This window comes from Erythrolamprus reginae, chromosome 3 (genome assembly GCF_031021105.1).
Source record: "Erythrolamprus reginae isolate rEryReg1 chromosome 3, rEryReg1.hap1, whole genome shotgun sequence".
NCBI classification, from domain to species: Eukaryota; Metazoa; Chordata; class Lepidosauria; order Squamata; family Dipsadidae; genus Erythrolamprus; species Erythrolamprus reginae.
Window position 1 is genome coordinate 210,762,383 of NC_091952.1, and position 124,781 is coordinate 210,887,163.

General features: G+C 39.2%; 1 protein-coding gene across 1 annotated transcript; it reads left to right on the forward strand.

Annotated features, from left to right (window-relative positions):
* The first annotated feature begins 3,346 nt into the window (after positions 1-3,346).
* Positions 3,347-98,389, forward strand: XKR4 (XK related 4). Its single transcript, XM_070749166.1, has 3 exons — positions 3,347-4,233; positions 67,448-67,647; positions 96,972-98,389. Exons 1-3 carry the CDS (start codon positions 3,347-3,349, stop codon positions 97,916-97,918), a joined length of 2,034 nt encoding a protein of 677 aa, XP_070605267.1. The 3' UTR covers positions 97,919-98,389.
* The last annotated feature ends 26,392 nt before the right edge of the window (positions 98,390-124,781 follow it).

Here is a 124,781-nt window from a genome sequence, read left to right on the forward strand (position 1 = left end):
CAGCCTGCTAGATTCTAGGCCAGCACCTTAACCACTCCACCAAACTGGCTTTTGATTAAGCAGGAAAAAATCTCATTGTTTTTATTGATGTATGAGAAAGGCAGGACCTTAGAACATTGTCCATAGCAAAATACTATTGTTGTAATATAGCCTCTACATTTTTGGAAAAGGCTCGAGTACTATCTTTAACAACTTTGGGAAAAGAATTTAAACATATATTTTGTTGCACAGTTATCAGTTTTCATGAAATTCGGTTAAGGCTAAAGTTCTATGATGGTGCACCTATGGCATACGTACCACAAGTGGCACACGAAGCTCTCTCTGCAGGCATGCGAACCATTGACCAGCTCAGCTCCACTGTGCATGTATGAGTGCCTCCTGTCGGCCAGTTGATTTTCGGATCAGACAAGTTCATGCTTTCTTCTCACTTTTTGCTGCCCGTGCCTTCCCAGATTTCTGGATATTACACCCCGGCGCTGTTTGCAAGGATTCCCCCCCCTCTCCCAGCTTCATTTGGGGATGGGAGGCTTCCCCCCTCCAGCTCCATTTGGGGGAACAGGTTTTCCCTCCCTCCAGGTTCATTTGGGGAAAGAGGCTTTTCCCCCACTCAGCTGTTTGGGGATGGGAGGCTTTTCCCCTCTCACACCCGTGTTGAGATATGAGGTCAAAACGGAGTGGTGGTAGTGTCGCACATACATGCGCGGTGTGTGCAGGGTATGGGATGTGTGGGAGGGGCATTGCATTATGTATGTGGATACTCATGCACATGCAACAGTGCATGTACATACACTTTCAGCACCTGAGGGAAAAAAGGTTTGCCATCACTGCTATAGTTAATATTGTGCTTAACGTGTTTCATGCAGCTCCTGCATATTGACTACCCCATTCTGAAAACATTTGAAGTGTTTTGGGAAGCTAACTTCGGATTACAAATCTATGTTAAGTAATACCTTCACTAGTGATTATAACATCTTGTCCGCAGTTTCCTAATTTTAGCTTCAACATTTTTTCTGACTGTGCTTTAAGAACATGTTCGCATGAAACAGATTTTGTCTCATCCATAGCCATTTAACTTTGGGATTTTTTCCTGACCTACTCTGGAGGTAATGTTTCTTATCTTCAATGGAGATTCCATATGGCTTTGTGGCAGACAACAAGGAGCCTCGGTGGTGCAATGGTTAGAATACAAGGAGCCTCGGTGGTTATTGCAAGCTACTTCTGCTGACCATCAGCTGCCAAGCAGATCTAATCTCAGTAGGCTCAAAGTTGACTGAGCCTTCCATTCTTCCAAGATCAGTAAACGAAGGCCCAAATTGTTGTAGGCAATATACCATACTTATTCTCTGTAAACCGCCTAGAGAGGGCTGTAAAGCACTGTGAAGCAGTATAAGGGCATCTGCTATGTCAAAAGCATTTCTAGCTAAGCCAAAAAGGACCACTCAACTCAGGAGACACTAGCTTTCTGAAACCACGCTTGCCACCTTGATTGCAGTGCCAATGCCAGCCTCTGACACTTTTTTTCCCTTTCTTTTTCTTTCTTTTCTTTCCTTCCGTCAGTCAATCAGTCAGTCAGTCAGGTAGGTAGGTATGCATTGGTAGTATACAAAGATATAACAATGTTTATTATATACATGATGTAAGAGAGAAACATTAGCCACCATGAGTCACCAAAGAGGGGCAGCATATGGGTTAGGTTTAGGTTTATTGGATTTATATGCCGCCCCTCTCCGCAAACTCGGGGCGGCTCACAACAATAATAAAAAACAGTACAGTACACAATACCAAATCCAATGCCCAAATCCAATAAATAAATCCAATAAATAAATAAAATTAATAAATTAGGACAGGGGACAGAAGGCACGCTGGTGCACTTATGCACCAGCTGCATTGGTAAGTGCTGGTACACTTGCAGAGAAGATGCTGGGCGTAAAAACGGCTTCTCAACCCTCCCTCCCTCTGCCACAAACTGAATCGGGGAGGCTCGCGCACACCACCTGCTGCTAACGCCTCTCCTGCCGCCCCGCCCCGCGCCCTGAGGTGACAAAGCAGGGCGTGCTAATGAGGCAAACGTCTGCCTCCTTCCCTCGCTCGCCCCGGCAAAGGCGGGAAGCCGCCAGCGGTTCCCGCGTCGGAGGCCTCGTTCATTCCTCTTCGCTTGCACCTGTTTCTCTGGAATTCTCCTCCTTTACTTCCACGCCCCGCCCCCCGGGAGAGCCAACTTCTAGAGAGCTCCGCGTTGCCAGCTTCACCTCCGGAGCTGCTGCCCGGCCTCGCCTTTGAGCTTTTCCACCCGCAGCCACCGTCGCCACCGCCCCCCGAGCTCTCAATGGGCCCTCGGTACACGCCCCCCCGATCAACACCGATCGAGTTCGAGAGTGGAGGAGCGGTAGCAGGAGCTCGCTTCCCCAAGCAGGCGTGGAAGCGCTTGTGTCTTCAGGGCTGAAGGTGTCTCTAGGCGCCTTTGGCCCCCTCCGTTTAAGAGATCCCTCCTCACACTCCTCTGCTTACTCCGTTTAAGAGCTCCCTCCTCACTCTCCTCCTCCTCCCTGCCTTGTTCGTTCCAGGCGGCCTCTCAATCAACCCTTCCATGGAAGGGCTGTTCAGACACCAGCCATAACCGCTCACGTTTCCTATCCGCGAGTGGATCCCTTTTCTCTCCATCAGTGAGGGAGCAAAACCAGGGACGTCCTTTCCTCCTAGGGACAGCGTTCCCGCCCCTTCCCACCCACCACACAAACGCGCCCCCTCCGCTATCTAAATAGGCGAGGGGCAGTTCCTCTGTGCCCCCCTCAGGTCCCATCTTCCTGTTGCATGTGTGGTTTCAACCGTAACCCCCCTCCGAAATACCGTGGCTTTCCGATTTCCCCCGTTCTCTTTCACACACACACGCACAGACACACACGCCCCCTCCCCTTTTTCTGGACGCCACGGCTATTCCGCGTGTATGTGTGCGCGCGCGTGTCTGTATGTATGGGGGAGAGGGATGAGGTCATCCTCTTTCCTGGCGTCAGTCAGCTGGGTGGCGGCGGCGGCAGCAGCAGAGCCGAAGCAGAGGGGCGGGCCAGGCGGAGGGGGGAAAAAAGGATGTGCCGGTGTAAGGACCGTTCCGCGAGCCGCTTGTGTCCGGGGCTGGGTGGGTGAGCGGGGCTCCCTGCAGGCAGGCGGCGCTCCAGCAGCGCCTGCAGAGGAGCCCGTGGCCCAGCCCCATTCAGCTGTTCGGGAAACCTAACGAGGAGAGCGAATTGTCCGCCGAGGGAGGGGAGGGAAGGGAGGGGAGGGGCGGGCCAAAGGGTGCTCCCGGACTGGGTCCCTTTCGCCGCCGCCGCCGCCGCTTTCCACCCGCATCATGGCCGCGAAGTCGGACGGGGGGCGGCTGAAGATGAAGAAGGGCAGCGAGGTGGCGTTCACGCCGCTGCAGAATTCGGAGCATTCCGGTTCGGTGCAGGCACTGGCTTCGGGTTTCGCCTCAGGCGCCGAGGGCCCCGGCAGTGCCGAAGATGACGAGTCACCTGGCGGCGGCGGCGGCAGCAGCGGCTGCTGCAAGTCCGGCGGCGGGAGTCGAGGGGACGGCGGCGGCGGGAACGGCGGGTGCCGCTGCTGCTGCTGCTGCGGCCGCGGAGGCAAGGCGGCCGGGGGCTCGCGGGGCTCGGGCGGAGGCTCGTCGTCGCTATGCCTGCGGCTGGGCAGGGAGCAGCGGCGCTATTCGTTGTGGGACGGGCTCTGGATCCTGGCCGCCGTGGCCGTGTACTTCGCCGACGTGGGCACGGACCTCTGGCTGGCGGTGGACTACTACCTGCGAGGCCAGCGCTGGTGGTTCGGGCTCACACTTTTCTTCGTGCTGCTCGGGTCCCTGTCGGTGCAGGTGTTCAGCTTCCGCTGGTTCGTCCACGACTTCGGCAACGAGGACGGCGCCTCGGTGGCTCCCGCCTCCTCGTCCTCCGCCGGGCACGGCGAAAGCAAACTGCTGGTGAGCAGCGGCTCGGCCGCGGGGGATATGGATGCCGGGGCCCGGCCGGCCACCCCACAGAGGCAAGCCTCCAACGCCAGCAAGGGCAACGCGACGAATAGCAGCAACAGCAGCACCACCAATGCCACCAGCACGGCCAGTGGCGGAGGGGGCGGCGGCGGCGGCGGCGGCATCCGAACCCCCAAGGCCAGATCTGCCTCCTGTGCCTTCTGCATCTGGCTGATGCAGTCAATCATCCACATCCTGCAGCTCGGGCAGATTTGGAGGTAAGACCCAAGTGCCTCAAACTAGCTTTTGTGAAGGCTGTGCAGCTTAGGCTTCTCCGAAGCAACGGCGGGTGGGTGAGATGTACCCCAGGTGACCAAAACTTGTTATCTCCTAGCCACCTACGGGATCCAGGCCTAAAATAATGGATAAAACTTGAGATGTTGGAGTGTGGAGGGGAGGGGTCGCAAGACACAGCAAATCTTGCCTTACTCTTACCAGCTCATGCAATAGTGCATAAGTTGTAACCGAGGGCTGTAATTCTGAATTGACACGTTTGAATGAGCTGACTTGCCAAGCAAGTAAGCTGTGAATGGGTTATATGTGCAGTCCAGATAGAATGAACTATCAATGAAGTCACAGTTGAAACACACAATGGACAATGGCATTGTGTGCAATGCCATCCTCCTTGCTTTCTAAGATTGGTTGGTTTCAGTCTTACCTTAGCTTAAGGAGACATAGATGCCACCCACCAATGCAAAACTTGGTTTTTGTTTTAGGATGCCAGCCCATAGTGGAGTATTTTTCTGAAGCTGAGTTTTAAGATTTGGTTGTTATTTCTGAACATTTATGCATGGTTACATTGGAAATGGTTCAACAAATAGATTAAAGGTGAGGACAAATCAAGGGAAATACAGTATTTCTTAACCCAGAGGGTCTTGGTTTATGGAATTCACTTCCAAAAGAGATCATGACAGCTGTCAGCCTTGATAGCTTCAAGGCAGGATTAGACAGATTCATGAATACCAAGCATATAGATGGTTATTGAAACGGATGTCCAAGTGCTGCCTCTATGTTGGTTGAGACAGGCAGGATTCCCTTGAGTACCACTTGTTGGGGGTGAAGGGAAAGGGAGGGTCTTGTCTTCTCTTTCTGCTCAATATCCCCATGGACAATTGGTGGGCCACTGTGTGACACAGAATGCTGGACTTGATGGGCTTTGGCCTGATTCAGCATGGCTCTTCTTATGTTCTTATGTTGTTATGACTTTGAAGTCCTGCTCTTCCATGAAAGTGTATGCAAAACACTTAGAACAAGAAAGAAGTAACATTTGAAACATTATAAAGTCTCCAAAACCTGAGTGTATATTGCATCCTAAAAATCCTGCACATGGATGAATTATTCCTTATACTTATTCTTTACACAGAAAGAGTATTGGGTGTGAGTGTGGGTGTATTTAGAGCATTATGACCTAAGGCAAATCTCAAAGTATATTTTGTATTCAGCAATCTTATATGCCTCAGATTAGTGTAAGTCACATAGCATATTCTGAAAATATTGTTTTTATGCTCACTTGATACATTTCTGAACTTGTTAATGACATTGAAAACCTTAATTCCTGTACATTTTTTAAGCAATAGAATAGGGTTATTGCATCTAACATATTGATAATTTTATTTTACACTATAAACCCACCTAAATAACTACCTTAAAGATAACAAAAGATTGCTTTCATTTTATTGATTTAGTTACAATATATATAATTCAATTAAACTTTCATTCTCACATATTTAACATAATATTTCTGAACAGCTATAATAGCTAAAATGCTGAATATAATTCAAAATATTCTTATTATAAAAATATACTTACCTTTATTTGTATTATTCCAACCTCTTAATAAAATATATTTTTATTAATTGGCCACACCCTTGAATTCACTCACATGAAAGAAGCATGACCATTATTCAAGGATGTTATTATGTCCTGACCTTGGGTTGGGGTGGGAACTAGAGAGACATATAAAGTTTGAATGCATTAAACAATCATTTACCAAGTAAGATTGTTAAATGTATGTTATAATATAAAACTGAGTCTTTCAGACAAAATTGCATGAAAAAGGAGAACCTTAAATTAAAATGCAATATCTATACTATATTATATTAAAAAAATAGAAGATAGAATTATTGGTTGTACATAAGAAATAATATTTGGGTCAAAATTTGAGGCCTGGCAGAACTATTCGTTTTTATTATAAGTATCAGTTTCATTATTTCTTACTCTTCAGCCAGAAATATTAACAGGCACTCAGTGAATATTTAATGTATAGAAAATGAGAAGAATTTTGTATGTACAGGAATTATGTTAATTGAAATTTTAAAAGCTCCCCCCCCCAAGATGGTTATAAATGACTGTGTCGATACAAGGGGGCAAGCTTCATAACTGTTGTGATGTGTGACTAAGTTTCAAAAAGCATACATTCATTGTTATAGGCAAGTATTCTTATTAATACCTGTTATAGTATTCTTAATAAATATTTACTTCTCTGATTTATACCGAAGAAATAATAGGCAGTCAGTTATATGAAAAATTTAATCTTGCTGAGAATTCTTTTGCAAATATAATTTCAGCAAAATTCAACTTTAAAAAAAATTACTTCCAAGTATCTTTGCAGTGTTATAGCTTTAATATATGATATAACTTATTATTGAAATACAATTTAATTTTGAATGGTGGTATTTGTTCTATCTATCTATCTATCTATCTATCTATCTATCTATCTATCTATCTATCTATCTATCTATCTATCTATCTATCTATCTATCCTCTTTGTTGTGATAGAACACTCTTTAAGAGGTGTATAAGATGAATTTTCCACAAGGCCAATTAGTGGAAGGGGGATCAGCAATAGGAACAGCAAATAGAATATAGAATAACATAATTGGAAGGCACCTTAGAGGTCTTCTAGTCCAAGCCCCTGCTTAGGCAGGAAACCCTACACCACTTCGAACAAATGGTTATTCAACTTCTTCTTAAAAACATCTAGTGTTGGAGCACCAACAACTTCTCCAGGTAAGTTGTTCCACTGATTAATTGTTCTAACTGTTCAGGTAATTCTCCTTAGTTCTTTTTCTTTTTGAAAAGGTTTTTTTTAATTCCCATACAGATGGGAATGATGGATCATTCACTTATATTCAAACTTCTTTATTTATATTCATTTTCTAACCATCTTATAAAACTTCCCCCAAGTCTTGTAATACAATGAATCCTCTTTTATCTTAATCTTAATGTTAATCTTAATGTTAATCTGTTCATTTCAGGCCAGTCCAAAATGTTCTTTATTCTCTGCTCATCTCCAGGAATCAAACTTGCTTTCCAATTTTACGCAAATACAATCATAGCTGCTGTTACCTTAAGTATTATTAAATATATTTCCTTTTTTTTGTATTTTTCTATTAAAATTCTTAAAAGAAAGATTCCTGGTTTTAAGTCTGGCTTTTCTTCCACCATTTTTCCTAACCATGTTTGCATCTTAATTCAAAATTCTCTTGCTTCTGTACACATTCATGACATATAACAAGAAGAACCTGGTATTTTCTGACATTTCCAACATTTTACAGATTTGTCTTTAAACTATTTTGAAATTTTTCTGGTGACATGTGCCATCTATAAAACATTTTATACATATTTTCTTTATATGCTTTTGCCATGGTTAGTTTATAATTTCTTTCCCATATTTGTTACTATTTTTACTATTCTATTATATATCCAAAATTCCTCATCCAAATTATCATTGTTTCTTTTATCACTTCTTCCTCTAACTCAGTTTGTAATAAATAATGATATAATTTCTTAATAATTTTTCAACGCTCCCTGTCAATATCTCATTCTGATTCTGAAGTTCCCATCATAAATCCAATCTTTTTCATATCTTGATTGTATTTGCAAATGTGTGAACCAGTATGTCCTAATTCCTTGTTTCTCTAGCTCTTGTTTTGTTTTCAGTTCTCCTTTTTCTGTCAAAATATCCTGATACCTTATAACATTTCTTAAGTTAATAATATTTGGATGTACAAGTACTTCCATTGTTGAAAGTTACATTGGTGTTTCTATATAATATTTTACTTTTACGTTTTCTCACACTGCTAACAAACTGTTCCTTAAACAATGCTTCTGGAAACATGAATGTATTCTTACCATACCATAAAAAAGCATGCCAACCCATTTGCAAATCTCACCTTCCAGAGTTAACAATCTTACACTTTTCAACAGGATCCATTCTTTCAACCATGTTAATACTGCTGCTTGATAGTATATTTCCCAATTAGGTAAACCAAAACAATCTTTCAATCTTGCTTGCTGTAGAGCTTTCATTTTAATCCTTGCCAAATGAATTTTCTTATTAACTTATTTAACTTTTCAAAAAAAAAGATCTAATTTAGTCAGAATAACTTGGAACAAATACAATTTTTGCAGCAATATATTCATTTTAACTACCATATTTAGCTACCATATTTAAGACACACCGGAGTATAAGCTGTACCTTAATTTTGGGGGAGGAAAATAGGGAAAAGAATCTGCTTACCAGGTATTTCATTTGACTCTGCTGAAATCAGCTTCAGCACATTATTGTATCCCCTGATTAGAGCTTTTAAAAAAACTTTATTTGGAGAGAGTAACAATAAAAGAGCTTGCAAGTCGGTAAGAGCTAGGAACATCATTAGCATCTGGAAAGAAACATTCGGAGCAAGTTAGAGCAATGAAAAAAACCCTGCAAAGACTTAAGGCTTGGAAAACATTCTTCAAAGAAAGAAACAATGAAGGACCCTGCAAGGTAAGAGCTGGGAAGATCGTTAGCAGCTATTTAGAGCTGGGGGGGGGGAATCTACATTCAGAGTATAAGACGCACCCTAATTATCAGCCTCTTTTAGGGAGGAAAAAGGTGTGTCTTATACTCCGAAAAATACGGTGTTGCTATTCTACCCATTAATGACATTTGTAAATTCTTCCACTTTTCCAAGTCTACTTCTATTTGCATTCTCAATTTGTTATAATTATCTTATTTTATCATTATACATCTTGCGGTTAAATATATAGCTAAATATTGAATGCCCATTTTCTTGTCCACTTTTCTTTTGCATTTTAATGTCATATTTTTCCCTATCATTTTTGGTTTCTTTGTCACTTCTCCATATTTTTCTATTTGTCTTAATATTTGAGGGCCAATCTCTATTGTATCTTCCATTATAAATAACAAATCATCTGCAAAAGCTTGTAATTTTTATTCGTGTTTTCTAATTTTCATTCCTCTAATTTTATTTTCTTTCATTTTTCTTTCATTTTAACATATTTCCAATGTTAAAATAAATAGTAGTGGAGATAGAGGACATCCCTGTCTGTACCTTTCACTATCTTAATTGTCTCTATCAATTCAATATTTACCATTACTTTTACCAATTGTTTATTATATACTGCTTTTACCATATTCAAAAAGTTTTTTTTAATTCATCATTTCCAATTGTAAATTTCATAAATTTCATAAATTTCCAATTAACATTGTCAGAAGCCTTCTGTGCATCTAGAAACAATAATCCTAGTTGTTTTTCAGAGTGAGCTTCATAATATTCCAACGTATTTAAGACAAGTCTTATGTTATAGCTTGTCTGCCCTTTATGCAGGAAGCCATTTTTGTCTGAGTAAATGAATTCATTCAATAGTCTCTTCAACTGCCTTGCAATAATTGAAACAAAAATCTTATCATCCACATTCAATAAAGACATTGGTCCATAAGTTCTTATTTGTTGTAAATCAGAATCTTCTTTAAGTATTTTAAGTTTTCCGGGGGGGGGGGAAGAGAGGGAAATGAGAAAGAGAGTTTAGAAGGAGATAGAAAAAGATGAAAGAGAAAGTTGAGGTAAAAAGAGAGGGAGAAAAAGAGATGGGAAAGAAGTAGAAAGAGAGAGAGAGAGATGGGAGAGAGAAAGAGATGAGAGAGTAGGAGAGAAAGAAGGAGGTAGATATGGGGGAGAAAGAGAGAGGGAGACAGAAAAAGAGATGGGAGGACCAAATGGCTCTTTGAACGTTTAAGGTTGCAGATCCCTGATCTAGATAATCAGTTCTAGGAAATTGTAAGGGGAGTTTAACTTTAGAAGTTCTATCTTAGTTTATCAACTGATTCCTACCGTGTTTCCCCGATAGTAAGACACCCCCGATTGTAAGACGTATTGGGGGTTTCAGGGGGGTCGGCTAATATAAGCCGTAGCCCGAAAGTAAGACATATGCCTTACTTTTGGGGAAACACGGGGGTATTGCCGCCTCCCTCTCATCTAGCTGCCTTGCTGCAGTCGGAGCTCCCGCTCGTGCCGCAGCCAGAGCCGCGCCGCTTCGGCCAGGGCCGCCGCCTCGCCCGCTGGGTGGCCCAAGCTCTGGGCGCAGCGTGCCACGGCCAGCTGGCACCAGGCTGCGTAAGGGAGACTCTCCTGGGCGCGCAGCTCCCTTGCCAGTGCCGCGAACTTCTCCGACGCCTCCGACACGTTGGGCTTGTGGAGGAAGCGCTTGCGGAGCTTAGACGACACCAGCCGGTAGCGCGTCAGGAAGTCGCCGGCTTCGGCCAGGGCCGCTGCCTCACCCGCCGGGTGGCCCAAGCTCTGACCGCAGCGCGCCACCGCCAGCTGGCACCAGGCTGCGTAAGGGAGACTCTCCTGGGCGCGCAGCTCCCTCACCAGCGCCGCGAACTGCTCCGACGGAGCTTAGACGACACCAGCCGGTAGCGCGTCAGGAAGTCGCCGCCGGCTCCGGCGCCCGAAGAGGCCTCGCCCGGGCCGAAGCCCGAAGACGAGCCGGCCCCAGTGCCCGGGACAATATAAGACATACCCCGAAAGTAAGACATAGTGGGGCTTTTGGGGATAAAAAGAAAGTGAGACACTGTCTTACTTTCGGGGAAACACGGTAGTCATAATGGGATCCAAACAAGTGCCTCTCACTCAGACTTCTGATATTTCTGATTTACTAGAATGTCTAGTACTAAGAAATATACCAGTAATGGTTCTTGGGGTTTAGAAGTCAGTCATTAATTCCAAGTATTGGTAACACTTTTTTATATTTCCAAATGGCATATTAACTCAGATTATGCATCCCTGAATCTTTATAAAAATATTTCTTCCTTTGGCATCTTTGCTAAAAAGCCTTTATACGTTGGTAAATTAAGTGGAAGCAGCATAATTTTTACAATGTGAATAATTTATTATTGACATTCTCTAACTACTACATTTGCACCAACAGTAATTTCTAAACTGAATCTCAACTGACCTGTCCTGAACCCCTTTCCACCTACTATGTAAGTTTCTCTGAGTTCCGATTTGTCTCTTCCTGGTTACATCCTGCTGGTGTATGATTCCTTCCTTCCTCCCTCCCTCCCTTCCTTCTTTCCTGTTCAGGTTGGTATTTTTGTCTTTTTTTTTTCTTTTCCATTCCATGTTCCTGTTTCTTTCCATCCCTCATCCCATCCTGATTTCCTCCTTCCATTCTCTCAAAACACGAATTGCAATTACTGTAGCTTCAGAGGTGCAACGATGTCTAGGAATTGCTTAATAGCTGAAATGTTGCCAAATCAGCATTTCGTATAACAAAGAAAGAAGGAGGGAATTCAGAAAGTTTCCTTTTCTGCAGGGAAGGGCTTTATGTAACTCTTTATCTTTGTCTTGATTCAAATGATGCATGCTTTCCAATCATTTATCCCATCTTGGTTTTACAATAATTCTTTGAGGAGATTGTATTTGCTGTGCATCACTAAACACAGTATAATTTAAACTGCTGATGTTCTAACTTCCTGGTGAAAATGGTTTCTGATCACTGAAACAGCACACCTTAGTTGATCACCGAAATAGTATCTTAGCTGACTGACGTAGACAATATTTGTTGGGAGAAGACCAAAATGAAAAAGCAAAGATAGACTGCAATTCAGTCACCAAATATCATTTCTTCAGGGGTGATTTATGGCATTGTGTTATCATCCAACCATTACTATGTCAATATATCAGTAATGAAGATAAACTATATCACCATAATGATGACTGGATGATACCATAACGTGCTATAAATTACTAGTGAGAAATAACCAAAGGCTTTATTATCTAGTATAATTTTGGCAAGTTTGGCAAGCAGCAAATTATGTTTTTAAGTCACTTCAGAGGCATATGAGAAAATGAAGCAGAAGTTTCAGTTTCTACCAACACACAATGATTATTTACTTTAAAAATATACTCTGCATGTTTTTATGCACCATGGCAGCAACTGCAGCATAAATCTATAATGCTATAAGTTACCCTAATCAAATCACAGGAATTTTATCAAGTCTTCTATTGCTCCCATATATGACACTTTGTTTTACTAAGTGCTTCAAGTTCATATACAGTGAATATTATGGGTTATTTTGTCATGTACTTACTGAGTAGCAATTGTGTTTTGGACAAATATTATCATTATGGGTGCCTACACAAACTTTAATATAGATTAATGGCTATATTGTAATATAAATTATATTTCGTGAGTCTACTAGTTTGCCACACTGCAGGATATACCCTGAATAATATTAATCATTGGACTAACTAGATTATTGAAATACAGGGTGTACCTTGAAGCACATTATTTTTAAGGATATTAGCTCAATCACTTTAAGCTAATATGCACTGCATGGATATTTTGACTTCCATTTTACAGCAATAATTTATATCCTTCTACCTGGGTAAAATGTAAGGAGAAATTAAAGTCACAATGATTAATGAATTTATATTAGTAAATATTGGAGTGCTATAAGAACTTCAACAACCTGGTGTTCATCTTTGGAGCCATTTTGGGATACTGGTGAAGGTGCTGATCTAGAAACCAGAAGAGCATGACTTCCTGAGTTTACCTTATATTTGAAAGCCAGCTAACTGATTTTAGGCTAGTTACTATCTAAATTCAATCCAACTCATTGGGAAAAGAGGAGGCAGGAGTATTAGTTATGTCCACTGCTTTGAGCTGACCAAAATATTTTTTTAAAATGCATGATAGTAATAATACAACAATGTTTTAACAAAGCAATTTAATTGTAGAGAAAACACCAACCAGTCTCTTTGCCTGAGAACAATACTAATTTACAAGCGTGAATGATATTCATCCATCGTTTTCGAAGAGGACCTTGACATCTTGGAGGAGATGTCAAGACTTGCAGGTGAATTGGATTAAAGTGAGCAAGAGGTGCGCATAGTCAGCCTCACTCTATCTTCCCAGAGTCCATCTTGCTCCAAAAGCAGGACACGAATCAAGATAGTTGGGGATGGTCTAGGCACAATGGTTGACCCGGGCGTCTTTTGTGTCTTGCCATGCTCTTAACATACCACATTGCTTGCAGAGACTGCCTGCATGACCATTGTCTTAATCGAGTAGATTTCATCCACTCTGGTGTAGGAGCAAAGTCCTTTTATGGGAGCGTCATTTTAGAGCAGCTTTTAGGGCAGCTCGCTCACCTTTGGTCCCCACCTGTCACTCAGCTGTCACCTGTGGTTTGGACAGGCTGGCCAAACCGGGTTAAGAGTAGCCATTGGGTCATTGACCTTCAGTGAGATAGGGACTTCTCTATCTAGAGCATGTAAAGACAGATTCCAACAAGCATGAATAGTTCTTGCTTTTATACCCTGGTCTTTCTAGAAGCTGATTTGGGGACTTGGTTCTTTGGATGATGACAAAAGAAGTGTCTACCTTTCCGACTAAATCTGTTGTTCTATATTAAACTTTGGTCTAATGCATTTTGCTGAAAGTGGAAAATAACACTTTAAAATCCATCTGTGTAGCACAGATGTTTGCAGAGAGATTGGCAACACAGCACCTCCTGCAGGCTGTTATTTTGAAAGTGGAGCTCAGCTGAGGGGAAAGGAACTGAAAGGAAAGTTGATTATATAGTAAATTTTGTCCTACTTCACTTGAGCTAAGTTTTATTTTCAGAATAGCAATTTGTAGTAATCCAACTGATTTTGGCAGCTGGCACTACCTTATCTCTAAAACAGATCCTAATAGTATAAGTCAGGGGTGAAGTCCAGCAGGTTCTAGAGATCCATTAATGGAAATTTTGAATAGTTCAGAGAACCGGTAGTGGAAATTTTGAGTAGTTTGGACAACCAGCAAATACCACCCTTGGCTGTCCCAGAGTTGGGTGGGAATGGATATTTTGCAATATACTTTTCCCAGGGGGAAGGGAATGGTGATTTTGCAGTATCCTTCCCCTGGAGTGGGGTGGGAATGAAGATTTCCCGTATCTATCCCCTACCACGCACACCAAGTCATGCCCATCAAGCCGTACCACACACCAAGGCACGCCCACAGAACCGGTAGTAAAAATAACGGATTTCACCACTATTTTGTTTGACGAAGAAGAGATCAACAATAAACATGACTAAATAAATAAATAAAAGCAGCAAGGATTTTGGGAGTCATGTTTATTGTTGTGGTGCATGAGTCCCAGTGACCGGTTAGGTCTCATAGAGTTGGCCTTCTCCAGGTCCCGTCACCTAGACAATGTCGCTTGCCGGGGCCTAGCAGAAGAGCCTTCTCTGTGCAGGCCCAGGCCCTCTGGAATTGGCTCCCCCCAGAGATTCGCACTGCCCCCACCCTCCTTGCCTTTTGCAAGAATCTTAAGACTCACTTGTGTCACCAGGCTTGAGGTGATTAGATCTCAGCTACCTGACCAATGACTGTTTGTATGATTGTTATTTAAATTGGTATGATTGATTTTTAACACAGATTGTTTAATTTTAATTTAATTGAATGTAGCTATTGTAATTGTTGTTTTTATATGTTGTAAGTCACCCTGAGTCCTTGGAGAGGAGCGGCATATAAATCCAATCAAAAAGAAAAAAAGAGAGAGAGAGAGAGAGAAAGAAAGAAAGAAAGAAAGAAAGAAAGAAAGAAAGAGAGAGATCTTGAAAACCTGTCAATTTGACTCTGCTATAGGCCCAACTAATCTTTTCTCAACTTTTACCATGACTCTTAATGGTTTATTCATCCTTTTCCCATTCCAAGGCCACATTTTTGTATTCTATCAGAAGCAGTCATAGTATATTATTACATACATATATTTCCACCATTTGTTTTAGGGAAAAGGATAGCCCCCATTTGATGACTAATTCAGTTGTGTGTATAAATGCACAAGGACCTTTGGATTATAGCCTGAATTTACTTCATAAAGTATATGTGTACAAGTCTGACTAAGAAACATACAACCTTCTCTATATGTTCAGTTTGATAGAAAGCCTGTTTGATCTAGTGATTAAGGCACCAGAGTGGAAATCAGGAAGCTGTAAGTTCTAATTCTACCTTAGACATGAAACCTATCTTCAATTATTTTGGTCCAGACACTCTTTCTGACCACAAATTCAGGTTCATTATGAACTGGTTGGTCAAATCCTATAGCAATCAATGGGTGAAGAAGAGGATTCTGCACATGGGAAAATGCTAGAAAGAATATAAATGCCTGTCTATATGTTCAGTTTGATCCAACCTTTGGATCCAATCTTTGCATATAATAGTGCAATGTATATATCGAAATAAATGTAACATACACAAATAATGACCTTTAAAATGAAAATATTCTTTTTTAAAAGAAAAGACTAACATAACAAAGGTCAATGACATTCTTCAATTAATAAAAATGACTTCATATATACCATGATATAATTGCCAAATTTTATGAAATTGTATAGTTGCATTATAAAATTATCAAGAATGTAATTCATATTGTGTAAGGTTTGAAGGTGTGTCGAGCACAGTTAGTGCTTTAGTACTGGTTTTTAAAAACACAGTAGAACTGAAAGAATTTTGAAATTATAAAGGCATTAAGTTAATGAACCATATAATGATGTTGTGAGAAGGTATAATAGCTTATAAAACTGGTGGGATTAGTAATAAACTGGCCGCCTTTGTATAGCAAAATACAAATCTATCTATCTATCTATCTATCTATCTATCTATCTATCTATCTATCTATCTATCTATCTATCTATCTATCTATCTATCTATTAGATTTGTATGCTGCCCCTCTCTGCAGACTCAGGGCAGTTCACAACAATAATAAAACAATATACAGAGAACAAAAACCCATTATTTAAAAGAACATACAACACAAGCATACCATACATAAAACTATATAGGCCTGGGGGGAAATGTCTCAATTCCCCCATGCCTGACTGCAGAGGTGGGTTTTAAGGAGTTTGCGAAAGGCAAGGAGTACATAACAATTGTACATAACTTTCCAGAAATGAAATACCTGGAAACTGGAAATAGGTTTTTTGTTTGCAAGGTGGAGGGTGATTTGTCAAAAGTTACCGATAATTTGTTAGGTACCATTAGATGATATCTCTCAATGAGTGGGAAACAAAGTGTGTCCAACCCATTAGCTCTTATAAAATAGGCAAATGGGAAAGAGATGATTTCTAAAGGCCCTATGCCAGTGCTGGGGAACTTTTTTGTCACCATGTGCCCAAACTGTAACACGTGTGCACATGCATGCAGACACACATGCATGCACATGTCTGTGTGCACTGGAAACCCCAAAACCAATTGGCCAGGGTACATGTGAATGCCAATCAGCTGCTCTTAGGGTATTCAACACACACACATAAACACTGGAGAACTGGTCTTTGCACACGCCAGGATACTAGAAACCTGAAGGCCAGCTGGCTGGCACGTGCATGCCCACAGAGAGGGTTCTGCGTGCCACCTCTGACACACGTGCCATAGATTTGTCACCCCAGGCTTATGCCATTAAGTGGCAACTAACATGTTGAAGCTTGCATAGCAGAGGTGTTACGGCAGTGTTTCCCAACCTTTTTTGAGCCGCGGCACATTATTCATATTTTCAAAATCCTGGGGAACACTGAACGGGGGGGTGTGGGGTGGCGGCTAAAGAAAAGTTTTGACAAAAAAAAATCTTCCTCCATTTTGCTCTATTTCTCCCTCACTCTTTCTCTCTCTTCCTTCCTTCCCTTCTTTCTCTCTCTCCATCCCTCTTTCTTTCTTCCTCTCTTTTTTGCTCTCTTTCTCTCTCCCTCCTTCCCTCCCTATATGTCTTTCTCTCTCCCTTGCTCTCTGCCTCTCTTGCTATCTCTTTCATTCTCTCTTTCTTTCTCTCTCTCTCTTTCTCTCTCTCTTGCTATCTCTTTCTCTCTCTCTGTCTCTCTTTCTCTGTCTCTCTTTCTCTCTCTCTTGCTAGCTCTCTTTCTTTCTTTCTCTTTCTCTTTCTCTGTCTCTCTCTCTCTGCCTCTCTTGCTATGTCTCTCTTGCTCTCTCTCTCTCTCTCTCTGCCTCTCTTGCTATGTCTCTCTTGCTCTCTCTCTCTTTCTCTCTCTTCCTTTCTTCTCTGCGGAGGCCGGCAAAGGTTTTTCTTATTTTAAATGTTCCGGGTGGCAGGGGCACGCACACACACCCGACATTCCAAATCCTGCCTCAGCTGTGAGAAGAACGCCTGCCCCGCCTGTCCTGCAGCCCTTTCACTGACAGCCTGGGACAAAAGCGCTCGGTGAAGGGACTGCAAGAGGGACCGGGCGGGCGTTAGCAGCCGGATGAGGAGGTCGAGAAGCCACCCCCAATCCCCCCCTTCCCTGGGTGCCTTCCAAAGGCCCCTGGAAAAAGGCAGGAGGTAGCAACGAGGCGCGAGGACAAGCAGGCAGCTTGGCGGAGGGGAAGCGCTGACGGGCTCTCCTCCTTCCCCACCCCCGCGCTTCTCTCCCGCCCTGGCTTTTGCTTCGCCCGCAGATTTCCCCGCAGTTCAAAAGGAGGCAAGAGGTGGCCTGGATGAAATTGCGGGGAAATCATGGGGCGAAGCGAAAGCCAGGGCGGGAGAGAAGCGCAGGGGTGGGGAAGGAGGAGAGCCCCTCAGCGCTTCCCCTCCGCCAAGCTGCCTGCTTGTCCTCACGCCTCGTTGCTACCTCATGCTGCTCCCACCATGGCTGCGTGCGGTTCCGGTGCCCCTGGCTGAAGGTCGTCCTGTGGCTGGTCTTGGGCTTTACGGTTGCTTCCTGGTTCCCTCTCCTCCCTCCGCCTGTGTCTACCGCCAGCGCCTCATTCCTCGGAGCTGCCACTTCCTTCCAGGCAGCCCAGCCACGCTGCCGTAGAAAGTGCAGAGGTTATTGCCGCCACCTCTGCCTCCACTCAGGGAGCCACCGTGGTTGAGCTGAGCGAAAGGAAAAGGCGCGGTGACCACGGTGGCTCCCTGAGTGGAGGCAGAAGCGGTGGCAATAACCTCTGTGCTTTCTACGGCAGCGTGGCTGAGCTGGACGGAGGGAAGCGGCAGCTCCCACTCGAGGAACCCACGGCAACGGGAGACGGCTTGGTGGGAGGCGACGGCGGGAGACACAGGCGGTGGGAGGAGAGGGAACCAGGAAGCGACTGTGAAGCCCAAGACCATCCACAGGACGACACTCAGGCAGGGGCGCCAGCAGCGCCCCGCCCAGCTGGAACTTCTTGCGGCACACCTGGCCATGTCTCGCAGCACACTACTGTGCCGCGGCACACCGGTTGGGAAACGCTGTGTTACGGGGCCTATTGAGTATCAGGCTGAAAGAACTAAGGACGACATGAGGAGTTATTTCAGAGCAGTTTCTTTATTGCTGCTTGCTTATAGATAGAAATCTTGCTCAGGTGAAGATTTATCTGCATAATTTATTAGATATATCTTGTGAATGACCTTTTCCCTTTTCCTTCATATTAAACATTTTCCAACATTCCCCAAAGTATGGCCCGCGGGACCACTCCACTCACCGCGGTCTGCTGGAGCGGGGAGGAAAGTGGGCCTGCAATTGGCCCCTTTCTTTCCCGCCTTTAGGGAGAGAAACTGTTGCTGCCCTATGGCAGAGCAGCAACAGTTCCTCTCGCTAAAGGAGAGAAAGAAAAGGGCCAATTGCAGGCCCGCTTTCCTCCCTGCCCCTTGGCTGCCCTCCTCCTCCAGATGCTCAGCAGCAGTCCCTCCAGTGCCGCTTTTTTGCTTCTTCAGGTCCAGGATTTTGCACCAGTGAGGTTTGCACACTTTAGGGCACTTTTGGCATTGGGCAAGGACTCGGGGGTGGGAGGAGGGTCTGCTGCAGAGAGGGAGAGAGAGAGGGAGAGTGCCGCTTTTTTGCTTCTTTGCTGCCCCACGGGGAGAGCACTGGGCTCTGCGCTCAGCCTGGAAGCCATGCAAGAATGGCTGGAGGTGCTGAAGGCATTGCAGGGCCAGTACCTCCAGGGCCGTAAGTATCGGACCCCTTGTGTGGTCTCCTGCTGGCCTCCTGCACACAGCTCTCTCGCCTCCTCCCCACGACACCCCCCTGTGCTTCAGCCGATGCTTCTGTGCCCCAGCAGGCGCTTTCCTCAGCCGCCCCCACCGCCTCCGTACAAGCCGCTGGCCTCTCTGCCGCCGCTGCCCTCTCGGGCGCATGGTGTATGAGAGAGAAAGAGAGAGATAGCAAGAGAGCAAGAGAGAGAGACACAGAGAGAGGGAGAGAGAGAAAGAGAGAGGGAGAGAGAGAGGAAGGAAGAGAGAAGAAAAGGAGAGAGGGCAAGAGAGAGAGACAGAGAGCAAGAGAGAGAGAGAAAGATAGAGGGGGAGAGAGAAAGAGAGGAAGGAAGAGAGAAGAAAAGGAGAGAGCAAGAGAGAGAGAGAGCAAGAGAGAGAGACAGAGAGCAAGAGAGAGAGAGAAAGAAAGAAAGAAAGCAAGAGACAGAAAGAAAAAGAAGAAGTGAGAGGGGGAGGGAATGTGAGAGCGAGAAAAAGAGAAAAAGAAAATGAGAAAATGATGGGGGGAAAGAACAAAGGAGAGGAAAGAGAAACAAATGAGAGAGAAGGAAGGAGAAATGGAGGGAAAAGGAAGGAAGGAAGAATGAAATTAATGGAGGGAGGAAGGAAGGACTTTTTGGCGGGGGAGAGGTGTAAATGTTTTTAAAAATTTCTCTCAACATAATCACTATAGAAACATAGAAGACAGTCTATGTTTAAATTATGTTGGATTTGTAGCAATGCGAATAGATCATGCAAATCAGATATTTACATTTTGAATCATAATTGTAGCAAAATTACAGTTTTGAAGTAGCCACCAAATTTATTTTTTGGATTGGGGTCACCGCAACATGGGAACTGTATTGCGGGGTCACGGCATTAGAAAGGTTTAGAACCGCTGCATTAAGCAATATTTCTATCTCATAATGTATTAACCATAAACTCAGTCACCATTTGCTTTTGTCTTTATCGTTCTCAATTCTGTTTGTTGAGTAATGTATAAGAATACAGCCATAACTTGTAGCTTTTTATGGCAGGGCAGGGGGGAATCCAGCAGCTTCTGACAGCTTTTGGAGAACCGGTAGCAGAAATTTTGAGTAGTTTGGAGAACCGGTAGTGGAAAATTTTGAGTAGTCAAGAGAACTAGCAAATACCACCCTTGGCTGGCTCCACAGTGCAATATCTACCCCCAGGAGTAGGGAGGTAATGGGGATTTTGCACTATCCTTCCCCTGGAGTGGGGTGGGAATGAAGATTTTGCAAAATCCTTCTCCTGCCATGCGCACCAAGCCATGCTCATTAAGCTACACCACACCCACCAAGCCATTCCCACAGTACCAGTAGTAAAAAAAATTGGATTTCATCACTGTGGCAGGCCAACTCTGAACATACTCTAATTCAGAAATATATATGTTCCTGAAGCACCATACCTATTAATAATATATTTGACACTTTCTATAATGAAGAATTACAGTTTATTACCTGGTAACAGAAAAATGTTTGTATTCAAAGAAAAAGAATGAAAAAGGGAATGTAAAGAAACTCCTATCTCTGTTAAATTTTATTTTGCTATTGTCAGTCACTTAATGTGGTCAGTATCATTCTGAATTACTTCCTAGAATTTTAGCTATAAGAGCCTGCAGTGCTTTAATTTTGATTTGGAAGAGAAGTTCTGGAACATGCAGGGATGTGAAAATGTTATTTTTACACATGTCTATGACTTGGCCTGCATTTGTATCTAGGATTATTCAACTGCTAAAAGACTTCAAATTAAACCAAAACCTTTAAATCATATCTGAAGCACTTCAATCTTAGTTCAATCTTATTAGTCAAATTTTTTGGCATCTGAAAAATTTGGCAAGCATTCTGTCCACCTTTTCTTCCAACTCATCAATAAAAATATTGAAAAATGTCTACAGAGAGGGGCGGCATACAAATCTAATAAATAATAATAATATGATTCAGCACTAAATCTTGATACATGTCGCTTGATTTCTCTCTCCAGCTGGTGAGGAATCACTGATAAAAAATCTTTGAATATGATTTTCAAATCAACTGTGTATCCACTGTGTTGTCATGGTTTGTAACCTGTATTGAACAGGATGATAAGCAGAATGCTATGGAATACTTTCACAAATACTTTGCTGGAATTAATTATTGAAGTTTAATATTTGGAGGTGTATTACTTCTTAGGTTTTTGGGTTTTCATGAGATATTAGGATCAACATTAAAAAAAAGTCAGTTGAATTTGGCCTGTGAAATCCTGGCATTTCAGGCAGCTTCAAAGAAGTTCAGAGGTTGAATATGGATCAGTCAAAGCCCAATGTAATTTGATATAATTATTTCATCTTTAAAGGAATAATCATAGTAGTTGTTAGAATAGATTTATGTGAGTTTTAGTTTTGATAGTGGGGTGTTTTTCCCCCCCAAAACAAAATAATTTATATCTGTCAGGCTATAGTGCAGTTCCATCTTCATGGCAAATGATGTGTTGCTATGTCACCAACAATCTCAGAGTGCATTAACCAAAACACACAATCAGGATACTTTTTCTTCTAGTAAATTATTTAAGACTCTTATATTATGACTAGGGAGATTCCATGGGGTGTGCAAAAGCTGGTTAACAGAATATATGTAAACCAAGGAAGAACAAAGAACACTGGTCATGTCTAGTGTGTTAGTAGAAATCATTTAAATAATTTTAGTATCACAGTGTTGTACACACTCCTGGTCAATTGGAGGATGATGAACAACTTGAGGACTCTGATACAGATAGTGTTTATGAATTAGTGGTAGTCCCTGTGTTACAGGTATTAGAAAAGGTGGGAGGCCAGCCACAGGATGTTGCTATGAATCCAGAATCTAGTGGATCAATCTTCAATTCAGAAGGGTCCAAAAACGCAAGGAACAGGTTTTCGGAAAAAGATATTAAGGGGAGGAATGGGTTAAATACTGGAGTGATGTATTTGGTATGTCAGGGGGCCAGTGGGGAAGAAGGGTGGAGTTTCAATGTTGTGCTAAAATGAAATGTGTTTCTGTCCAGCTCCTGAGCGAGCAAGTTCATTCTGTGTTATTTTACAGTCATTCCTGCTGCTTTTGAATCATGCTGTGAGTACATAAATTTTGGGAGGCTGGGAGGAATGTATGTGGAATGTAATTAAGAGAGATAACGGGAGAAAAGGAATGTGTTAGTTTGAACTGCATTTTGAATACAGAAGTGAAGAGAATAAAAATGGAGTTTCTTTGTTTATGAAATACCGCATTTAGTAAGAGTTATTTTTAATAGCTAAAGTTCTACCAGAAACCAGAACACACAGCGTAAAATATTTTTGCAGTAGAAAATTCAGAAGTTGTTGGGTTTTTTAAATTTAAAAACAATGTGTTGGGAAGTAATCCACAATGCAATTCTTTGTTGCTCTAAATCAGGGTGTCCAACTAAATTTCATTGAGTGCTGCATCAGGGTTGTGTTTGATGTTGTGGGCCAGGATGGGCTTTCAAGCTCCATTTTCGGCTGCAATGGCCTCCTGCAACCCTCTGTCAGTGAAAACAGAGTTCAGGAGGGCTGTACACAGCCCTTCCAAGCTCCTTTTTGCTGGCAGAGGCACTCTGGGTTGGAATCTGGCATGAAATTTCACAAATTTTTGGCATTTTTTGCTTCTATGCATTCAAAGAAACAAAAAATAGCAAAAAATCGGCAAAAAATGGCAACTGCTGTACCTAGGAGGACAATAGGGGAACAGAAGAGCCTTCTCCTCACAGGTAAGAGACCTCCGGCCTATCCCTCGATGCAAAAGGTTCACCTCCATGTCCCCGCTGCTCATTCCTGCTACCCCTGCTCATTCCCTGCTGCGCCCCCACCATTCATTCCAGCCACCCCTGCCCGTTCCCCTCCATATCCCCACTGTTTGTTCTGGCCATCCCCACCCATTATCCACGTCACTGCTGCCTGGTCTCTTTCTTTGGCGCCGTCTCAACCTGTTGCTGCTGGCTGGGGCTCTCAGGTATGCGGGAATATAAAATCTCACACAATCATCCTTGCGTGAGTGAGATTTCGGCGATTTTCATGGGCTTTATAAAAGAAACCAGCAAAAATTGCCAGAATTTCCCCAGTTGCGTCTGTGAACAGCCGCCTGTAAGCTGGAGCTGCACACACAGCTCCATTTGTCCTACTGGAGTGGCTTCCCCCCCCCCATTTCGGGTGGGGCCCACCACAGGTTTTTTGGTACTTATCCATGCACCTGTTTTTTTCAATATCACTTTAATAAGTAATATAAATATAAATATTTCATAAATTTAACAATTTTGGTATAGCCACTGGTTAGATAACTGACTGTCTTGTAATTTTCTTTGCATACAAAATAACATATTTGCTATTGTTTCCATCTCTTTAAATGTTTGTTTTTAAATTTAATTTAATTTAATTTATTCGACTTCTATGCCGCCCAATCCTATAGGACTCAGGGTGGCATTTAAAGCATTTGTGGCTAGTGCTTGTTCTTGTGTTATAAATAAAGATCCCTGTGTTTACTTTTATTATTATTGTTATTATTAGTTTTTTCATTCCTTTTGTTAATTAGTTTAACATAATAACATTCCATTAAATAGATAGTTTTGTATTCAGCATATTAAATTTGGGGGAGGGGAAACCCTATTGTAAACAAAGCAGTTAACAGAGATTTACCAGAGTGAAGCAAAATTCAGTAGATGATAATTAATGGGGCTGATGCAACTCAATAATAACTACTTAGAACTACAAACAATAGTGTGTGAATGTGTGTCAGTAGGACAGATTATAATTACTGTCAGCAACCATTTGCTCTGGGTTAATTAGAAACATGTGATAACTGATTATACTGATTACTGAATTAAGGTCTATACTATGATTTTTAAATATACTATATTTTCTTATCTGTTTAATTATACAACAGATATGCTGATAAACACACAAACATCTATATACTATATACTAGAACCATATCTATAGACAATACAAAACTTTTCCTTTTTCTTCAGAATCCTGATAATTAAATATATATATTCACATAATGACTCATTCTAAGAAACATTCAGTTCAAAGTATATTTACATTCATAACCAGTATATACAAATCACCACAGCTTTTCTTATTTAGTTATACAAGCAATATTAAGCAACCAAGAGCACATATCATATACCTTTATCCTACTACTATTTACCATATTTTTCAGACTACTGGTATCAGTGATGGACTGCTGCCCCCAAAGGGGGGGGGATCAGTAGGGGTAATAAATTTATGCACTATTTATTGAATACTTAATAGTTTTTTGTTGTCCTTTAGTACCTTAGTATGATCCTTAATTACTTTTAAAATAGGAAATAATTAAATAGTATGTTTTACCCATAAACACTTTAATCATTTAATCATTATCTAGAACTGAACTTTTATAACAATTAAAGAAAATTGAGCTACTTGCCTAATCTGTTATCATACTGAACCTTGTGGGTTGAGTATAAAATCTTAAAATGTTACTGTGCTCCTCAACAAAGAATGCTGTCTATCATTTGTCCTTTTTGTAGCTGTTCAAATAATGTGACTTAATCAACTGTCCAAGCACCTATTTGAAAACCTATCATGGTCAGTAAGCCACTCCCACCCAGTTGCATGACCTTTAAACCACTCCTGGTCACATGATTGTCAAGCCACTCCTACCTTGTCACATGACTATCAAGCCACACCCACACAATAAGCCACACTACTATAGTGTAGTAGTAAAAAATTTTGCAGACCGTCACTGACTAGTATACTGTATATAGTACATGCCACACTAGCTCATTATTCCCCCACCCTAAACTAACAATAGCAAGCTGAGAATTTTTGGACATTGATTCTTTTCCTCCCAGGGAAAAAAAATCTAGTCAAGTTATCTTTACAAAGATGTTGTGGTTAGCTCTGGCCCAGCTCCTGCCCCAAGGAATGTGCAGGTGGATGTGGGGGAAACATCCACATGCTGCAGGCCTGTTTTGCTCCCAATGGAATCTGCCCACAAAGCCTCCTCTGACCAAGGAAGTGTGAGTGACAGGGAAGAAGGAGGTTTGGCAGACAGCCCAGGAGGAGATCAATAATCTATATCATCCTTGGATTCTGAACAAGAATTAATGACACATCCACGCATCCATAGAGTGATGCATAGGAGACAACAACTGAAGGATTATTACAAGAGAAAATGAGGCCACCTGTGGTTGGGTTGGGGCTGCTGTAATTAGTGCTACAGATAAAAGTGCAGCCTGGTGTTATAGCCTCATGATTCATTGTTTCGTCAAGATTGTGGTTTTTGTGCTGTTCAAGATTGTGTGTGGACTCTCTGGACTTTAGAATTGGACTCAATTTCCCAGTTATTTGGTGAGCAATTGGATTGCATTTACCCTGTGCCTTGTGTGTACCAGAAAATCCCTTTTACATTTAAAAAGGGAGCTGTTTCTGTTTTTCTGTTTATAAAATCTTTTGGGTTTTCCTTTTATCGTGTGGTGTGTGTCTGCCTGGAATAATTACCCTGAAATTACGGGGGGTTGAAACACGCCGGCAGAACACAAAGATAAATAGACATGCTCTAACATGCCTGCACATGCTAATAAAACATAAAATTGCCGCACCAAAATTGCATTGATGGCTGTAGTAGGGCAGGAGACCATGACACGTCCAGCAATGGGAGAAAATGGATGGCAAGAGAAGTCCCATCTTGCCATGGATGCCCCAATGAAAAGCGGTGGCAATTTGGCAATCTGACTGCTTCCTTGCCCATCCTCTCTGGCTCTGGGAGCTCCCTGGGCTCTATGCTCGCAATCCATTCAGTCCAGACAGTGCAGCAGGCAATGTTGGTGTGGCAGGTGGTGGCAGGGTGGCAGCGGGGCAGCAGACCTGGCGGGGGCAGGCAGTGCAGCACTGCGGTAGGGCAGCAGGCCATGTGTGGCAGCAGGCTGGGTGGGATGGGGTGGCAGGTGGCAACAGGGGCTTCTTGGCGAACTGCGGGATGAACAGGGCAGGCAGTGGTTGGATCAGTGATTCTCCACACAACTTTCACAAATGTTTGGCCAATCTCACTGATTAGCTGCTGAATTGGCCTCCCAGAATACCGTCAATGAGCTGCTGGCTGCCATTGCTGCCACTGCATCAATTCCTTTTAATCTGTTTTCCTCTCAGACATTTATAGCATTCATTTAAATCAACATAATACTATATTTTCCCTCCTCCTCCTCCTCTTTCCTCCTTCTTCCTTCTACTTCAGATGTTAGGAGAGATTTCTCATGTACAGTACATCTCTAAAATACTCTTTCCAAAACACCCTTATTTCAGTTAAATTCTCAGAAATGGATCTGAGAGTGATCTATTTTAGCATAATGATGAACTTTAACTTTTACCAAAAGATTTAAGATTTATTAGATTTGTATGCCGCCCCTCTCCGAAGACCCGGGGCAGCTCACAACAACAATACAATGCAGAGAATACAAATCCAATAGAGTTAAAAAACAAGATTTAAAACCCATAGATATTAAAAGCAATCATTACTGCACAATCACATTCTCATATATTACAGTCAGGAAAAATGGTGGTGGTGGGGGAAGAGATAGTTATTCCCCCCACGAAGCAGTGGAAGTGATGTGCCGGTGCCTGGAGGCTGTTGGGGCCTGGATGGGTGTCAACAAACTCAAATTCAACCCAGACAAGATGGAGTGGTTGTGGGTCTTGCCTCCCAAGGACAATTCCATCTGTCTGTCCATTACCCTGGGGGGGGAGAACTCTGACCCCCTCAGAGAGGGTTCGCAACTTGGGTATCCTCCTCGATCCACAGCTGACATTGGAACATCATCTTTCGGCTTTGGTGAGGAGGGCGTTTGCCCAGGATCGCCTGGTGCACCAGTTGCGGCCCTATTTGGACAGGTTGTCATTGCTCACAGTCACTCATGCCCTCATCACCTCAAGGTTCGATTACTGCAACGCTCTCTACATGGGGCTACATTTGAAAAGTGTTCAGAAACTTCAGATCATGCAGAACGCCGCCACGAGAGCCGTTGTGGGGCTTCCAAGATTCACCCACATTTCTTCAACACTCCGTGGCTTGCATTGGCTGCCGACCAGTTTCCGGTCACAATTCAAAGTGTTGGTCATGACCTTTAAAGGCCTACATGGCATTGGACCAGATTACCTCCGGAACCGCCTGCTACCGCACGAATCCCAGCAACCGATAAGGTCCCACAGAGTTGGCCTTCTCTGGGTCCCGTCGACTAAACAATGTCGTTTGGAGGGCCCCAGGGGAAGAGCCTTCTCTGTGGCGGCCCCGGCCCTCTGGAACCAACTCCCCCCGGAGATTAGAACTGCCCCCACACTCCCTGTCTTTCGTAAACTACTCGTGGTATGTTTGTATGTATGTCTGGTTTATAATAAGGGTTTTTAGTTATTTTATTAATTGGATTGTTACATGTTGTTTTTTATCATTGTTGTTAGCCGCCCCGAGTCTACGGAGAGGGGCGGCATACAAATCCAATAAATAAATGAATGAATGAATGAATGAATGAATGAATGAATGAATGAATGAATGAATGAATGCCTGGCGATATAGATAGGTCTTCAACATCTTGCGGAAAAGCTCTTAAGAACAGATAGTCTAACCTATTTTTCTAACAGTATCTACAGCATCCCTCAGAACATTTTCCAAAGAAAATTATCGAACAGAATTAAAAAACAAACAAGCAGACCCTTTTCCTTTGTCAGAAAACTTTAACAGGGAATTAAACTAATCAAGTTTTGCCTAACTACCAAAGTGATTTGTATCTCATTAAGTATGGTCATCATCGCCCACAGCTTGAGTGATCACCAACTTCATCATACACTGATTACATAGTTACAAGTGAAGAGTTATCACTTGGAATTGTGTAAAGGTTATTTGAAACTTCTTTGTATACAAGGGACAATTACATATTGTCCTGAAAAGAGGCATTTTGAAGTATAAATATCTCAACTGATTTCTTTTGATATTTTTTTAAAAAAACAAGTTCAGGTGAAACTGTTATACTTTTCAGATTATGAGTATCCAGTGCTTCTATTATTATTTACAAATCAGCATTTACTATCAGATGCGAACTATTGGTCTTTCTTTCTTTCTTTCTTTCTTTCTTTCTTTCTTTCTTTCTTTCTTTCTTTCTTTCTTTCTTTCTTTCTTTCTTTCTTTCTTTCTTTCTTTCTTTCTTTCTTTCTTTTACTTTCTGGAACAAACTTCCAGCAGAGTTGTTGGTAAATCCACAGTAACTGAATTTAAACATGCCTGGGATAAACATATATCCATTGTAAGATAAAATAGTATAAGGACAGACTAGATGGACCATGAGGTCATTTTCTGCCGTCAGTCTTCTATGTTTCTATGTTTGTTTGTTTGTTTGTTTGTTTGTTTGTTTGTTTATTGATTTATTTTGTTCTTTTTTAATTCTATTATAAGCTTATATTCATATTAAGCCAGGAGTCTGGTGAATGTGGGCCAAAAGGTACCTGGACCTTTCTATTGTCAAATCCCCAGTTACTGAAATTTAAGATATGTCCCTAGGATTCAGCCTTGGAGACTTTGTGGCCATTGATATACTGTAGTCTGTTAATTAATTCATTCCTATTTTTAAATAATCTAGATTAGTGATCATAGTAATTATAGCAGTGGGTTTCATTATTTATCTTTGCATAATTAAACTATGTAATATAATTAATGTAGTATTTAACTTCAACTAATAAACTCTTGTAGTAGTATGGTGATATGGTATGTGGGGGTGGAGAAGAAAGGGAATGCAAGAGCAGCTATTTTAAGGGACCAATTAATTATTCATTATTCACTAATATTAATACGACTTTTGAAACAATCACACTTCTCACTCCCAACCAACTTTTATAGTAGTCTGAAAAAGAAGCTCTATGAAGTTAAGAGGAGGGAAGTGCTATGCTGCCATTCATGTGAGACTGAAAGGACACACATAAACCAGAGCATCTATTTCGCTTCAAAGCCAAAGTGCCATACATTCTTAGCTGTGATGGTTACAATAGGGCAGGAGATTGACTAATCCAGTGTTTCCCAACCTTGGCAACTTGAAGATATCTGGACTTCAACTCATTTCATTTCATTTTATTGGATTTGTATGCCGCCCCTCTCCGTAGACTCGGGGCGGCTAACAACAGTAATAAAAACAACGTGCGGCAATCCAATACTAAAGAAGCTAAAAACCCTTATTTTAAAAAACCAATCATACATACAAACGTACCATACATAAATTGTGGAAGCCGAGGGGGAAAGAATATCTTAATTCCCCCATGCCTGACGACAAAGGTGGGTTTTAAGAAGCTTGCGAAAGGCAAGAAGGGTGGGAGCTATTCTAATCTCTGGGGGGAGTTGGTTCCAGAGGGCCGGAGCCGCCACAGAGAAGGCTCTTCCCCTGGGTCCCGCCAAATGACATTGTTTAGTTGACGGGACCCGGAGAAGGTCCACTCTGTGGGACCTAATTGGTCGCTGGGATTCGTGCGGCAGAAGGCGGTCCCGGAGATAACCTGGTCCGATGCCATGAAGGGCTTTATAGGTCATAACCAACACTTTGAATTGTGACCGGAAACTGATCGGTAACCAATGCAGACTGCGGAGTGTTGGTGTAACATGGGCATATTTGGGGAAGCCCACGATTGCTCTCGCAGCTGCATTCTGCATGATCTGAAGTTTCCAAACACTTTTCAAAGGTAGCCCCATGTAGAGAGCGTTACAGTAGTCGAGCCTCGAGGTGATGAGGGCATGAGTGACTGTGAGCAGTGACTCCTGATCCAAATAGGGCCGCAACTAGTGCACCAGGCGGACCTGGGCGAACGCCCCCCTCGCCACAGCTGAAAGATGTTTCTCTAATGTGAGCTGTGGATCGAGGAGGACGCCCAAGTTGCGGACCCTCTCTGAGGGGGTTTGCTGGCTGGGGAATTCTGGAAGTTGAAGTCCAAATATCTTCAAGTTGCCAAGGTTGGGAAACACTGGACTTATCTATGCTGTTCAGTTTGTCAGAAACAAATTTGTCCCAGTGACAGACATGATACAATAAGGCAGTCTTTGATATCTCTCCTCCTGTAAGCATCACTGCTAAGAATGCGTGGCACTTTGGTGTATCTTTACTAACTTCTAACTTCACAGACCTTCTGTTTCAGGTTGATTTTACCATAAAATCATGTCCATGGCAGACAAGATACTATGAAGCTGTCTTTGATATCTGGCCTTACTGTAAGCCTCCAAAAATTCTCTGAGTACCTGGCGCAAAGTTTTAAACCCTATCTCATGTACAGCAGCTCAATTTCAATGGTAAAATTGTAACATTTTCCCTTTATACAAAGGCAAACATATGAATGAATTGTCTGTCAAAGAAAGGAGGAGGTAATTGATCTGAATCCTGACATTTCTAATCTAATCTGATCCAACAAATCTGTGTCCTATTTCCAATGTTTCCAGAACTTTCCTATTTGGAGTAAGGCTACATTGCAGTTTTGACATTAATCTGGACTTAATAATATTTCCAAACGAATTATCATATCCAATGTTTTATTTGTTGAACAATTCATTATTTTTTCTGAATTTTCCTTTCTATGAAATAAATTATTACCTTGAATGAATTTTTAGGATGCTAACGCAAATGTAAGTACACAATTCCTATTGAAATGTTTCGGGATTTTGCTTTAGTTGCTTGCATAGTTTAAATTAAAATGGTTTCATTTCTATTATTTCATTTCATCATCATTTATTTGTACCTCTTGAGGCGAAATTACTTTCAATTCTCAATTGATTAGCCAGCTACTGCCTTTTCCTCTTTTCTATGATCCTTTCCTTTTTTATTATTTTGGGGATATTAGTTATGGATATCATATTCATTTTCCATGGAAGTATTTTGAGTCAAAGAAATAGCAAAGTATATAGCAAGTTGTACTCCAAAACTGATCAGTTGGAATCTCTTTTGAATATTGCACTTTTATAGTTGTCTCAATAAGCACGTTATTTTTATTTTGAAACAAAAAATAAAATCATTTTGAGGTGATTCAGTTGGTAGCGTGGAAAGGTTGTCAGGTTTACAGACTACCTCCGGAACCGCCTGCTACCGCACGAATACCAGCGACCGATAAGGTCCCACAGAGTTGGCCTTCTCCAGGTCCCGTTGACTAAACAATGTCGTTTGGCGGGCCCCAGGGGAAGAGCCTTCTCTGTGGTGGCCCCGGCCCTCTGGAACCAACTCCCCCCAGAGATTAGAATTGCCCCCACCCTCCTTGTCTTTAGTAAACTACTCAAGACTCATTTATACCGCCAGGCATGGGAGAGTTGAGATATTCCTTCCCCCTAGGCCATTATAAGTTATGCATGGTATGTCTGTGTGTATGTTTGGTTTTATAATAAGGGTTTTTAGTTGTTTTATTATGGGATTGTCACATGCTGTTTTTATCATTGTTGTTAGCCACCCCGAGTCTACGGAGAGGGGCGGCATACAAATCCAATAAATTATTATTATTATTATTATTATTATTATTATTATTATTATTATTATTGGACAATACAATGAATAACAGTAAACAGATACAAAATTGTATTTATTTCAGTTATTCCATTTTCCTTTGTCTTGTACTGTATAATGGAACAATGTCCATAATACAAAGATAGATTATGTTAAAAATTAAAATGTTATGTTTGTTAGCACTATTACATAAACATATATATGACAAATCACAAAGCTCTTAATATTGCAGATTGCAGAATATTAACTTTTAAAATGGCATCTTCCAGTGAAAGAATTCTGATTGGTTCAAGCTGCAGATTGACCCAAACATGTAAAACTGTTTATGTATAGAAAGAATGTCAGAAAAATCAAGATGTATCACAGTTGTGGAGCTTAAAGGACATAAAGCTATCATTTCTCTTCCTTTATTTATTCAAATAATAAAACAGTCAACATTTAAATACTATTTAGATAACTGTAGCTGCAAAAAACTCGGCTACATGTAATATTATGCAACAGTTCTGCTTGTGTAATGGAACTTTATTTTGCTAGAGGTGAAAAGACTCTAGCAAAGATTTACAGCTGAAGAAAGAACAACTGGCAGATGCTATTCTGGTAACACTGGATAGAATCATTAATTGATACAATTTTAAATTACAATTTTTGTTTTAACCCTTTTTGGGGAGAAAGTACCCTTTGGTTGCATGGATACTAGAGAAAACAGCAAAGGAAGGTGGAAAAGAAATGGAATTTGCGTTTTTATTAGTGATATCATACTATGACTTATATACTTGCACTAGATGTTTGGTCTTTAAGTATGTAAGCATGCCATTTATCTGATGATGCCATGTAGTTAACTATTTTGATGTTGGCATTATTGCTGCTTGCTGCAAATACTGCTGACTAGATGGAAATAAGTCATGCAAGAATTCCAGGTTTACCTTTTTATGTTCTTTTTTATTTTGAGGAAGAATAGTGTTGGAAATGGTTTGGGTGTTTTTGGCCTTGTTCTAGGCTTCAAAATAACAGAAAAATGTTCACACTTCAAAACAAGGAAAGCAAAAAAAAAATTAGCACCCCATTAATCTATTTCAATTTTCTAACCAGTGTTAGGTTAAGAAATCAGTAAGACATTTTATTGTATTTCATAATTGAGGTTTTGTAGGCTTCTCCCAACCTCTTTAGTTTCGGTTGTACCGGTGATAATACTGGAAATACTTTATTATAAAATTTATTAAATTTAGAATGTTTTAAAATAATGAATTACAGAGTGATCTCTTTTAAATCTTTTGTGCATGTGTTACTAGGCAGTTCTTGGGGACCAATTCTCAAGGCCAGAAGGCATACCTTTTCCTCCTCAGCAAGGAGGAAATTGGTCTCTCGATTTTAATCTGATTTTTTGTAAGAATAAATGGGTTGCCTGCCAAGTCTACTCTACTTCATCTCTGGTTCACTAGCTTAAACAAGCTGGTAGGAGTGGTGAGATGGAGCTATCAAGCTCTACAAAACTGAACAAGGCAGCCTATAAGAAAGTAAGGTCAGTGGAAGGAGGCTTTCACTCTAATAGTAGAATGGCCCCTCCAGTCAAATAAAACTTGGTCTAATAATCACCCTTTATCTTTTCTTCTTGAGAATAGTAATTATTCTATGCAGAAAAGACAAATTTGTGTATGTTGATTATCATTTTTTTATTTTGTAAAATATATTTACTTTTTTTTTTAGTTTTCCAAATTTGGTGGTAATAATATAATCAGAGGAATTCAAACATCACTTTCTTATTTGTATTAAATATTTGGAATTTCAAATGTTTTTTTGAAAATTTTATTTGTATTTACCAATTTTATGGTATAAAAAACTGTAATGTTTAGAAAATAACAAAAGTTCAAAATGGAAAGGTTGTGATAGTTTTCATAAAATATATCAAGTATTATTGTTATGGTTGTGTTGCTGTTGTTATCATCATCATCATCTGGCATTTTTCTGTACTTATCAAGGACCTGGGATAGGCAGATCTGGATGTTTGACATTGTTAATCGGGATGCTTGATATTGTTGCTGTTGTTATTATTATTATTATTTATTTGTCCTCTTTTTCTCTTTTTTTGGAGGTTCAAATCCTGTATAATATATAAATTTTAAAAAATGATCTAAACCACATAAAGGCATGTTTTTACATTTCTTTTTAAACTCAGTTTTATTTTATTTATTCAAAAGATTAAAATCCAAAACCCAAAAGAAAAAATTTGAAGGGAGATGGAACAAAGCTAAGCAAAAACATTGAGGAAAAAATGTGCGAAAAAAGGGGGGGGAAATCATATTTCCCACCCCCACCCCAATTGAATACAGTAGAACCTCTAGTCACAACCATAATTTGCTCCACAATTGGTTCCAAACCGATTTGGTCATTACCCAGACCTAATTTTGGAAATTTGGCATTTACAAAAGCAGAGGAGGGGAAATTGGCCACTGGGGGGTGGGGGTGGGATGTGAATTTTTTGGTTGGAATCTGATTTGGTCAAGGTCAGAAGGGTTTGTGACTAGAAGTTCTACTGTACTGGTAAATCATTGCAACATTATTGACTTTCCCTCTTGCAAAACAGGTCTAATATTCTCAATGTTTGAAACCAAAGAAACATATACATTTTATTTATCCAAAAACAACAGATATCTGTTTGCAATTCAATTGACCTATCATCATACATTATATATATGAAAGAAAAATTAGTTAGATTAAACAACAAGAAAGTTAAAATTCAAAGCAGTCTGTTATTGTAATTTAATATTACATAGTTTCTTATTTATCACAAATAACTTTACCAGTAATTACATTTCATTTCCAAAGTTTAATTTTCAAAATTCCAAAGTTGAATAATTCTCATTGACAACACCATATTTCTCTTGTCAAAAAAGTCCAGTCCAACCTTCATCACATCTATTTACTCAAATTTCTTATACTTGCATTCTTTTCCAGAAAACCAAACACTCTCTTTTTCACATCTGGCTACAATAAATCAAGTTCCAATTCCTGAAATTGCAAATCATGGCCAGCTGTTATTTCCTGCTTTTGATACTTTCTTGGGATTGCAAGACCCTTAGTAATCCATTAAGAGTTTTGTTTAAATTTTCAAATAAAGCCTGAAATTTAAGAGCATTCTTTTTTCCTAAATAGCTTATCTCCTTTCAAAAGCATGATAAACATTTTTGCTCTCTCTTTAAGGACAAGAAAAGCAGTAAATAACAGCATCCATAGGAAAAGCATTAAAAAGGGAAAACATTTCCTATCAAAAATTAAGAGATAAATATCAGGAATCTTTTTTAAAAGGAGAAAAATCTAGAAAGGGGAACACTTATTGTATAATATTGTGTATGCCCACCACAACCTCCTTATGGTTAAAAAAATTATTCTGAATTTACTGGTAAATACTGAAAGAGCAGAAAAAAGAACTGTAAAAACCGAACAGGGAGATAAAATAGGTCAGAAGTCAACTATTCATAAATCAAGAGAGTGCAATTGAAACCCAAGAAAGCTGAATAGCTGAAGGGAAAAGGTGTTAAGAGATAAGAGCTTCCAATCACTTCTTATAGAGAATCCAGCCTCTCTCTTCTTCATCTGTGCATGATCGTCTGATTTTCATCTCAAGCAAAGCCACCTAATACCCAGCTTTGGTAGCAACACCAACTGTTCGTCAACAGGGGGAAAAAATTCTATCCATTCATTTCACCATTATGGGAGCGACATATTTTAAAACTTCAGTTTATTTAGTTTTCAAGAAAAGTTCACATTCATCGAGCATGGAAAATTAAATATTTAATTTTATTAAAAAAAAATAAGAACTGAAGAAGCTTTTTGAATGAGAAGGAAACATTTTCAATGTTAAAACCAAGAAAGTCCAGTTTCCTTTTAAAAATGTAACTTAGAATTATTGTATGCCCATTTTTCTTTGTTCCTTATTAAAATATTCTTCAAAATATTTACATTTTCTGTAAATCCAATTTAGGAAAATTATCCAAGTCACTCTTTGATTTATTGTTTGTAAATCTCTTTTGGTTATTAAAACATCAGCCAATTTATTTTTTATTTCCAGTGTAGCATTTTTTTCCATATTACAGTATTTTGATAATATAGCATTTATAAATCTACTTTGAATTCAGTCTTGATTTTATCAGGTAAAACTTGTTCATCTAACATAACATTGTTTCTAAATAAAGGTATATATTTCTTTAACATTATTAAAATTGATTTATAGATAAATTTAAAAAAAATCTTCATTGTATCCAATATTAGAATGGTTTGCTTCATTCTTTAATTATAAATTGATATGTTTCATTCCTTCTAATGTTCAATTTTTAAAATTTTCCTTATTCTATAAATTGCAATCCCTGACTTACTGCTTATGTTTAAGTCAATTTCAAGATATTTATTTATTTATTAGTGTTGGAAGGGACCTTGTAGGTCATCTAGTCCAACCCTCTGCTTGAGCAGGAGACCCTATGCCACCTTGGATAAATGGCAGTCCCTTGAAAGCCTCAAGTGTCACATCCTCCACAGGCAAGCTGTTCCACTGGTTGATCGCTCTAACCGTCAGAAACCTCCTTATTTTCAGGTTAAATCTCTCTTTTGTCAGCTTGCATCCATTATTCCTTGTCTGACCTTCTGATGCTTTGGAAAATAGCCTGACCCTCTCCTCTCTGTGGCAGCACCTCAAGTATTGGAAGACTGCTATCATGTCTCTCCTGGTCCTTCTCTTCGCTAGACTAGCCATGCCCAATTCCTATGAACTCTCTTTGTATGTTTTAGTTTCCCCTTATCATCTTGGTTACTCTCTTCTGTACTTTCTCTAGAGTTTCAATGTCTTTTTTGTAGTGTGGTGATCAAAACTGAATGCAGTACTCTAGGTATTGTATAACTTTATAGAGTGGAATTAGTACCGCCCTAGTCTTAAAATGTATCCCTCTGTTAATGCAATTTAGGATTGCATTGGGCTCCTGTTGCACATGGCTAGTTCATATTTAGTTGTTTGTCCACCAAGACTCCAAGATCCCTCTCGCAATCATTGCTATTGAGTTTCACCCAGTTTATATGTATGTATTTAGGTTTTTTTTTTACCTAGGTGTAGGATTTTACTTTTCTCTGCATTGAATTTCATTTCATTTGTTTGGGCCCACTGTACAAGTCTGTTAAAATCCATCTGTATCTTGAGTCTGTATCTTGAGTATTGGCTACTCCCGCCAGCTTGGTGTCATCTGCAAATTTGGTTAGTTCCCTTTCTATTCCCTCATCTAGGCCATTAATGAATACTGTATATTAAAGAGTACTGGCCTAGTGGTACCACACTGCTTACTTTTAGAATGGGTGAATGGAAGAGGCAGGCAGAAGTGCCTTCAAAACAATAGCTCTTATTTGGCAACTATTTACAATCCAGAAAAGGCTCTGTCTGGCAGGCAGCCCTTTTATAGGGAGTTGCCAGACAATCTAGCCAATCAGCAGTCACTATTTTCCATCCAAAATGGAGGACCTGACTGAAACATATGTGCTTCAGTCTGAGAATGTAACAGTATTAATTACTATCTTTGGAAATCTACACTTCTCAGCTTTGGCTTCTTCAAACTCACCTCCCATGACGTATACTCTGCATCAGGAAAATATCTCAATCATCTGCCTTCTGGTTCTCATGGCATCTCTTCTTTCAAATTGAAAAAAGATTGACTAAAGATTGACTGCGAGAGGGATCTTGGAGTTTTGGTGGACAAACAACTAAATATGAGCCATAAATGTGCAATGGCATCCAAATTGACTAAAGATTCATGATTGAACACTACATACTGTAGCTGCATTGTAAAGGCAAATATAGTGTAGTTGAACTTAAAGCATATAATTATGAATATCATTTAAGTACCACTTTGGGTCAATGCAATAGCTTGTCTATGAAATGGATTTGTATATTGCACTCTCACTAAAGTTGTCTCTTATAATTTAAAATTATACATGAATCAGATCATTGTGGCTTTTTTAACAAACATACATCTATGCATACAACTATAAACATCTTTTATTTGCCCATAATGTTTTTAGACATATTCCATGAAAGTTGGACATTGTGCCATTTTGCTTGATCCCTGTAAAGACGAGCAGGAAGCTGTAGTGAAGGATCACATTAGAAAAATAAAAGCAGACAGAGAAGATCATTTGCAGCTGCCTCTTCCTGGATTAAGAGGAAAGCTAATGTCTCCTTTGAGCTTGATTCCTTATGACTACATGGATATATCTCTATAGTTTTTCTTGACAAGAGTACATAATTTGCCTTCTCAAGTGGAGTTTATTTTTCCCCACTTCTCTCAATTTAGCCTGAAGCTCCAGAACTCCCAAGCAGTTTTCCATCCAAGAATCAGCTAGGATCAAGTCTGCCTACTTCAGTTTATTTCTTCATTTAATCAGCTAGTATCAATATGTGTTGCCACTTATGATAAGAGATTCAAAAATAGGCACAACAAAATGAAAAAGATTCTGCTATGGCTTATGTTTTCTGAGTGGTTCTTTCACTAGTTGTGCTGTGATATATCAGACATTTCTTTTTCATCCTGGAGATCTAGGAAAAAGTTAGTAAGCTTATCTGATCATTCCTATCAATTATTATAGTACTCTTCTCTTTTTGCTTTGATTGCAAAAGTAATGAAATAATGGAAGAATTTTATTGAGTATGAATTTTATTGTGTAAATTTTATTGAGGACTTAATTTTACATTTTAACTTCACAGAAGCTAGGGGTGGACCTGCTGGCTGAGAATTGGGAGATAGAGTAAGAGAACAAAGGAGTAAAAATCTGGGAGTGAAGCTGCTGAGAGCTGAGAGTTGGGAGTCTAAGAGAGAGAACAAAGGTGAAAGGTAGAAAGAAACTTCCTCCATTACATTTTAATGTCAGAGATGTTGGCAGGATGGAACTGCTGCCTGAGAATTGGGAGTCAAAGAGAGAGAGCAAAGGAGAAAGGTAGAAAAAACTTTCTTCCATTACATTTTAAGTTCACAAAAGCTGGAGGTGGAACTGATAGTTGGGAGTGCTGAGAGAACACAGAAGAAAGGTAGCGGTAACGGTACGCAAATAAATATAAGCCAAAAATAGTAATAATGCATTTAGGGCTAGTGTGCTTGAGATTGTGATCTTATTTTATTTCAAAATGACTAGCTTAGTTCAGGGTAATACTTGTTTTACAGCTGTGTTTCATAATATTCTTTTTAAATTTGGATACTGTCCTGTTTGTAAACAAATTACTAGTCTACGTGGACATGTTACCTATCTAGAATCTCTAATCTGTACTCGCCAAGCAGAAATTAGGTGCCCAATTCAGCCATTCCACTCTATTAAGCTGCCTCGCTATCAGCCCCCTCTACCACAAAGATCATGCCGGAGAAGGGCAGTATGGACAACTGTGGGAACTTGTAGGATGAGAGCTGTGAACCATAAATACAAAGCTTTTGCTTATCCCAGCGTAACAGATATTTGACCTTGCTGACCTTAATAGGACACTAAAGTGACAGGTCAAGGTAGTTGTTGTTAGATATTTGCCTGGGTGACCTACCCAGACATGGTAAAAGTCAAACGTTCCAATTTTGTTTATTGCATTTTGATTGGTTGCCTTCTTTTGGCGCTTAAAATGTATCTTTGTAAAACTGCCTGTTGCTGGGCTAGATTGTATAAATAGGAGAACTGTCATTGTATAGAGCTCTCAATACTCCATTGCTTTTTGACTGAATTGACTTCCTTGTCCTGTTAGCGAAATAAACCTTGCTTGATTCAACCTTGCTTTGAGAGTTATTACATTGGCGACGAGACAATGATAACTCAAATAAGCAGGGGATTGTGATCCGAGATGAAGAACTTACTTTGGGAAGGGGAGAGTGTGAATCAGGTATTATACATCAGTCACACAAGAGCAGCAAGGTATCCAAAAAGAGAAGCCACCTTCTGTTTTTTTTTAATTGTAAGAGCTGAGGATTTAGGAAATGATATGCAGATTTTGAAAGAGGTCGGGTATCGTGCTAGATGCTACTGCCAGCAGAGACAAGAGGCGCATTCTTAAGACAGTCAAGAATGCCAGTAAGGACTGTGATGTTGATAGTATTATACATCTTGGTACAAATGACCTGTACTTTCTGTGCAAGTAATGACTTCAAGAACTTGGGATATGACCTCAGTAGTATCGGGTTATCTTTTCAAAGCTTTTACCAGTGTATAAGGAACAAAAAGGGAAAGGCCAATGTGTAGCAGAGTTTAATGTGGGCTAAAGGAGTGGTGTAAAAGGGAAGGCTTTAGTTTTATTAGTCATGATGTCTGCAGCTGGTCCAATGAATTTTTTTTCACAAAAAAGATGGTTTGCATCCATCAAAGAAAGGGCCTGAGCTACTTGGTATTAAATTCACAGATTTCCTGGATAAACAATTAAACTGAACGGTTGGTAAGGCCATATTTTGAATACTGCATTCAGTTTTGGTCACCATGATGCAAAAGGATGTTGAGACTAGATAGACTGCAGAGAAGAGCAACAAAGATGATTAAGGGACTGGAGGCAAAAACATATGAAGAACGGTTGCAGGAACTGGGTATGTTTAGTTTGATGAAAAGAAGAATTAGGGGAGACATGATAGCAGTGTTCCAATATCTAAGGGGTTGCCACAAAGAAAAGGGAGTTATAGTGGTTCTCCTCCTATCTCTCTGGTCGATCTCAGTCGGTGTTAGTAGGAGGGCAGAGATCGACCCCTAGACTCCTCATTTCTGGGGTGCCTGAGGGCTCATTCCTCTTCCCTTCTTATTTAATATTGACATGAAACCACTTGGTACGGTCATCTGATGATTCGGGATGAGGTATCAGCAACAGACGGATGATACCCAGTGGTTATTTCTGTGGATATTGCCTCCTAGACACTATGACAACTGTCCATCCTTGGCTCTTGGATAGGAGGGGACTTGTCCCACTCAGAACAGGTGCAAAATTTGGGTATCCTCCTAGACTCACAGCTAAAATTAGATCAACATTTGACAGCTGTTGCTAGAGGGACCTTTGCACAAGTTTGTCTAGATCGCCAACTGAGACCCTACCTATATTGAGAGGCTTTCCTCACAGTCAATCATGCCCTTGTCACCTCACGATTAGATTATTGCAATGCGCTCTACATGGGGCTATACTCAAAGAGTGCTCGGAGACTACAACTGGTCCAGAATGCAGCTGCGTGAGCTGTTGTGGCTGCAATCCCCCACGAGTTGCACTGGCACCCTATTGATTTCCTGGCACAGTTCAAGGTACTGTATTCAGGAATGCTTAAGAAAGGTGAATAGCTGAAGGGAAAAGGTGCCAAGAGACAAGAGCTTCCAGTCGCTTCTTATGGAGAATTGTGGGAATTCAGCCTCGCTCTTCTCCCTCTGTGCATGAGCCTCTGAATTTCATCTCAGGTCCTTCCCTAGGGAGCAAAGCCATCCAACAAGCAGCTTTGGTAGCATAACCAACTGTTCATCAGCAGGAAAAAAAGGAATCTCCTATCCATTCAGTTCACCCTGATGGGAACAACATATTTTTAAATTTCAATGTATATATTTCTCAAAGAAAAGTTCCCATTCATCAAAAAGAGAAACTCATCCCTTTTACCTTATACATATAAAATTCTCAGTTTTATTCTAGATTTAAATACTCTATGTAAAATGAACAGTTGCAACTCAGTCTGCTTTATTAAAGGATATGCATTTAGCAATGCAACATAATTTAATGCAGATACTATTCCTAGGGTTGCAAAGAAGAATCACACTAGAGAATTAATGTTAAAATATCTCATCGCCTACAATAAATGTGCTGACTTCTTACATTTTCTAATTCAGTTGGAAAGTGTAAGGTAGGTCATTATGCCTTGTATTGAAAAAATAATAATTATTTCATCACTGCATATAATTTAAACTAAAAACTGAACTTGCAGAAGCTGTGGTGATGATTACACCTACCGCGACTGTGTTGAGAACTTCTTTTTTTTCTCTGTGAAAATGGGTCAGTCAAAAAAGAACAGATCCTGTCTTGTTGGCACCAATTATTATGGTTTGTGCTCTGACGGTATTTCAGTTGCCTGCTGTGCAAATATAGTGACTTACCGGTAGTTTTTTATTTAATCAAATCATTCAACAGAACATAACTTTTATCCTCTTTGTTGTTCTTGCCCAGAATTGTTTAAAATTCTGTAAATGAAAGATTGTTAAAATTAATGTTACTAATCTCACCTTAATAAGTGTCAGCTTTCCTGTGAACATTCTATCATGGTTTCCCCTTGAATATGTATGAAGTCTAGCAATAGTTAAAATAATCTACAGTGTTCCCTCGATTTTCGCGGGTTCGAACTTCGCGAAAAATCTATACCACGGTTTTTCAAAAATATTAATTAAAAAAATACTTTGCAGGTTTTTTCCCTATACCACGGTTTTTCCCACCTGATGACATCATATGTCATCATCAAACTTTCTTCTGCCTTTAATAAATATTTTTTTAATAAATTTCAATAAATGAACATGGTGAGTAATAATCTAAATGGTTGCTAAGGGAATGGAAAATTGCAATTTAGGGGTTTAAAGGGTTAAGGGAAGGCTTGTGATACTGTTGATAGCCAAAAATAGTGTATTTACATCCACATCTCTACTTCGCGGGCGGTCTCGGAACGCATCCCCCACGAAAAGCAAGGGAACACTGTATATACCTGTAGTCACATGCATGCTATCTTTCACTTCATTCAAAAAAAACAGAGGCTTCTAAAACTCTAATTAAATTGTACCAAGAAAATGAAGCTTGCCTGTTCATTGTTGTATTTTGGGTTTTCAGCTTGAATTGTTGCTCTATTTTTTGTCAGTTATTCCTGTCCACAGCACCTGCTACAAGACATTCTTTGTTCAGCTGAATTAATTTCATCTGTCATTTAAGATATCTTCCCATATGAATTATAGGAACATATCCATGACATTCCTCTTAGTTTTTCCACAAAACATCCATTTTGTTGCAGGTGCTGATTTTCTTACAAGAGTAAGAAGGTTTTAAGTATCTTCTCATTATTGAGACAAGTACTTGATTGTCTCTATTGGACATAAGAGTATTTATTTTAAGTGGGTTTTATAAAAATAAATACAGACTGAAAAAGAAGCTCAATGAGATGAACCCTAAGTATTATATAACTTGCTGAAATACGTTTCTGTATTTACTGATGCAAAAATATCTATGGAAAAATTTGAACAATGCAAATTGTGGATATAAAATTTGCAAAATAGATTTAAAATATCTAAGTATTTTTGGCTGATTGGAAGAAAGCTATGTGAAGCAATGAGTAATGTAATTTTTAAAATAATTTTTAAATAAAAAATAGAAATAGGTTATATACTGTAAATATTAGGGAAAGATATTTTCTCTCTCGTTCTGTCCCTGACCAAGTTTGTTCCAAGCATCTAGTACTCCTTCAGTAAAATAATATTTTCTCACGTTGCTTCACGTTGCCCAATTAACCTCAGACTGTGTCCCCTTGTTCTAGTGTTCACTTTCCTATTAAAAACACTTCCCCCCTTAACCTTATTTAACCTTTAACATATTTAAATACTTCAATCATGTCCTCCCTTTCCCTTCTATCCTCCAGACTATACAGATTGAGTTCATTAAGTTTTTCCTGATAAGTTTTATGCTTAAGACCTTTCACCATTTTGTAGCCCGCCTTTGGACCTGTTCAGTTTTATCAGTATCTTTTAAAAAATTGAACGGGTCCAAAGACGGGCTACATATGGACTATGGCTTGTGTATTATAGGATATTATTTCAGTTGTTGTACCATGATAGGGAAGAGTCCGTTCAAGTCCCTATTGAACTGCAGTATTCTCTGGGTGAATATCTCTCTCTCTCTCTCTCTCTCTCTCTCTCTCTCTCTCTCTCTCTCTCTCTCTCTCTCTTTCTGTCTTTCTTTTTTTCTTTCTCTCTCTGTGTATGTATGTATATGTATATATGTATGTGTATGTATGTATGTATGTATGTATGTATGTATGTATGTGTGTATATATATATATATATATATATATATATATATACATACATACATTTGTTTTTGTAGATTTTCACGGGTACAGGTATGATGGTCTTGGTATATTCGGGTTTCTTCTCGTGTAGGATTTGGAAATTTCTGTCCCACTCGTCATCTTCAGGCTGGTGTTTCTGTCCTTGTTCTAGGGTAAACACAGTGTCCTTGTTCTAGGGCGAACACACATCGACAGAAATTTCCAAATCCTACACGGGAAGAAACCCGAATATACCAAGACCATTATATATATGCATACACACATACCTCCCCTCTCTGAAGACTCAGGATGGCTTACAATATAATATGTTCCGCCTACTTGTTGTGGGGCAGTGGTGTCTTAAAATCTAACCTCAGCAGGAAATCATCTGATCACAACAAGGGAGAAACAACTATACCCCTTAATTTCAGATCATATATCCACTGCCTCGAGAGGAACACCAAGTCAAGTGTATGCCCTCGCCCTATAGTCAGACCCTGAACTACTTGGGTAGGTACATGGTTGTCATGGAAGCTATGAACTCCTGAGTTATAACAAGTGATGGCAAGTTAAAGTCCCCCAGTATCATGAGCCTGCGGAACTCTACTGCCAGTCCGGCTACTGCCGCTAGCAGTACATTCAGAGCCATTGTAATGCAACTGGGAGGAAGGTAATCAACAATAAGCCCAATGGAATCCCTGAGTCCAACTTCAAGAGAGACTCACACCCAACAACATCCGGGGCAGACTCTTGCAGGCAATAATTGCCACTCCTCCACCCCTTCCCTGGGGTTGCAGCTGATGCAGTACTTGAAACCCATCTGGGAACATCTCTGAGAGGGGGACACTCCCCTCCTGGCCCAGCCAGGTCTAAGTCATAAATGCCAGGTCAGCTCCTTCTTCCAAGATTAAGTCTCAAATGAGGGGGGCTTATTAACAATAAATATTGCATTAAACAGCAGCAGCATAAGCCCAGGACCCTGACATCCCAAGTTACCAGGTATACTAGATTAGCCCAGTGAACCACAACCAAAGGGGCCGGAACAAGTAATTGCTTTGAAACAGCGAGTCTAGTGCCCTGGGAGTGGCCTACCCCACGGCTCCCACCATCTCCCAGTTATAATTGCAATACCCCTCACAATCAGTCATGCCCTTGTCACCTCACAATTAGATTATTACAACATGCTCTATATGGGGCTACCGTCGATAGGTGCTTGGAGACTATAACTGGTGCAAGATGTAGTGGGTGAACCTAGGTACACCCACATTACAACAATCCCCGCAAGTTGCACTGGCTCCCTGTTGCCATAAATTACATGGTTTCTTATTTATCATAAATGACCTTACCAAAAATTACATCTCATTTCTGCTGTTTTAAGTTTCAAAGTTCTAAAGTTGAATAATTCTCCTTGAAAACACCACATATCTTTTGCCAAAGAAGTCCAGTCCAGTTCGTCATATTTATTTATTCAGAACTTTTCATATTCACATTGTTTTCAATCTTTCCTGGCAAACCAAACACATTCTTTTTCACATCTGGCTGCAACAAATCAAGTTCCAGTTCCTCAAATTTCAAATCATGGCCAGCTGTTATGTCCTGCATTGGATACTTTCTTGGGTTTGCAAGAACCATTAGTAACCCATCAAATTTTTGTTTATATTATGCTCTCTTAAGATGCTCTTAAAATTTCAACATTGCTTTTTTCCATTGCCTTCCAAAATAGTTTATCTCCTTTCAAAGGCACGATAAACATTTTTTGCTGTCTCTTCAAGGACAAGAAAAAGCAGTAACAGCTTCCACAGGAAAACCATTTAAAAAAATTCCTATCAAAAATTAAGAGAAAAATAATGGGGGTCTTTTTTTAAAACGAGAAAAAAGTTAGACAAAGGAACACCTATTGTATAATATTGTGTAAACCCACCACAACCTTCTTAGGGTTAAAAAAAAAAAATCTAAATTTACTGGTAAATAATGTAAGAGCAGAAAAAACAATTGTAAAAATCCAGCAAAGCATTATAAAATAGGTCAGAAGTCAACTACTCATAAATCAAGAGAGTACAAAGCTTTAAAAAGTGCAATTAAAATACAGAAATGTTTAAAAAGGTGAATAGTTATCTTTGAAACCGCCTTCTGCCACACAACTCCCAGCAATTATTAGTATTATTATTTATTATAAATAATAATAATAATAAATATATGAAAATAGTCCTAGATATATTTTTCTATATTAAGAAATATAGACACATTATTTCAGCAAGAAATTGTCCTTCTATCTGTCCATCCGTCCATCCATCCATCTATTCCAAAGTTGCAAAGAACTGATAAAGAAATAAAGAGATAAGGAAATAAAGAAATATCTTCCCATATTTGGGTATACAAACCATACTCATAGCAGCCAAAGCCAACAAATAACTTTAGTCTGAAGATGGCGAATGTGATTTCACTGAAACGTCGTAAAGACACTCAAAATATTACACAGAAAACCCCCAAACTCATAACAATCTATATATATGATTCAACACAAAAATATGTAACCCTTCCCTGGTGCAGAGCTGAAGGGATTGGATACTGTAGCCTAGAGGATAATTCTCTGCCTTACAAGGCAAAGGTTGCAGGTTCAAGTCCCAGTGGGTATGGCTAGCTGATGAGGCCAAAATAAGGCCGAAATAGATCTATCCTAGTCTCCCTTAATTTTCAAATTCAGCAAAAAAAATGTGACACACATATATATATGTGTGTGTGTGTGTGTATATATATATATATATATATATATATATATATATATATATATATATATATATATACACATACATACAGTGTTCCTTCAATTTTCGCGGGTTCGAACTTCGCGAATAGCCTATACCACGGTTTTTCAAAAAATGTTAATTAAAAAATACTTCGCGGGTTTTTTTCTGTACCACAGTTTTTCCCGCCCAATGACATCACACGTCATCGCCAAACTAATAATTTTTGCAAATAAATAACCAAAAAAATAATGATTGTTAATAAATAATTACGTTTATAAATATCAGGATCACTAAGTGTCTTATTCAATGGTGAGTACCAGTAATAATGATGAGTAAATGGTTGTTAAGGGAATGGGAAATGGTAATTTAGGGGTTTAAAGTGTTAAGGGAAGGCTTGTGATACTGTCCATAGCCAAAAATGGTGTATTTACTTCCGCATCTCTACTTCACGGAAATTCGACTTTTGCGGGCGGTCTCGGAACGCATCCCCGAAAGTCACAGGATATTGGCCCTTGCTACCTTGCATAAAGGAAATTTACGACAATATTGGCTTCCAAAATGATTGATTCAATAAGGCCAGTCTTCTGGTGTTTTTTAATTAATCGTTTTTTCTTCATTCATTCATCCATTCATTTAAGTTTCATGAGATTGGGAGCTGTCCTTAACTCCAAGGACCAAATTATTCCAGAGCAGAGAACATCCAATAGAGGTTCTTATTTTCAGACCTGCTCCAGCCATATTTCTATGCAAGGGGCCTTTAGCACTTGGACTGGATTGGCAAAGTTGTTTTAAATATCAGATATACACATAGTCCCCCCACCCACCCACACAAAATTTTGTACTTATCATAGAAGTTACTGAGTTAAACTCTCAATCAATAATTTGGAATGATACAATTGAATGGAGAAAATTAGTTTAGCTTCAACAAACCTAGGACAGTTTTAGAATAAATGTAATTCCAATAGATTTAATTGGCTTGGTCAACTGACACATTTTCCTAGTTGTATAACATGCTAACTCTCTTCACATATCTCAAGGCCATAGAGGTAAAAGCTATAAATCGATATTAACAGAAATCTTCATGGCTCAGATCAAATCATTACACTTTAAGCCTCAGTTTTCTCTATAAATCTGAATTTTATAACTATGCAGGCACCTACAGTATGTGTTTCATTTAGTTTTACTTGAGCTGCTTTGCTTTGTGACTTTTGCTAACATTATTTTTTAATATTTATTAGCTTTATCTCCATCAATTTGGACAATATGTTTGGAAAGCCTTGTTGAAATTTGATATTTATTTTTAAAGTATGATTCAAGAGCTATAGATCACTATTCCTAAATCAAAACATGCCGCCTTCTCCAGATACATATGGTTGGAAACAACAACTTATACCTTTGCCCTTCATGAATGGGTGGTTCTGCATAATATACCTGCAAGAGGTAGAAGTATTAAAAAATTCAAGATGGGAGATATGCAGGCTAATAAAAGCTTTGCCCCTATTGTATGTGCACCCTATTGTTTTGTATGTGAAATATACATACAAACAAACATGCCACCATGATTTCCAATTTGAAACAAAGATCCTCACATTCTTTATATGCCTAAGGTGCATCTCATTTCACAATCATGGTTTGTCTCTGTTATATTAGTCTATAATAAGCTTTTTTTTCCTTGCCACTAAATAGCTCACAGAGGTAAGTGATTCTACTATAATACATAAACCAACACTCCAAATATAAATTAATTTTCTATGCATCTATGATAAACATGGATTCTGTGCCTTGTAACCTTTTCAAACTTTTGGCTGGTTAATTCTGGGACCTGAAATCTACACAAGTTCAAATTGTAAAGGTTTATAAAAACTGATAAAGACTAACTTTGACATCTCACATAAACAAATTGATTGCATTGGTTTCAAATCATCTAAAGAGGAATAATAACAATGGATGTATTTGGGCATTATGTTATAGCAAAATCATATAGATAGCATTGGTTTGTGTGCCTTCTTTTCATGGTCGAAGGGAGGAAGCTAAAGTTGTTCCCAGTAGCCAAGGTCTATAGTAGTGATGAAAATTTTGCATAAAGGGACTGTTCTATTATCTACCAATAACTTATCTATGACTGCAGATTGCAAACTAAATTATTAGAATATTTCAAAATGAAATCACATCTTTATTAGATAATTAATTTTAAAAAGAAACTAAAAGGCTATGTTTAAGATTTATATAATACATCTATATCGCTCAGGATATAGAGAGTGCCAATGTGCCAATGAAAGGTTTAAGTGACTGATGTATTTGTACCATGCAGCAATGATTAAGTGTAGATGAAAATTTGCACCATGATTTTCTGCATTCATGTGAGAAGGCTGAACTGGCAGTGTAGCACATCAAAATGCAACTCTAAATAGAGGAAATAATAACACAAGGAGTGTATTAGCACATATGGAAATTTATTTCCTACTCCTTTGAGGTAGGGGATCAGATTAGAGGGTATAACTCAGAATCCACTTCATTTTGGAAATGAAGCATTGTCTGGTGGTTAGTGTAATATGTGACCATATGTTCTTAAATAGATTCTGATTTTTTCCAAAGAGATGCTTAACACATCAGAATGCTAGCTGCTTTATATATTGTACAGAAGGTGTGCCTACTTTATTGGTAGCCTATCCATAGTCTATAAATGGTAAAATGTGTATGAGATGGAATTTTACCTTGCTATCTCTTAAATGTATCCTAATACTACAATTCTAAACTTATAATGTATATTTTTGACCTGTCTCTCAGAAGATTATCTTAGTTTTTATATAGCCATGTAACATTTGCAGTAATATATTTCTTATTAAATTATTTTATATAGAACCAAGATATTACAAACATGTTGCTGAAACTTAGGGTGAGTTTTGGAAACAGTATTAGCAAACAAAAAAATCTAATAAATTAAATAAGATTACTTTTTTATTTAGTTAACTGTAGTTATTTTATTTAGATGGCTATAAAATGTAGTTGTTAAATGTACTTTGTTAAAAATTTATTGCAATCTTCTTCTGGTTGAGGTCACTGCAAGAATGGCTGGAAAATAGCGGGTTCCAGTGAGCCCTGCAAAATCCAGCCAGTAACTGCTGTCTGGAGACCTTATGGTGGTGAAATAATGAGGGGTGCAATATCCTCATTAGGTCCAAAGCAAGCTCTCCCAAATGACATCAGGGACAATGGCCATATTTGGTAATCACAAGCTAGGATAACGGGGACCACAATATTTGTGCTGGGGCAGTTCATGGCAGAGCATGGAAATTGTATTAGATAATTACCAACTTTTATTTTAAAGATCTGATTTACGTGCAAGAATTTTAAAAGATAACTCCCAGGCCTAAGAAACTGTGACTAAATACAAGGATGGGGAAAAAACTGAAAATCAAAGGTGAATGAAGCCCAAGAGAAGCTTTAAAACACAAAAAAAGCTTGAAAGAAGCTTAAACAATTGATTTTTGGGAGAAACTATCTTGTTTATTTGTATTTTTAAACCCCCTGGATTTATTGAATAATAGCTGTTTTTGACAGGCAGTTTAACATTATATTTGGGAATAAGGGAGCCATCTACTGGAAGAAGAAAAGTATTACAGAACTATAGCTGCACCATATTTAGTGAAGGTCAATCCAATGACTCACAAAGTCTAATACACAGAATAGAAGTACAGTGATCCCTCGATTTTCGCGATCTCGATCTTCGCGAAACGCTATATCGCGATTTTTCCCACCCGATGACGTCACTCTCTTCCTTCCTTTCTCATCTTTTTTTCTCTCTCTCTTTCTCTATCTTGCTTCTTCCTCTCTCACACTCTCTTCCTCCCTCTCTCATCTCTTTCTTTCCTTCTCTCTCTTTCTCTATCTCTCCCCCTCTTGCTGGTGGGCGGCGGGCGGGCGAGCGGGGGCATCAGCGAGGAGCCGGGGTTTCCCCTTTGCGTGGGCGGCGGGGAAACCCGGATCTTCATCTGCTCGCTGCTGCTGCATGGGCGGTGGGGAAACCCGGATCTTCATCTGCTCGCTGCTGCTGCAGCAGCAGCGAGCAGACGAAGATCGGGGTTCCCCCACCACCCACGCAAAGGGGAAAGCCCGATTCGGCTCCTCGCTGCTGCCGCCGAGCAGATCAGCTGCTGGGCGGCCGCAGCAGCAGCGAGCAGACGAAGATCGGGGTTTCCCCGCCGCCCCCGCAAAGGGGAAAGCCCGATTCGGCTCCTCGCTGCTGCCGCCGAGCAGATCAGCTGCTGGGCGGCCGCAGCAGCAGCGAGCAGACGAAGATCCGGGTTTCCCCGCCGCCCACGCAAAGGGGAAAGCCCGATTCGGCTCCTCACTGCTGCCGCCGAGCAGATCAGCTGCTGGGCGGCCGCAGCAGCAGCGAGCAGACGAAGATCCGGGTTTCCCCGCCGCCCACGCAAAGGGGAAAGCCCGATTCGGCTCCTCGCTGCTGCCGTCGAGCAGATCAGCTGCTGGGCGGCCGCAGCAGCAGCGAGCAGACGAAGATCCGGGTTTCCCCGCCGCCCACGCAAACTCCACCATCTGCGCATGCGCGGCCATGGAAAAAGGGCGTGCATGCACAGATGGTGTTTTTATTTCCGCAACCCTACATCGCAAAAAATCGATTATCGCGAGGGGTCTTGGAACGGAACCCTCGCGATAATCGAGGGATCACTGTAATAACATCTGGAGGATAGCCTGATTTTCACTATACTGTGATAAGATAACTTGGATAATTTGAAAATATTTAATGAGGTTTTTTTCCTTTCAGAAAATTCTTAAAATGAACTAATTTGCAAATAACAATGTTATTAAAATTGGCTATTGGATTATGGATTTGAAAGATTGGAGGAATCTAGTGGATTAGCTCAATCCAATAGATTTTGGACTATTAATGTTATTGAGCAGAACATTCTATGAGAAAAAAAGAACAAGGGTCTCAGAAGAAAAGAAAAAAAGAAAGTTAAATCAGACTAAAATTTGGACACTTGGGAAGATACATAATAAGGCTGCAAATTATTAAAAACTTTAAAAACCATAAAGTTTGGGGTTTGGGAGGTATAATTATGGGATTGATGAAATTTTATTAAGCAAGAGTTTGAGATGTTGAAACTATAGAAATATATTTTTAATAATTTCTATTAAATTCTTATAAAATGTATTTATAGCAACAACGGTAATATATCAAGAAATATTTTTAATGCTAAAAATGTGCAAGAATCTATAAAGAACAATGGTAGACAAGGGGATTGTTTAAAGACGCAGAAATGAATATAGAAGTCACTCAACAATTGACAGGAAAAAGAGGAACACAGTGCTCAAGAAATAGATAAGAAATTAGAAAAACTAGTGGAAGGGAAAAATCAAAATGAGACGCAAGAAGTTACAAATAAAGAAAAGAAGGGATTATAATACAAGAGAAAGAAAATAGAAAAATCTATTTTTTAAAAAATTAAGTATTGTTGATGATAGGTGTTCAACTAATACAGTAGAAAGAGACAAAGGGTACCCAGAATGGAAAGTTCAGTAGGTTCAAAAACTTCAAAAAAAAAGATACAAAATTCCAAGAGAGAGCGAGACAGAGAGTCAAAAGACTGACTAAAAAGTCAATAAATGATGGAATTTTAAAAAGGTTAATAGATGATGGATAATGAGAAAATATATTAATAAAATGGGAAAACACATATAGGGAAAATACCGTAGTAGTATATATATTAACATAATATAATTTACCACTACTAAAATAAGATTAGTAGATGGAAATTTAGGATTAGGTAATGTTGTGGTTAGCTCTGGCCCAGCTCCTGCCCCAAGGAATGTGCAGGTGGATGTGGGGAAAACATCCACATGCCGCAGGGCTGTTTTGCTCCCGATGGAATCTGCCGATGAAGCCTCCTCTGACCAAGGAAGCGTGAGTGACAGGGAAGAGGGGAGTTTGGCAGACAGCCCAGGAGGAGATCAATCATCTGTACCATCCTTGGATTCTGAACAAGAATTAATGACACATCCACGCATGCGTAGAGTGATGCATAGGAGACAACAACTGAAGGATTTTATTATTTAGATTTGAAGGATTATTACAAGAAAAAATGAGGCCACCTGTGGTTGGGTGGGGCTGCTGTAATTAGTGCTACATATAAAAGTGCAACCTGGTGTTTTAGCCTCATGGCAGTTTATCTGATTCATTGTTTCGTCAAGATTGTGGTTTTTGTGCTGTTCAAGATTGTGTGTGGACTTTAGAATTGGACACAATTTCCCAGTTATTGGGTGAGCAATTGGATTGCATTTAACCTGTGCCTTGTGTGTACCAGAAACTCCCAGCAGAACAGGTAATTTAATTGTATTATTAATAATAATAATGTGTTAAAGTACATTTGTGAATTTAAAATATTAAGGATTAGAAATTTTGGGAATTTTGAGATTCAGTCCTAGGATTGATTAAATATTGTTAGTATCTGGCGTTATTACATTGACGTATACTACACACTTGGAATAATGAAATTATGGTGGAATAATGAGTAATTCTTACAATATTAAATAATAATAATTTAATAGAGGATAACAAATACATGACATAAAGAAATGTTATCTATGTTTAAATGAATTAATTGAAAAAATAATAAAGGATTATGAAGAACGAATAGTATTGTTAAAGATGGAAAATGTGGGTTACACATGCTTATTTGTATGATTATTGTCAGCATTGTTTAAAAAGACTTGATCAAGTCAATATACTGTCCACAAAATATGTACGGAATTATTATACTAAAAATAAAATAAAAATTATATTTCCCAAAAAAATTATCGTAACCTAAATTTTTAAATCACAGATTAAGAATCAGATGGATAGATAATCCAAGGCTATTGCTATGCCAACCACATATTAGAATACCATGATATTTTCAGGATCTTGCATGCAGTTGCAGTAATATAGCTGTGAAGTAAGCAACCAAGATATAAAAATCATATGATAATACAGCAGTGTACATTGCTGCCTGTCAATACAGAACAGGATACAGTGACAATGACTGTAGTATCCATACATGGATGAAGGCAATCCAGGTATAGTAATAGAACTATAATGTTGTTTTGATACTTTAATAAGCATATGTCAGATAAAAACTTTTATTGTTCATATGATTTTTATTGTCATATGTAGAGTATAGTATTACAGACTTGCCAGCTTTCCCAGGCAGTCCAGACAAGAAACACTACCAGATGAGTTAATTCTACTTCATTGTATTGTAAATATTGTAATTATTTAAGAGATTCTTGCAACTCTGGAAGTTAATGTTTCCCACCATCTTTTTTTTATAGCCTGATAAGTTGGGGAGTTCCTTTCTGAATTTATTTCTCTGCCTGTTATGCAGCTGCAAGCTCTCTTAACTTATTACTCCCTAGCAAGTATGTCTCATCCTTCTCACCACCAGTCATTTCAGTATACTATGTTATTACTAGAACTCAGGAGAAATTGCAACAGATAGGAAGGAGAATAGAAAAGAATGGATAGAAAAACAAAAGAAAAATCACTGAGCTCCTGTACCTAAAACTGTTGTGTAATAAACAGTTTTAAGTCAAATTTACCCTCAAATGTATGCATTTGGTATGTACGGTATTTATATATTCAGTTATTTATTTATTTATTTGTTTGTTTGTTTGTTTGTTTAATTTATTTAATTTATTGTTAGAGTTGAAAGGGACCTTGCAGATCATCTAGTCCAACCCCATGTTCCAGCAGGAGACCCTATACCACCCCAGCCAGATGGCAGTCCAATCTCTTTTTGAATATGTCGAGTGTTAGGAAATTCACAACCTTTGCTAGTAGGCCGTTCCACTGATTGATCGTCCTCATCATCAGAAAGTTCTTCCTTATTTCCAGGTTGATTTCCCCTTGGTCAGTTACCATTGATTGCTCCTGGTCTGGCCCATTGGTGCCCTGGAAAATAATGTGACTTTCTCCCCTCTATGGCCACCCCTGAAGTACCTCTATACTGCTATCATCCCTTCCCCCCGGCCCTCCTTTTCACTAGACTATCCATGCCCAATTCCAGCAACCATTCTTTATATGTCTTGGTTTCCAATCCCTTTATCATTTTGGTTGTTCTCTTCCGTACCTTTTTCAGAGTTTCTATGTCCCTTTTGTAGTAAGGTGACCAAAATTGAATGCAGTACTCCAGGTGTAGTCTAACTAGGACATTGTATAGTGGTATTAATACTTCCCTAGTCTTGAAGTGTATTCCTCTGTTGATGCAGTTTAAGATTGTGTTGGCTTTTTTTGCCGCTGCTGCACATTGCTGGTTCATATTTATTTGGTTATCCACCAAGACTACGAGATCTTTCTCACAGTCACTCCTGCTAAGTGTGGTTCTTCCCAGTTTGTATGTGTGTCTTGAGTTTTTGTTGCCTAGGTGTAGGACATATTTTGTTAGTTTGGACCCACAGAATTAATCTATGCACTTTTCAAATCTATTTCAGGTAGCAGTACAGCACCTGGGCTGTATTCCCCATATTTGCATGGGGAAGTGAATGAATCCTTGATTGGAATAAAATTTTACGGTATCTATTATGTACAAATTTGAGACTACAAAATTTCAGACAATTGCTAGATGCATATTTGCAGTCTACATCTGTTAATCTTAACAAATTATAGGATCTATGAGCGTAGGCCGTATAACTTGCAGTGACTGTAATAAGTATAATTGTGATTTTGAATGTGGATAATACATGTTGCATCACTCAATATATAAATAACAATGAATTATGAAATGGAAGACTGCAGAGAATATAATATAATACAAATAGAAAACCTCTATTTTCACTGGGATGAAATCTTGGAATTCATTTCTCTGAACTCTGGTAAAGTTGGAAGTTATAATTTAGAACATGAAAAGTAAGTGAACCCAAGGAGTCTTATTCAGTATTGTGGTTTAAAATAATGTGTAAATCCAGACAATAAATAAAATAAAACATACTTTTAAAGAACTGATAGTGTATCATTTTTAAAGATTGTTTAAATATTTTTACTGAGATGTCTTTCAAAAGTTTGTATTCATACTTAAGCATAATTAGAATTCCTTATGCATAAAAGACCTTATCAAAAATAAGAAACAGAAAAGAGAATGTTGCAAGCACAAGTGTTATCCAGGCTAACTATGTTGGATGACATTTTAAACACAGAAAATAAAAAGCTGATAAAATAATGCTGACCTTTTAGTCTAAAAAAATGAAGTTCCTGATGGCTAATTTTGAATTCAGTGAGTATCATGAATATCTCTGGACACAAATACAGCTTTGTGAGTAGGATGGGAGCTAACATTACCTTAGTCATTTCTCCTTTAAACACTTATCTGAAAAGCAGAGTATGAATGTGTGGAGATTATTTGAAAGAACTCATTAGTAAAATAAAGAATGAGCATGCATATGATAATTAAGAAAAATACTTATATTTTCTTAGCTTAAATGTAGAATTCTTTATTGGCCAAGGAATTTGTCTCCAGTACATAAGCTCTCAGTGTATGTACAACAATAGTGATAGATCATTATCACAGTCATTGTAAAAATACATTAATCATAAAACATTAGATGCAACACTTGGTAACAATCTTGGATATTAAATAAGCCTTTAACCAACATAAATGGCACTAGGATACTAAGTAAACAATTTTAATCATAACATACAAGCAACAAAGTTATAGTCATGAGAAGATAAGGAGATAGGTAATAGGGAAGATGAGAATAATGATGGTAATACTGCCTATCTACGTAGATAATTTGATAGTGTTGTGGGAATTAGTTGTTTAGCAGAGTGATGAGGGGGGGGGGAACTGTCCTTGAGTTTGTGTGCAGTGTCCTATAGCATTGTTTTGAGGGTAGAAGTTGAAACAGTTTATATACAGGATGCTGTGAATCTATAGATTTTTTAAAACCCCACTTTCTGACTCGAGCAGTATATTTTCAGGATTATGGTAGAATAATTCTGGGACCATCTGTGTTATATTATAAGGATTCTGCAGGAAAAAAAGAAGATTCTTAAGCATCAACACAACACAGTATTGGAGACTGAGGTCAAACACTGCTGCTGCATGGAAACCGTTTATTTTAACATTACCTGCCTTACATTATTGTACTTAAATACTTAAATAAGTAAGCAAAGTGCATTTTAGATTTTGTTCCAAAAACCCAGGTAACACTTGTTTGAAACACTTTAAAGCAGCTGTTACTCAGAAATGGCTCAGGCAGATGACTCCCTGATACACTGAAGTTTAAGCAGATGAAGGACATATAGCACAACCAAATTTGTAACATTGTTTCAGCCAACCTCAGTTTTAGTCTTCCTTAGAATTGATTTCCTAATCTGACCATATATTAGAATTGAAAAATAATTACTTGGATTCAGGAGATTGGTACTGTCTTTTTGTTAGATGGACATTTACCAGCAATGTTAAAGCAGACTGATGTGTCCATTGCTGAAGATGTCATACTTCAATCCAAGGATTTGAGTAATTTTAATTTGACCCCCATCTCTTCTTTTTAGGCTGCATTCTTGTGAGAGTGGGGATTGAACAATTTCATAGTGCCCTAATTGAACTGGACTCCTTTTAGTCAGGTTTCCATCCCAAATATAGCACCAAGATAGCATTGGTTGCTCTGTCATTGAATCTAAATGATAATAGTGTATCCCTCTTCATTGTTTTTGACTTGTTTGCATTTTTGTATTACGTCAATCAACTACTTTATTGAATCTACAAGGGTTGGAAATTAGACACATGGTTTGAAGTTGTTCTTCTCCTTCCTTAGCAGACAATTTCCATCGGTGGAGGAATGGAGACAATAAATAATAAATATTTGATATTCCTCCTTCCGAGGTGGGTAAAATGAAGACTTGGGTTGTGGGGGCAATATGCTAGCTCTGTTTTTTTAAAAGTGCTATTGTTAACATGTTGTAAGCCGCCCTGAGTCTAAGAAGAAGGACGGCATAAAATAATCAAATAAATAAATAAATATGTGAAATGCTTCAGAAGTCATTCCTCTCTTTCTTGTGCTTTACAATCTATATGAAGTCCTTGAGTAAGATCATACAATAGGCGGGTGAAGAACCATCACTATGCTGGTGATACCCACTATTTCATCAGTAACCTGAAGGGTATTGCTAATAGCCCAAAACTGCCTGGCAGATGGCAGGATCTAGATCAAAGATAATAGGCCCATTTCTGATGACAGGCAACACCTATGAGGAAGCTAGTTCATGATTTAATTGGGGTGTCTTCTGTACACATTGTTGCTGTTCAAAACATAGTGGAGGCAGTGGTACAAGATCAATGGCCTTTCTACAAGATCAAACTCTATCCTTTGTTCCTTGTTCACTTTTAAGAAACTATTGAAAAGGGGATTATTTCATAAGGCTTTTTCTTAAATTAAGTACAGTGATCCCCCGCTCGTTGCGAGGGTTCCGTTCCAGGAGCCCCCGCAACGAGCGGGTTTTCGCGAAGTAGCGATGCGGAAGTAAAAACACCATCTGCGCATGTGCAGATGGTGTTTTTACTCCCACAGCGCTAGCGAGGAGCCGAAGATTGGGGGCAGCGCGGCTGTTTGCCGCCGGCATGGAGGGCTTCCTAGCAGCCCCCCAAACCCGGGTTGGGGGTCCGGGGGGCGCTGTCTCTCGGTGCTTTCGAGCTGAGTCCGGGAGCGAACTCGCTCACGGACTCGGCTCGAAAGCGCCGAGAGACAGCGTGGACAGGCCCGTTCCTTGGCGCTGTCTCTCGCCGCCTTCGAGCCGAGTCCGTGAGCGAACTCGCTCACGGACTCGGCTCGAAAGCGCCGAGAGAGAGCGTGGACAGGCCCGTTCCTTGGCGCTGTCTCTCGCCGCCTTCGAGCCGAGTCCGTGAGCGAACTCGCTCACGGACTCGGCTCGAAAGCGCCGAGAGAGAGCGTGGACAGGCCCGTTCCTTGGCGCTGTCTCTCGCCGCCTTCGAGCCGAGTCCGTGAGCGAACTCGCTCACGGACTCGGCTCGAAAGCGCCGAGAGAGAGCGTGGACAGGCCCGTTCCTTGGCGCTGTCTCTCGCCGCCTTCGAGCCGAGTCCGTGAGCGAACTCGCTCACGGACTCGGCTCGAAAGCGCCGAGAGAGAGCGTGGACAGGCCCGTTCCTTGGCGCTGTCTCTCGCCGCCTTCGAGCCGAGTCCGGGAGCGAACTCGCTCACGGACTCGGCTCGAAAGCGCCGAGAGAGAGCGTGGACAGGCCCGTTCCTTGGCGCTGTCTCTCGCCGCCTTCGAGCCGAGTCCGGGAGCGAACTCGCTCACGGACTCGGCTCGAAAGCGCCGAGAGAGAGCGTGGACAGGCCCGTTCCTTGGCGCTGTCTCTCGGCGCTTTCGAGCCGAGTCCGGGAGCGAATTCGCTTCAGGACTCAGCTCGAAAGCGGCGAGAATGAACGGCGTGGGCGGGCGAAGGGCGGGCGGCAGCGAGGAGTTTGCGTGGGCGGTGGGGAAACTCCTCGCTGACGCCAGCAAGATGGGGAAGACCCAGGAAAGCCACCCAGCAGCTGATCTCCCGGTTGCCATCTACGCATGCGTGCCCATAGAAAAAACACACGCATGCGTAGATGGTATTTTGACTTCCGGGTTGAAAAATCGCGAAGTACCCTGTTCGCAATGGTTGGGGACGCAATAAACGGGGGATCACTGTATTGGATCTCTTTTTCTTTTTAAAATGTTTATTATTGGGTTTGTTACGATCTTATAACAAGATAGTTTGTTACTATCTTGTCTTTATTATTTGTTTCAAATTGTGCTGTGGATGTTTCAATTCTTATTAAATATATCTCTGGTGGCACTAGAAATGCTAGTCTGAGGCAACATAAAATTGTAATGAAATAATTAAACAAAGTCAGCAAAGTTCTTATGCAAAATTCCTAAATAAACGTAAATCTATCTTTTGTGACATTAAGACCTTTTTTACCATAGAATTATCAGAAATATTTGAAAATTAAAATGCTTACTGAAGTAACTTTTACTAATATTTATTGGATTCCCTTTGTACAATAATACACACACACACATTTTATTGCTGATAATGAAAAGGAAACAATAATATGTTACATATATGTATGTATGTTACATATATGTTTGTCAGCTATAAATGTTTAACAGGGACTGAAAGGCAAAAAAAGGGAAGCTGTATGTGCCTCCCATTTTTTGGTATACCAGGGTGATTTGATAGAAAAACACACACAGAAAGACAAACACACACATATATACACATCATACATACATATATCATACATACATACATTATTGGTTATTGTACATCTTCTGAATAAACATGTACTTGGGATATTAAATTATTTGATTTACTTTTAACATGCTTTCTTTTCTTTTTTATAAATAAACTGGTGAACTTTATCTTTTAAGAAAGCAGGTTAAATTAAGCTAAAATATAATACTAACAATTAAATACTACGTGATTCAGATGGCCAAATTCTACTCTGTAAGTTAAAGTTAAGGCTAGATCTCTCTGCCATGTAGTTCTTAAAATGCAAGTCTCTCTCAAGGGGAAGGAGGAGATATTGCTTGTAAATCCAGACTTTTAAGAGCTAAGTACTAAACCCTCTGCCTAGCAGACAAATCTTTCACTAAATAGCACTCAGAAGTGTTTGAACATTCTCTTAATAGGAACAGTCCCCTGAGTGAATGCAATAAATGTAAATTCCCTGGAAGCAGGATTTGCTGTTCAACAACCCACTCATCTGAACTTGTTAGGTGGGATTCTTTTAAACGGAAGATGCATATTTTATACAAGACTTGATGTGAAATAGTCTCTGGCTCCATATTGTTTTTTGTGACAGAAGGTATAATATGAATTATTAAAAATAAACAAACACATGTAGGCTTATTATATAGATAATCACAGTGATTCTCAATCTCCAGGTAATTTCCTGCTTAGATTACTGACTCCTATTATTCTCTGAGGAATGTATAAATACACAGAACCGTTGGCTACTGGATCTTACTTCCTTTTATTATAATATTCATGAATGATATGTTTATCTATGTTTCCCAGACTTGGTTACTTTTATGGAAAAGTTATAGATCTTTGAATGTGAAATAAAGTAGAAAGAAACAAGAAAAGGTTTGCTGGATTAATTTTTAGAAGCTACTACAAAACATTTGCAAGGAAATTTACTGTGCACTGGCCATTTAATTCTTTGCTTTGCCATATCTGTTTTCTATTTTTTAATTTGGTTTTTCTTTATAAGTCAGTTTTATCTTGTTGATATTTAGTAAGCCTTCATGGTATATTAGCTTCACTGCATCTTCTTCACTATGCTCCAAATATTTTTCCAATGCCCTTTTTCTTCTTCAACCATCTAATGTACTTGCAATATTTTATGCTCCTTGATACGTAGTCTATTGATGTCACTACATGGATGACAGGATTCATTTTTATTATTTTTGTGATCTTTCTATTCAGGTCTTTTAGTTCTGTTTCAGTCCAGGCCACTATTCAAGCTGTGAATAAGAGGCGTTCTTAGGTACCTCTACCTAAGAACGCCTCTGCTTAAGAACTTTTCTAGATAAGAACTGGGTGTTCAAGATTTTTTTGCTCTTCTCAAGAACAATTTTCTACTTAAGAACCCGAGCCCAGAAAAATTTCCCAGGAAATTTGAGAGCGGCATGAAGGCCCAGCCAGTTTTCTGCCATTCCCCCTTTAATCCCAGACATCTTGGGCTTTTCTGGGCTGCCAGAGAAGCCTTTCAGTGGTGCTTAAGGAGGCTTTGGCAGTACACAGTGAACGAAGCATTTTCTTTTCTCTGGGCATTTGGAGAGGGAATAAACCTCTGCCAGCGCCCAGAGAAAAGAAACTCTCCCTTCACTCTGGGCAGTGAAGGAAAGGCACCAGCTACAAAGCAGGTGAGAGAGAGGTGAGGGGAGCCCTTCAGCATGGGAAGGAAGAGGAAGCAGGTATCTGCAGCAGCAGCCACCGTATTTTAGTCAAAGGAGTGGGAGGTTTCCCCCTCTCGCCCACCTGGGTTTCTTTTTCTGGCGCAATGTTATGAATTGTTTTATTATGTTGTGAGCCGCCCCGAGTCTACGGAGAGGGGCGGCATAAAAATCTGATAGATAGATAGATAGATAGATAGATAGATAGATAGATAGATAGATAGATAGATAGATAGATAGATAGATAGATAGATAGTATAGGAAGCAGCCTCAAGCCGGATGTATAGGAGGTGTTTGCTTCTACTTACAAACTTTTCTACTTAAGAACCTGTTCATGGAACAAATTAAGTTCTTAAGTAGAGATACCACTGTACTGAAATTGTCCAGTTGTTGGTATTTCTACCGAGTTTGGTCTAAGACAATGATGGTGAACCTTTTTTTCCTTGGATGCCAAAAAAGCATGGGCGTCTACGGAGAAGGGTGGCATACAAATCTAATAAATTATTATTATTATTATTATTATTATTATTATTATTATTATTATCCATGCGCAAGTGCCCATACCCATAATTAAATGCTTGGGGAGGATGGAAGCAGCTTCCCCCACACCCCGGAAACCCTCTGGAGGCCAGAAATGGCCTGTTTCCCAACTTCTGGTGGGCCCAGTAGGCTTGTGTTTCACCCTCCCCAGGCTCCAAAGGCTTCCCTAGAGCCAGGGTAGGGTAAAAATGCCCTGCCTCAAAATTCCAGAGGCTCTCTAGAAGCCAAAATCAGTTGGCTAGCACACACATGTACGTTTGAGCTGAGCTAGGGCAACGGCTTATGTGCCAGCAGATATGGATCCATGTGCCACCTGTGGCATCTGTACCATAGGTTCACCATCACTGGTCTCTAAGATCTTCTTCATTCTTATTATGTATTCAATTTTAACTTCCTTGACTTCTAGTGTACTTGACATTGTCATTTTAAAGAATGCCTAGTATTTAGAGGTATTGTCTTCATCTAGAGTCTCAATGTTATTTCCATAGTGAATGTTATTTCACTATTTTTCCTCTGATCATGAGGGTGGCACATTTGTCTAATTCAAACTCTGTTGCAATATTTTGTTGCATATCCGGGCTGTGTTGAGCAGCGATTCTATTTCAAATGAGTTTTTTTCATGCGGAGTCAGATCATGCATATAAAGGAGGTGGGGTAGCCTGGCAGATGTTTTTTATGTTTGATAGCCATGGCTTGACTTGTTTAGTATTGAGGCAGAGGAATCAGTGCAATGACAAACAACAGTAGTAATGGTGAATTTCCTAGAAAAAAAATCCACTCTTGTTATTCCACTCTCCCAGTCTATCACTATTGATCAGCAACCATGTCCTCCATTTTTATCTTTGCACAAAGCTGATGTTTCCACCGATTCCTGTTACTTCTATGCACTTGATTATCTAGTCATGTAACAGGGAATGTGTTTTTGCAATGTGTTCTTGCAATCAATCCAAGTACATTCAAGTTTTTTCTCTTGCAATTTTCCACAGTCATCTTTTCAATTAGGAACTGATCTTTTGTTTCTCTATTAATATTATCTTGATTGTACATAGTTAAGCAATATTTCAACTACAGTGGTACCTCTACATAAGAACTTAATTTGTTCTGTAATCAGGTTCTTAAGTAGAAACGTTCTTAAGTAGAAACAATTTTTCCCATAGGAATCTATGTAAAAGCAAATAATGCGTGCAGAACCCATTAGGAAAGAAATAAAAGCTTGGAATTTGGGTGGGAGGAGGAAGAAGAAGAAGAGGAGGAGGACAGTCTCTGCCAAAGGAAGAAGGTGAGGTGAAGTGAATAAAAAAAAATACAAAACTTTAAGGCTTAAAAAAAAAAGAGGTACTCTAAGGCGGCCAGGAGGCGCACGTGCCTCCAATACACCCAATGAGAGGATACCTCCCATACACTGCCTCCCATAAACTGACTGCTGCTGCTGCTACCTGCTGCCTCTTCCTTCCCATGCTGAAGGGCTCCCCTCTCCCCTTGCTCGCTTGCTTTGTAGCTGGTGTCTTTCCTTCGCTGCGGTGACTCCTCGGCTGCCCAGAGCGAAGGGAGCGTTTCTTTTCTCTGGGCACTGGCAGAGGTTTATTCCCTGTCCAAGTGCCCAGAGAAAGGAAAATGCTTCATTCACTGTGGACTGCCAAAGCCTCCTTAAGGATCCTCTGGCAGTCCAGATGGCCAGGATTAAAGGGGGAAACTGGCCGCTCTCAAATTTCCTGGGAAATTTTTCCCGGATCGGGTTCTTAAGTAGGAAATGGTTCTTAAGTAGAGGCAAAAAATTCTTGAACACGTGGTTCTTATCTAGATAAGTTCTTAAGTAGAGGCATTCTTAAGTAGAGGTACCACTGTACGTGTAAAATATGTTTCTCTTTATTTTACTTAGGATTCCATGTGGTAAATTAACTATCAAGGATGTAATTTTTTCTTAAATTTAAAAAAAAAGCCAAGGAATAATGGAACAGAATTGGAAGGGACCTTGGAGGTCTTCTAGTCAACCCCCTGAAGGACACCCTATACCATTTCAAACAAACCTATAGTATTTGGTTTAAAAATTCAAAAGTTAATTTATTCACAGATAGCTTACACTGGAGTATATATAGGGTAATTTAGTTCAACACTTTGCTGTTTGCTTTCTAGATGTTCAGATGTTATATTATTCTTTGTTTCAGAACATATTCAGTACCCAAATTATTTCAAAAATCATCAAACTCCAAAATATTTGAAAAAAACCCTCAGCTTTAAAATTACAATGTTATAATAAAATCAGTTATGAACTTTATAATAGCAACTTGATATGTTCATGAAAGTTGAGTATCTAATAAAAATATTTTTATGGATATTCAAGTTTGGAACAAAATGTCATATATCCTATTAGGAAAACAAACTAACGTTCAGAGAAAACTAATGTTCCCCCACACTTTTGTATATGGTTAAAATTGATAAGCAAACATTTCAGGAAAAAAATAGTTCCATAATTTTTGTATAAACAATAACTTCTGTTGAGATAAAAATATAGTGAATTTCTCTGGTAACTAGGCAACAAGAAAAAAGTCACTTACCTGAATTGCAGTTTGTTTTATGTTATTTCTAAATCCTAACAATACAAATTTTTATTCTGTGTTCTTTAAAGATGACACAGAGTGCCTGTTTATTGTTTAGCTAAATTGCTTAATGTATTATTTGATACAGCAAGCAAATCAGACAATCTCTCTTTTATCTGTAATCAGTTATTAGCTTTTTATCCCTTATCTTTTTATAAAAGTTTGAATATAATATAGCAAATGGCATAGTTAGGTAGCTTGCATAAGCATGAGAATGTAGACAGCATTAAATCAGCATTTTTCTTCTTTGCCAAGCAATTCAAATATTGCTGCTATCTTATTTATCTTAATATAATATATATTTTATTCTTATGTGTTGCTTATTTTACACTTAAATAAAAGACAAGATAGATTTTTCTGCCTTTGCTATATAGAGTTTGATATGAAAATGGAACAACTAAAGGAAAAAAATGAGGTACCTGATATATTAAATTGACTTTAATGTTTTCATCTCATTCCCATCCATTTCTTTTCTTTCTCACCCATTTTTGGAATATTCCCAGCAAATAATTCAGAAGACAGTTGTGAATCTTGATTTGAAAAGTAGGACATGTTTCATCTTATAGCGAAATTTCAAACTTTTCAAGACAACTTGCTAGCTGTAAAAAAAAAAAAAAAGCAAAATTCAGAACTACCTGATCAAAGCTCTAGTTTTGGGAAATTGGTTCATTTAAAGGGGAGGTTGTCCCTCTGGAATGCCACAAAACCTCAAAAATTCCTCAAGACACAGTTTGAATAACCTCCTTTTCACAGCTTGTATTGGTTGTCCTATATTGAGTTCAGTGGTCAAGCACTTTTTGATGAAATTGCGTGGATATCTATTGTGTTGCAAGATGTATAGATGATTTATTTCCTCTTTTGGATGTTCAGGGTTGCTGCATTGTATTTGTGCTTGTCTAAAGTAGTGTTCCTACACAGCTTCTCTTGTGGGATGGTGGGTTATTACTTTGCTAATTCAATTCTTGGTTGGGGTAAGTGACGTTTCGATACACTTGTGGTTCTAGTTTGCTGTTGCAGTCTCGGTTGCTAAAGATCTTTAAGAAGGTTAATGTGCTGTTGTTTTCTACTTCCCTTAATAACGCTATGGTGACCAATATTGTTTAATCACACATTTGTTTAATCAATCCATTTGTTTGACTTTTTACCTATTTCAGTCCATGTTCAGTGCTTCCTTCTGGGTGTCCACAAAGGTTGGTTGGGAACAAAAAAGTCAAGGCCACAACCATGCAATGGAAACCATGTCCATTGGATCATGTGAATAAAGAAGCAGGGCTACCATCCCAGTTTTTTGTATCACTTCCAGAAGTCATCCCTGGTTCCTTTTGTGGACCTTATTGATTTATATGTAGTCAGAGTATTTGCTTAATTCTAACTATCCATTCTAACTAATGCAGCCGCATGAGTGGTTATGGGCCTTCCAAGGCATGCCCATATCTCACCATCACTCCGCAGACTGCATTGGCTGCCGATTGGTTTCTGGACACAATTCAAAATGTTAGTTATGACCTATAAAGCCCTACATGGCATAGGACCAGATTACCTCCGAGACCACCTTCTGCCACACGAATCCCAGTGTCCGGTCAGGTCTCACAGAGTTGGTCTCCTCAGGGTCCCATCAGCCGGACAATGTCAGCTGGTGGGACCTGGGGAATAGCCTTCTCTGTGGGAGTCCCAGCCCTCTGGAATCAGCTCCCCCCAGAGATTCGCACTGCCCCCACCCTCCTTGCCTTCTGAAAAAGTTTAAAGACTCATCTTTGTCGCTAGGCCTGGGGCCATTAGATTTCCCCCCCTGACCAACGAGGGTTTTTAGTGTGCTTAATTGAGTGAATGATAATGAATGTTTTAAAGGGTTTTCCGATTTTTAATGTTTTTTAATTATATTAATTGGATTGGATGTATTACTATGTTTTTTATATATGTTGTGAGCCACCCCGAGTCCTTGGAAAGGGGAGGCATACAAATCCAATCAATCAATCAATCAATCAATCAATCAATCAATCAATCAATCAATAAATAAATAAATATCCATTTGCTGAACAGTATATATATATGTGTGTGTGTGTGTGTGTGTGTGTGTGTCAAATGTTTTTTTAGCTGGAATTATAAAATTAAGGGAGACTAGGATGGTCCCATTTCGGCCTTGTTCTGGCCTCAACAGCTAGCCACACCCTTCCTTACTGGGATTTGATCCTGTGGACTCTGCCTTGTAAGGCAGAGACTTAGCAGAGGTGCTATCAGATCAGATCCCTTCCAGCTGTGTACCAGGGAGGGGCTATATGTTTTTGTTTTTTGTTTTTTAATGTCGGATCACCCTGGTATATTTCAAGGAACGTCAGAGCTCCTTTTTTGCCTCTAGGCCCAACCCAGGGCCACTTCAAGGCAGTTAATTTATTTATAGCCGACAACTATATTCTGTATGTGTTAAATGTTTTTTTAGCTGGAATTTTAAAATTAAGGGAGACTAGGATGGTCCCATTTCGGCCTTGTTCTGGCCTCATCAGCTAGCCACACCCTTCCTTACTGGGATTTGATCCTGTGGACTCTGCCTTGTAAGGCAGAGACTTATATATAACAGTATAGTATATATATATATCTGCTCCGAGTCTCCAGAGAGGGGTGGCATACAAATATAATAAATTATTATTATTATAATTATATCCACAATTATAGATGTAGTTAATATATTCTGTTTAATAAATATATGTTAATCATTTCTATTTATCATATGTGTAGAAAAGTAGAGTATTCAACTTAATAGTATTTACACTATATTACAATTTTAGCCTTACTCTTAAACTTTCTTTTTAGATATTTCCATACTATATATTTGGGCATTCGGAGTAGACAGAGTGGAGAGAATGACAGGTGGCGTTTTTATTGGAAAATGGTCTATGAGTATGCAGATGTGAGTATGCTGCATTTGCTTGCTACATTTCTGGAAAGTGCCCCACAATTGGTCCTACAACTCTGCATTGTTGTACAGACGCGCACCCTTCAGGCCCTTCAAGGTAAGGATTTCCCTATTCCTTTTGTCTAGATTTATATCTATGTATACAGTATTAGAACCTGGATTAGATTCACAGTTTAATTTCACGGGCAATAACATTGCTTCAACAGATTGCAAACAAATTAAAGATCTTTAGAATATTTTTCAGAAATAAAATTACAATAGATTTCTACAAGACCAGACATAATATATATGAGTTTAACATATTTACAGATCTAATTATCTTCTCTGCAAAGTCTAAAACATAAATGAGCCATATATTGTTCATAAGCTGTCTGCAACCCCATAAAATTCTTGGAAGAGCAAAGTTGGCATGTCAAGTATCCCTCTTCTCCCCCTCCTCCCTCTCTCTCTCTCTCTTTCCTTCCTTCCTTCCTTCCTTCCTTCTTTCTTTCTTTCTTTCTTCCTTCCTTCCTTCCTCCCTTCCTTCCTTTTCTCTCTATAGTTATAGACCTAGATAAACGGAGTTCTGCAAATAGAGTTCTCCCAACAATTCCTGCTAACAACATTACTCAAACTAATGAACTGTTATACACTACAATGGCTGCATTCTAAGTATTCTAAATTAATTAAACATTTCAAGCCCCAAGTCCTTGTTTTCCAAGGAGGCAGGTATATAAAATATGTATTCATCTTTATATTCAATTAATTTATATGTTTCCTTAGCTCCTCAGAATGCAACCAATTGTGACCTCCATGGTGGCCTAGAGGTGGAGGCTCTTGCCTCATAATCAACAGGTTATGAGTTCAATCCTAGGTAGAGTCTCCCGCTTGGGCAGGGGGTTGGACTAGATGACCTGCAAAGGTCCCTTTGAACTCTGTTAATCTGTTAAAAGATCTAGGATAATGTCACAAACTGTCAAGTTAGAATTTGTACAGAGATGTCCTAGCCATGCACTAACAATGAACATAAAGCAAATAGCAGTAATACAGAAACCTTGTAATTCAGACATGTACTTTATAGGTATCAGCTGATTTTGCTCAATGTAATAAGAGCAAGGATTTATAATAAATTTTGGGAGAAATCATCTTTTTGATAAAAGCGGTGATTATTTTCCCTTCCAAGTTACTCTTTGAATGATAATTTTTCTTTAGAAAAGCAAGCCAACTGTTCACAGAGGCTCCATTTGAATTTTTGTGTACAAAATACACAGGAACATTCTAATACATGTGCATAAGTTGAAAGAAGGCATTCCACCCACCTGCCATTTGCATAGAATAGTGTTTGAAATCAGACTTGACATTTGAAATGTTCTGATTTTAAGAATTGTATCTTGAAGATGGTGGCCTTTGATTAGAATAAGCAGACAGTTTTACATGTGTGCGCATTTGTTTGTGTATAAGATTGTATTCTATTGCTAAATCTTCCCTTAATGATTAATCTGGTAATGTCAATGATTTTTCTTTATATATAATACTTAGTTATGCACATTCGAAAGCATAAATAAATGGAGTACCGATTCTTAAATCACATATTCTGCTGTTGAATCAATCAAGAAATAGAAATTCATTCTAGCATTTTAGAATGCTTCAGCAATGAAATATGCAAATGAAAAAATGTTTTTTAGTTGGAATACTTCCATCAAAATTCAGTTCCTTTGCTTTAATTCTATATATTATTTTCTACCTTGTTACCTTTAAAATCTGTGGGTTTTTTTACAAATGGATATAGTTAAATATTTTCTGGTGCTTCAAAATATAACTTTGTAAAATATGTGAGGTAGTATACTATTTTTAAGAGCAAGTTATTTTAAAATATTAATCTCTACTTTTGTTATTCTAGCATACTAGGTTGGAACACTTTAATAGAATATGGAATGGAATAGAGTAGACTAGACTAGACTAGAATAGAATAGAATAGAATAGAATTCTTTAATGGCCAAGTGTGATTGAACACATAAGGAATTTATCTTTGGTGCATATGCTCACAGTGTACATAAAAAGACAAGATACATTCATCAAGAATCTTAAGGTATAACACAACGATTATCATAGGGTATGTTCTTTCGGGCTCTCTGATAGGAGCCTCCCGAAAATTCAAGGATACAAATTTCAGACACACACACGTTTGAAAATTCAAAACAATGTTCTTTATCACAAAAGTCAAAATAAACTAAGCACTTTTTTTGTATTGCAAAGAGCACTCATCCCAAACCAACCAGGTAGTATGTACAATTTCCTTCAAGCAGTCATCAAGTACTTAGCCCACAGCTGGGGAGAAACTTCACACCCCTTCTTCTTCCAATGAAGGGAGACACACACACACACACGCTGCTCTGCTTTGGTTTCAAAGGCGTGAAAAAGCAACAAAGTCCAGCACACAAGATTCCTGATGAAACTGCAACAGATATTCTTCCACAATGGCCAAACCCACATGCTGCTATTTATAGCAGCAGCCCTAATTACTGGAGACCCATCCAAACACAGGTGGCCTCCCTTATTTCCTGTAATATGTTCTTACTTGGTCTCTTCTACACATTATTCTGCGCTTGCGTGAATCCAAAATGTCATCATCTGAAGCTATAGAAGATAAAGAAGATTGACTGCCTTGGCTATGTGCCAAGCCCTCCTCTGCCGAGTCACTCCCACCTTCTTCTTTGTCCGAGGAAACTAAACTCTGATCTGATTCTGTTGGCAATAACACAGGCCTGTGACACGTTGAATTTTCCCCTGCATCCACCTCTCTATTCCCTGGGGCAGGAGCTGGGCCAGAGCCAACCACAACATGGTAGAAATGAGCAAACATTTTTTTCTAACTATCAAAATTTATGCAATGGGACTCAAGACATGATCTGTCTATTTACTACCAGAATAGTTCTCTGAAAACAAGATGAGATCAAATTTGGTGTGATTGGAAAAGAAAACAAAGTTTGAAAAATGGCTAGATGAGCCTAAGGGCTGCAGAAAAGAAATGAGGAAAAAAACCACCAGTACATCTCTATGGAGGAACAGCTGCATAGTTATCCAGAGCATTGTTCACTGTTTCATTCAAAGGCTCCTCACTCCCCATCACATGACCCAGACTAGGAGCTCAGCATTTGTACTTACCTGTGCATGCATACACCCAAACACATTCAGATGGTCCAACAGGGGAAAGCAAAAACATGCCTAAAGATGTTATATCAATGCATCAGCTGGTTAGACTCTCATAGATACACGGACAACAGATTGCAAACACTCTGATTAGTTTATAGTGACAAAGTATAGGCAAATCAAGATACAACATGTTATATAGTTACAAAGAAGAAAACTCAGACTCTTCCATCATAGGAATCCAATGTGAACTGTAATGATCAAAGAATAATGAAATGTACATTAAAATGCCACAACACAAATCCCGGAATTTCCTATTTCTGCCCTGATATTGTACACAAATATTTGAATTTTATGGTTTAAGTCTGATGTCACAACACACATTTTATTTGTTATCTACTCAGGTATCCATGTCTCTTAAAGTTGATAAAGAGATTGAAAAGTATTTTTAAAAAAACCCTAGCTGCATGTTTTCCATACTTTGTCTTTTGTTCAATTGTGTCCAATTCTTTAAGACTGCCTGTACAAGTCCCTGCAGTTTCTTAAGAAGATTTTTTTAAAGAAATGGTTTGTAATTCCTTCCCTTTTGGGGCTCAGAGAGAGTGACTTGCTCAAGGTCACCCAGCTGACTTTATGGTTAAGGGAATAGAATAGAAAGCCGGATCTCTTGTTTCTGGACTGATATTTTAACCACGACATCAAACTGGCTATATTTAAATACATATTCTATTTCATATTCTATATTCTATTTCATTTTGGAGAAATATGTCTATTGACATTTTTTCAAAGTTTTTAATGTCAATTTTAGATATGAGCTACCCTACCCTCCATAAATGGCAGATAAATCTTACACAGATGATTTTCTATAGATAATAATGAAGTAACTCTCTTCTTCCCTATTAATTACCAAATTAAAACGGATATTTTATTTTCTTACATTCCAATAATCAAAAATAGTAGTTAAAATTGGACAGATACTACATTACTCAATGGCAAAGAGTAAGTTGTGGAGAGGAGCATGCCAGAAGTTTCTAATGGTTGCCCCCCAAAACTGGGAACTGCAGAGTTGATGCAGAATAAATCTTTGAAGCCAAAGCTGTTTCTTCTCCTGATGATTCATCATAATGCGCCTTCACTATATCTGATTGGTGCATGCATAATCAGTATCTCCTCTACTGACTTACATACGATGGAGAACTACTACTACTACTACTACTACTACTACTACTAATAATAATAATAATAATAATAATAGCCGAGGCTGCGCAGTGGGTAGAGTGCGGTACTGCAAGCCACTAAAACTGACTGCTAGATCAGCAGGTCAGCAGTTCAAATCTCATCACCGGCTCAAGGTTGTTGTTGTTGTTGTTGTTGTTATTGTTATTGTTATTGTTATTATTATTATTATTATTATTATTACTACTACTACTACTATTACTACTACTACTACTACAGTGGTGCCTCTACTTAAGAACACCTCTATGTAAGAACTTTTCTAGATAAGAACCGGGTGTTCAAGACTTTTTTGCCTCTTCTTAAGAACCATTTTCTACTTAAGAACCTGAGCCTGGAAAAATTTCCCAGGAAATTTGAGAGCGGCATGAAGGCCCAGCCAGTTTCTTCCCATTCCCCTTTTAATCCCGACCATCTTGGCCTTTTCGGGACTGCCACAGGAGCCTTTCGGTGGCGCTTTAGGAGGCTTTGGCAGTCCAGAGTGAACAAAGCATTTTCCTTTCTCTGGGCATTTGGAGAGGGAATAAACCTTTGCCAGCGCCCATAGAAAAGAAATGCTCCCTTCGCTCTAGGCAGCGACTGTCTCCCTCCTCTTCTTCTTCCTCCTCCTCCCAAATTCTGAGCTTTTATTTCTTCCCTAATGGGTTTGCACGCATTATTTGCTTTTACATTTATTTCTATGGGAAAAATTGCTTCTACTTACAAACATTTTTACTTAAGAACCTGGTCACGGTTCTTAAGTAGAGGTACCACTGTACTATCAACAATACAACACAGCAAACAAGATCATTATGCTGGATTTTGTATTTCATTACAAGTCGGGCACTTCCCAAGCACCTATGCACCTGTGCAATGTAATAATAATAATAATAGCCAAGGTTGTGCAGTGGGTAGAGTGCAGTACTGCAGGCCACTAAAGGTTGACTCAGCCTTCCATCCTTCCGAGGGGGTGGTGGTAAAATGAGAACCTGGATTGTGGGGGCAATAGGCTGGCTCTGTTAAAAAGTGCTATTGCTAACATGTTGTAAGCCGCCCTGAGTCTAAGGAGAAGGGTGGCATAAAAAATTGAATACATAAATAACAGACAGACAGACAGACAGACAGACAGATAATGAAGAACTGTAGGGCTGAAATGTCTACTAAATTCCTGGTTTCACTTTCTTACCTCATCAACCAACCTGAGCCTAATAATAGTCCACTATTTTGATATTTCTTGCTCTCCTTAGATGCAGATAAATCTTCTTTCATCCTAAACACTCACAACTCGAGAAGTTGCTTTAGGTTGCATACTTTGTTTCTACCATATCAAATCAATGTTAAGGGATGAAAGAGCTTACATTTCCTCAGAACAATAAATTAGATTAACATGCATTGGAACTTCTCTTGTTAGAAGATCAGGCTGTCTCAATCCGTTTTGGATAATTCACAACTGCATATCATTTAACTCAGCATAGTAACTATTGTTAACAGATTACTTAAAATTTTAGAAACATACTCAAGGGATTCTCTAAGATTTGCTAGCATTGTTTAATGCTTTAGGCATTGAATTATGACTGGGAAAACTCATATTCAAGTCCCTGTTAAGTCACAGAAACTCATTGAGTAATAGCCAATCACTATCTCTTACCTCAGAGTTCTTTTGTGAGAGGAAAAATTATGGAATAAATGCGACCCTGACCCCATAAAAAACAAATAGTATATAAAGGTAACAAATTAAGTTGGTAAAGATGAATAATATTATCCTGATAAATAGAGGAGAAAAGAATATACATTCACATTTAAGCTCTAAATATTTTTAAACTAACTTTTAACTGACAAGTGTTATAATTTTGAAAGGGCAATCTTTTAATCAAGAATGGAACATAATGACAATTCACTGCAGATCTTCAAATAATATAATATTTAAGAGGCTGAAACATTATAGAACTGTATAAATGAAGCTTAATTTTTCGCAGCTGTGCCCTATTGCAGCAGATTTTATTTTTAAATACCAAAGCAATGCCTTTTCATTTACTTTTTCTTCTTCTTCTTCTTTTTTTTTTGCTAAATGCAGCCACAGAAGAAAAGGCCAATTGCTGTGCCAATTGTTCAATGATCAATACACATCCTTTTCAATGTTTTCAGAGGATTGTGGCACTAGAATTATTATTCAGCAACTTGTTTTCTTCTGTTGAGAATACTAATAATCAAAAAGCTATTCTGTGTCAAAGCCCCAGAATCTAATTTATCTTACATAAATACATTTACGAAACAATGAATATCAGTTAGATCCTTGACAATGAAGAGAACACTAGATGTTACTAGGCAGAATAATGCATATAATTCAACATTCAAGTGGTTCTTTCTTCATTCATATCTACTATCTGAAGATGCCAATGAAGAGCCATTTCCTCATACACAGTGCAATTGTCTGCAATGTTTCCATTTTGCTGTATAAGCATGAAGACTGACTTCTCACTGAGTTACCAGTGCAATTTGGAAACACCAAATCAGTTACAAAGATTGAATTATACCAGGGGTTCCAATTTTTTTAACTACCTCTCTGTGGGTGTGGCTTATTTTGTGAGCATGGCTTCATGGTCATGGTGGTGGGTGTGGCTTGATGGTTCTCCCCTTTGCACTGACTGCTGGATTAAATGGAAGCAGGAGAATTGAAATGAAATTCTCCCGGATCTGCGAGGAAATATTAATATTTCTAATATTCAGCCAAAATCTCTTTCTCTGAAAGAATTCTGAGCAATTTTGCTTCATTTTGTCCATGATAGCCATTCAAATATTAAAAGGCTTCTATCACTTCTCTCCACTGTCTTTCATTCTGGAAGCTGAAAATATTCAGTGTCTCCTGATATCTCTCAAAAGTTTCTTTTCCGTAGGACTTTTTTCCTGGTTGTTCTTTTTTTTTTGACACTCCAATTTGTAAATATCCATCCTAAAATGTGACACCAAAACTTAGGCAATATTCTAGGTGTTGTTTGCTCAGGTCATAACACCAAAGAAAAATGAATCTTGATCGTGATATTATAATGTGATTGATTTGGTCTAACATTGCCCTTGACTTTTCTGCAGCTGTGTTATACTGTTGGCTAATGTTCATCGTGTAATCAAGAGTCTCAGATATTTTTTTTTATTAATCTGTATTCGTGCCTATTATCTCCACACTCCACATTTGTCCCTTGGTTTTTTATCTTGGTTTGTTTTTACCATTTTTTTGGCTTTGTTGATATTTTCTTCTAAAATGTTTGATAGAATAACTATCTTTTGTATCATCTGAATATTTGTTAATCATATTGTATAATTCATCACTGAACAACACAGAGCATAACAGAATTTCACAGTACACCATAGTGCACCACATAAAATTTCATATGGCTTGATGTTGAGTGATATACCTTTACTGACAATGGCAGAACACTTTGTATCCATCTAATGGAAGCCTAGGCCAATCCATAATTTGTCATCTTCTCTAATAGAATCCCATGGAATAATTTGTTGAATGCTTTGCTGAACTTGAGTTACCATATTCATCATTTTTCCATAGCAAGGTCAATTGGTCCTGCTATGCAAAAGATCAAATTTGTTTGACATGATTTATTCTTCATACTGGTTCCTGCCACTCTTTTACACCCATATTTACTAATATTTACTACTTATTTACTAATCAGCTTCAGAGTATTGCATGGTATTGAACTCAAGATCATCACCTGCAATAACTTGTTCCCCTTATTGACTATAGAAATAACATTTTGGGGGTGGAGCCAGCTGTGAAGCTGTGTTGATTGTGTGGAGTGAACCTCTACAAAACACAGGACACTGTTGGTTGATCGATAAGCTTCTAAGAAGCTATAGATCTCCTGGGTTGAGATCGGAAGATAGGGGCGTACTGAGAACCAATTTTGGGATAGCAGCCAGATCAGCAAACCAGGGAAACCCCAGAGAGATCAATCAATCAAGGAGATGGCGCATTATAGTGACTGGAAAGAGCTACCAGCTGGTCGACATCTAGGGATTAACAAGTAGGACAATGGAGTGACAGAACCTGTCAAAGGACATACCAAGAATCTGGAACAACTACAAGGAAAACATATTTATTGTTTGGAATGGAGTCTTGGAGGTGGATTATAGAAAGAAGAAATTATAGAAACCTCCTACAACTGAACCGATCCCATTGGATTTACAACCCCTGGTGATCACAGAAAAGGAAGTGAAAGATCTACCGTATTTTTCAATGTATAAGATGCAGCGGTATATAAAACGCACCTAGATTTTAGAGGAGGAAAACAAGGAAAAAAGTATTCTGAACCAAATGGTGTAGTATTATATTGTTTAATAAAATACCAGTGTAGAGAATACGTTTTACAACCATGTATACTTTTTAAAACCATGTACACTTTTTACAAACTTCAAACTTGACCGTTTCACCAGTCATGCTAGCTCAGAAATGGGAGTTGAAGTCCACAAGCCTTAAACTTGCCAGGTTTGAAGACCCTTGCACTGCTAACCCCCAACTCAGGAGTGTTCAAATTTGACAGATTTAAGACTAGTTGACTTCAACTCCCAGAATGCCTCTTCTAGTCATGTTAGATGGGGTAATTAGAAGGCAAAAACAGCCCCATTTTTGTGAATAACGGGCCGGTTTTCACCCATTTTTTCACAAAAATTAAGGCATTTTTGCCTTCCCCCAGTCTCCAAGAGCTGTCTGCAGGGTCCCCAGAACCCATCCCCACCCCCATTTTTGCAAAAGAAAAGTGAAAAACGGCCTGTTTTTTGCAAAAACGGGGGCATTTTTGCCATTCCCCAGTCCCCAAGAGTTGTCTGCAGGGTCCCCAGAACCCATCCCAAAGCACTTCTTTGCAACAACTGAGGATATAAGAGGTGCCTCTTCTATCTTCAATGGTGCGAATAAGTAGCAGCTATGTCTGCTGCCATGCTTGCTTCGTTCTCTAGTCCCTTTCCTTTCTCGCTCGGCTGCTAATGCTGGATTGCTGCCAAGACAAGTTTTGTGTGTGTGTGTGTGTGTGTGTGTGTGTGTGTGTGTGGATGGGGAGGGGATTGACCAATTGGCGCTGAGGTAGAAGCATCCACGCCAGCAGGAAATATTGGGCTCCTTTCCCAGGCTCCCAGCTAGAAAAACAAATTTTTGCCAGTTCTTTGGGCATTGCTACGTGGGATCATGTGATTGAGGGCATGGGCGTGAGGAATGTCAAGTTTGCCACACCCACTCAGTCACATGACCATCAAACTCTACCTACAAAATAAGCTACGCCCACATAACCAGCATTAAAGAAAAAAATGGAAACCACCCCTGGGTAGCATGGTACTTCTATTGATAAATTGAACTGTTTTTTTTTTCCTTCTGTATAAAGATAGATACAAACAATGAATTAAGCAGTCCAAGTTTCTTACTTCTCCCCATCAACTCTTTGCCATTCCATCAGTTGATTGCTTATTTCCCTTACTTTTTTTCCTTTGCCTTTTGAAAGAAACCTTTTGAAATTATTTTTGGCATTTGTTGCATCCAAACTGCTTCATTGGCACCATCTGTGTAGTATGTTGTTCAGTGGCATTATTTTATTTTATTATTATTCTTTCTTCCTGTACTGCAGCTTTCAACAAGGAGAGAAATGTACGTGTGCTAAATGTTCTACAGATACAGTTGGTGCTTTCATCCCTGCCCAGTTTTTTGCAGTACGTTCCAGACTAAGTCTGCTTGGGTCATTTATTTCTACATGGATGAACAGAAAGGGATATCTGTCAATCAGTTTAAGCTATCTTTGGAATCACATTACAAAATGTGTTTCCCAGAAAGTCTTCTCTAGAAAGGCTTCTCTTGAAAGGCTTCTATTGAGTCTATTGCTATTTGAATTCATCTCAGGGGGTCTTTAATCAGCATCACTCATCACTGCTTCTTCAATGCAAAGGCAGGAAGCTTTTCCTTTCCAGAAGGATTCTTTGAAGTAGAATCCTCTTCCTTGGTCACTGGGGCTCTGTACCAGCTGCTTTTTTATCCAGAGACCCATTGAAGACCATTGTCTTCAAGACGATGCATCATTCTTTGAGACCCTGGAAAGCCTGTTCCAAAAGACAATTAGGAAATATTTGTAAGGGTAGTAAGTTATAACTGGGGGTTTTTTTTTCATTTAATAACTGGTTTTAGAGGCTGCTTGGCTTAAAATGTACATACATTTCTGAATGCCATGTCTCTATTAATGAGATCCACCTTTAAAAACATTATGCCTTCTCAGGTAATATATGTTGCCAACAATAGAGTATTCTATTGTTGGAATTCCAGTTATATATTAAGGGAATCGGTGAAGGTTTGTTTCAGATTCAAAACCCAATATATTGAGAAACTAGCTGAATACCCATGCTCCTCTATGGGACTATGTATGTGATTGGCGTTGATAAGTCGACACTTACAGCTTGAAAGTTAATGAGTAGTTATGATCGGCCTCTCCTATCCCCTTCTCTCCCTCAGCCTTGCCCCACAGAATCCTCCTCTATCCCATCCCCTTCTTTTCCCCAGCCTTGCTCCACAGAAGTCTCCCCATCCTATCCCATGCTTGTTCTATGCAAATAAAACTGAACCTGAACCTCCTATACTTTGCTTATGTTTTGCATTTGGAACAGATTTCTTTCCAGGTGGGTAGGCGGGAAATAAAGCTCCTTAGAATCAGAGAGCTGAGCACCTAGAAGCCAATGTGTAGCAAATATCAAGTTTGTAGGCCTTTAACAGATTAACAGAGTTGGAAGGGATCTGGTAGGTCATCTAGTCCAACTCCCTGCTCAAGCAGGAGACCCTACACCATTTCTGACAAATGGCAGTCCAATCTCTTAGCTAAGGCAATCTGTTCCATTGGTTAATTGTTCTCACTGTCAGAAAGGTTTTAAGGTTCTGGAGATTTCCTGATTATGATTTGAATGGTTTTCACTTTTATATTTATTTATTTATTTATTTATTTATTTATTCGATTTTTATGCCACCTTCCTCCTTAGACTCAGGGCAACTTACAACATGTTAGCAATAGCACTTTTTAACAGAGCCAGCATATTGCCCCCATAATCCAGGTCCTCATTTTACCCACCTCAGAAGGATGGAAGGCTGAGTCAACCTTGAGCCGGTGATGAGATTTGAACCGCTGACCTACAGATCTACAGTCAGTGGCCTGCAGTACAGCACTTTACTGTTGTGCCACTCCGGCTCTTGGATGGATGGATGGATGGATGGATGGATGGATGGATGGATGGATGATGGATGGATGGATGGATGATGGATGGATGGATGGATAGATAGATAGATTTATTTTATTTATTTATTTATTATTTAGATTTGTATGCCGCCCCTCTCCGCGGACTCGGGGTGGCTCACAACAGAATGCAACAATTCATGACAAATCTAAATTATAGTTTAAAATATTTTTAAAAAACCATTTACTAAGCAAACATACACACAAACATACCATGCATAAATTGTATATGCCCGGGGGAGATGTCTCAGTTGCCCCATGCCTGACGACAAAGGTTGGTTTTAAGGAGCTTACGAAAGGCAAGGATAGATAGATAGATAGATAGATAGATAGATAGATAGATAGATAGATAGATAGATAGATAGATAGATAGATAGATAGATAGATAATAGATAGATGAGAGAGAGAGAGAGAGAGGGAGGTAGGTAGGTAGGTAGGTAGATATCTTCTCCATGTCAGAATATCAGAGGGGCCTGGAGAGCATCATAGGGATGGTGCATGTCACTTATTTATAACAAGCTGTGAAGAATGATATCTGTCCCCTCAAAATCCTGGCTGACAATGAGAACAACCACTTCTGTATTTGTGGGGGCATTGAAATGACCTCGATCCTCTCTCGAAGGCTCTCGATCCTCTCTCGAAGGCTACTTTCAGTTACATTCAGTTACATTCAGATTCCAAATCTTTTAGTTACCAATGTCACTGTTTCTGTTCTGTAAGAAACAATTTTGTTTCCCATTTGCATTCTATTTTTATTTTTTAAAGTGATCTGTCTCTGTAACAAAGATCCAACAGAACAAAGGAAAGAGCTTGATCCTTTCTTTGAAAATGTGGTTTTAATTTTATTTTCACTAGGATTTTGCAATATAATAGATGCCATGGAAGAAATAAAGATTTCGAGCCATATTGTTTGCATCTCTCTGCACCTGCTGAAGATGATGTCTTTAACAGAGTGGCGTTGCTTCAGATTACTATTATGTAAATGAATGGAGAAAAATCTTTATGGGCTCTCCATTCATTGGCTCCAGATGGGAGTTCAGAGGACAAATAATGGAAAGAACTGAACTGATATCAAAACATTTGTTAGCTTAAAAATCAAAGAAATGACAGCCAGAAGCTTACAATGCAGGGCTGATTGGAGACAAGAAGCTCTGCTGAGTGCTGCCAAGAGTATGGGCTTGTCAGCATTTTAATTTCTAGTTAGTGTTCAATCACATCTAACATCTGTTTGTTTGGGATGTTTAGAAATGTCTTCTTAATAGAGATAAAGGAAACAGAGAGTCTGAAGCTTAGACTTCTATATTTTAATCTCATACATTGAGAGGAAAAGGAAGGATGAAATTAAAACTATTGTTCCTGCGTCTTTTTTTCTTACTCCCAACCACCAGGCTGTATATCATTCATACTAAAATCATGTCATCTAAGGAGGAAAGCTAAAATAGCTAATCAAAGAAGAAACTTGATCTTAGACTTATGATATATAATAAACCAACAAGAAATAACATCTATAGAAATGACAAATATATTCTTAAAGAGCAAAACTGACGTATTTTCCCCTTTGTGCATGTAAAAGGAGATATTCCATTACATGAAAAAATGAACAAAAGCCGTTCCAAGATGTAAAATGACTGCATTTCTTTAGTCAATAATATTAATATTAATATTAGTATTAATTTAAGATTTAAAAGCCACAGTGGCACAGTGATTAGAGTGTAGTATTGCATGTTACTTCTGCTGCCTGCCTGCCTGCAATTTGGCTGTTCAAATCTCACCAAGATCAAGGTTGACTCAACCTTCCATCCTTCTGTAGTGGGTAAAACGAGGACTCAGATTGCTGGGGGCAATATGCTGACTCTGTAAACTGTTTAGAGAGAGATGAAAAGCACTGTGAAGTGGTATATAAGTCTACATGCTATTGCTAAAAGTTTTACAATTATAAAAATAACATAAAATTTCAAAAGGTAAAAAATCCAAAATGGGGGATTAGCAGTTGTTAATACTTAGTAGGGGTTCTCATAGGGCAGTGATGGCGAACCTATGGCACGGGTGCCACAGGTGGCATACAGAGCCATATCTGCTGGCATACGAACCTTTGCCAATCTCAGCTCTGACGTGCATGTGTGTGCTGGCCAGCTGATTTTTGGCTCACCCAGAGGCTCTGGGAGGGCGTTTTTGGCTTCCAGAGAGCCTACGAGGGGATGGGGGAGGGTGAAACATGAGCCTACAGGGCCCACCAGAAGTTGGAAAACAGGCTGTTTCTAGCCTCCAGAGGGCCTCCGAGGGGTGGGGGAAGCTGTTTTCACCCTTCCCAGGTATTGAATTATGGGTGTGGACACTCCTGCATGTGGGATAGTATACGCACACACTCTTTCGGCACCCAAGGGAAAAAAGGTTCACCAACACTGTCATAGGGGCTTGCTATAAGACCCAGTTGTGTGGGTCTATGGGTTTCCCAGGTAAGGCCGCACAGTCAGGTTTTGATCCCATTATGGAAGACCAAGAGACTGGGAACTTTCCCCACCTCTAAGGATGGGGCACAGAGAACGCTCTGTTTCTAGACACCGCCAGTTGACATTATTGTACCAACAGGGTCTGCAGCATATCTTCTCTGCCTGAATAAGTGGACTAATAATATGGGGTGAAGCTGGTTCTATAGGTCAGCGTTTCCCAACCGGTGTGCCGCAGCACACTAGTGTGCCGCGAGACACGGCCAGGTGTGCCGCGAAGTCTTTGGAAGCTCCAGCTGGGTGGGGCGCTGCCAGTGCCAGACCGCCAGTGCCTCCAATCTGGAGCTCCCACTCGCAGCTGTCCCCCGGCTGCTGCCCGATGCAGCTGTTTCTGGCACTCTCCTGCTGGGCCCAAAAGAAGGAAGGCGGGAAAAAGGAGGCAGGGGCGGGGAGGTGCGGCAGTAGGAGTAAAGGGAGCCGTGGCCGCCCCTGCCTCCCCACGGTGTCTCTGGCCAAACGCACCCCTGGCTTCTCTGCCCTGCCCCATTGCCCACTCGCCGCCGCCTCCTGTCTTGGGGCGCAATCTGCCCCCTCTCCTCCACCGCCAGAGAGAGAATGGATGGCGCCGTTGTCTTCGCCTCCGCCCGCCGGCTCTGCAACTAAGAGGCAGCAACCATCAACCCCCTCGCCCTCCCAGACATCCCCAGCGCCCGGCCACGCGCCGCCTCCCGTTAGCCCGGCCGACTTTTCCCTGCTGCCGTTTTCTCTTCATGGCGCAAAGCCACACAGTCCCGGACTCCCGGATCGCTTGCTTCTCCGGCCAGCAAGCCGGCTGCCCCGCGTGGCGCTTTCCTGGGCAGATGGCTTTGCTGACCGGAGAAGCGAGCGACCCGGGAGTCTGGGACTGTGTGGCTTTGCGCCATGAAGAGAAAACGGCAGCAGGGAAAAGTCGGCTGGGCTAACGGGAGGCGGCGCGTGGCCGGGCGCTGGGGACGTCTGGGAGGGCGAGGGGGCTGATGGCTGCTGCCTCTTAGCTGCAGAGCCATCGGGCGGAGGCGAAGACAACGGCGCCCTCCATTCTCTCTCCGTCTCTCTCTCTCTTTCTTTTTCTCTCTGTTGCTGGCGTGGTGAACGAGAGAGAAAGAGAGAGAGAGAAAAAGGAGGGGAGAGAGAATGAGAGAGAAAGAAAGCAAGAGAAAGAGAGGAAAAGAAAGCAAGAGAGAGAGAGAAAGAGAGGGGGAAGTAGGGAGAGGGAAAGACATAGAGGGAGTGAAGGAGGGAGAGAGAAAGAGAGCAAAAAAGAGAGGAAGAAAGAAAGAGTGATGGAGAAAGAGAAAGAAGGGAAGGAAGGAAGAGAGAGAAAGAGGGAGGGAGAGGGAGGGAGAAATAGAGTGAAATGGAGGAAGTGATTTTTTTTGTCCAAACTTTTCTTTAGCACCCCCCCCCCCTTCAGTGTTTCCCAGAATTTTGAAAATATGAATACAGTGGTACCTCGAGATACGAGTTTAATTCGTTCCGGACCTGGGCTCTTAAGTCGAGCAGCTCTTATCTCGAATGACTTTTCCCCATAGGAATTAATGTAAATAATTTTAATTGGTTCCAGCCCTCAAAAAACTCACAAAGTTAGTCTAAATTATGCAGAAAGACATGTTTTTAATGAAGAAATGTACATGTACATATAAATGAATAATGAAGTTTCTTTCACTTAACTTGTAAACTTTCTTAAACTTTTAAATTTACATATGTTCAACTTCTCTGCCACCCAATCCTGTAGGACAGAGGTCCCCAACCCTTTTTGCACCAGGGACCGGCTTTAAGCGATCAAGAGAGGAATGGGTGAATGAATGGACGGAGGGTGGGAAGGAAGGAAGGAAAGAGGGAAGGGACAGGAACAGAGGAAGGAAGCAAGGAAACTTATGAAAGGGGAGAGTAAGAGAGGAATGAGTGAAGGGAGGGAGGGAGGGAAGAAGGTGGGAAGGAGAAAGAAAAGAAGAAATAGAGGAAGGGAAGGTAAAAGAGAGAAAGAAAAAGAGAAAGAAAGAAAAGAAAGAAAGAAAGAAAGAAAGAAAGAAAGAAAGAAAGAAAGAAAGAAAGGGGGAAGGGACAGGAACAGAGGAAGGAAGCAAGGAAACTTATGAAAGGGGAGAGTAAGAGAGGAATGAGTGAAGGGAGGGAGGGAGGGAAGAAGGTGGGAAGGAGAAAGAAAAGAAGAAATAGAGGAAGGGAAGGTAAAAGAGAGAAAGAAAAAGAGCAAGAAAGAAAGCTGCAAGCACCCCCCCGAGCCCCCCAGGCCGGCTGCAACCTTTTAAAACATGCGCGCCGCTTCGCAGCTGTCTCCTGAAGCCGAACGCGGAAGTTAGCGTTTGGCTTCAGGAGACAGCTCCTTGGCGCTTGTATCTCGAATTTGGGCTTGTAAGTAGAACAAAAATATCTCTCCCCTCCCAGCTCTTATCTCGAGTTGCTCTTAAGTAGAGCAGCTCTTATGTCGGGGTTCCACTAATGTGCCGCGGCTCAAAAAAGGTTGGGAAACACTGCTATAGGTTGCCTGATCCTATCCCATATAGGGCTTTATAGGTGATGACCAATACATTGAATTGCATCCAGAACCAAACTGGCAACCAGTTTGCGGAACAAAGGTGTTTATATGTGCCTTTTCTTTGGGCATCCAATATGTTTTGTGCAGCTGCATTTTCCACCACCTGAAGCTGGTTGGATTGGCTTTCAAATAGGACTAGGTATATATAATGTCAACAAATGTCACTATTTCTTATTATATTAAACCTGCAAGACTAATCTCTCTCTGTGTGTCTGTCTCTGTCTCTGTCTCTCTCTGTGAGATAAGTACTATTCGTACACTCTTTCAACATATGCTGTTGTAATTTGTTCTCTAACCTGTATTATAATTCTAGCTGTTTTTCATAGCGCATGAAGCGATGAGCACCAGTTTGTGACGAGACATCTGCCAGTTTTATCCACTTGATCTTTGCTTAGCTAATTTCATTATTCATCATAAAATCTCAGAGATCTTCACTTAGTCATTGCACATGAGAATATATTTGTAATCTGAAAAAAATGTTCCAAGAGATCAGATTGCTTCTGATGTTTCAGTTAAACGAGTTAAACAGCAGGTTGTGAGATATAGCTTCTGGGAAGAAAATTTAAGGAACATAGCTGGTGAGATAGGGTCAAATTTAGAAGACATTCTCCTGCTGTGACTTCATCCAAATGGAGAGCTTTCCACATTTCTGCTTTGGGTTCCTGTTTTGTCTTTATATGATTCATGTTTTTTTTACAGAGAAATGAGGGCAATTCCAACTTCTGAATGAAATCTTTATTAGCCTCAAATGTCACCATTAAATATCTGGCTATGAACCAAAACGCATCCATTGCAAAGAACTCTCCAAATTAAAGACTTAACAGTAGCAATATTTGTTACCATAAAGAATTTCTAATTCATATTAGGGATAGGAATGATTATATTTTAGATACCGTGTTTCCCCGAAAATAAGACACTGTCTTATATTAGTTTTTGTTCCAAAAGTTGTGCTATGTCTTATTTTTGGGGGGTGCCTTATATTTCTCATATAAGACAAATTCACAGGCAGAAAAGCTGATACCCCCAAAGAAAGTGTACCGTACAGTACACTGATTACAGTACGGTACCTGTCAGTATGGCACCCACACACACAAACGACGGCACTTATATGGTACAACAGTATACTCCCGCTATTGCAGCTTCCGGCCACCAGAGGAACTACAGTCTACGCCCTGTAGTGGAGACTGTAATGGTGGTGAGACAGCAGCAGACTGTTTGCTGTACTGGACAGTACAAACCAATGGAAGGGGCCAGCAGGGGACGCCACATTATTACGGTACCACTATGAACAGCTTTGAATGGTACCGTATGTTTTTCCACCGTACCGTATGTAAGCTTGACTACGCCTTATTTTCGGGGGGGGTGCATTATATTAGCAAATTCTGCAAGACCTCTGACATGCCTTACTTTGGTGGTACGTCTTATTTTCGGGGAAACAGGGTACTTGTGCTATGATAGAAGTCCTGCTAGTTTTCTTGATTCAATCTGATTTACTGATGTGTTGAAGAGGCCCAATTTGGTGTATCAGTTGAGACATCAGATTGGAAACTTGGCTTCTTATCCAGAATATTATTTATTTTAGAAATAATGTGGCAAATAATAATACCATCTTTATTTTTATTATATTGTAAATAACAGCCATGGGTTTCTCCTGGTTCAACCGAATTCTAAGAACTGGTAGCACCAGTGGCAGGAGGCTATGCCCACCCGCCCAGAATGCTCTACCCACCCAGCCCCTCCAAGGCATATCCAAGGCAATACATTTTTTATAGCGGACAAACTATATTCTATATGTGTAACATATTTTTGCCGATAATGAAAACATATAAACCTGGTACAAGCTGAGAGGAGGAGAACCTGTGGTTTAGAAGTTAAAGCTACTGCCTTACAGGCAGACTTCCCAGGTTCAAATCCCGATAAGGCAATGGTTAGCTAGTCTTTTTCATTATCAGCAAAAATATGCTGAACTATTTATTCAAGTAAAGTGGGAGAATCATGTACAAAATGGAAAATGTTATATTCTGTATTTTGGGAATTGGACAGATTATATTTTGCACAGTCATCTCACTATCCCAATGGCTATTTCAGGTAAAAGACTGTATTAAATGTTAATATACAAGATCATTATCATTGTGTCATTATATTATTTATTATTTAGATTCCTACCTCTCTGGCCGGGCTCAGTCGGTGTTAGTGGGGGGTCAGAGGTCAGCTCCGAGGTCTCTCCCTTGTGGGGTGCCTCAGGGGTCGGTCCTCTCCCCCCTGCTATTTAATAACTATATGAAACCGCTGGGTGAGATCATCCAAGGACATGGGGTGAGGTATCATCAATACGCTGATGATACCCAGCTTTACATCTCCACCCCATGTCCAGTCAACGAAGCAGTGGAAGTGATGTGCCGGTGCCTGGAGGCTGTTGGGGCCTGGATGGGTGTCAACAGACTCAAACTGAACCCGAATAAGACGGAGTGGCTGTGGGTTTTGCCTCCCAAGGACAATCCCACCTGTCCGTCCATTACCCTGGGGGGGGGGAATTATTGACCCCCCCTCAGAGAGAGTCCGCAACTTGGGCGTTCTCCTCGATCCACAGCTCACATTAGAGAACCATCTTTCAGCTGTGGCGAGGGGGGCGTTTGCCCAGGTTCGCCTGGTGCACCAGTTGCGGCCCTATCTGGACCGGGACTCATTGCTCACAGTCACTCATGCCCTCATCACCTCGAGGTTCGACTACTGTAATGCTCTCTACATGGGGCTACCTTTGAAAAGTGTTCAGAAACTTCAGATCGTGCAGAATGCAGCTGCGAGAGCAGTCATGGGCTTACCTAGGTATGCCCATGTTTCACCATCACTCCGCAGTCTGCATTGGCTGCCGATCAATTTCCGGTCACAATTCAAAGTGTTGGTTATGACCTTTAAAGCCCTTCATGCCACTGGACCAGAATATCTCCGAGACCGCCTCCTGCCGCATGAATCCCAGCGACCGATTAGGTCCCACAGGGTGGGCCTTCTCCGGGTCCCGTCAACTAAACAATGTCGGTTGGTGGACCCCAGGGGAAGAGCCTTCTCTGTGGCGGCACCAACTCTCTGGAACCAACTCCCCCCAGAGATTAGAACTGCCCCTACTCTTCCTGCCTTCCGTAAACTCCTTAAAACCACCTTTGCCGTCAGGCATGGGAGAATTGAAACACCTCCCCCGGGCATGTTCAATTTATACATGGTATGCTTGTGTGTGTGTCTGTTAGCATATGGGGTTCTTTTAAATCTTTAAATATTTTAAAGTTATTTGGATTATTTATGATTTGTTCTATCTTGTTGTGAGCCGCCCCGAGTCTTCGGAGAGGGGCGGCATACAAATCTAAATAATAAATAAATAAATAAATTCTACATCAGTTTTATCTGATATGTATTAAAATGAGTTGACCTAATTGTATTTATTCTATATACAAGATTCAATTCCACATTGAAGAATGAGAAATAAACATTATAACCACCACTATTTATGTACTGCAGTAAATGGTCATCTCCAGATCTAACAGTGAGAATAGAAAATATTATGCCAGAGAGACACTACAATATATTTTAAACATTGGTACTCGCATTAAACAACTCTTGAGTATGTTTTAAATATTGAGTAAACATGCAGTTGACTATATTTACTGTATTGTCAAAAAGGAGTTCAAAAATGGTCAGTTTGAATTTTATATCAGATCAAGGGTGTAATCTAAGGTACATCAGAACCTGATTATATAAAGCTATCTTACCAAAGCCAAAGGGAATTAAATGGAAATTACAGAGTCATACAGGATGACAAGGTCAACACAAGAGCACATAATAGATATAAACTAAATGTAAATCGCTCCAAATTAGACTGCATAAAATATGACTTCAGCAATAGAGTTGTCACTACCTCGCTCGGCTATTTCTTCCCCTAACCCCAAAATCTTCAACCTTACATTATCTACAGTTAACTCTCACTTTATTTCTAAGAGGTCTGTAAGGGGCGTGCATCAGCACACCATTGTGCCTACCGTCCCTGTCCTATTGTCTTTTTATCCTTTCTATCACTACTTTCTACTTACGTTATGTTAACACAAACTATAATTCTATACTTGTTTGAATAAATGAATGAATGAATAAATAAATAAAATAATAAATAAAATAAAATAATAAAATAATAAAGTAAAATAAAATAAATAAAATAAAATAAAATAATAAATAAAATAAAGTCACATTTTAGAAAAACAGTCCCCAACCTTTGCAGCTTGGTGGCCCATCTGGGGTTAAGGAAGGGAGGGGATCTGGGCCCCATATGTGACATGTTTTTGTGCATACAGCCCTTGCACAGGTGGTGGGGTGATGCACACATGCGCAGCTCAACCTGCACGAGCAGTAAGCGCCCATATATGCAAGTGTATGCTGGCCCACTGCTCTCACAAGTAGAGTTGCATGCATGTGCACTTACCAACCAACCACTCACGCAGCCTATTTCTGAATAGGGCATGGCCCAGAAGAAGGCTCCTGCTTTAAAAGACTTAGCAAAATTTGTGCTGTCTGGGGATATTGGGTAGTTTCCATGTAAGGCAATTGATACTGATCCATAACTTTGGATATAAAGTCTAGACACCTTCAGAAGAAATTTAAAATTGAAGATGTTTGGGGATTGTTGTTAAATGCTCCCTGGGATGCGTATTTTTATAAAGTTTCAATGGGTATTTCAGTAAGTATTAGGAAAAGAAATTTGGTGTAATGCGAAGGCGTCAGCCTAAAAAACAGGAACGGGAGTAGGTTCATGCCAGAAAAGATAGCTGGTGACTTTGAGCCAGTCACTCTCTATCAACCAAGCTCACCACACAGGGTTATTGTTGTGGGAAAGTATTGTAGGAGAAAGTAGTATTACCTATGCTCACCATCTATGAATTGACCAAATAAATAAGCAAAATAAAAATGTAATCCTATTTGTTATTATTGTCATCTTCAACAATCATCATCTTTAGCTTTCCTTTCCCACTCTCTTTATCTCTCTCTCTCTCTCTCTCTTTCTCTCTATATCTATCTATCTATCTATCTATCTATCTATCTATCTATCTATCATATTTCTATGCTGCCCTTCTCAAAGTGACTCAAGGTGACGTACAACCTTATAAATGCAATAAAGAAATCTAAATTACTTTTAAAAGAATTATACAAAATTACTAAAAGTGTTAGAAAACCCCCATGTACATAGTATTGGATGGAGACAATCTCATCACTCAAGGCTCCCATGTCCTCCAGCAGAGGTGGGTCTTCAGAACTTTACGAAAGACCAGGAGAGAGAAGGTGGTATGTATCTCCGGAGGCTGGTTTCTGAAATAGTACTTATTTCTTAAAGTACTTACAATGTGAATTGCATTTTACCCCATCCCACACATTTTTATATATTTGGGTGAGACTAGATACTAGCTTTTGATGCATTAGAAACAAATTTGCCACAATTGGAGTCTGAATATAATTTATTTTTTAATCAATTTCTTACATTAATTAATTTAAAGATACTAACTCTTGCTTCCAAACAGATGTCAAAAAGCAAACACAAAGGGAAATTGTTTGCTGCAGATTTGATTTCCGAAAGTAATAAAGATAATTTCAAGGCAGTACCTTTCAAGATGCTTGTATAAATCTAGATTGCTTTTAAAGAGTTCTTTTGAATTTTCTTTGAATTAATTTTCAGAAGAATAGTATATAGGAAAACAATGATGAGATGTTGAAGTCAAAAAGAAACCTAGAGTGGCATAAGGAAAGGAGAAAGTTCATGTACTTGACATTTGCAACCTTGGACATGCACAGCATAGCTTTCTTACAGCTGCTCAATATCTGCTGTGATATTCTTGTGCAAACAAATGTGTAAATGTGTGCTATGGTATTTCCAGAATTTATATAGCATTGAATCGTAAAACTGAAAAAGTAATACATCTGATGTTTCATGTACGGTACTTTGACCTTTATTGTTTGGATCATAAACCTTGTTAATATCCTGACTTCTATTCAGTGAAATTTTGGAAGGAAAATGCTCTACATCAGGCTTATTTTATCTTCAAGGTAAATTTGGGGTATTTCAATGAGATAAAAAGAGACTTTGATATTAAAATAAATCCTTATTTCTGAGACAAAAAATCACAGGTGAACTTTAGAAATAGGCACAAAAATATCTTAACATTTTAAATGCTAAATAATACTTGATATATTTAATAAGTTTATGAATTAAGATTTTCAATAGTGAACAATTATTACAATGAAAACAAGAAAATTTGAATACCGGCAATTGAATGGTCTGTTACAAGTAGGTAACCTTTTTAATTTGCTTAAACAAGGGGTGGAAAATAAAATAATTTCACAACTCTTGTGAATGAAAAAGAAAGATTCATTTCTATGTCTGCCATAAATAAATTTATGAAAATAATATTTTTTACACTTTTTTGTGGTTGAGTATTTTTCTCAAGTATTATATATTTGCTTATTTATAAAATTTATATAGTTGACGATCTCACAAAAATTCTGATTGTCATAAAACAATTAATTAAACAAAAAACTATATAATGTTTTTACATTATTAAAATGTAAAAAAAAGAACATAAAAGGACCCTCCTGCCTGATGACATAGCCAGGTCTTAAGGGATTTCTGAAGAATTAACAGAGGTGGAGCCAGCCTCACTTCAAGAGAAAGAATGTTCCATAAGATGGGTGCCATGGCACAGGAGAGACCTGCCAAGGGTAATTTGGTAGCACATGCTTGGTGTTGCATCTGCAAGACACACTATTTCTGCCCAGCAACCCAGAAACATTGCCCATTGGCTGAGGTGTGACAGCTCACCTGGCCAGGATGCAGGCTATTGGTTGTTCGTTTGACAGTTGCTATATAAATAGCAGCTGACTGAAAGAGAGTTGCTCTCTGTTTGTGTTGCTTTTAACGTTGCCTTAATAAAAGGATTTCTCTTGAACCTGTTTCATCTCAGAGCATGTGTACCCTTGTTCTCCCTTCAGAATACCGGTGACAAAGGTAGGATCACTGACGAGATGGTAAAGAGAGGGATGATCAAGATGACTTTTCTTTATGTTCTCTTCAACCAGCTATGCTTTTAAGGATAACCTCACAGGCACAACCAGCCACCAAGACATGGGACACGTACTTGAACAATTTGAATATTTCCTGCAGGCCAACAGTTATGCTGAGCTGTCCAGTTATAGGAAGCAAGCTCATTTTCTAAATTTGTGTGGCCTGCAGAACCTCATGATGGCTAGAGCTCTAGTGGCCCCACACCTAATTTATAAAGTGCCCTGGTACACCCTGCTGGGCAAACTGCAGAACCATTATCCATCAGCCCCATCACATCTCTCACAGCATTTTGCATTCCGCAAGAGAATCCAGAGGGATGGGGAGTCCATCAACCAATAGATGGCTTCCCTCAGGGATACCAAAATCCATTACAAGTTCTGGGATTTGGATTATTCCCTCCTAGAACAGTTAATATGCAGTGTGAAGAAAGTGCTACTACAATGTCTTCTGCTGTCAAAAAAGACATCAGCCTTCAGTCTGCCCTGGACAAAGCCTGCACTTCTGAGATATAAGGAAAATCAACAGCCTGAGATGTATAGGACTCTTGACTTCAACTGCCGTGGACCGATCCGCTACAGTCCACCATGACTATGCTGCCCTCAACAACCTGCTAGATGATAAAGATGATGTGAGTCACCTCCAGTCATCAAACGCAAACAAGAGGACAAATGACCGAACACTGCCTAAGGCACCATGCCTGGCCTTTGGCGAGAACTACCTCAGGTCCCTATGCAATTTTAAAATGGCAGTTTGCCAGTGGTGTGGAAGATAAAATAAAAGGACCCTCCTTCCTGATGACATAGCTACGTCTCAAGGGATTTCTGGAGAATTAACGGTGATATCGTCAAAGGAAGAATGTTCCATAAGATGGATGCCATGGTAGAGAAAGGACCCACCAAGGGTAATTTGATAGCACATGCCTGGAAGCTGCCAAATGTAAGCTCCCTAACAGACAGCACCAGCAACTACGGAACTATGATCGGGCTTGATAAATTACAGCTTGAAAATTAAAGAGTAGCTACGATCGGCATCTCACCTCTGACTTGTCCTCTTCTCTCCTCAGCCTTGCACCACAGAATCCTCTCTTCTTCTCTCCCTCAGACTTGTCCCACAGAAGCTTCCCCTATCCTTTCCCCTTCTCTCCCTCAGGCTTACCACACAGAGGCCTCTATTCTCCTATCCCCTTCTCTGCCTCAGCATTGCCCCACAGAATGCTCCCCTATTCTATCCCCTGCTTGCTGTGCAAAAGTAAAAATGCACCTGAAGCTCCTTTAATCTGCTTGTGTTTTACATTTGGAACATTTATTTTCAGGTGAGTAGGGGAAGTAGAACTCCTTAGCACCAGAGGGCTGAGCACCCTGAGCACTAGAAGCCAAGAGAAACATATCTCTCTTCTCAAAATCCTAGCCAACAGTGAGACCAACCACTTCTGTAGTTGTGGGTCATTGAAAAGACCTTGAAGCTCCCCAGAAGGCTTCCCATTGGCATTAATCACCAATCGGAAGTCCCTGTGGCCCTTAGAACAGAATCAACACCAGCCTTAAGTTCCAGAATATACTTGTGTTAACACAGCAACTTCTGCAGATGGCTAACAAGTTGTGGATTAATGCCTGGGTAAATTCCACAATGGATATCCCTCTCATTGTCATCATCACCAACAAAATATATCAAACAGTATTACTGTGTGAGCAAGGAAACAGGAAGGAGCCTAAACATGGCTTAGTTCAACAGTTCTGTAGTAAAGGTGCTTGGTCCTGTGAAAGCAAAAGTGAAACTGAAACTCCTTTGCATTTGGATCAGATTTATTTTCAGGTGGGGAGGGGGAGTAGAACTCCTTAGCATCAGAATATGTTAATAGTAATATAGAAAATACTGATGCTCTGATGGTAATTTTGAAAATCCTTTTTTTAGTTTGTACCTAGAAGCCAAGATGAACATATGTGATAAATTTCAAATTTATAGGCTTTATGGTTCTGGAGATTTCATGATTAATGCATGTTTGTGTGTATACACACACATAACTTATATTGTTGTATAGGTTTTACTTGTATAATATACTATTTAATAAAGTTATGGGGGAAAGGGAATTCGGCGTTTTGAATTTGACCTGGAAGCAAACTGGCAGCCAATGCATCTTGCGGAGGAGAGGTGTTCTAAAAGTACACAAACCTGCCTGCAGTACCACCTTTGCATCAGAGGAAGCTTCCAGATACTCTTCCGTGGCACCCTATGTGAAGTGAATTTATGGTGGTATGATTGAGGGGTGGCGTGTCTAGAACATGTGTGACTGTGAAAAGAGCCCCCTGATATTGGAAGGGGCACAACACGAAGATGTGCAAAAGGTCCAACTGTCACCTACTCTTTGAGAAGATTCCCCAGATTTTGCATTGGGTCTGTCTGGACAGTGCAAACCCATCCAGCACCAAAGATGGCATAGGCCTAGAACCTCATAATCATTCAAAGTTTATTTATTGATTTAAATTTGGATTTACTCTGTTGTTTCCCATCCAGACTCTTTTTAAAGACTCCACACACCAGGATAAGATATTCACAGCATTGCTTAAGTTATCATGAGCAGCCATGTAAAACTGGGTAGGATTAACGTGCTGATAAAACCTCACCCATGGAGCCAAATATACTCACACACCTCATGTTAGATGTGGAAAAGGAGAGTCCACCAAACCTTGCAGTACTTCACATAAAAGGGTCCAAAAATCGGATCTCTGCCTCCCAACAGCAACAATGGCTGAATGAACAGTGGAAAAAGGATGCCAACCCCCACAACATGGTTCCACCCATCTCCTGAGCCAATCGCCTGAACCAATACAAAAGGATAATACCCTGTTTCCCCGAAAATAAGACGTATCCCGAAAGTAAGGCATGTCAGAGGTTTTGCAGAATTTGCTAATATAAGGCATCCCCTGAAAATAAGGCGTAGTCAAGTTTACATATGGTACGGTGGAAAAACATACGGTACCATTCAAAGCTGTTCATAGCGGTACCGTAATAATGTGGCGTCCCCTGCTGGCCCCTTCCATCGCTTTGTACCATCCAGTACAGCAGACACAGTCTCCACTACAGTGCGTAGACTGTAGTTCCTCTGGTGGCTGGAAGCTGCAATAGCGGGAGTATACTGTTGTACCATATAAATGCCGTCGTTTGTGTGGGTGGGTGCCATACTGACAGGTACCATACCGTAATCAGTGTACCGTACGGTACACTTTCTTTGGGGGTGTCAGCTTTTCTGCCTGTGAATTTGTCTTATTTGAGAAATATAAGGCACCGCCCGAAAATAAGACGTAGCAGAACTTTTGGAGCAAAAATTAATATAAGACAGTGTCTTATTTTCGGGGAAACACGGTATGATCAATAATATTGAAAGCTGCAGATAGATCAAGTAGAACAAGGATGGTGCACAACCCAATCCCACCCTCATCAGAATTCATCCAAAAGCATGACCAATACTGTTTCTGTCCCATATTTAGGTCTTCATGCCTACTGAAAAGATCCAGATAATCCTCTTTTCAAGGATGTCCAAACCTGCTCTGCAACCATTTCTCAACCACATGTATGCATTTTACAAAAAAAAAAAATAATAATAACTAAGAAAACATAACAAGTTGCTTTCACAATTTCAAAGACACTTAATCTCTACTATTATGTCTTATTCATTTAGGCCTGTTAATAGGATAGCTAACAAATTGTTTATTATAGCAAGTTTACAGCAAAAAGCAAAGCAGACTCAAAAACATTAAATTGTGCTGCAGTACCACCTAGTGGATTATTTATATTGTGAATTGTGTGAATATATTTTTTTTCTGCTTTAACAAATTACATATGATATATTCCCTTCTTGTTAGCAAAATACAGCCCCTTTCTTAGCAAAATACTCTCGTATCATTTTAGTACTTCAGTGTCTGCATGGTTGTTTGAATTTTAACAAAGAAAAATTCAGAAAAAACAATAGCAACATTAGTTTAAACTGCTTTGCCACATCACATTTTATTGTATTCTTCCAGGATTTTTGGCTAATTTTACTTTCCCTTTTCTGGGAAAATAATTATTACTCAGAATAGTGGTGGGATTGGGGATCAGGGAAGAGCAAAAGGAAAATCATACTGTTATTTTTGGGGAAACTCAGAACCTGGCCAACTATCTTACTCTCTTACATATTTAATCACAACTGCCGTGCCATATGGCTTAACAGAATCTCTCTATATATAAGCCAAATACCACTCACACATCATCACAAAATCTCCAGAACTGTAAAGCCTACAAACTTGAAACTTGGCACATAAGTTCCTCTTGGCTTCTAGGTGCTCACTAAGAAAGGGTGTTTTTTTTCCGAAATGACCATCAGATCATTAGTATTTCTTATATTATTATTATTAACGCAGTCTGATGCTAAGACGTTAGACATTCTACTCCCCTCCCCACCTGAAAACAACTCTGTTCCAAATGCCAGTTGTCTCACATTCCGCTACCTCAGTTCCACTCCTTCACTCAGGAGCAGTTTTGGAAAATTTATCAAGTCTGATCGTAACTACTCATTAATTTTCAGGCTTTAAGTGTCAATATGTCACATAGTTTCATAGTGAAGCACAGGTATCCAGTTACTAGTAATACAATATTTCAACATATGTGTTTCTATATTCAGCCTGTTTGAGCATAAAGTTAATTCAAAAAGAATTAATCTTTCTCTTGAAGTGATGTTGGTTTGTTTTGGGATATAATGTTAGATTTTATATACTGCAGTTTCAGGAGAAATCAGAGAATGAGACTGGAGGATTTTACATTTTAACCTTGATAAAAGCTCGCTGAGGGCATCAGAATGATGCTTTCTTCAAACACTCAAAAAGAAGAAAGATAAGATCTGTTTTTACACATTGCAGAATATGAAATAATGGTTATAAGAAGGAAGATTATGGCTGAATATTAGAAAATTCTCTCAGCAGTAGGGATGGTAGAACCATCAATCCTGAAAAGTGGCAAATACTAGACAGCCATTTAGACCTTTCAAAATGTTTGTTCTATGTTCAATATATTTTTAGTGTGTTAAAAAAAATCTGAATGTTTCCTCTCACAAACAAGGAAGATGGATTGAATCTAATGATACCATCATGATAAGGTAGGCCATCAGAATTGGAAATTTAGCTAAATTTATGTCCATGCTGAAATAATGTTTTTAACAAATGCTCATCTTAATTTTTTAGATGTTTTTCTATAAAATATCCTAGTTCTCCCACAATTCATCTGTTGAAGGGCAGCACATAGTGCATCTTTAATTGAATTCTGAGTCTTTGGGGATTTGTGTGTGTGTGTGTGTGTGTGTTTCAAGCTGTTACATAATATTGTTGTCTTACTACTGGTATACTGTTACAGTTTCTGCCTGTAGGATAATTTTTGTCTTGTAAATTTTTAGGAGTCCATTACAGTTATGTTTGCTAAATAAACATTTTCAGCAGTGAAAAGTGTCCCTGCACCTTTAGATGCCTGTTACAAAATGTCATTTATCAGATTGCAATCTTCCAGCATAATTCTTTGTTTGATGGGTCCACTGGAAGAAAACATGCACCGGCCTTTCTAATAGAAGTGTAATGAGATTATGCTTCTTTTTTTTCCAACAGTGTCCATCTTTATTAATAGCATGTGCTAAATTTATTGCCCTTCCTTTTCCTCTAGGTCTTACTGCAGCAGCATCCCTGGTATCTTTGGCATGGGCCCTGGCTTCATATCAAAAAGCTCTTCGTGACTCCCGGGATGACAAGAAACCTATCAGCTACATGGCTGTAATTATTCAGTTCTGTTGGCATTTTTTCACAATCGCAGCCAGAGTGATTACTTTTGCTCTCTTTGCCTCTGTTTTTCAATTATACTTTGGGATCTTCATAGTCCTTCATTGGTGTATCATGACTTTCTGGATTGTCCATTGTGAAACAGAATTCTGCATTACAAAGTGGGAAGAGATTGTGTTTGACATGGTTGTTGGAATAATTTATATATTTAGTTGGTTCAACGTCAAGGAGGGAAGGACACGTTGTAGGCTTTTCATTTACTATTTTGTGATCCTTTTGGAAAACACCGCCTTGAGTGCTCTTTGGTATCTGTACAAGGCTCCTATGATTTCTGATGCATTCGCCATACCAGCACTGTGTGTGGTGTTCAGCAGCTTTTTAACTGGCATTGTTTTTATGCTGATGTACTATGCCTTCTTTCATCCTAATGGACCACGATTCGGGCAGTCACCAAGCTGTGCTTGTGAGGATACTGTAGCTGCCTTCACTCTTCCTGCTGAAGTAGCATCAAGTACATTAAGGTCTATTTCTAATAATCGGAGTGTCACAAGTGACCGGGATCAGAAATTTGCCGAGAGAGATGGGTGCGTACCTGTCTTTCAAGTGAGACCAACTGCTCCTTCAACCCCTTCATCCCGACCGCCAAGGATTGAAGAATCCGTCATCAAAATTGATTTGTTCAGGAATAGGTATCCGGCATGGGAAAGACATGTATTGGACAGGAGCCTCAGAAAGGCCATTTTAGCTTTTGAATGTTCTCCTGCACCCCCACGACTACAGTATAAAGATGACGCCCTTATACAGGAGCGATTGGAATATGAAACAACACTATAAATACAATGAATAAAGAAAACTCAGTGCAACGGCTATGATGCATCCAAATCAAAGGGTAATAATAGGGCCGTGGCAATAACTTAATTTCATACCACAGCAGATCAGGAAGCTATAGCAGTGTCCTTAGTCTGACTACCATCATGATTATCATTTGATCCACTGTACCACAGTCTATCTCAGTAAGCCTAAAAGGAGCAGCATACAAAAACCTCAAAGAATCATTATTTTTGACTGAGATATAGACTTAGTTCAATTATTCTGATTTTAAAGTGCATTATACACAATTTAAAAATAAGGCAGGAAGGGTTGAATGAGTGACATCCAACATACTAGTGAGTGGGGTTTTCTTTTCTTTTTTTTTCCTTTTTAGATAAATCTCTACATATATTTTTAAGCTTAGTATGTTTGCATACTTATTTACAAAGCAAAACAGCAGTTTAGAAAAAATTATCAGAACTAAATTCATACAAGGTGATGTTACTGTTATATGAAAGAAATTAATATAATTATCTTGCATAGATTAACCATGAAACATTTTCAAATGAAAGACATTGAATAAGGCATTAAATTTTTTTCTCTAATCTACAATTTATAATCAAAGAAGATATTAATTTTTATTTTATTAAATTTTATTTCCTTTTTTTAAACAAAAAACCAATATTTTATGTAAAACTTCAGGGTACTTTTTAACAGAAATTCTATGCAGATGATTCCCTCTTCCCTTCTCAAGTTTCAAAAAGAATTGGTTTGGAGTTTGGATGGTTATTAAAAATGTAAATTAAATGATAATCATGATTGGATTTCAATTAGAAAGACAAAAACAAAAGGGAAGGAGGGAGATGGAAAAATATCAAAAAGGTATGTATCCTATGTCCTGTGAAGATTACATTCAGAACAAAAGAGAATAGGTGTTGTAATCTACTACATATGAATAAAGCATCACAGAATGCTATAACCTTTTAGTGCCAAATATTGTGTAATTACAAAATTAATATAATGGTTTGAAGAAGAGATAATGTGTGACATGTCCTAAAGAGGTTGGAAAGAATACATTGTTCTTTCTACAATTATAGTCAATGGTGTTTAAGCAAAAAATATTCCCTGGTTTGTAAGCATATAAACTACAGTATATACTTTATAAATACTGTAATCTACAGTAATCTACCTTATGCACAAGATTTTCTTGAAAAGGGGTAAAACTTGTTTCATTGTACTTGGACATAATACAATATTGTGTTTCAGTTTCACAAAAATGTGTTTCAGTGAGCCTTGGATTTAATGCTATCCCACCTTTTGTCATTTGACACAGCATGGATACAGGATCAAAAATGTCCATTTCTATTCTAGGTGAATTGCTATGTTAAGATTAGTCAAAACAAATGATTTTCATGTGTGGCTTAATGCTCAATGTTTTTCTAGCTACTCCTATTTCTGGTTAATAACATGAAACTTGTCTTTGATTAGCTACACAAGGAGTGTTAAACTCACGTCATGTTTTCATCACGTAACGTATTGTGATTCCCCCCCCCCTTTGTTAACATGTGCGGGTGTGGCCAGAGCATGATACATCCACCCTTTGGGCCAAGAGTTTAATACCCCGGAACTAGACAAAATAAAATTAATCTAAATTTCACTTTTAGGTATATTTTTTGTTTTTAAACAAGTTAAAAGTTAACACAAACTAATAAAAAGTAAGGAAGAAAATAGAGAAAAGAAAAAGACGCATTAAAAATGCATCCAAAAATAATCTAAAATTTCAGTAGTATTCCCTTCACAGGTACATCAAAAGAAGAAGAGAAATACATAAATCCAAAGTTTACTGTGGCTCACTTTTGTACAGCTAAACTACACTTTAGCCTTATATCCAAACCAGCTCACTGTCAAAACTCAGTTTTGCAAATAGGTATCTGGGCATGATTCCAAGAAGTATCTTTTCTTACCTTAAAAGTATCCTTGATGGTGCTTTTGGTTGCATTAAAGGTGCAAGTCAAAATTTGATAGTATTTTTTTTAACAAAAATTGGTGCAAACTGGAATAACTCATGGATTATGTCAATATTTTTGTAAAGCAAAAACTCAGTAAACAAGTTGTTACTTTTATAGGCAGAATCTTTTCACCTGTAACTCATTCTCTATTAACTTGGTTTAAAAATTAGTCCATAATTATATCTGCTAGTCCTTTGTAAATTAATATAACTGCGTAGTCTTAATGCTATATTAGTTTGTTTCACAATATCATGCAATATGACAATGTCCATTACTACCTTTCAAAACAGTGAAAATTTCAGATGAGTGCTTCAGATTTAGTGCTGTGTGTACAGTGGATGCTTTATAATGAATGCTGATGAACTCTAAACTATGAAAATCAGCATTTTCCAATCTGGAATTCTTCAATGTTTTTGGGAACTTAATTTGCAGAATGTGAAGCTACAACAGTGGAGAATTGTAGGTTCGAAAAAGCCAATTTATAATTAGATTTCACCTGAAATTTTGCAGATCCGTAGTGAGGTTATAGTTTGCTTGTTTCTACTTCAATTAATCTCCAGATAGTGGAAAGCTGTATTTTCATAATGTTTTTGCAACATATTGCAAAAAGTGAGTTGGCTCATTGTGTTATTTTTTAGCAAAGGTATAATCACCTATTTCAAATATCAGCAAGTTGTTTATGAATATAAGCAGTTGCAATAAGCAGGTATGTGAAGCAGTTTTTTGTACTGTTGTATTGACAGAAAACAACTTCCCTTCCCAAAAATAGCTCTACGTAAATGTGCATGTCATTCAGCAGCCTTCTTTGCAATTGAAAATGTCCTGCTTCAATTCAATTAAGTCTTTAAGATTATGGCATGTTGAATTTGCACTGCTTTAAGCCATGGTGCAATTATATTGGCAAAATTTATCTCGTTATTTCAATAGATATATGAATTGAAATTGTGGGATTCACAATTTGTGGGATGCTTTCAATACAAATTCAACATGTATGATGGGTAATACTGATCTGTTACTAATTTCAAGCGGCCCTCAGTCTGATTTCAAAAATTGAAAAATCTGACAAGAATGGTCCATCATTTTTCTGAAAATTTGGTGCTAGGGTGAAAGAGAGGCAGGTGTGGGCATCCTGTTGTGCACGTGCAAGATAGCGAAAGGAGGGGGAAAGATGAAAGTGAACGCATCATATCACACTCTTCCCTGCCACTCACACCCATTGTTTCAGCTTTACCAAAGTTCTCCAATAAATTTTTGTTGAAGGAGGACAGCCTTTAACAGCACAAAGATCACCTCATCTGTATGCGATGCATGAATTTCAGCAAAGCTCCTCTCCATCAACAGCTTGCATTTGTGGGTTATTTTCATAGCATGTCTTCTGCATAATGTTACATCTGCCATTATAATGTGTGGGACAAGATACAGTATAAGAGAAGAGGAGGTTTGAGTTTTGCAAAGTTTGTTCAAAAGTGATTAACAACATCAGGTTTGAACAGAAAGGTCTGGACAAAAAAGCAGGATGCTTTTTTCTCATTTGGGTTTTTTAATAGTAAATAATATGGATATTTTTGGAGTTTGTGAGGACTACTATGTCTTAAGATTGAACTAATGGGTCCTGCATATATTTGCATGTTTTAGTAATTGCTATCTTATAAAAGATAATTCATCAATTCAGAGATATAATTCATTACTATGTTACTTTTTCCACTATGGACAATTTGGACAATTTTAAGAATTTCATGAAGACAATCTCTTTCTTCTCTTCTTTAGCTAGGAAGGAGCCTTTATATTCACAGAATGGCCCTTCTTGATGTACCACAATGTTTAGTTATTTCTGTATTGATATGGATGGAGTTGCCTACATGATTTTTTGCTTCTAATATACATAATTATGTTGTAATACTGTGAAAAGTCTACAATACAATTCCATGACATACTCTTCTGTCTTGAATACAGGATTCAGTTTTTCTGCTTCAGTGTTATGATCATATATAATTATTTTATACAATGTCCTCGAATTTATTTCATTGGTGTAATTTTACAGGAATGATGTTATTAGTCTACCATATTCATGTTCCCATTTTATTTCAAAGGAACCAATGGCAATATAACCTTTCACAAAACTAATGTTGGTCCATTCTAGGCAACCATTAACATATAAGGCTCAGCAAATGCCCTCCTGCTACCTATACCTCCTTCTTTTCTATTGACAAGTAAGAAAAGCAAAATGACCCGACTTTTCTCACTACCTATCCTTAGATGCAAAAAGTGAAACTTTTAATTCAAGTACAGTTTGCTGCAACTTTTTTTATCCATTCCCAAAATGGACTAAACTTTGTGCTAGTGGATTTTAAAGAGGCAAAATGAGCACTTGCTTCTTCCCCCCTCCTCCAAGGAAGGCTTTACAAGGCTTCTTTTGCATCCTGGCCTCACCCACCTTTGGAGAGTAGCTCTCAATAACTACACCAGACAGACGCACAAGCTAAAGGATGTTGCATATCTTTAATATACCCCCCTGGACTGCCGCCATATGGACCTACAGTGATCCTGTTTGCTTAACCTATTTAACTAGATTGGGATGGGGTGTTAACATCTTGCATGGAATCAATCTTGGGATCCTTTTTTGTTCTGATAATGGTAGAATGGTTTCTTCAGTTTGCTACATCATATGAACAAGTATAAGGGGATGAATAGAAATATAACCCTTTATTTTTGTCTTAGAAAGATAATCATTAAATGATATCTAATTTGGGCTTCAGAAAAACATTATCTTTTCATTCATTCTGCTATTCATATTTTGTAAAGTTCACAAAAGGGAAAGTTATCTAAATTCCCCCTCAATTGCATCAGCAGTAGTTATAATCTCAATTCAGCATTTATTTTTGTTTTTGTTATTTTTCAATCTCAACTATTTTTAAAAAAAATTAAAATAAAATAAAAAGCTTCTTACAATCTTTGCAGAAGATAGTAGGCTAGGCTAGTGATTGTGTGATCAGGAAATATAAACAGTTGTAAATTGTACAGTTTCTAACAAACAAATGACTACATCAATGTGGTTTTGCTCAAATATTTGATTTTGTCAGAAACACTCCCTCCAAATCAAGCCAGTTCAATTTCAAGTTTTCTTCCTCAGCGTCATTTCTTGTCTTTAATACATCTACCTCTGGCTCCATTGGCTCCATTGACACAGTAAAAACCTCACTCCAAGTCTTGAAGATAGCATTAGAGAGGGCTGCTTAGAGAGGGTTGTAAAGCACTATGAAGCCATATATGCTATTGATATTATTGCCTGAAATACTCTGATAAAGAAGTAGTTGCATCATCTTCAGAAATGTTGCTCTCTCCCACCTTTGCTTGCTATGTGAGAGAATAGCAGGCAGATCTTTACATCAGAGACACATGGATGATCAACATCCGTCATGAGTCCCATTGCGATTGGGCGGCATAGAAGTCGAATGAATGAATAAATAAATAAATAAATAAACAAACAAATCATACTTTCTCTCCAAGTGATGGTGCCCTCTGTTTCCAAGATGTCTGCAGCAGGCTTCCATAGTATGCAAAAGTCATAACTCTTTTTTGTCATTTACCATAGACTGCAGTTGCTTAGACATTAGTTCCCCTTACCCCAAGTTTCCAGTTAAAACACAATAAGAATCATAACCTAGTTGTGCTTTCTCCATGACTTTTGGGCTCAGTTATTGTGACAATAAAACCGAAGGGCTAGAGGTTCCTAAAGCAAAAGTAGTATATAGACTTAACAAAAAAGCAAAACAAAATAAATGAATGATAAACTTTGTATGACTGCTTCCATTACCCTCCTGGACCCTGTAATGCAAATAGGCTCATTATTAGCATACTCTTTCTTTGCATGGCCAGTGATAAAGCTGCTTTCAGCTGGTAGAAGCTATGATTTTGCAGTGTGAACTTGTAAGGACAGTATCTTTGCTACTCAGATGGGATGCATGGCACTGCTGTTGCTTTTTAGTGGCTTCATATGTTGGCATTCCTAGGAGTCAAGGGCTAATATAAGAGGAGACACAGCAGAATCCTTGAAGACCAGACCTGAAGCTGACTCCCAGCAAGCCCAGAATATAGAATGTAAGAAATTAAGGGAAATTCAGTAAGATGAAAAATGAACTGAAAGTAAATGGGTTTGGGGGGTTTTCTATTTGTTTGTTTCAACAGGAAAAACTGAATTCATTTTTTTCTAAAAAGAAAAAAAGCTCTTTATCTTCCCTGTGCAGTGCTCCCCAATATTTGTCCTAGTGATTCTATTGAGTAAAATGGATAGAAAAATTTCAAAATACCTTTGAAACAGAGTTTGTTCCACATCTGAAGATTAATGTTTATGTCAACTACATGCACTTTTTTTTCCTGGAAAATGTGTGGGAATTTCTGCCAAAGCTCTATTAAATGGGCATTATCTTATAATTGCTGGTTCAAATGGAAGTCTCATTTTGATATGTTAACACTATTCTATTACTGTATTTTTGTTACCTTATATTGATATGTCTGGAGTGATATCTTCCAGTTAGGTTGAATCTCAGCCTCAAGAATTTCAGTCTGTACAATCACTGTTTCCATTAGCTATGAATTCTGTAACCAAGATGGAAACTGAAAAGGCATAATGCATTTTGCTGATACAAAATATATGTAAAAACATACATATGTACCACAATATCTTTGTATTGAAAATGAGATTGTTCTTTTTCATTTTTGTTCCATGGAGAAAAATATACTACATTGGTATGGGATGACTCTAATATAAAGACTACACTACAGTAAATGTTTGCATAGAGGGTATCATCTAAGAAACAGAAAGATTGACAAGACTTACGTGGGATCTTATGAAATGTTAAAAACATTTGAGATGCAGAAAACAAATGGGGCTTAATTTATTAAGTTTTCTTATTTGTGAAATTCTAATAATGCAAAGCCATTTTATTGTTGATCAATTACATTTCCAAGAGTTGGAAACTTATACCACTATTTGTCTAGCTATGTTTAAAATCTATGTTTGTTTTTTTACAGTAGACTACCTCAGCAAACTTTAATTTTCATTCTTTTTACAATTTACAACGTTTTGAAAACAAAATATTTTTTTCCAAATTATACCAATTAGTATTTAGAAAGAATAATCTGTGGGACAGGAAAGACTTACCCTAGATCATTAAGGAATATGGAATACACTTCCTCACCATGAAGCATTTATGATATTTTCATGCAGACAGGTTTCTGTATTTATTTTATCTTTTTTGTAAAGAAAGAAAATCCTTTTTGCATCTAATTGCTGGATGTGACGTGGAAGCTTGAACAGAGTCCTAATTCATACCAACCACATGGTGGCAATAGCATACAGCGTTTCTCACTGAAAAACATAATAACAGGAATATGCTGGTATAAGAACTCACTGTGTCCTCCATCTGGATTGCTAGACTTTGATGTTCAGCTCAGTATCCATAAAGCTGCTTTAGGAATGTGAGTCTATGGCATACAATTCTAAATATCAAGGAACCAACCCATATAAACTGCTTGTATATGCTTACTTTGTCTTAAGAGTTGTATTTTTCCTATTGATAAATTAAGGGTTTCCCTCACTTTGTTTATCCTGTATCAGTAATCTACGTATAAGAAATACCAGGAAAAAAGTAATGAAAAGTTACCCTTTGCAGACTAGAAAATGGCCAATGATTTCTCAGCTCCTGATGTAAACTGTTGCATTTTAAGCAGATTGTGCTAGTTGTAACTGTGCTTTTACTCAATAGTTACCATTTTCGGATCATCTTTATGTTTATGGGAACCATGTAGATATATTTCCCTCGAGCACAGTGACTTGAGTTGAATGATATTCCTGACAGTTCTTGTGCTATGACCTGTAAACATTGTACAAATGTACTTGGTATTTCGTTTGAAATGAAGACTCAAATAGATAATGGAACAGAAATCCTTCCTGTAAATACCTATATTCAGACTCCATGTATACAAACATTCCTTTTGAGTCCTGATTGTGAAGAGTGTCTTGATTGGCTAGAGACCATTGCCTTGCACTGACAGTGGTTAAATGTAAAGAACACAGTGTTGAAGTATTTGGTGTACTACAGTACCATAGTTCTTTTGGTCTGTTAAGTAAGTTACAATTTGTGATGAAATGAAATTCAAAGTAGTGCTTCATACTTAAACATTTCTTTGAATACAACTTGATTTTTCTTGTAAAACTTTAAAAGAAAACTTGAAAAATTTTATATATTTGGATTTTGTAGATTTTTTTATTTTATTGCAACAAGAAGTACCAAATCATTAAATAAAGTACACTGTGGTCATTTTACTGACACTGTGGAGTCTTTTTACCACAATGTTGGCCCAACACCAAAGCTGGGTGGTTCATTTCACCTGGTGCAAGTTAACCAATAATCACAATAAACACAAGTGCATGGGAACATATAAAAATGTTTATTTCTGTGCAGAGGTAAAGAAGTCAGCTGTGGGGTTGAAAACTCAAAACAAGCACTCCCTATGTCCCCTCACAACATTTATTTATACATATTAAAGGTTGCATCAGCAGTTTGATTGGATGAATACATTTTTTTCACCACACACTTTAACTTTTGGTGGAAAGGTTTTCCTAGCACTAAGGAAGGCAAGTCGGTAACTTCTTTCTTTCTAGGAACTTCCAACAGCCTATTATGATGCCATCAACAATGCCTCATTTCAATTAGATATGTAATAATAAATATGGCATATATATTTGATAGCCAAGGACCTGTATACGAGTTCATCATTTACAATTCTATGCATATCGTAGCTATTTGGCTGTTTAGTTCATTCTACACTAGGGGCGTCCTCATAGCTTTGTTCCCCTCAGGGTACATGAGAGACTTCCAATCAAAGTTCTGGCTGCAGCAGGCCCTCGTTTTTTATTGGCTTAGGGACACATTTTCTGCCAAAGTAATTCTTCAAAATAAAGTTGATGAAATGCATCATTCACATGAAACAATCAACCATACTTTTAAAAGAATACAATTCACAAAAAATAACCACACATTATCCTTCCTGTATATTATCAACAGCAGAAGCAAATTAGAAATACTGTACAAGTCAACCAAAAAACAACTCATGCTAAACAAGTGCTCCATTACCAAAGTAACAACTTCCCACAAGAGAAGTTTTGTAAAAATATTATTCAAATGAGTATAAATGCATTGTAGCAACCCAGGAGATCCGGAAAAAGAAAACAGACCATCTATACAGTGTTTTCCAACCCACATAACTTCATCAAAAAGTACCTGCTACTCAAACTTTTGCAGCATAATTAACACAAGCTATCAAAATAATAAATCTACCATATAAATAGCCAATAGACTATTACAACCATATTGTATCACCATAGCACACACGTCAATTCTTTAAAGCATCTAAAGCAAACCAAAGACCCAGCACCCAAAAAGTAAAAATCAGGAGTCCACAATATACAGTGGGAAGATTGTAACTGCCACTATACAGGACAGAAAGAAGAAAACTAGGAGAATACATCCATGAAAACCAACCAGCAATCGGAACTTGTGATGAAAATTCCTTAATCCCATAGCACATGGGCAGACTCAACCAAAGTTTCAACTGAAAATTATGAGCCTACCAGAAGAAACCAAATCCAAAAACACAGAATTCCTGGAAACTTGACACCAGACAAATCACCCATAAATCAACATAAATATAAATCACATTTTTAACTTTACATTATTAACCGTATGGAACATCGTTATTTCAATGATGTACAAGTGATTAAAATAAAATAAGTAAAAAGGAAGGTGTTTTCTAGAAAATATAATTCCTATTCATCCAGCTAATTATACTGATGAAAATATCTCTGAGATATTATGTTGAGAAATGATAAATCTATATTATATGCATAGTAAACTTCCTCCAAACGCTAAGATTCAGAACAATATAAAATTACATGATAGTAAAAGCAATGTTTCCAAAATTCCAGGGAAATTGAAATAAGCATCATTAAATTATCCATTGTCTTAATATTTGTCCTTATAAGAATGGCAGGATGCTTATCGTTCCATATTCTTGCATGAACATACCATGCAGCTGCCAACAATTGTTTTACACATCGCAGAAATAATTCATATAACCTTCTTGGGCTTCTGTCCTTTTTTGTAAATATAAACGATAGCAGTAATAACAAAGAAAAATAAAGTGACTGTTAGAAATAGAAAACCTATTAGCAGTAGTATAAGGAGGCATGTGATCGTGTAATTTGGGTATTCTTCCAAGCATTCCACTCCAGTTCATTCTTCCTAACAAATAAAACAGATATCTTAAGTAGGATCTAGATATCTGCTCTGCACGACAGAATTCTTTTTCGCTTATCATGTTTTCTTTAATAAAGGAAATAAAACATAAATACTGTAAATACATTTGAAGGTTTAGATTATCTTATATTTGCCCTGCTAATTTCCTTTTCAACCTTTAATTTGAACGATCAGATATTTTGAAAAAATAATGATAACCTGGGATCTTGACATATTTGCTTAGGTCTTAATTTTAATTCCATGTGCTATTGACTTTGAGTACAAAGTTTTCTAAAATGTTTTGTGTAAAGCTTTCTTGTAACATTGAAGAATATGATATAAAAAGTAAACTGCATACCCCTACAAATGTAATAATTTAACTTTAAAAAAAAAACAAATGCATGTTTACACACAATAGTTCAATTCATGCCAGACAAAGCTGTAAAAACCTCAAGAGGAGGATGAACTGTGATATATTTTTGAGATACTCTTCTGTCACCTCATAATTTTATCAATCTATAAGAGTTTTTAAAAGCTTGCTTGGTTATAGCAAAATTACAAAGAATCACCTTAAAGATTTCCAAATTATTACCACATAATTTTTTTCTGGACTATAGTCTATTAAAGATAACATCGGTCATGAAACTGATTTTGTACATACAGTATAATAAATGTGTTCATGATTGGCAGGTTTTGGACAGGGGCAGCATTACCACCCATCAGAAATTATTTTGGGAACTTTGAGGCACTTTGGAAACCAAGCAAGTCAAGATCTGTTTTGATTGACATTAAATAATCTAATTCCATTGTGAATTAAGACGCTCACTTTCTTTGATGGTTTTCCTCCACCTGTGATTAGTGTCTTACTGGAAATAATTAATGTTGCAATTCATAAGGAGGTTGACAGATGGGGAAAGCTGTCTGTTGATGCTTCATTTCAAGAAAGGATCAGAGGCAAGCTTTTCCTCTGCTCTTCAAAAATCTCAGGCCGGTACCTAATCTTCTCCGGGTTCCCTTGTCATGTAATGGAGAAGACCCACATTTTAATACTAAAGCTGGGGTGAGCTTAGAAGAAGGGACTTCCATAAGCAAGGCCTGCAAAGCTTTGAATACGACCGTTTCTTCACTCGGGCATCCTCAGGATTCCTCTCAGCGGCAGAGGACGAACACTCTCGGGCCTCTCGTCTTTACAACGAATTTTCCCGGGAACCTTTCAAGAAGCAGAGCCGCCTCCTTTCGGGTGATACCGGCAGGATTTGCTTCCCACCGGAGATGGGAGAACCACGGAGAAGAGCTTCAGGCCAGATGGGCAGGGAAGCGTCCGGAGCTCCGCGGAAATCAAGGACCAAAAAAAAAAATCTTTGGCCACAGAAGGTGCAATGATGCGGGTCAGCCAAATGCCAGCGCTCTCACCCTTCACTAACCCGGGTCAGTTCAGCCCGGAAGCCTCCCTCGCCATCTTTTAAAGGTAGGAAACGCTTCGTCTCCAGGAAGGCCCCATTTCCCCCCCTCACGCCTCATATCCTCTCTTGCTTCGGAGGGCTTGTGGGCTGCAGCGCCGCCATAAGTAGGCGCGCAGAGATCTCCACTGTCTTTCTACGAAGTGGGTTTGGCGGCGGAGTGAAACCAGCCTTAAATGGGACCTAATGAAATGAAGGAGAAACCTCCGACGTGTCGCCTCCCCCCCCCAAGCCCCAGGCGGTATACCGGTTTCCCAACCCATTCCAGTTGTAACTTTGTATGAAGTTGTCGGCGCTGCCCCGTCGTTCCACAAATGAAAATGAAAGCGCGGCAAGACCGTGTGGCCGGAATCGGCGAATTCCTGATTCATCCAAATCAGGGGTCCCCAAACTTGGCAACTTTAAGACTTGTGGACTTCTACTCCCAAAATTCTGATTTCTGGGAGTTGAAGTCCATAAGTCTTAAAGTTGCCAAGTTTGAATACCTCTGATCCAAATTGTGGTTTAAGGAATTAAGTATTTTGCCTGATATGTGATTCACTCTATGAACAAGACTTTGAATCGGGCGACCTGTTTTAAACTTGGGACCATTGAGATTTAACAACTAGCCTGGGCAATGTATGGTTGGATGAATGTGGATGATTGGTTTTAAGAATCGGGGTTTTAGAGTATATTTTAAGTTAGATTTCTTATATGTTTTTTATATTTACCTCGGTTGGGAACCGCCCTGAGTCTGCAGAGAAGGGGATATAGAATAGAAAATCAATCAATCAATCAAATTAATAAGTAAGTAAGTAAGTAAGTAAGTTGTGTGAGTGTAGTCTCATCAGCCACTAATTCCATAATCAAATTTCAGTCTTGTTGGGTCATCGTTTAAGGGTTTTTTTTTTACTCTTAAACAGGTAAATAGAATGAGGTGGAAAAGCAAAACAAGCAGAGAGGTGTTTTATACTTCCTGCCTATTTCTCCACTGTCTCTGCTTGTTGGAATTTTTCAGGAAGAAAAGAAGCACCCATAAAATATACTGCTCAAAAAAATAAATAAGCAACACAATATAACTCCAAGTAAATCAAACTTATGTGAAATCAAACTGTCCACTTAGGAAGCAACACTGATTGACAATAAATTTCACATGGTGTGAGCACATTCAACTTTGTACAGAACAAAGTATTCAATGAGAATATTTCATTCGTTCAGATCTAGGATGTGTTCTTTGAGTGTTCCCTTTATTTTTTTGAGCAGTATATATACTCTCTTACAAAGTCCAACTTCAGTTTTCATTGGAAAATTAAACTCTCTTTTCACACGATTATTTATTTCACCTTTGCTTATTCATTTGTTATTCAAAATGTCTGCTTGAATCTAATCTGAAGACTATTTGCACATCAAGACTCTGCAAGTTGGGGCCACATTAATAAATTAAAAATATTAGTTGTCTGGGGCAAAAATGAGCTGACCTGCCAATCAGGTGGACCTGGTAGCATTGGTTAGACCTAGAGGTGTTGGAGGCAGTGTGACTTTGAAGCAATACTGGCAGAGCCTTCCTGGTGATGAATTTCTTTTTTATTATGAAAAAAAAACAGAGGCCACATATGGTTGATGGGCTGAATTAAGGCCGTATCTCAAGCCAGCCTGCTCTATATGCTTATCCATGATCATCATTATGATAGAACATCATTTTGAATATCTAAAATTTTCTTCCCCTCAAAATACAACATCATAAAAATTTAATTTCTGATGAAATATTGCTTCAAGATAGCCTACACACATTGCCTGCTTCACAAAAAAACCCAATAATTTCTTCAAAGCACCAGAGGGCAGGACAAGAAACAGTGGTTGGAAACTAATCAAACTAATCAAAGAGAGAAGCAACTTGTATTAAGAAGAAACTTATTAACAGTGAGTGCAATGCTTGCCTTCAGAAATTGTGGATGCTTCACCACTGGAGGTTTTTAAGAAGAGACTGGACAGCTACTTGTCTGAAATAGTATAGGGCAGTGATAGTGACCTTTTTTTGGTTTGCGTTCCAAAAAAGTGTCTATGTGTGCATGCATGCTAGTGTGTCTACCCATACCCACACCCATGCCCTCCCCCTATACACATGCACAATGCCCACAAATGCACACAACAACCCTCCACACTGTTGCCCTTTGTGTTTTGAAAAAAGCAACACCATCTCCTTCAAGACTCCACTCATTTCTTCCTTATAAAGCATATTGTTTTGTTTTTAAAAGTCCAACTTTTGTCTAGTAGTCCAAGAACTATTTATTCAGTCCTAAAGTTGCCCTTCAATGAGTATACTAATCACAGTTTTTATATCCCATAGCTTCCATTTCAATCAGTTCCATTTAAATAGTTCCAGAAGTTATCAAAAGCCTCTTTCCTCCCCTATACAGATTCAGTCTTCTAGCACAGTGATTTTGGACCTTTTTTGAGCCACGGCACATTTTTTACATTTACAAAATCCTGGGGCACACCACCAACCAAAATGACACAAAATGACACCCTAAGACACTCTCCTCTCTTTTTCCATCCCTGTCTCCTCCTCCCCTTGTGTGTGTGGAACCCTTTCCAAAAACAGGTGAGGGCTGGGGGGTTTTCCTCTCTTATTCTTTGGGTGCTTTTTATCATATGCTTTAAATCAAGAGTCACTTCTCTCTCTCTTTTGTTTCTCTCTCTTTCCTCTCATTCTATGCCTCAATCATTTTCTCATTTCTCTTTTTTTCCTCCCTTTTTTCCTCATTTCTCTCTCTCTCTCCCTTCCTCTCCTTTTCTCTCTTTCTCTCTCTCTTCTTTCTTTCTCTCTCTCTCTCTCTCTCTTGCTTTCTTTCTTTCTCTTTCTCTCTCTCTTGCTTTCTTTCTCTGTCACTCTTGCTTTCTCTCTCTTTCTCCCTTTTCTCTCTCTTGCTTTCTCTCTCTCACACACTCTCAGTCTCTCTCTCTCTTTCCTTCTCTCTTGCTTACTTTCTCTCTCTCTCAGCAAAAAGTCAGCAAAAAGTTGTGAGACCGAAACCCGACCTTCCTTCTTCGCGGCACACCTGACCATGTCTCGCGGCACACTAGTGTGCCACGGCACACTGGTTGAAAAACACTGTTCTAGCATAACATTCAGAGGTTCCTTTAATTAAATAACTTCCTTGATTACATATTTCAGTCTCCAGTATTCATGGGGTAGTTAGGCACAATCAAGTAAATATTTTCACAGTCCCTCATATAAAATATACACAGACGTGTATATTTTCATTTCATCAGCAGATGGCGCTCTCAATTTAAATTTCAGTGTTGGCACTAGTCAATCATTATTTTAGTTGTAGTTCAATTATAAAAGCAGAATAATTTTTTTAAAAGTAAATGATTCCAACATTTTAAAATGCCTTCTCATTAACACGTCTCCCCAGTTTAAGAGTCTAATTTTCTTTATATTTAATTTTTTATTATTTTTATCTTTTACATCTTTTCTTCCCGGTCAGGTATTTTCCTCAGAATGCTAGGTCACCACTTTAACAAATCATTCTGAGGAAATAGTTCTAAATTATTTCTTGGGATTAGGTTTTAATTGAAAAGGAATCCTCTCCCCCAGTTCCAGTCACTTTTCATGATGATTTATGTTAATAGAAATTATGAGTGGTCCTCGGGGAGATTGGATGGGAATGACAGGAAAGGTCCATGTTAATCCTCCTTTATGTATAGCCCCCACTTTAAATCCAGGTTAATAATTAACATTCAAAAGGTATCATTAGAATTTAGTAGATTGAGGTGTTATGTTATAATAAAATGATATTTTACTATCATTCTTGATATTAGCTATTGTCCTTTTTTATTATAGTGACATACCAAAGTAACCAGTCTATACATGGCCTATATCTAGTCAGTTTACATATTTATTTTTGCGTATTATAAGGGCAACAATATTTTTTTTTAAACATCACTACATAGTTTTGTTCAAAATGTCCTTACTCTTAAAAAATAAAAAATGAACTTTATTCATTTAGAACAGTGGTTCTCAACCTGGGAGCCAGGACCCCTTTGGGGGTCGAATGACCATTTCACAGGGGTGCCCTAAGACCATGGGAAAAGACAAATTTCCCCTTGGTATTAGGAACTAAAGCTTCTATTCTGGACCTTGGAATATATTTTTACAACTCGACCAATCAGGCGTTTACAGTGGAGGTGTCCTTTTGACATTCCTACCAATTACCGGTAGGTAAAAGCTCTGTTGGGAGAATTGGCATTAGACTTATGGATGGGGGTCACCACAACATGAGGAACTGTATTAAGGGGTCGCAGTTAGAATTAGAAAGGTTGAGAACCACTGCTTTAGAACAAAGAAGTCATATTGCAGTATATATGTAACAAGGATTGTTACAATATAATTATCTACCCAGTAGAGGATTTAGCCCGAAACTGTCACACCTTAGTAATTATGGGATATAGTGATATTTTGAAAGTTATTACTCAATCACAAACCAAAAACTTCTCAGATCATACCAATCAACAGTATTAATTTTTTTAAAAAACTTTTGCACAACTTTGTTGGGAAAGGATTAGGAGTTCTATTATTGCAATACGCTATATCTGAACTAACTCTGAAAAGTACCTGGGAAGCTTTAGCTGCTATAGAATGTGGCCATACAAGCAATCTTGTGCACCCAAAAACAACACATGTAATACCGCTGCTGCACAAGCTAAATTGTGTCGTTTGTTTCTGATTCAAGGAGTTGATTATGACCTTTAAAGCCCTACATGGCATGGGGCCAGATTACCTACAATCACCTCATTATATAAACACATCCTACCTGGTCAATGCCAGGAACGTATGTTGTCAGTTAAAGAATACCGATTTGTGGGGTCCAGTAAGAGAACCTGATCTGCTATTGTACCTCTCCTTTGGGTGAGATGAGGTATAGGGTGGGTCCCTAGTCTCTTAGCTTTTTGGAAATGACTAAAGCCCTGGCACCAGCAGAGGGCTATAAGTCAGAACGCTAAATTGTGCTTGCCGCTGCAGCTTGTACATTCTTTCAGGGCCAGCGCGATTTTGCTGCTGTACCTGTGGAGGTAGCAAAATCACGCATGGAACCGCAAGTGTGCCCATGTTTCGGCGAGGGTTTTTTGCTTCCGCGCATGGTGAAACATGGATGCACCTGTGTCTCTGTGCGCGATTTTGCTACCTCCACAGGTGCAGCAGCAAAATCGTGCTGGTCCTGCAAAAACCTACGAGCCATGATGGCAAGCGCAATTTAGCATTCCGGCTCATAGCCCACTGCTGCCTGGCACTACTATCTTGCTCTGGGCTCATAGGGCAGCACACAGCTGTGGGGGAGTTTAGCACTGTGCAGGCCCTCTTCCCACCTTAAGAGAAAAAATTAAGAGAATTTTTTTGGGTTGTGAGTTAGCCAGAGTCCTTAGGGAGATGGACTGCATACAAATTGAACTAAATAAATTAATTAATTAACATTTAATGTTCAATGTTAAAACTACCCTTGTAATTGTTTGTATGTATATATGTATGTGTTGTGGTTAGCTCTGGCCCAGCTCCTGCCCCAAGGACTGTGGATGTGGGGGAGACTTCCACATGCTGCAGGACTGTTTACCCCCTACCCCCCCTGGAATCTGCTGATGAAGGTTCCTCTGACCAAGAAGACATGAGCGACAGGGAGGAGGATAGTGTGGCAGACAGCTCAGAAGGAGATCAATTATCTAGCTCCTCCTTGGATTCAGAACAAGAGTTAATGATACAGCCACGCATGCGGAGAGCGATGCATAGGCAACAACAACTGAGAGATTATTATCAAAGAAAATGAGGCCACCTGTGGTTGGGTGGGGCTGTGGTAATTAGTGAGGCTGCTATAAATAGCAGCCTGTGGGTTTGGCCATTGTGGAGGATTATCTGATCGTTGTATTTCGTGACTGCTTTACTGACTTTGACCTTTTGTGTGCTGATTTTTCCCTGCTTTAAAACTAAACCAGAGCAAAGTGTGTTTCACTTTGTGAAAGAAGAAGGACTGTGAATTACCTCACAGCTGCAAGCTAAGTATCACAGAACTGATAAGGGACTTGTACAAATTACCAGTTTGTTTGGAGACCAGTGCTCTTTGCTATACCAAAAGAGGGCTTAGTTTAAGTGAATTTTCATTATAAAGAACATTGTTTTGAATTTTCAAACATGTGTGTCTGAAATTTGAACCTGTGTATTTTTGGGAGGAGTCTACCAGAGAACCCAACAGAACATGTATGTCTGTATGTATGTATGTATGTATGTATGTATGTATGTATGCAGTATCAGGTTCCTAGCCAGTATGGGCCTCACTGGGCACCGGTAGTGAAAATGGAGGTGCATGGAGCTCTGCGTCTCCGTCATGAACCCGTGTCAAAGTGAGATTTTGCTTCTGGGCATGCATAGAAAGCAAAATCTTGCAAGGGGATGTGAGTGCGTGTGAGATTTTGATAACTTTTTGCTTCTGCGCATGCGCGGAAGCAAAAAATCATTGAAATGTCTCACATGCGCACATCCTCTCATAAGATTTTTCTTCCTGTGCATGCGCAGAAGCGAAATCTTGCTGGGACGCATGCACCGAAGCTGCACACGCATCTCACCAGTAGCGGCAGTAAGTAGCAATATGTATGTATGTACAGTGTTCCCTCGATTTTCGCGGGGGATGCGTTCTGAGACCGCCCGCGAAAGTCAAATTTCCACAAAGTAGAGATGCGGAAGTAAATACACTATTTTTGGCTATGAACAGTATCACAAGCCTTCCCTTAACACTTTAAACTCCTAAACTGAAATTTCTTATTCCCTTAGCAACCATTTAGATTATTACTCACCATGTTTATTTATTAAAGTTTATTAAAAAAAATATTTATTAAAGGCGGACGAAGGTTTGACGATGACGTATGACGTCATCGGGTGGGAAAAACCATGGTATAGGGAAAAAACAGCAAAGTATTTTTTAATTAATATTTTTGAAAAACCGTGGTATAGCCGTTTCGCGAAGTTCGAACCCGCGAAAATCGAGAGACCACTGTATTTTTATAATTTTATATGGTTTATGTTTTAATGTTTTATTTCTACATTGCCCAGATTCCCTCTGTGAGATGGATGATTTCTATATTTGATAAAGAAATAAAATCTCAACTGATCCACAGTTTCTCTGCTTCCCATGCTTCAGTTAAATCACAAGAGAAGACTTTAACATTATTCTGTTATTCACGTTAAAAGGGAGTTCTGCTCTTGAGAAACTGCTGCAGAATTTCCATTTCCTGTAAGAAAAATTAAGATAAATTGTGCAATTTATTTTTGGGAACATGTAATTGTGGTTTCTTTGCCACTCATTTTTCAGGAATTTCAGAGACATTTTTGCTCAGTTCTTCTATTAAAATCATTGCACACCCTACCACAAAAACTTGAATTCTGTAGGTATTCCTCCAAAAAAAACCCCCAAAACCCTGATAGCTAAATCCAGACTGGGGTGAAATACAATTACTACCCAAGGGTGGGCTGCTGCCCGGATGGGGGAGAAAGCAGTGGGGTAGCAAAAATGGAGGTCCACCCCAGAGAACCCAATTTGCACTGAAATATGTTAAAAGAAAATGTAAGGCATCCTGCATAAGCCACGCCCACAGTGTGGTTGTAAAAATTTTGGTAACCATTCAATGTTACTACCTACCAGTTTGCAAATTTGCAGATTTCAAAATTCAAGCCAAATCACACCAGTATTCTTTTTTCTCAGCATCTGAGTGAATAGTACAACTGGAGAACTCATTAGTTTTGTCTATAGAATTTTTAATGATTTGGATATTTTTTTTATTTGAAAACGTAATAGAAGAGCATACATATCTAATATCCAGCCATTTCAAATGAATGCATTTTATTATTTTCATACTTTTTTCCAAATAGGATACTCAGAAACTATTAAGCATCTAAGTCCATTTTACTGAATGGTTTCAGGATTCTCATGCTGGATGGTTTATTCCATTAACTTATAAAGGCATAGGAATCTGTCTATTCCTTCTTTCCTAAAAGTATTTCATTTCGTTCTGAGGATGTTTAGCAATGACATTGTTGAAATATATTATAGCTAAGTACATTGATGTAACTAAATATTCTATTTCACTAACATCTAATTCAGTTAGTGCATAATTTTGACCTTTATAAACACTTGATCCGATTTTGGTCTTTTGCAAGGTTCTTGAATCAATGCCAAATTGAGAATATTTTTTTTAAAAAAAACCAGAACTCTTCTCTTACAACTAGCCCCTCCCCCCTAAAAGATATGTTTTTCTATACAGAATTTTATAAATGCTATGGAATTTTGTTGTTTATTTATTTTTATTTATTTGTTTGTTTGTTTTGTCAAGTACATATTGGAGGTATGTAAAGATATAATAATATTCATATACATGATACTAGTAAATAAAATAAAATAAATAAAATAAAAAGAAACATTAGATATAATAATATTCATATACAGTATATGATACTAGTAAAAAATAAAAAGAAAGATTAGGACAGGGGACGGAAGGCACACTGGTGCACTTATGCACGCCCATTTCTGACCTCTTAGGAATCAGGAGAGATCAACAGTCTAAAAGTAAAGTTTTGGGGCTCAGGAAATTGTTCTGTCGAGCTCTCTGGTAGACTCCTCCCAAAAATTCACAGGTACAAATTTCAGACACACACACGTTTGAAAATTCAAAACAATGTTCTTTATAGTGAAAATTCACTTAAACTAAGCCCTCTTTTGGTATAGCAAAGAGCACTCATCTCCAAACAAACTGGTAATTTGTACAAGTCCCTTATCAGTTCTGTGATACTTAGCTTGCAGCTGTGAGGCAATTCAGAGTCCTTCTTCTTTCACAAAGTGAAACACACTTTGCTCTGGTTTAGTTTCAAAGCGGGTAAAAATCAGCACACAAAAGGTCAAAGTCAGTAAAGCAGTCACGAAACACAAGATCAGATAATCCTCCACAATTGCCAAACCCACAGACTGCTATTTACCACAGCCCCACCCAGCCATAGGTGGCCTTATTTTCTTTGATAATAATCTCTCAGTTGTTGTTGCCTATGCATCGCTCTCCGCATGCGTGGCTGTATCATTAACTCTTGTTCTGAATCCAAGGAGGAACTAGATAATTGATCTCCTTCTGAGCTGTCTGCTACACTCTCCTCCTCCCTGTCACTCATGTCTTCTTGGTCAGAGGAGCCTTCATCATCAGATTCCACTGGGGGCAAAACAGGCCTGCAGCATGTGGATGTCTCCCCCACATCCACAGTCCTTGGGGCAGGAGCTGGGCCAGAGCTAACCACAACAGGAAATGATACTACAGAGTCTGGTAATGAGTTCCATGCTTCAACTACAGTACTTCAATTATTGTTCTTAGTTGTAAAATCATGTCCAATCCATTGCAACCCCAGACCCCATGGACAACGTTCCTCCAGGCCTTTCTGTCTTCTACCATCCTTGGGGTCCAGTTAAATTCATGCCTACTGCTTCAGTGATTCTATGCAGCCACCTCATTCTCTGTCATCCCATTCTTCTTTTGCTCTCAATCATTCCCAGCATTAGTCTCTTTTCCAGTGTGTCCTTCCTTCTCATTAGGTGGCCAAGGTTTTTGAGTTTCATCTTCAGGATCTGGCCTTCCAAAAAGCAATCAGGGTTGATCTCCTCTAGGACTGGCTGGTTTGATTGCTTTGCAGTCCAAGAGACTCATAAGAGTCTTTTCCAGCACCATAGTTCAAAGGCCTCAATTCTTTGGTGCTCAGCCTTCCTTATGGTCCAACTTTCACAACCATATATTGCAAATGAGAAAATCGTAGCCTTGATTATATACACTTTTATTGACAGGGTGATGTATCTGCCTTTTAGAATAGAATTTAGTTATAAATAAACAAGTGGCTGTTACACATGTTACATGTGAATTAACTTTAAAACCCTCCGCATTTTTAAAATCTTCTCTTATAAATAAAGATAAAATATAATTTATTTACCCAGATATAAAATGAACATAAAGAACAATCACATTGAAATAGATTGTATTTATTACATAGCCTATATAGCAGCGGTTCTCAACCTATGGGTTGCGACCCTGGCGGGGGTCGAATGACCAAAACATAGGGGTCGCCTAATGCAGTGTTTTTCAACCAGTGGAGACATGATCAGGTATGCCGCGAAGAAGGAAGCTCAGGTTCTGGTCTCGCAACTTTTTGCTGAGGGCGCGAAGAGCAAAACGTTGAGACCGGACGCTGAGTTTCCTTCTTCACGCCTTCCAAGTTTTCCGGCAGCTGCAGTGCCCCGCCCAGCTGGAGCTTCCCTGGCGGCGGCAGGTGAGCTTTGGGGCCCAGCGGGAGGGTGCTGGCAGCAGCGGCACCGGACAGTAGACATGGGGTGGCAGCAAGGAAGTCAGCTGCAAGTGGGAGCTCCAGGGTGCCACAAGCTTTAAAGAGAAAGGCAGAGAGAGGGTGAGGTGAGAGCATGTGTGTGTGTGTGTGTGTGTGTGTGTGTCCTATGGGGGGGAAACAGCGGTCATTCCCATTGCTTGGCTGACGGCGCTGGCAAAACTGGAGCTCTCGCCTTGCCTTCTCTCTGCATTTCTCTTTAAGGCTCGTCCTCCCAAAGACGCCCCTGAAGGCGGAAGATTGGGGTGGGGGCCAATGGATCCGCGCCCCCTCCCGCCAGATGGTATGGGCTGGCTGAAACAGCTTCGCTCCGAGAGAGGTGGTATCTGACCGGCCCCTGCCACAGCCTCGGACCTGCCCGCCTCTGCCTAAGCCAAGCTGGGCAAGCATTCTCCTTCTTTTCTGTGTGACCCGAGTACTGTGAGGAGGGTCTTGGAGAGCCCGCTGCAGCAGAGGAGAAGGGCCTCCTGGGCTGTTCTGCTGCCGTGCCTGCCGCCGCCACCACCTCTGCTGCAGCAACAAAGGACTTCTGCCCCCAGCCGAAGAAACTCAGGGTTTTGCCCTGACATCACTGAGCCCTGCTTGCTGCGGCTGGTGCAGTCCTGGCAAATGTGGCCCGTTGTCTCCTTTTCCCTGCCATTTCCTAGGGACTGCGCAGAGCAAAAACCGGCCGGTGTCAGCAGGAGGCAGCCCGGTGCCAACCCACTGTCTCCAGGCTCGCATTTCCTGCCACCGAGACGGGAGTAGAGCATGGCTTCTGGCGCCCGGCATGAGGCTTCTTTGCCTGGTAACCCCAGCAGTCAGGCTTAGGGGAAAGAAGATGCTTGCGTCTCTCCCAGGAAAGGCTATAGTATTCATTGTTAGTTAGACAAAGTGACGTTTCCCACGGTATTTAAGTCATCACACAGAAATGAGAGAGACCTGGAAGGAGAGAATTAGAGATAGGGTTAAAGGGGGGAAAGAGAGGGAGAGAGAAGTGGGGAAAAGAAAGAAAAGGGAAAGAGAGGGAGGTAAAGAGAGAGATAGCAAGAGAGAGAGAGAGAAACACAGAAAGAGAGAGCAAGAGGGGGAGAGAGAAAAAGCAAGAGAGAGAGAGAAAGTGTGTGAGAGAGAGAAAGCAAGAGAGATAGCAAGAGAGAGACACAGAGAGAGAAAGAAAGCAAGAGAGAGGGGGAAGAGAAAGAAAGCAAGAAAGAGAGAGAAAGAAAGAGAGAAAGAAAGAGAGAGGAAAGAAAGCCAGAGGGAGAGATAGAAAAGGAGAGGAAGGGAGAGAGAGAGAAAAGAGACAAAAAAGGGGAGAAAAAAGAGAAATGAGAAAATGATTGAGGCAGAGAATGAGAGGAAAGAGAGAGAGCAAAGTGACTCTTCATTTAAAGCATATGATAAAAAGCACCCAAAGAATAAGAGAAAAAACCCCCAGCCCTCACCTGTTTTTGGAAATGGTTCAAGAGTTTTTGTGATTAATCACTATGTTTAAATAATGTTGGATTTGTAGCAACGCAAATAGATAATGCAAATCAGATATTTACATTTTGAATCATAATTGTAGCAAAATTACAGTTTTGAAGTAGCCACCAAAATTATTTTTTGGATTGGGGTCACAACATGGGGAACTGTATTGCGAGGTCACGGCATTAGAAAGGTTGAGAAACTGCTATATAGGAAGTACAAGACTGCTATATAGGAAGTACAAGACTAATATATCAGTTTTGTTTAAAAAGTGATTACATATGGAAACATTTATTAAATTGTATTCTGATTTATCAATGAAATGCACTCTGAAAAAACCTAAATCAGAATTTTCCTGGTTAATTTATGAAAAAATTAACTTCAATATGTAGTATTATCCACTAGGTGGTACTGCAGTACAGTTTGAGTCCGACAGGAGTGGCGCAATTTATAAATGGAACAAATTAAATTAAACAAATTAAATTCATTGATCTGTTCATGGACTGTGTTTGTTTTGGCTATAAATTTGCTTTAGTTTTAGCTATCCTATTAACAGGGCTAAGTGAATAGGATAAGTTAGTAGTAGATTAAGTGTCTTTGAAGTTTTGAAAGTAACTGTTATATTTTCTTAGTTCACATAGACTTCTATGTGGAAATTTTAAACATAGGGCATACATACATACATACATACATACATACATACATACATACATACATACATACATACATACATACCAGTGAAGAGCTACCAAAATTTTCACTACCACACTGTGGGTGTGGCTTATGCAGGACGCTCTGCATTTTCTTTCAACAATTTTCAGCATAAATTCAGTGCTCTGGGTCGTCGTCGTCGTCCCCCCCCCCCCGGTCTGGGCAGTAGCCCAGCCCTGATACATACATACATACATACATACATACATACATACATACATACCAGGGGTGAAATCCTCCTGGTTCAGACCAGTTTGGAGAGGACCAGTAGCAGACATGTGTCCCAGTTCACCAAATCGCCATTGACAGCTGGCTGGCCATGCCCCTGAACCGGTCCTCTGTCACCTCTTGATTGCCCTGCCCCACCCAGTCTTTGCCCTGCAGCTTGCCTACTGAAACGTTGCACCCCTGATCTGCCCGCCAGGTAAGCCTGTGAACTACCTAGCTGCCACTGCCCCCCACCTTCCCTACTCCATTCTCCCCCTGACATGCCTGACTGCCTTCCACATGGCTTTCCTGGTTTCTCTGTGGCCAGTTTGCAAATGCTGTTTCAGGCAGGCAGGTTGCAGAGCAGAGACTGGGCAGGGCAAGCAAGCAAGTGATTGGACCCTATCAGTGATGGCGAACCTATGGCACAGAACACAGAATCATCTCTGCTGGCACGCAAGCCATTGCCCAAGCTCAGCTCCAACATGCATGTGTGTGCCGGCCAGCTGATTTTTGGCTCATACAGAGGCTCTGGGAGGGATTTATTTTTCTTGCCGTGGGTTTAAAAATTATTCTGAACTCATAGGGGGCTAATTGCCATTAGCCTGGCATAACACTCAGCTGTCTCTCTCTCAGCTCGCATCCCTCCTCAGCTCTCTCTCTCTCTCTCTCACCAGTTTCCATCCCCGTCTGTCTATCTCTCGCTAGCTTCCCTCCTAAGCTGTCTCTCTTGCTCGTCCGCTTCCGTCCCTGTCTCTCTCTCTCTCTCTCTCTCTCTAGCTCGTTTCCCTCCTCAGCTTTCCCTCGCTCGCTCACTTCCCTCCTCCCAGCTTGTTTCCCTGGCATGGCTGTCATGTTTGAGGGGGGGGGGGTCTAGGGGGCATGGAAATACTTAAAGCCACACCTCCAAGCAGCCATGGCGTCGGATAATCCAAAGTGTTGGATATCCGAAGGACGGATAACTGAGACTCTACTGTATAACTATTTCAAGGTTTTATACACACACAAAGATTTACCCTGGACACAGAGAGACAAGTGGGGGAAAAAATTTAAGGAGCCATTTGAGAATTAACTTACTAATGCTAAAAAAAAGAACTTATGAAGGTTATCCTGGGTATAGTATTTAATACTACAGAAAACAGGATTTCTGCCTTATCGTTTCTGTCTACTAATTATATATATTTCCCCTTACTTCCATTTGATTGTTTTATCTATATGGTCTTTTTCTTCAGTAACTATCTTATTCAAGGAAAAAACCCAAGAGCAATAGAATGCACAAAGTAATATATCTAGTTCTTACTTCAGCTTTATTCAGTAGGTATTTTTCATTACATGAAATAAAAATAAAGAAAACAATAAGGAATAACTGCAGATAAAATATGTTTAAATATTCTTTAAAATGAACTGTATTTCAATATGTTATTATCATTTAAGTGATTTGAAAACATTATTCAGAGAAAAAAAATCCAGCAATATACATAACCCTGATCTCAAAATAGGTATAGGTTTCCTATACCACTCCTGTAAATACCTTACAAACACTTTTTAATAATTTAAACAGTCTGAAAGAAAATAATTAAATAGCAAATGAAGATTGAAAATCTTAAAGTACAAGCAATACATTTTGCAACAGCAACAGAGCTAAAAATAACCCACCAAACACCAAACCAACTTAAATGGACAGAAAAGGTTTTCTTAAATATGGGCATTTGGTCACTTCTTGACCTGTTGAATTACTTCTCTATCTCTTTAATACTTTTCAGAAATCATTATAATAATGACTAAGTCCAACCTTTTAATGAAAGTTATCAAATGGTTATCATAACAACTTGTTTCCTTTTAAGGTCTTAAGGGAGTTGAAAAGTAAGGCTAAACGTGATCATATAACATCAGATTTACATTTACCAAGTACATAAGACTTAGTGGATAATAAGAAAGAAAATATTTGTTACCATTTACTAGGAATAGTTAATAGTACACATGGCAGTGAAAGAAAATACTTTTTTTTCTGAAAGTACAATTACATCAAATATTTTATAAGATTTCCAGGAATTCTAGTTTCATTACTACTGGATACATTTCAATCTTCAGAGATCCCAAACCCACTCTAAAAATCCTGACAGAGAAATAGGCTAAGAGTAAAGCACTCTAGCTTTACATGGCATCTTAAAAAAATTTGGATGGAGTTTCTTATGCATGTTGGAATCTGAAAAAAGACATAATAAAGCTAATATTCTAAAAAATTTAAAGGAAGAAAGTCCTGCTTTCTGGATTATAATGGTTAGTAGAAGAAGTGTACCTATAAGAGCTATAAGAGTTCTAGAGAACTATCCTCTAAAAGTGAAAATATTGCTCAGAACA

Excerpts from the sequence above, each read along its gene's own strand:
- XKR4 (XM_070749166.1), top strand. The coding sequence starts at position 3,347 with ATGGCCGCGAAGTCGGACGGGGGGCGGCTGAAGATGAAGAAGGGCAGC. Across the intron at positions 4,234-67,447 it reads CAGCTCGGGCAGATTTGGAG|ATATTTCCATACTATATATT; the intron begins GTAAGACCCAAG and ends CTTTCTTTTTAG. Across the intron at positions 67,648-96,971 it reads CACCCTTCAGGCCCTTCAAG|GTCTTACTGCAGCAGCATCC; the intron begins GTAAGGATTTCC and ends CTTTTCCTCTAG.